We start from the raw sequence: 140,381 nt of genomic DNA, 5'->3' as shown, positions 1-140,381 counted from the left end.
GAAAGCCCACTGCATGGGAGAACATATTTGCAAATATTATCACTGATAAAGGTTTAATCTCCAACATCTACAGGGAACTTATACAACTTAATAAAAGGAAGATAAATAATTCAATTAAAAAAATGAGCAACGGACCTAAATAGAATATTTTCAAAAGAAGACAGAAGGAAGGCCAAGAGACATATGAAAACATGCTCAAAGTCACTAATTATCTGAGAGATGCAAATCGAAACTACAACGCGGTACCATCTCACACCTGTCAGAATGGCTATCATCAACAAATCAACAAACGACAATTGTTGGCGAGGATGCGGAGAAAAAGGAACCCTAGTTCACTGCTGGTGGGAATGCAGACTGGTGCAGCCACTGTGGAAAACAGCATGGAGTTTCCTCAAAAAACTAAAAATGGAATTCCCATTTGACCCAGTAATCCCACTCCTAGGAATATATCCCAAGAAACTAGAAACACCAATAAGAAAGGATATTTGCACCCCTATGTTCATAGCAGCACAATTCACCATAGCTAAGATCAGGAAACAGCCTAGGTGCCCATCAGCAGATGACTGGATCAGAAAACTATGGTACATCTACACAATGGAATACTACACTGCGGTAAAAAAGAAGGAATTCTTACCATTTGCAGCAGCATGGATGGACCTGGAGAGCATTATGTTAAGTGAAATAAGCCAGGCAATGAAAGAAAAATACCACATGATCTCACTCATTTATGGATAATAAAGAACATTATAACCTGATAAACAAAAAGATAAATACAGAGGCAGTAAAGCACCGAACAGACTGTCAAATTACAGTGGGAAAGCAGGGCAGTGTTGGGGAGGGAGGGAAAGAGATCAACCGAAGGACTTGTATGCATGCATATAAGCACAACCAATGGACACAAACACTGGGGGCGGGATGAGGGCATGTGACATGGGGTAGGGGAGGCTGGGGGAAGGTCAATGGGGGGAAAAAGGGAGATATATGTACTACTACATGTAATACTTTAAACAATAAAAAATATTTAAAAAATAAATAAAACAAAACATACAAAAACAAAAAAACAAGGCTGCCTGTGTCTGGACATGATGGCGAGTGGAGGAGGAGGACGGTCTGGCTGGCGGCCACTGGGGGGGGGGGGGCGGAGGGAGTGGCTGAGGGGGTGTGTCCATGAGAGGTCTGCAGGGCATGGAAAGGTGGGGTTCTCTGTGGGCCAGGAGGTCACAGAGCTTTGAAGAGGAGAGCAATGTGACCTACTTTACACCTGTGAGACCCTCTCTGGAGATTGAGGAGGATGTTAGACACACAACAAGGATGGAATTGTCAGCCAGGGTGCGGGGCATTCTACCGCACAACGACCTTGATGAAACTGGGGGTGCTGTTGACCCTAAAGAGCCTTAGCAGACATGAGCCAAGTGCAATGGACAGGCCTTGTCTGCACCCTGACTCGAGCAAACCAACTGTTGAAAGTTGTTTGTAAGCCAGCTGAGAAATTTGTTGCTGTTGTTAATCCTCACCCAAGGATATATTTTCCCATCAGTCTTTAAAGAAGAAGGAATGGAGGGGGCGAGGCAGAGAGAGAAACACTGATGTGAGAGAGAGTGGGCCAGGGACCAAGCCTGCAACTGAGGCATGTGACCTTGATCAGAATTGAGCTCAGGACCCTTCAGTCCATGGGTCGATGCTCTATCCACTGAGTCAAACTGGCTAGGGCATCACTGGGGACATTTGACCATAGACTGAGTATTAGAAAATGTTAATTTTGTGAGGTGTGGCACTCATATTGCAGTTAGGTTAGAGGAAAAGAAGTCCTTTGCTACTGGAGACACACATTAAGGTATGTGCAGTGAGTAAAACGATGCCTGATGTTTGCTTATAAATACTTTGGGTAAAGAAGTTGGCGCCAGGGAGAACCGGTGAACGAGATGAGCAAGACGCTCATACATTCTGAACTGAGTGGTGACAGGGGCTCCTCACAGCGGCTCCTGAGATGCCCCTTAGTGCACAGTTACATGCCGCACTTTAAACCCTGCTGTGCTGGAGGGCCTGCCTGGCCTCTCAGCCCCCTGGTGGCTGCAGGTGCCCCTGCTGTGCCGCGTCACCCACCTCCGCCTCTGTCTTCACGTCCTGTCTCTCAGTCCGGAATAGGAGTGAGCCAGGCTCCTCGTTTCGGACGGACGGGCAGACGGACGGATGGACAGACGGAGGGCTCAGAGCCAAGCGGGCCCCATCCCGTGGGGCTGTGGAACGTTAGGTGGGAGGAGGTCTGTTGTTCTGGGTTTTGGAGGCCAGGGGGCCGAGCACTCCTGGGGCCCACATGTACCCAGGAGGTGGCTGGAGGTGGACAGAGTGAGCTCAGGCCGAGCGGCCCACAGGGGTGCTGACCTAAGCACCCCTCTGAGGGGCTGTCCTTCCTGAGAGGGCTCCCCACAGGGCGGTGGCGTCGGCCGGGACTTTGGTCTGAGCTTTAGGGCAGCTCGGCTATACAGAATTTGTTCCTTGGGTCACAGGGCACGTTTTCCTCTCACAAGCGTGGCCCTGGGGGGCAGTCCCTGGCTGCAGGGAGACCTGGCATCAGCTGTTCACTAGCATCAGTCCTCCTGGGCATCCCAGGAGGCAGGAGGGGCAGCCTCCAGGTTTCCTTCGAGAGGCCGGGAAGGGTGCACATAGCCATCTACAGCACGCAGGGCCCAGCATCCCTCACTCACTCCCGTTGAAGCCGCGGGACCGTCCACATCATGACAGAACGAGCTTCCCATGCTTTTTATTCTATTTTACTAGGGGCCCAGTGCATGATTGAATCATGCACGTGTAGGGTCCCCTACACGCTTTCGCTTTCGATCGTGGGCGAGCTGGGTGCCTGTCTGCTGGTGCACCAGGCCTTTCGGAAGCCTCCGCAGGCCTGGTGCCGGAGCGGACAGGCACCCAGCTCCCACGCTTTCGCTTTCGATCGTGGGCGAGCTGGGTGCCTGTCTGCTGGTGCACCAGGCCTTTCAGCGTCCCGCTGGCCCAATCAGCTACCCCGGCCACCCAGAGTCCCGGCCCCTGCGCCTCCCGCTGGCCCAGTTGTGGGCATAGTGGAGTGATGGTAATTTACATATTATCTTTTTATTAGGTAGGATTGCTTTTGGAGAGGAAGGGAGAGGGAGAGACAAGCATCAATGCTGAGAGGGAATCATTCATGGCTGCCTCCTGCACGCCCCTCACTGGGGATTGAGCCTGCAACCCGGGCATGTGCCCTGACTGGAATCAAACCGGGACCCTTCAGTCCACAGGCGGATGCTCTATCCACTGAGCCACACCGGCCAGGGCTCCGTGCAGTATTAACCCTTTATCCATCGGTTCCCTACTGAACGGCACTGGACGTCCGGCCTTTGGTTTTGTAATTACAAACAATGCAATGAAAAGCCTGCCACAGCGGCTGCCTCGTGGGGAGGCGCATCCGCAGGATACGGTTCTGAAAGTTGAGCCTCGTTCACGGTGTGTGGACGCTGCACCTGGACACACAGCACCCCCATGGGGGCGGGTCAGGCCCCGCGACTGCATGCTGGCCCTGCCCGTTTGCCCACGTCCCCACCGCGTGGCGGGTGAGAAAGGGCACTCGGTGTGTGTAATTTAGATTTACAAATCTCCTATTCCGCGTAACTTAACGTGTCTTTAACGCCCACTTCTGTAAAGTGCTGTCCCTCTCCTCTGCGTGCTTTTGTATTGGACGGGGTCATTTTCTTGTTGCTTTTGGGTGCTTTTTATTTGTCAGAGGACTCGGCCCCTTGTCTGTAATGCGAGTGCCTGGAGCTCTGCAGGGGGCTGAGCCTGTCGGTCTGCAAGCTGCCCCTGGGCAGCAGCTCTTCTCCCCGAGGCGGGCGGTGTCCTGGGGCCTGCGGGTCAGAGCGGCGGGTAGCTGGGCCGGGTCACAGTGTGCGGGAGCTCACAGGTCACTTGGGGCTGAAGCCTGAGCCACCAGACCGCCTCCTTCCGGCGCCAGCAGCGCTGCCCTCGCTGGTCAGATGGAGGCGATTTCTGCTGCAAAGAACATCCTGCTGAGGCCCCAGCGAGCAGCTCTGTTTCCTGGCGTCTGGGTGTGTGAGGACGGTGTTTAAACCCCGTGACGTGTTGAAAGCCGTGATTTCTCTCTCCTGTCGAAAGGTGCCCAGGTGCCATTGCTCTGTGGCCGTCGCAGAGGCGTGGCTGCGGACACGCACAGCCAGGAGCTGTCCTCTCGGCGGAGGAGCGCTGGGCCTCTCCGGCTTCTGGTGGGCGGTGACTTACCCCTTCAGACGTGGCTTTCTAGACACCATTGTCCGCGATGCACGTTGCACTCCAGCCACCGACTGAGTGCCAGGAGGAAGCTGGGGCGGGGCGGGGGGGGGGGAAGAGCTGCACCCACTGCCCATCACTCTTCCGAGGACTGAGCTGGAACGCTCGTCCCCAAACGTCCGCCACGTCGTTGCCCAGGACACAGTCACAGGGCCATGATGTGACTCAAAGGGTTGGGAAGGGTTGTGTTTGACTAAGTCGGCCGGAGGGGCAGCCCAGGTGCTGGTGTGAGGGCGGGCGGGTGCCCACAGAGCTGTCTGACAGCCTCGGGGCTCAGGGGCAGGCCCTGCTTCTGAGAAGAGTTCTCGGGGGCGAGTCCCAACCAAAGGCACCGCGGCCATCACATGCCGCCCCGGCTCCTTTGCCGTCCCGGCCGTCTCCAGCTTCGGGACTTCCCCGCGGTGGCAGCACCTGTGGGGGAGGACTCGGTGAGGGAGCGGCACCTGTGGGAGGACTCGGTGAGGGAGCGGCACCTGTTGGAGGACTCGGTGAGGGAGCGGCACCTGTGGGAGGACTCGGTGAGGGAGCGGCACCTGTGGGAGGACTCCGTGAGGGAGCGGCACCTGTGGGAGGACTCCGTGAGGCTAGAGGCCGCAGGCGCTGGCCGCTGTGCTTCCCCTCGGAGCCCTGGTGCCTCTCTGTGACCTGGCGGCAGGAGGACTCCCCGGCTGCGATGACAGACTGAAGTCCCGCCGGGAAGGGTGTGGGGTGCAGCTGTAGGTCTTGGGACCGGAGGGAAGGCTGCCCCAGAGGCTGTGCTGCCAGTGCCCACGGGGCCGGGGTGGCGTGTGGTCCGAGAAGGGCCTGGAAGCAGGGGGGTGCCGCTCACCTGCTCCGCACGCCCCACGGCTTCTTCACCAGCTCCCCAAAGCGAAGCCACTCGCCCGACTTCAGCACCAGCCCCGCCCTGCCCATCGCTCACCAACCCTTCTCTTTCCCTCCCGCCCCTCCCCGCCCCCCTCCCCTCCCCGCCCTCGCTGACAGTGGCTCGGCACCTGTGTTCCTGGAGGGCCGGACTAGGCCTTGGTGACAGAAGAGCCTCAGGGTGGAGCCGGCCTCACTCAGGGCTCTCGGCTCTCCTGTGCCACACGCCGCGCTTCCTCTCCGCCAGGCAGGACGCTCCTCCCGCACAAGATTCCCACTCGCGAGCGGCTGGGGCGATGGCTGGCAGCTCCTAGCGATCGCTGTTCAGGGGGACACTGCACTGCTTGCTGCACATCGTGCCAACATCACCTTCAATGCCCCGGGAGCCACCATTCCTGTGCTGCCGCCGCGGAGACAGGTGCGTGATGGCGGGACTGGAACCTGCCCAGTCAGACAGGTGATGGCGGGACTGGAACCTGCTCAGTCAGACAGGTGATGGCGGGACTGGCACCTGCTCAGTCAGACAGGTGATGGCGGGACTGGCACCTGCCCAGTCAGACAGGTGATGGCGGGACTGGAACCTGCTCAGTCAGACAGGTGATGGCGGGACTGGCGCCTGCTCAGTCAGACAGGTGATGGCGGGACTGGAACCTGCCCAGTCAGACAGGTGATGGCGGGACTGGAACCTGCTCAGTCAGACAGGTGATGGCGGGACTGGAACCTGCCCAGTCAGACAGGTGATGGCGGGACTGGTACCTGCCCAGTCAGACAGGTGATGGCGGGACTGGAACCTGCCCAGTCAGACAGGTGATGGCGGGACTGGTACCTGCCCAGTCAGACAGGTGATGGCGGGACTGGAACCTGCTCAGTCAGACAGGTGATGGCGGGACTGGTACCTGCTCAGTCAGACAGGTGATGGCGGGACTGGAACCTGCCCAGTCAGACAGGTGATGGCGGGACTGGAACCTGCTCAGTCAGACAGGTGATGGCGGGACTGGAACCTGCTCAGTCAGACAGGTGATGGCGGGACTGGAACCTGCCCAGTCAGACAGGTGATGGCGGGACTGGCGCCTGCTCAGCGTGGCCGAGGCGTGCGGGCACGCAGGCGCGTCTTGCTCGCAGAGGTCTGGTGACTCCTCAGGACAGCTGCCCCCAAAGACGCAGGCGGAGATGGGCGAGGCAGCGCTTCGCACCCACTACACTTGCTGCAAAGAGTGGGGAGATGGGGTCCCCCTGCTCTCCTGGCCCCGAGAGGGCGGCCGTGCCTGCTGTGGCGGCAGGGAGGCGCTCCTGGCAGTGTCCGCCCCAGCAGCCGCACCTGTAGGCGCTGCCTCTGCCCTCCGTTCTGTCCGGCTCCTGCCCGGCCTGCAACAGCTCCTGTGATGGCCCTGGACACCCCCCCGCCGCCGCCATCACCGTCTCTCCCTGGGTGGACTCTGCTCCAGACGCATGGTGCAGGCGTGCTGTCTGTGTCTCCCACCACCGCTCCCCTAGGTTCTCCAGGGCCCAAACCAAGGTCAGTCTCTGCTGTGAAGCCTCCTTTTGGCTCAGCCCTTAGCGCTCGCCCTTCTCAGAGCTCCTGTGGGGCTTATGTGCAGGCTGGCACTCAGCCGTGGCGGCACGGGCTGTGCCCACCCCGCCTTCTCAGTGCCCTCGTCGGTAGGCTTCTCATGGCTTTAACGTGGGAGGGTTGGAACGCCCGTCCAGTGCCGGACTCCACACCAGGCCCAGCGGATGCAAAGACCAGTAACACATGATTCCAGAAGGAATCGACCCGGAGCCGCTCTGCGCCGCTGGTGGAGCCTCTCTGAGGAAGGGACAGCGCTGGCCTCTGCTTGGGCTGGACTCCGGCCGCTGGTTCGATGGGCTGCACGCCCTCAGGCAACGCCCGGCACCTCTTTCTCCGCCTTCCCTGCCCCAAGGTGCTTGGCCTGGGGGTTGGAGGGAGGGGGAGGAACTGCGCCAGAGGCACAGAAGGGCGATTAGAGGGACCCTTCTCTCTGCCCACCAACTGCACCCCTCTGTCCACAGATGGACCCCAGCAGGGGGATGTGCAGAGGCCTGAGTCCTTTCCACTCGGTGCTGTCACCTGACTTCATTTAGCCTCAGCTTTTCCGCCCGCCAAACAGGCAGGATGGCGAGGCCGCAGCGGGCTGGAGGCTCAGGGGGCCTCGGTGAGGAAGAGGATGGGTAGATGTGACTGCTCCTTCTTCTTCGCACTCCCGCGTAGCAGCGAGGGAGACCCCGGCCTCAGGCTGGTTCATCAAGCTATCACCCGCCCAGCAGGGGCCTGGTCCATGGGAAAGGGCAAAACAACAGCCGCCAACGACTGGGGTGCGACGCTTACCCACAGGGCTCCCCTCCACCGCAGACTCCGCCTTGGGAAGGAGCTCTAGGACCTGTGCCGGCGAGGACCCCTGAGCACCTTAGAGACATTTATAGGAGCTGCTGGAGCACAAGTCCTCCTCGAAGGGCAGTTAATACCAACCAGGCCAACCCCTGCAGCCAGCACTCAGCATCCCCGGGCGCCATCCTGAGCGGGCGCTGTGAGAAGACCCAGGACCCCGGAGGTTTCACAGTGCACCTGAGACAACAAGGTAACTCTTTCAACGGGGAAACGACAGGACCCACAGACAGCCACGCCACAAGTGCAGGGGAAGCAGCTGTGGGCCCCATGGCCTCCCGTCAGCCAGCCTCCACCAGCTGCGCAGGAGTGGGAGGCTGGGGAGGGACACGGGCACTGGGCTCACAATCGGTCTCCCAAGCAACTCCCCAGTCAGCACGGGTGACAAATCCACTCGCTTCAGAGGCCAGTGCAAGGCCCGGTGTCCCCAGGCCACCCACACTTCTTCCTGGCCAGCCACACACTCAGGAGTTCCTACGAGTGCCTCATCTTCAGGTTCAACCATTTTGCAGTGACTCACAAAGCTCACTGCAAGCTCCACTGGGGACTGTCGTTGTGTTATAAGGGGCACAAATGACAGCAAGATGGACGGGACCCAGGCCGAGTCTGGGAGGTGCAGAGCACAGCGACCTGTCCATGGAGTCAGGGTACCTCCTCCCGCCCAGCACCCAGGGCCTCTCGGAGCCCCACTGCTCAGTGTTCGATGGGGGGCCCAGCACCCAGGGCCTCTCGGAGCCTTGCTGCTCAGTGTTCGATGTGGTCTCAGCACTCAGGCCGATTAAATCACTGGCCACTGGATTGAGCTCAGCCTCCAGCCCCTCTCTTCCCTGGAAGTCCAGGGTGAAGGGCTGAAAAAGAGTTACTTTGCTTCCTGATGACCAGCCCTCAACCTGAGACCCTCTGGGGACCTTCCTTGAGTCACCTCATTAGCAGAAGCTCGGGTGTGGTTGAAAGAAGTTTGAAGAGAGCCCTAACCAGTGTGGCTCAGTGGATGGAGTGTTGGCCTGTGGACTGAAGGGTCCCGGGTTCGATTCCGGTCAAGGTCACATGCCCAGGTGGCTGGCTCAATCCCCAGGGGGGGGCGTGCAGGAGGCAGCCGATCAGTGATTCTCTCTCATCATTGATGTCTCTCTCTCTCCCTCTCCCTTCCTCTCTGAAATCAATGAAAACATATTTCTGAAAAAGAGCCTAGAAGAGGCCCTTATGAGGAACAAAACGTGCCCCCTCACTCAGACAGTCCCGGGGTTCGGAAGCTCCGCCGGGAGCCCACAGCCATTCGAAGGCACCTTTCTACTCACAGAGGTGCGGCCTGTGCGGACGGGAGCACCGCGCTGGTGCCACGCCGCGGGAAGAGCGGCTGGAGGAGTGAGGGGTGCCTGGGAAGGAGGTCTGAGGGGACAGGGTCCCAGGAAGCCTTAGGGAAGCGGAGGTCTGTCCCACAGAGCAGCGCTGTTCGGACTAATGGACAGTGCCCTTTGGACCAATCAAGCTTTGAGGATTTGGAGTTCTTATTTGCATGAGCACAGACCCACCAGGGTGCACACAAGCCAGCTCCCCGGCTCCGGGAAGCACTGTCCCGCCCAGGAGAGAGGGCTCTCCCTGGCTAACCTGAAACACGCACGGGAAATGGTGAGGATTGTCATCAAAACAAGGCAACCGAAACACTTCCTGAAGGACAATGGCCCGCCCCCCCCCCGCCCCCCAAGGAAGGCAGGAGCAGGGTTTCCCAGGACCCCGGTCGGGGCTTGCAATGGAGACTCTGGTGGGTTTCAGGAAAGATGAAAACCCTTGGACTGGGGTGCCTTTCTCTGTGGGTGTCAGCCACCCAGCCTGGGAGTCCTCAAAAGCTGAAAAGCTGCTGATGCGGTCTCATAGCCTGGACTGTTGCGGGGGAGGAGGGGCTGTGCCATGCAGTGAGAGGGCAGTGTGTGTGAGAGAACGTGTGTATCCATGTGTGCATGCATGCACACATGCATGTTGGTGAGTTGCATCGTGGGACTGGGTGTGTAGGCCTTATTTGTGATTATGAGTCACGTGTCCATGAGCAGATAGATAGTTGTGTGTGGGGGGCCTGTAAGTCAAGGTGTATGTGTGTGTGTGTACATGCATGTGAATTTGTATGTAGATGGAGGTTTGAGGATGTCTACGGTCACGAGTTGTGTGTCTAGGGGCAGGAATGTTGTGTGTGGCATGCCTGTGGATGTATGTGCATGGATGTGAATTTGTGGGGATGGAAGTGTTTTGCGATTGTGGATCACAGAACAGAACAGATTCATATAAACATGTGTGCCCATTATGTGGATTTGCCTGTGGAGGGGGGTGAGGGAGTGTTTGTGTGTGGCTATGGATCCTGTGTCTAGGGCAGGTGTGTGGGGTGCCCGGGTGTAAATGAGGGCACGAGGCAGGCCTGTACCCATCCATGCGCGTGCCCACGGTGCGCTGTGTGCTGGGAAGGAGGGACATCAGATGTCCTTGTCAGCTCCCACCCCAGACCCCAGGCCCTCCGGTCCTTCTGTCATTTGCATCTAGAACAGCAAGTTAGAGAGAGACCAATGCCCTTTCAGCCTCCTGTGACCTGTTGGGGGAGCAGTGACAAGAACATGTGCTGCTTATACCCAAATCCTGTCAGAACCATCCATTCCACGTGTCGCGGGAGGGGCAGGGGAAGGCGGCATCCGATGTGAAGGACGCACGGAGAGTGGACTCCGTGGGAGGATGAGCCTGTGGACTCAGTGAGCAGGCGCCAGGCCCGGAGATCGGGGCCCACTCCCTCCTGCACGCCTTCTGAACGCGTGCGTGCTGCAGTGACCTTTGTCAACGTAAAAACCATTCCAACCTGGGAAGGATTTTTGTGAGTTTATTTGAGCCAAACTGTCGACATATGCCGGGAAGCAGAACCTCAACGGATTGAGATAATGCTCCGGAGATTGGCGGGTTACATCTGTATTTATACATTGCAATCAAAGGAGGGACATAGGTGGGTACATGAGATCCATTGGTGATAGACTAGAGAGGCGGGAGAAAGCAAAGCGGGAAACCCCTGGGATTGGATAAAAAGTAAAATGATGGACACACACTTAGGTGGGTGCAGGGACAATTAACATGATAATGAAGGAATTTGTGGTCTCTGTCCTGGCACCCACCACATTTGGTTGTGCCCCAAGGGCTCCAGAAAAAGGGGAGTTACAAGCTACCAAGACATTTCAAGGGTGTGTTACCATAGATGCAAAAAGACAGGTGGGCTCAGTTCAGGTAAAGGTTCACCTTGTCAGTGCAGATACCGGCCTAGGAGGTGACTGCCCACCATCACTGCTTTAGTTAAAGTTCCATTTCAGACCATCCTTTGTGGTGACTTTAGGTCTCTGAGTCTGCTAGACCGCCATGCAGGCCTCCCCTGAGCTGTCAGGTCAGCACGTGGCCCCTGCCGTCCACACCTTCTTAATTATGATGAGCAAAATATTGCTTAAGACGGACGCCAGCTGCATGCATTTCTGTCGCTGTCCTAATTGCAGTTGTAAATTGGGGAGCAGCCCTGAGCTGGGAGCTTCCCTCCGGCGCGGTGAGAGGTGGATAAAAATACCCGGCGGATTGCCAGGCAAAAGGCAAAAACGCACCCGCCCCACGTGGGGACCATGAGCCCAGCCGGAAGGGAATCCCACACTCACCCGCTCGGAGCTGTGGAGCTGAGACTGGGCCTGGGGAGCGGTGGTGGCGGGTGGGACGCAGAGGAGGGGCGGGGGGCGGGGGGATAGGCCAGTGGGTCCCGTGGTGTGAAATGGAGACATAAAACACTCAGAATGGCTCAAAGCAGGGGCTGCATGTGGAGGTTCTCAGGAACCCACCAAGTCCTTGTTGAAGCGAAGGGGTCCTGGTTGATGGGGGAGGAGACTGGGGTTTGTTTTTTGAACCTTTCCAGGGAGGCGGCAGGTCTAGGACCAGAAGCTGCCTCAGAGCCTCATGGTTAGGAGCACGAGCTTGGAATTCGTTCGTTCGTTCATTCGTTCGTTCGTCTGTTTCCGAGTGGCGCCCCGGCCCTGCAGGGAGCGGGCAGCAGGCGCGGAGGAGAGGCTCCTGTCCTCGGGAAGCCGCCGCCCCTGGAGCCGACACGCAATGAAGGAAAGAAGGCCCGGAAGTGAACAGCCCAGCATTTCAGTGTATTTGCTGTTGATCCTAACCCGAGGATATTTCCCGTTGCTTTTTGGAGAGGGTGGGGCGAGGGGGAGACCGAGAGAGGGAAGCAGATGTGAGAAGCACACATCGATTGGTGGCCTCCTGCACGCTCCCCGACCAGGGCCAGGATGGAGCCGGCAACCAAGCTACCTGCCCTTGACCAGAATCGAACCCAGAACCCTTCAGTCTGCAGGCTGATGAGTAGTAGAAGTATTTTAGTTGTAAGACTCTGGGCAAGTTAGCCCAGTCCTGTCCCCGCTTCTGGGCAGGGTGGCAAGTGCCGTCACCCTCGTGGTGGTGGTGGTGGTGGTGGTAACAACAATGAGTCCTACCGGTGCCACAGTGCCAGATCCTGTTCCTACACTCGCCTGTCCATGGAGCGACCTAGTCCTCAGAGGGCAGCTGTGTGGCGGACACACGGGGTTCCCAGGCCTGCGGCGTGTGCACGAAGCGCCGTCCTGCGGCTGACGACGGCGGGTGTGTCCTCACGCCTGGACCCCGTCTGCTCCCCTGCTCTCAGGGCGTGAATTTCCATGTTGAGAAATGGGCAGAGTCAGGGTGCCCGGCCCAGAGGGCTGAGCAAGTGCCTGAGGAGCACTAAGCACAGAGCTGCCTGGAGTCACCCCCAGGGGGCGCTTGCTCCTGTGGCTACCCAGCAAGCCGTGGGCGGGCAGAGTGGGGATGACAGTGGGGAGCAGGGAGAGGGAGTGCCTGCCATTGCTGTTCACCAGGTCACCGCAGAGCTGCCAAGGCCCGGCGTCATGGGCACTGGGCACGTCTGTGGAAGGCCATTTCTGGGGAGGGGTCTTCGCTCCTGGTTGGTGTCAAATAAAGAGCAAAGCCCGGCCGGCCGGCGTGGCTCCGGAGCTGAGCATGGACCTAGGAACCAGGAGGTCACGGTTCGATTCCCGGTCAGGACACCAGCCTGGGTTGTGGGCGCCTCCCCAGTGTGGGGTGTGCAGGAGGCAGCCGATGCATGACTCTCTCTCATCACTGATGTTTCTCTCTCGCTCCCTCTCCCTTCCTCTCTGAAATCAATTAAAAAACCAAAGCCTCAGGTGAGGAGGGACTTTTGTAGAAAAGACAGTTGCAGTAGGAGGGAGGGCCCTGGCCACAGGAAGGAGGACTTCAGTGCTCCACGGTCCCCAGAAGGGACGTTTTAATAGAGAAGGTGGACCAGGCCGGGGAGAGCAAGTGAGGGGCGGGTGGAGCAGGTGGCCGGGAGGTCACAGGGTCCTGCGAAGGTCATTCACAAAGGGTTGTTCCCGAGCGTCCATGCTGGCACAGGCTGAAGGGGTCAGAGTTCAGGGGAGAGCAGCCTGGCCAACGCTTGGTCAGGTCAGGGGTGTGGGCACTGTGTCCAGGTTGGCCAGAGGGGACCCCTGGCCTGGCTCCTCCTTTGGGAGACGGAGAATGGGAATTTGCAGGGCCTGTGTCCGTGTCACAGGGAGACGAGGGCATGGTGACCATCTGGAGTCGGATCTAAGTCCCAGGGGGAGTGTGGTCTCTGCAGTGAGCTCCTCCCAGACATGGGAGGGGGGAGTCTGGCCTCTCACTCTTGGGAGCACAGGGCCAGGGCCAGTGTAAAGCTGTCCCTGGTTCCCGCAGGCTGCGGAGAGAGATGGGGAGCCGAGATTGGCTGGTTCCTGATTCCCTTGGCCTCCACCTTGGAAAGGCAGGGCTTGGCACCAGGGGGGTGCCCATGGGAGCCCTGGTCCTGCTCAGGGAGATGGAGGCTATGGTGCTGGATGGTTTACAGACCACAAGCCTCCACACCATGCCCACCTTTGGCTAGTGGGCCTGTGACCTTGGCCAGTGGGGCTGTGACCTTAAGGGTCTAGGCCACTCCGGCAGGGCAGAGATAGAATGTGGGGCCAGCTGTGACTGTGCGGAATGGGAGGCCTGCTCTGTGGCCGGATCGCTTTGTTCTGATCACAGAAGGCGCAGGCTAACCTGGCGGGAGCTGCAGTGGGACCTGGGAGCTCACCTGGAAATGCAGCCCATCCTCCCCATCTGGGAGCTCCTGTGATCATGGAGAGATTCGCAACCTCGCTGCAGAGCCCAGAGCCGCCAGCCCTTTGAAGGCCCCCAGCCTTTGCTTACCCACAGGCCTTTGCAAATCCAGCCCCCATTACCTGTGACCGGCCCATCTGGCACACCCTTTGCCTCCTTCCCCTGTAATCTTCGTCCTTCCACCCAACATAGCAGCGGCTTATGGGGGAGCAGAGTTCTGTGGGTGACCCGCTGCTCTCCACGCTGCGGCAGGATTGGAGTACAGGCTCATGATTCACCGTCTCTGCCGAATTGGCTCAGGTGGTGACAGGCGGCCCGGGCCCCTGGCGGTCCGGCTACACCCCCTGGACCACCTGTTGCCACATGGAGCTTCCCTGGATGCTCCCCCGCAGGAGGTGGAGCCCTGGCCCCGTGGGGAGATGGAAGTGGGAGCCCAGTTCCCACCAAGTGCAGTTTGCAGACCACACGTCTGGGGACACATTTCCTTTAGCTGCCCCCCCCCCCAGGCTCTGCCCCCCCGCCCCACCAGGGAGAGTGCCATGAGTGGGCCTGCTGCAGGCCTGGGTGCAGGGTACGGTGAAGCCCAGTCTGAAGGGCAAATTGAGGGACACCGGTGCCCTGGGCTTTCTGTGCCATGTGGCTGCTGTACCGATGAGCTGGATGCCTCCCTGAGGGAGGGCGAGGGGAACTGACCCCTCTTTCTCCAGCGTCTGCCACCCCTCCCTCCAACTGGTCTTCCTCACCCTGCAGCTGCCTCCTGCCTTCCAGGCTTCTAATGAACCATCTACTTGTCTTCCCGTCACTTAGGGTTGTAACCGGACAGCCAGGGGGTCCGGGCCGCCTGTCACTACCTCTGCAGTGACAACCTGCACCCCCAGTGCTGCCTGTCACCCTCCCCTTGATTAAAGCCACCAGGAAGGGTGAGGGTTAGGGACAGCTTTCTGTTTCCTTCTGGCGCCTCGCAAATAAAACTTCACTTTCTCCATCACACGCCTTGATACTCCGCGTTTGGCTTTGCTGATGTAGGCTGGGCAGACCCTCGTTAGGTTCCCCAACAAAACCTTTCTGTTTTTAAATTTATTTTTATTGATTTCAGAGAGGGAGAGGGAGAGAGAGATAGAAACATCGATGAGAGAGAATCACTGATCGGCTGTCTCCTGCAACATCCCCTACTGGGGATTGAGTCTACAACCCGGGCATGTGCTCTGACCGGAATCGAACCTGGGATCCTTCAGTCCACAGGCCCACTGAGCCATACCAGCCAGGGCCCCTAACAAAACCTTTCTATAAATCACACCTCTGGGGTCTAAGCCTCCCCTCATTCCCTTCTTCCCCACCCCCAGCCTCATTTCTAAATCCTGCTGGTTTCCTAAGAGGCCAAACAATGTCTTTGAAATACCAAACTAATGTGTTTTATGGCCGGTAGTCTGCACTCACTGAGTCTGACGTGGCTGCCTCGGGGAGGGCAGCTGGAACCTGAGCAGAGGCCAGCGGAGCTGCTGACCGGGTTTTCAGTTCTATGCAGACAAGTGCGTGGTGCATGAGCCGAGCACATTTGGCAAGATGCAGAATTTAGAGAGAAACTATTTAGCTCATCAACTGATGGCTCTTGGTGCCAATTCTGAGCCAACAGGAACCCCTGACTTGGGGTGCAGTGAAGAAGGAAACTATTCAGTGCGACACAGCACAGCTGTGACACAGCACAGGTGCCTCCATCAGAGCCGGGGAGGCCGCTTGCAGTTCAGCTCAGCCAGAGGCCCAGTCTTCAGTGAAAAGGGAATGGGCGCTCTCAGCCACAGGAGAGCTGGCTCATCTAATCTAATAATAGATCTAATCTAATAATAGACAAATATGCAAATTGACCGCACCTTTGCTACACCTAAGCCACGCCCACCAACCAATCAGGGCGAGTATGCAAATTACCCCAACAAAGATGGTGGCTAATTTGCATATCAAGACAGCGTCCAAAGAAGCCAAGAGCTGCAGAAGGGAGTAAAGCTTCGAAGAAGCAAGCAAGCCGGGGGGGGGGGGGAGGAGAAGGGCGGGGCGGAGGCGGGGCCGGGGGCGAAGGGAAACACGGGCGGGCTGGCCGAGAAGGCGGGGCGGGCGACAAGGGCGGGGCGGAGGCGGGGCCGGGGCCGAAGGGAAACACGGGCGGGCTGGCCGAGAAGGTGGGGCGGGCGACAAGGGCAGAGCGGAGGCGGGGCCAGGGCCGAAGGGAAACGCGGGCGGGCTGGAGAAGGTGAGGCGGGTGACAAGGGCGGGGCGGAGGCAGAGTGCAGCAGGAAATCCTATTGCAGGATTTTTCCTGCAACGGGAAAGCTAGTATGAACAGAAATCCCCACCCCTGGTCCCTGATTGGTCCATTCTCATGTAAATGAGGACTCTAAATCCTCACAGTTTGATTGGTCCAAAAGGCACTGTCCTGATTGGCCATAATAGATTGCTCTTATTGGCCAGAGCTGCCTCGCTGATTGGACGGGGACAGCCTCAGTTTTGCTGGTTGAAGTAGGGTTCCAGGGACCCTCTATAAGGGCCTGTCAGTAGGCACTTGAGCGCAGAGGCAGGCGCTCAGAGCAGGCTTCTCTGTGAAGTGCAGTTTGGGTTAGAGGCTGCCCCCTCCCCCCCAGGAATGTTTAAAATTTGAGTTCAATTAGCCACCAAGTGTCCTTGGTAGATGCCCTATCCCCCCACCTGCCAGGGTCCACAAGCTTTAAATTCCAAAAAGGCTTAAACATAGGACTAGTCATTGAATTTTAAAAGTATATATTTTTATTGATTTCAGAGAGGAAGGGAGAGGGAGAGAGAGAGAAGCATCAATGATGAGAATTACTGATCGGCTGCCTCCTGCACGCTCCACACTGGGGATGGAGCCTGCAACTCAGGCATGTGCCCTGACCCGGAATTGGACTGTGACCTCCTGGTTCATAGGTCAATGCTCAACCACTGAGCCACACTGGCCGGGCAAGTCATTGAATTTTTAAAAATTAATGGTAATAGACTTATCAGGGTGATCACTTCGTAAGGTATATAAATATCTAATTACTATGTTATACACCTAAAACTAATACAATATTATATGTTAACTATAATCTATACTAATAAAAGGGTAATATGCTGATTAGATCCCACGTCTTCTGGACATCCTTCCAGACAAAGCTGCAGCAGCAGCAACTGCTGCTGCGAGGGCCAGGCTGAGGCTCAAGCAGCAGCAGCGGCCGGCAGTGGCAGCAGCAGCGGCATGATAGGGGCGCCCCCTTCTCCTGATCTGCCCAGTCGCCTCCTGTAGAGGGAGGCAAGACTGCGGCTTAGGCCCACTCACTCCCTGTGGGCCTAAGCTGTCAATAGGACATCACCTGAGGGCTCCCGGACTGTGAGAGGGGGCAGGCCAGGCTGAGGGACCCCCCCCCTCTACCCAGTGCACAAATTTTCATGCACTGGGCCTCTAGTTTAAAAATAAAATTAAAAAAAAAAAAAAGAATCAGGCCCTAACCGGTTTGGCTCAGTAGATAGAGCGTCGGCCTTCGGACTGAAGGGTCCCAGGTTCGATTCCGGTCAAGGGCATGTACCTTGGTTGCGGACACATCCCCAGTAGGAGGTGTGCAGGAGGCAGCTGATCGAAGTTTCTCTCTCATTGATGTTTCTAACTCTCTCTCCCTTCCTCTCTGTAAAAAATCAATAAAATATATTTTTAAAAAATGAATCAGAGTGTTCAGGCATGTGGAGATGCTGACGTATTGATTGGGTTAACCGTTCCCCACATGAAAAATCTATGAGAGTAAACTTCTATTCTCATGCAATTCTTCTAATATTAGTTTGAAGATTTAATAAGTAATAGTAGTTAACATTGTGCTTACACAGTAGCTTGCTATGTTCAAGACACTGTTTGATATATCTCATTTAATACACTCCACACCCTTACAAAGGGTGTCCCAATTGCCCCAGGTCACAGAGGAATTCATGTAAATTGCCCAATAGTATGCCTCGTAACAAAGGCTCTCTTTTTACATAAATTCCGTTACTTCTATTTCCACTCCTGCCCCTCCAGTTCTGTGCGTTCTTCTCTTGGGGAGCATCTACTTCCAAATATGGTTCCATCCCCAGGTTCTGGGAAGGCATGGGTTTGGGGGGACACTATTCACCCCCATACAAGAAATAATCTCTGCTCTTAAGAAGCCTACGTCCTGTGGGAGGGGAGCAGACATACCAACAGGTGATGCAGTGGTGGAGCGAGGGCATGTGGAATGGGGTTACCCTCTGCCTCTTTCCACCATGTGAGGCTGCAGCAAGGAGTCTGCCATCTTGTTAACATAAAACCATTCAAACCTGTAAAGAATTTTTGTGAGTTTATTTGAGCCAAACTGTCGACATATGCCGGGAAGCAGAACCTCAACGGATTGAGATAATGCTCCGGAGATTGGCGGGTTACATCTGTATTTATACATTGCAATCATAGGAGGGACATAGGTGGGTACATGAGATCCATTGGTGATAGACTAGAGAGGCGGGAGAAAGCAAAGCGGGGAAACCCCTGGGATTGGAGAAAAAGTAAAATGATGGACACATACTTAGGTGGGTGCAGGGACAATTAACATAACAATGAAGGAATTTGTGGTCTCTGTCCTGGCGCCCACCACATTTGGTTGTGCCCCAAGGGGTCCAGAAAAAGGGAAGTTACAATCTACCCAGACATTTCAAGGGTGTGTTACCATAGATGCAAAAAGACAGGTGGGCTCAGTTCAGGTAAAGGTTGACCTTGTCAGTGCAGATACCGGCCTAGGAGGTGACTGCCCACCATCACTGCTTTAGTTAAAGCGTCATTTCAGACCATCCTTTGTGGTGACTTTAGGTCTCTGAGTCTGCAAGACCGCCATGCAGGCCTCCCCTGAGCTGTCAGGTCAGCACGTGGCCCCTTCCATCCAGTCTGGAAGAGGGTCTCAGCGGGATCTGGCTAGGATGGCGCTCTGACCTCAGCCGTCCAGCCTCCAGGACAGGAGGAATGCATTTCTGTTGCTTTGAGCCACCCCGTCTAGTACTGGGTTGCAGCAGCCCGCAGACTCAACCACTAGTCGGGTTGGAAATAGGGGCTGTGAGCCGCTGATGGGGGTCTTGGCTAGTCTGCACGGTCTGTCCTTCCGAGGTGAGCACCTGGGCCTGCACCACAAGCTCCATTTTGCAGGGAGAAGCTGACCTCCTAAAGGAAGGTAGAGAGAGCCATCGGAAATCGCCGGGGTGACCACTGCGCCCGAGTGTGTGGTTTGCTGGTGCCAGGGCTTCCGCTCAGAGGAGGCTTTTGAGAAGAATAACCCGTGCCGGTGAGTGCCTTTCACAGCGCCGGCCTCCTTTAACCCTCCCGGGGCCACAGAGGGGGCCCGGCTCCGAGGGGGAGCTCAGCACCAGCTCCAGGCTCTCCGGCCACGAGCAGGGATGGAAATTCCCAGACCAGCGCTGGGTCTGTGTCCCAGGATTACGACCTTCTCCGCACAAGGTTCTGGGTGTGGAGCATGCTCAGTTCCCGGCCTTCTCCACGCCCTCGACATGGGCTCACAGTTCCGGTTTGGGGACGAGGCCTGAGCTCTGTCGGCAGGGGCAGGCCTAAAGCTTGTCAAAGGCCAGACAAGTGATCACAGACCTCTGTCGGGGTCAGGCTCACTCTTATTGACCCCAAAATGGATCTTGAGGAGGCTTTTGAGAAGGGAAGTGTTGGCAGGAGAGAGGGAGTTTTAGATGAACCTGGGGGTGGGGAGAGAGGAGATTTATCCCCTTGGGGGACAGGGGCTTCCCTGAGCTCCCCTGGGTGGGCCTCTTCCCTCCCCGCCCATCATGCCCACCTGAGCCGGTCTGGTGCTCTCTGGATCCGTCGGCCCAGGAACCAGGGGAAGGCCCAGCTCACAGGGCAGGCTGCCTGCGGGCTGATGTCAGCAGCTTCCCAGGGCCCAGCCCAGATGTCCCCGGGCCTCCATCAAGGGCACAGGGGCGCCCTCTGGAGGCGCATTGTGCCGGCCTCAGGGTTTGGGGTTGCCAGGAGTGAGGGCCTCCCCGGGTCCCTGGGTTGGCTCCTTGTCTGCTGGCAGCTCCTATGAGAGAAGAAACTGTCTGTCTGGGGCCCACAGACCTGACCCTCTTGTCCTGGCGGGGGCGCTGGGCCTGGCCAGACAGAGGCGCAGGGCAGAGTGGCCGCAGAGTGGGGTTTCCTGGCTCTTTGCCTCCAACAACAATGCCTGAGGCAGTGGAGAGCGGGAAGGAGGGACTTGGTATCTGAGTTTAGAGGTGACTTGGGGGTGCTGGAAAGCAGGGGAGCCATCCCATGGGGTCAGCTCTACTGTCCTCTTCCTGTGACCCTAATGGTCAGTGCCCCACAGGAGGGGCAGGCCGCAGTCTCCGGCCTCAGTCTAGGGAGTGGAGGGTCAGGGTGCATCCGTCTGCAGGAATCTGCGAGAGGGTGGGGCGTGGGCCCCGCGGGAGTCATGCTCCCCGCTCCTCTGGCCAGGCCAGCCCGTCCCAATTGCGCGGAGCGGTGAGGACTCGGGGTCTGGGCCCGCGGGTCTGGTGAGGGCTGGGGCCCAGCGTGATGGCTGCTCTGGGCTGGCCGACAGCAGCAGCTGGGCTGGGGGAGGGCGTGAAGGGGGACGATGCCCCCGCAGGGTGCCCCTTAGAGTAAGGTGACCAGATTTTAACATTGGTAAAGCAGGACACCATTGACCGGGGGGAGGGGGGGTTCTTGATTAAAAATGTGGTCTATATGGAGCAACAAAAATTTTCATAGAACGCAAAAATAGTATTGTAGTATATATTTTTAAATTTCAATGTAAGTACAATTTACAAATATAATAAATAAAAAATTATGTATAGTATTATTTTATTCTTTGGCATATTTCTCATTTGAGTGAATTTTTTTTAGTAGATTGCTGTCGTTGTTTAAAAGGTCATGAATTTGCCGTAACGTAAGTCATAAGTGTCACTTTCAAGGCCGGCGCTAGACTTTTTGCCGCCACTGTAAAATATAAATAATACGAGTACTGTCTGCTAAATTCAAGAAAATTTATGTATTTATGAACTAAATAAATAAATTACTTACCTAAATTATCTGAATAGCTGATTTGTAATGACATCACTTGTTTAACTAGCTTACTAGCACGCAGTACGATGTGTATCGTCTGAGAGACAGTTACAAATGTTTTCGTCGTTGCCAATCCCCAAAAATGCCATTGTTCATTAAGTCCAAACAATGGTGGTCGAATTCTAACAACTGATCAACAATGTGAACTTTGATAAGCAGTTCTCGATAATCAGTTCTCAACAATTATTTGTTATTATTAAAGTTTAACATTATAAAATTAACAAAAATAATATAAAACTCATATCCTGGCTAAATAGCCACATGGCCCCCGAAAACCATATATTTCCTTCCCGTTCTCCCGCCGTTCCTAGCTTGTCGTGCATTCTTTCCAAAAATCGGGACTTTTTTATAACGCCGCGGGACGCGGGACAAATTGTTAAAAATCGGGACTGTCCCGCCAAAAGTGGGACGTCTGGTCACCTTACCTTAGAGGCAGGCGTGGCCCAAAGGCCATGCAGAGCAGCCGCAGGCAGGGTCCCGGGGCAGGCGGGCACCAGCTCCGGGCAGTGGTGCACCGGGTGGAAGGCTGGTTCTGGAGAACCGGCCCAGGAGGGCTCATCCTGGGGTGTGAGGGAGAGAGAGGAGGGAGGGCGGAGGAGGAGACCCACAGTCCGACCCCTCCCACCCACTCTCCTGTCTCCCCACCCCCCAGCGGGCTCAGGGAGGCTGGCCGCCCACCAGGCCACACCGTCCGTGTGGGCTCCCGATGCAGGCTGTCCATGCTCACCTGTCCAGCAGCAGAGGCGGGGGGCGGGGGGGTGGGAGGCAGGGATAGGGTTAGGGTTAGAGTTAGGGCCTGGGGCGGATTAGGGTTAGGGATAGGGATAGGGTTAGGGTTAGGGCCTGGGGCGGGTGTGCGTGGCCATAGATGGAGAGTTCACTCCTGGGACCCTGCATGGACCTTCACTCACCCCCACAACCCTGAGCCCAGGTTGGGGTGCCTCAGGGCCCCTCACTTCATTCTGGTTCCCACCCCCACCCGAGGTACCACAACCCTGGGGCTTCCCTGGGAGCTCACTTTAGGGGCAGCTGGAGCGCCTTTCTAGGGCTGCCCAGCAGGGGGAGCCCCCACCAGCCACTTCCCGCCCCCTCCTACCCACAAGGGTCTGCGACTCCAGGGCTGGACAGTGGCGGCCACTCTGCCATCTGAGGACAGCGGAGCCACAGCGCCCCCGACGAGGAGACAGGGTCTCTGCCCTCTGTCCGGGCCCCTCTCTGTCCCGGCCTGTGAGACATTGGGCATGAGACTCGGCCACTGGGCTCCACGCGGCTCCCGGAGTGAGCCTGAGCCTCACCTCCTCCAGGTTTAGAGAGAACATGGAACCGGAAACCAGAGGTCACCACCTGAGCCAATTCGGCAGAGACGGTGAATCACATGAGCGTGTGTTCCAATCCTGCCGCAGCGTGGAGAGCAGCGGGTCACCCACAGAACTCTGCTCCCCCCCCCACCATAAGCCGCTGCTATGTTGGGTAGAAGGACGGAGATTACAGGGGAAGGAGGTAAAAAGGTGTGTCAAACGGGCAGTTCACAGGATGGAGATTTGCAAAGGCCTGTGGGTAAGCAAAGGCTGGGGGCCTTCAAAGGGCTGGCGGCTCTGGGCTCTGCAGCGAGGTTGCGAATCTCTCCATGATCACAGGAGCTCCCAGATGGGGAGGATGGGCTGCATTTCCAGGTGAGCTCCCAGGTCCCACTGCAGCTCCCGCCAGGTTAGCCTGCGCCTTCTGTGATCAGAACAAAGCGATCCGGCCACAGAGCAGGCCTCCCATTCCGCACAGTCACAGCTGGTCCCACATTCTATCTCTGCCCCTGTCAAAGGCTCAGCTGAGAGGTGGGGGTCCCAGGAGGAAAGTCTGTTCCCGAGAGGGAAGGGCAGACCCATCAGGGGCCTTGGAGGGGAGTTTGGGCTGACACCCCAGCTCTCAGGGCAGCTGGCACTCCCCCTGGCCCACCCTGCCCTGGGCAACATCTGGGCAGTGGCCACTTGGATTCAACCCTTGGGGGGCTTACGGGGCAGGCCCCTGTCTTGCCCACCTCCCCACAGGGAGGATGGGGAAAGTGCCCCCGTTGGGCTGGGTGTGCCACTGAGGCGAGGGGTTCAGGAAAGGCGTCTCGGTGGTGCCTCTTTCAGCCCCAGCCCTGCGTCTGTTTAAATTAAAATGGCCCGGCCGACCTGGCTCAGGGGCTGAGCTTCGACCTGTGAGCCAGGAGGTTACGGTTCAATTCCCAGTCAAGGGCACAGGCCCGGGTTGTGGGCTCGATCCCCAGTGGGGGGCGTGCAGGAGGCAGCCGATCCATGGTTCTCTCTCATCATTGATGTTTCTTTCTCTCCATCCCTCTCCCTTCCTCTCTGAAATCAATAAAAATATTTTTTAAAAAATTAATATGAAAATTAAACAGTGTGACATTGACACACCAGTATGTGGCTGGTGCTGTGCCCTGGAGAGGCCGAGGTGACTGCTCAGCCGCTGCACTGCTGGGGGCCTGGCATTGGGGACCTCGCTGAGCCAGGAGCTGGGTGCAGGGGGTGCTCTGCTCACCGTGTGGGGGTCTGCAGGGGGTGCAGGCTGGCCGCACCGAGCTGACTGGCGCTGTGGCTCTGAGCTCCCCTGTCCATTTACACCTGAGGAGACGGACCCACCGGTGGGTGGGGAAGAGGCCTGCAGGGCCCGGGCTCTGCCAGTCCCGCTGTGACCGGCCTCACCTCCCGGAGCCCCGCCACCTCCTGGGACCACAGGCCCAGGACGGCCTGCAGGGCCGGGGCGGGCGTCCCCGCTGCTCTCTGGGGGCTTCTGAGGCTGGGCCTGCGGCCCCAGAGGGCCTGGCCTCCCCTCCCCGGGTCTTTTTTATATATGTACACATTGTTATTGATGTCCGAGAGGAAGGGAGAGGGAGAGAGATGGAAGCATCAGTGATGAGAGAGAATCATGGATCGGCTGCCTCCTGCACGCCCCCCACTGGGGATCGAGCCCACAGCCCGGGCCTGTGCCCTGACCAGGGAATTGAACCGTGACCTCCTGGCTCATAGGTCGATGCTCAACCCCTGAGCCACGCCGGCCGGGCCTCCTGGTTCTCTGAAATGATAGTGTGCGCAGAGGCGGCTGCCGGGCGAGGCCTGAACATTCTTCAATGAGAAAGCTGGGGGGGGGGGGGGGGGGCTGCTCAGGTTACCTTGTCCCCAGAGCTCCCTGCTGCTCGCAGCCAAGAAATGGGTCAGAGTGCAGCTGTGGCTCCCCCCCCCCCCCCTCCCCCCCCCCCCCCCCCCCCCCCCCCCCCCGCCCGACGCCACAGGTGCGGGCCGGGCCAAGGCTCAGAGAGGCTGCCTGGGCAGGAGAGCCGGCCTGGGGCCCAGGAGGGTCTGGGCGGAGCGGGTGCTGGGGTGGCCACTACCTCCTGGCAAGGCCGAGGCCCGGAGAGTGGGTTCAGGTGGAGCCTCTGTGCAGAGCGGCCTCTCTGGGTCAGAACGGGACGTTAGGCTCCTGCCCTTTGGGGAGCAGCCCCGCCTTCCCGGACACCCTGCTGCCCTGCACCTGGGCGGGAGGGCCAGCGCCCTGAGCACCTGCCGTGGGCAGACAGCGCTGGGCCTTTCACGTGTCCCTCCTTGCAGCCCTCAGCACCCCGCGGCCGGCCGCAGGCCCATCTCAAGAGCGTGCAGCCCGGCGGCGGCGCAGGGGCCGAGCGTGGGCCTAGGAACCAGGTCACGGCTCGATCCCCGTCAGGGCACCTGCCCGGGTTGTGGGCTCGGTCCCCAGTGGGGGGCGTGCAGGAGGCAGCCGACCCACGATCCTCTCTCGTCACGGCTGTTCCTCCCTCCCTCTCTGACATCAGTAAAATCTGTTTAAATAAATGACCCACAATGCCGCTGTGGGCCAGAGGGCTGGTGATGTGCCCGGTGCCACGAGCGCAGGGAGCTGCTGGGCCAGGGTTCCCGCCAGGTCTTCCCACCAAGTGCTTGGAGCTTCCCACCCGCCAGCGGCCTTTCCAGCCGGGACTCCGACCGACTGTGCTTCCTGGGGGTTTGAATGGGGTGCTGGGGTGGGGCGTTGGGGTGGGGTGCGGTGCTGGGGTGGAGTGGGAGTGCTGGGGCGGGGTGCTGGGATGGGGTGCTGGGGTGGGGTGCTGGGGTGGGGATGGGGTGCTGGGGTGGGGTGCTGGGGTGGGGTGCTGGGGTGGGGATGGGGTGCTGGGGTGGGGTGCTGGGGTGGGGTGGGGTGCTGGGATGGGGTGCTGGGGTGGGGTGCTGGGGTGGGGTGCTGGGGTGGGGCTGGGGGGGGTGCTGGGGTGGGGTGGGGTGTTGGGGTGGGGTGTTGGGGTGGAGTGCTGGGATGGGGTGGGGTTGCTGGGGTGGGGTGGGGTGCTGGGGTGGGGGGGGGTGCTGGGATGGGATGGGGTGCTGGGATGGGGTGCTGGGGTGGGGTGCTGGGGTGGGGTGTTGGGGTGGGGTGTTGGGGTGGGGTGGTGGGGTGGGGTGCTGGGGTGGGGTGGGGTGCTGGGATGGGGTGCTGGGATGGGGTGGGGGTGCTGGGGTGGGGTGCTGGGATGGGGTGCTGGGATGGGGTGCTGGGGTGGGGTGGGGGTGCTGGGGTGGGGTGGGGTGCTGGGGTGGGGTGCTGGGATGGGGTGCTGGGGTGGGGTGCTGGGATGGGGTGCTGGGGTGGGGTGCTGGGGTGGGGTGGGGTGCTGGGGTGGGGTGGGGTGCTGGGGTGGGGTGCTGGGGTGGGGTGCTGGGATGGGGTGCTGGGGTGGGGTGCTGGGGTGGGGTGGGGTGCTGGGGTGGGGTGGGGTGCTGGGGTGGGGTGCTGGGGTGGGGTGTTGGGGTGGGGTGCTGGGATGGGGTGGGGTGCTGGGATGGGGTGGGGTTGCTGGGGTGGGGTGGGGTGTTGGGGTGAAGTGCTGGGGTGGGGTGGGCGTGGGGAGAGCCCTTGGAGAGCTACTGTATAAGGGAGAGCCTGGCCTTTGATGGGGGCCCAGCTTTGATCCCCTTTGAAGTCCTGGCCTCTGGAACCAGGCCCTCCTGTGGGAGAGAAGGGAGGGGGATGAAAGGGCGGCGGAGCACAAAGGGAGGGAGTAGAAAGGGGGGAGACAGGCGAGAAACAGATGTGTGACCAGGTAGCCAGTGAGAGGGGAGTGGAGGCTGGTGAGGGAGCGGGAGTGTGAGGGAGGGAACCCCGTGGGGTGGGGGCGGGGACGGGTCTTGGGGCCCAGCTTTCAGCCTCTTGTGCCCAGGAATCAGAGCTGTGGGCAGAGCCGACCTGGCCCTCACCTGCCTTGGCCCTCTGCCCCGGTGGCACCTCCCTCAGGCTGCTCCTGCATGGCTGCCGGGGAGGTCGAATGGCCCAGGCCTCACTGAAGGCAGCATACCGGTTACTAATGCGGAGTGACCAGTTACCGGTTACTAATGGGATTGACCAGTTACCGGTTACTAATGCGGAGTGACCAGTTACCGGTTACTAATGCGGAGTGACCAGTTACCGGTTACTAATGGGATTGACCAGTTACCGGTTACTAATGCGGAGTGACCAGTTACCGGTTACTAATGGGATTGACCAGTTACCGGTTACTAATGCGGAGTGACCAGTTACCGGTTACTAATACAGATTTTGTAATCAAAGAAAACACGATAATTTCAAGAGAAACATCGAAAGTGCTTTATTCGCTAGCTACACATTTCCCCCATCTTTCAGGTAATTTGTGGATACCGTCCCAACAGAACTTTTCTTGTTTTGAGGCAAACCATTCAGAGACCCAATTTTCCACTTCTTCGTACGTTTTGAAGTGCTGCTCAGAAAGTGCGTGTGCCATCGATCAGAACAAGTGGTAATCTGAAGGGGCAAGGTCTGGTGAATACGGCCGGTGGGTTAATACTTCCCAGGCAAGATCTTTTAACGTGTCTTTAACTGGTTTTGAAGTGTGTGATGGTGCGTCATCATGAAGCAAAATTACTTTGCCGTGTCTTCTGGCACATTCTAGTCGTTTCACAATCAAAGCGTGGTTCAAATTGATTATTTGTTGTTGGTAGCGATCAGTGTTAATGGTTTCACCTGGTTTTAGAAGCTCATAACACACCACACCTTCCTGATCCCACCAAACGCAGAGCATTGTCTTCTTTCCGAAGCGATTTGGCCTTGCAGTTGATGATGGTTGACCTGGATCAACCCATGATTTTGTGCGTTTGGGATTCTCAAAATAAATCCACTTTTCATCGCCAGTCACAATGCGATGCAAAAAAGACTTTCATGTTATTGAAGCAACATTTTACTGATGACTTTTCGGTTTTCCATTTGTCTTTCATTCAGTTGATGTGGCCCCCATTTTCCTTCCTTTAAAATCTTTCCCGTTGCTTGTAAATGATCGGAAATTGTTTGCTGAGCAACGTTTAATCTTTCTGCAAGTTGTTTTGAGTTTGACACGCATCTTCATCCAATAATGCTTGTAATTGTTGGTCTTCAAACTTTTTTGGTTGACCTGGACGTGCTTTGTCTTTCACATTGAAATCATCACTTTTAAAGCGTTTAAACCAGCGTTCACAAGTATCTTTTTTTTTTTTTTTTTAATGAATCTTTATTGTTCAGATTACAATTGTTTCTCCTTTTTCCCCACATATCTCCCCACCACCCAGTTCCCACCCCCCTCTGCCCTTATCTCCCCCCCTCCCCCCCACTGTCCTTATCCATAGGTGTATGATTTTTGTCCAGTCTCTTCCCATACTCCCCACACAGACACCCCTTTCCCCCTGAGAATTATTAATCCACTCCCATTCTAGGCCTCTGATTCTATTAAGTTCACCAGTTTATTCTGTTCCTCAGATTTTTAATTCACTTGACTTTTAGATTCACTTGTTGATAGATATGTATTTGTTGTTCATAATTTTTATCTTTCTTCTTCTTTTTCCTCTTTTTAAAGAATACCTTTCAGCATTTCATATAATGCTGGTTTGGTGGTGATGAACTCCTTTAGCTTTTTCTTATCTGTGAAGCTCTTTATCTGCCCTTCAATTCTGAATGATAACTTTGCTGGGTAGAGTAGTCTTGGTTGTAGGTTCCTGCTATTCATCACTTTGAATATTTCTTGCCACTCCCGTCTGGCCTGCATGGTTTCTGTTGAGAAATTAGCTGATAATCGTATGGGAGCTCCCTTGTAGGTAACGAACTGTTTTTCTCTTGCTGCTTGTAAGATTCTCTCTTTGTCTTTTGCTCTTGGCATTTTAATTATGATGTGTCTTGGTGTGGTCCTCTTTGGATTCCTTTTGTTTGGGGTTCTGTGCGCTTCCTGGACTTGTAAGTCTATTTCTTTCATCAGGTGGGGGAAGTTTTCGTTCATTATTTCTTCAAATAGGTTTTCAGCATCTTGCTCTCTCTCTTCTTCTGGTACCCCCATAATTCTGATGTTGGTTCGCTTGAAGTTGTCCCAGAGGCTTCTTACACTATCTTCAACTTTCTGAATTCTCTTCTCTTCATGCTTCTCTGGAGGAGTGTCCTTGGCCTCTTTGTATTCCAAATCTTTGAGTTGATTCTTGCAATCCTCTAGTCTGCTTTTGGGTCTCTGTATAATATTTTTTATCTCAGTCAGTGTATGTTTAATTGCTAGTTGGTCCTCATGGAATTTATCGGCCTTTTCCATGAAATTCTTGAAAAACCTTATAACCGTGGTTTTGAACTCTATGTCCAGTCGCTTGTTCTCCTCCATTTCTTTGGTTTGGGATCTGTTTCCTTGCCTTCTCATTTTCGCTGCTTCCCTGAGTTGGTAGGGTAGCTTTGTGTACTAGGTGTCCTATTGGTTCAACGGGTCAGCCTCCCAGTTACTTGAGGTGGACACTCTTGGTGTACCCTTGTGTACTGTGTGTCCCCCAGCAGGAGCTACAGCAAGGGCTAGTTTTCTCCTCCTTTGCTTGGGCGGATTTGGAGCAGTCTGACTAGAGCTACAGTTAATTTGGTTGAGCTGTCACAGAACAGGCCATTTATATGCAAAAGCCGCTGTGTGGAGCCTGGGCGGGTTTGTAGAATGTGCGGGGCGGGGCCTCAGGGCTGGGCGGGGTCTCAGGGCGTCACTAGGCTGGGGCGTGGCCAACGGCGATGGCTGCCGTCAGCCCTCTCTGCCTTTCCACGTTTCCAAGTCCCTGCGCCCCGTGTTCCAGCACAGTAAAACAATGATTGCTGGGCGCACCACCGCAAAAAAGTCACTCTCACTTTCCGACCCGATGGCCGAGAGTCCAGCTTCTCCCCGTAGGTGTCTGGGTCCCCCGAGTGTCCCCAGAAACTGGATTTCAGAGTGATCGGGAGCTTGTCTCCCTGCGGGTTGAAGAAAAGCCGCGCACCCAACCGCCCGCCGCCGGCCCGATTCGCGTGCCTCCGTACCTCAGCTTTTCAGCGTTTGTGCTCCTTTCTCTTCTTAGCTGTATATCTTCCACTCAGCCAGCTTTCCCGTGGTTCTGGATGGTAGATGTTTTGTCTTTTAGTTGTATTTTTGAAATTGTTGTGTGAGGCAGCAGATTAGTTGTTTAACTATGCCGCCATCTTGGTTCCTCCTCCTCACACATATCTTGAGATGGAGCATGTTCACCATAAGCTTCCCGAAGTATTCAGCAGCACTTTTCTTCAAAATAAAGTAATGAATTAAAACTCCCTGCAAATGCTCTTTTTTTGGCACGAAATTCGACATTTTTAAGTGTAAAAATATCTATGATGTTAACACCTTCAGCAAATTTGACATAGGAAGTTTTGAAGCTTGCTGTCAATACAACAAAATAGCATACATACCAAATCACATATATATCAACATATGGGTAGCTCCATCTATTGAAAAAATTCGCATTATTAGCCAGTACATCTGGTACATAGATATTTTATTGATTTCAGAGAGGAAGGGAGAGGGAGAGAGAGAGAAACATCTATGATGAGAGAGAATCACTGACCCGTGGCCTCCTGCACGCTCCCCACTGGGGATCAAGCCCGCAACCCGGGCACGTGCCCTGACTGGGAATCGAACCCTGACCTGGTTCCTAGTTGATGTTGAACCATTGAGCCACGCCGGCCGGGCGAGCACTCTCTCTTTGGAGCAACCTGGGTTCTGAGATTGGGGTGGGGTGGCCAGAGGCGGTGCGGGACCATCTCCAGCTCACCCTGCAGGTCCCCAGGGTGCAGTGCTGCCCAGGACCGCCGTAGGATCCATCTCAGAGCTGGAGAGAGCAGGACCAGGGCCTCCTGCTGGGCGAGGGGCAGCCTTGGGCCGGCCAGGAGCCGGCACCTCACAGGCCAGCTCTGCTCCAGCCTGTCTCACCGGGAAGGAAGGCGCACACCTCCCGGCAGAGTTCAGGGAGCCAGTGGAAGCCCGGCCCGAGTTGGCCCCTGAGCAAATTCACCCTCAATCGCATTCCCACAGTGGGGCAGGGAGGGGAGGGGGAGCGGGCGGGCGGGGGGTATGCCGGCCCCACACCCCTGTTTTGTCTGTAGCTCTGCAGCCACGCAGGGGCCCCACTGACTGACAGCCCAGCTGCCGGGCTGGATCACCGTGACATCTGCAGAGGCCACATTCCCCGCGGCCCCCTGAGCGCAGCTGGGGCCGCCAGGCAGCCCCGGTCCTGTGGGCGGGACCCAGCGTGAGGCTCCCTGCTGGCCCCCCCAGAGCCTTTTCAGAGCTGCCCTGCTGTCTGAGGTCCCCACGTGCTCCCCCTTCGGCCCCTCCACCCTCAGGGCCGGATCTGCCCCCCTGTCCTGGCCTCTCCTTCAGTGTGCCTCCCAGGGAGGCTCTTGTCCAATCTCATCTCGGGGCCTCAAGGCCGCGGCCGGAGCGACCCGGCAGCAGGGACCGGCCTGGGCGGGAAGCAGGGCGTGGAGCGCTGCACGAGGCAGCAGCCCACTGGGGACGTGTCCACGGTGCTGGCCGGGAGCGCAGACAATGCGGGCAGCAGAGCGGTGGGTTATTGTTTAGTTTGTTAGCAGGTGGAGAGACCTGAGAAACCAGGGCCTCAGCAGCTATGGCTCCCTGGAGAGCCAGGCCCCTCCCAGGAAGCTTGCGGAGGCCCCCCTCCTGCGCAGGGGCGAGGGCGGTGGGGGTGGGGGGGCGTGGACACAGGAGCTGCCCCACCTGGGTTCCTGGCTGCAGGCTGAGAGCGGAGGAGAGAGCCCAGCGCTGCCGGCTGTGGGGCAGCTGCGCCTCCCGAGGAGGAGGGAGGAGGCCCGGGCGGAAGGAGGGGCGGGAGTTGTCTGGTGCATCGTCCTGTCCCGGGAGGAGCCCAGCTGGATTCTGCGGGCTCCTGGCCGGGCCGGAAGGAAGACTGGTGGAGTCAGGAGCCCTGATGTGGAGCGCTTTCCCGGGACCTGGCTCCCAGGCCCCAGACCACAGAGCACTTTTGCTTCTAAGGCACCGGCGTGTCCCAGGCGCAGGCGCAGAGCTGGGGCTGACGCACCAACACCACGTGGGGCCCTTTTCTGGGACAAGAGCCAGCAGAAGCCTCCACGGGTGCCCAGGAGCCAAGGAGCCAATCAAAGGTGACATCGTGCTTGCCCTAGCCAGTATGCTCAGTCGGCTTGTGCACTGAAGGGTCCCGGGTTCGATTCCAGTCAAGGGCATATGCCCAGGTTGTGGACTTCATCCCCAGTGTGGGGTGGGCAGGAGGCAGCTGATCAATTATTCTCTCTCATCATTGATGTTTCTATCTCTCCCTTCCTCTCTGAAATCAATGAAAACCCTGTATAATAAAAGCCTAATATGCAAATTGTTCCCTCGGGTGGTCATTCGACCTGGAGACCGGGAGTTCAATCACTCGCTATGACATGCGCTGACCACCAGAGGGCAGCGCGGAACACAGCAGGAGGGCGTTGGCACCAGGGCACTGGCAGTGAAGGTGCTTCGGCCCTGATGGGCCCCAACAGAGCGGGACCACGGCGGGAGGGTGGAGCAGGTGAGCGGGCTGTGCCAGGCCAAAGTGGGTGCGAGCGGGGTCCCGAACACCCCGCTGATTGCCCCACAGAAGGCAACCAGTGGCCCGCAGGCCCTGATCACCCGGTTGGGGCCAGGCCTCGGGCTGGGACAGGGAACTGGGGGTGGGTGGCAGCGACCCACCTCCCTCATGGCGCCGGGCTGGGGGCTGCGACCTCTCCAGGGTGATGGGTGTGGTGAGAAGGCGGGTGTCGGAAGAGCTCGCTCTCACTCCCCCTGCTACCCCCCCAGGACGCCAGGGCTTGCGTGCTAGGAAAGCCCCCTGCGCTCAGGTGCCGCCAGGAGCCGCCCGCACCCCCGTGGTCTCTTCCGGGTGAGCCGGGCCGCAGCCGCTGGGACCGCAGGGGCTGGTCTGCAAGGCCAGCTGGGGGAGAGCGTGCTGCCTGCCCAGCTTCCGTGCGGCGGAAGGGGGAAGGGAGGATCTATCATTCCAGGCTTTTGCTAATATTAAAAAAATTGAGAGTCCAGGCAGGGTCAGGGGATGAAGGTCCGTCTTCCATAGCTACTTCCTGCTGAGAGGGGGCGTCGTTAGGGGCGTCTACCCGGGGTCTCAAGGATTCTGGTGTTAGGTTCTGAATTCAGTGCCAGATAGATCTCTCCCACCTTCTGGTTGGCAAATGCCTGCATTCTGTTCTGCAAAAGACTAGAAAACAGCGCATGAGGAAGGGGGCTAAAGAGCAAAATTAAAGGAATAGACACCAGTTGGCCTAATGATCGGTGGCTGGACGAGGAGTGCAGCAGCATGATTTCCCCAAGGGACTGGTTGGTGAAGTCTTGAGAGCGATCCTGTTGAGTCACTTGGGAGGTAAAAGCTGGTCCTGAGGCTGCCCCACGTCACTTGTCTGGTTTTGCTGCTTTTCTGGGCCTGGAGCTGAAAGACAACTGAGACCTAGATGTTATTTTTAGGGGGAAAAGAGTAGGTTATCCTGGGGGTGAGGTTCTTGTTTTCCCAGTTTTTCCCCTTGCTGGGCATCCACATGTTTCTTGTAGGTCCTGAGACAGGGTTTCAAAGTATGGGTAGAGCAGTGGTTAAGCTCCCTGTGGCAGTTCCAACTCCTGCTGTGATGCTGAGGGTTAGGAGGAGAGGGATGATCTGGACTCCTCTTTTGTGTCAGATATGATGGGTTACGGGACAGGTAAAGACTGATTATTGGGGCTGCATCTACATTGGGTGAGAGATAGATGAGAGTACAGGCTCCTGTCCAGCTGATGGGGAGACAGATGTATGTGTTTTCCCCACAGAGGAAGAAAAATCCCTGATCATGGAGACAAGCTGAAAGGTGTAGGGAGAAGAGGTGGGCTAAAGGGATGAGATTCCTTTTCCCAGTTCTGCACTCCAAGCTAAGAGGGTAGTCGCCATGGCACTACCAATGAGGGGTGACAGATGAGTGGTTGAGATTGTACTGCAGTGAAAGTGGGAGGGAAAGAGAAGGAAAGGAGTAGTGGAAGCCAGGGACCTGGATGGTTGGATAAGAGGTTAGACACTGATCCAGCAACTTTTCACTTTCTTGCTCAGAGTAAAATGGCCCTTGTACAATTCTTGTAAATAGTTAACTTTAGAACTTCTTTCTTTCTTTCAACATTTCTCTTTTCCTTCTCATCACATTCACAAACTTCACAAATTTCACACTTTCAAATTAGTCTTCAAACCTTCTTTCTATGTCCTTAAAAAATGCATAACCATGCCACAGACCTTCTATTAAGTATTTCTAAACATGTCTAGCAATCAATGTTTCAGTATTGTATGCTATTTTAAAATATTTAGAAAAGGCAGGGGGAGGAGGGAGCAGGCCCCACAGCCTGTTCCCAGGCCTCTAGCCACTTGAATTTTAAACTGCCGCATTTTCCCTAGAGATAAAGATCTCAGTTTCTGATAATAGCCGAACTGTTAATTAAGCCTGTGCAGTCAAGAAAGTTGTTCTTTGGGAAGGTTGGAGGGGGAAAGCGGGGTGAGAAGGCGCTGAGGTCAGAGCAGTTGTCAGAGCATTAAAGGGGTGAGAATGCTGGCCTTGGGATCTAAAGGCTCAGTGAGGGGTCCCTTTGCCATGTCATGTCATAGAGGAGCTTTGCAAGAAGACTAAAGTTGTGAACCTGGAGGCGAGAGCACCCAGTGATCCTGAGAAAGGAGAAAATTTCTTGTTCAGAGGAGGGGACAGTCATGGAGGAGATAAGGAGATAAGGCGTTTACAGTCCAAGGAATGGCTCAGCCTTGTGGGTTGAGAGAGTGAAACTGAGGTAGGTGACTGTGGTTTGGGACAACTGGGTTTTAAGAGGGGATGCATGGTAGCCCTGGCTGGGCACCAAGGTAGAATGAGAAAAGAGTGAATGGGGGAATTTAGTAAAATGTAGTGTAGACGTGAGGTGGTTAATGGCTGTGAGACTAATCTGTCAACCCCCATAATAGAGACTGAGGAGGGGACAAGGGTCTCAGTGAATTCTGGGAGGGCAGAATAAGTGGCCCCAGTGTCGATTAAAAGGAGATCGGCTTACCTGCCTCCACAGTCGTTCCCCGAGGCTCTGTCCTGGTGATGTAAGTCTGTGGGGCCCTGTCAGGGCCTGGGCAGCTTCTTCGGTGGCCAGTCCCAGAAGGTCTGGGAGCTCCAAACCGGATCCAGAGGGCGGCCTTGCTGGACTGGCTGAGGTCTGACCCAGAGGGGCCAGACTACAGTCTGATTTCCAGTGGTCTTCCCTTCTGCACCTTGGGCAGGGCCCAGGGGCGGGGGTCTCGGGTTTGAGTAGGACTTGGCTCAGTGTCCTTCCTTGCTGCATTTGAAGCATGGGCCCGGAGGAGGCTTAGCCCCTGACTTACCTGCACTTGGAGGACCGGCACTCCGTTTGGGGTTCGTGAGAGTGGTGGCTAGGAGCTGGAAGGCCTCCTTCTGGGCCTCAATCTTGGCCTGGTCTCACCTTTGTTTTTGGATTTGGGTCTCCTTGTCTCTATTATTAAAGACCTTAAAGGTAGGTTAACGAGGTCTTTTTGAGGGGTTTGTGGACCTGCAGTTGCGGCATATGTCGGGGAGTAAAGGTGGTCAGGTCAGTGGAAAAAGAAACCTGAGATGCCTCTCAATCTGTGAGGATGGACATAGAGAATGGGACATGGACTCAGACTATGCCCTCAGTTCCTGCTGCCTCCCTCAGGGGTAGAATGGACGCGGGAATAGAAGGGGCTGTTGAGGAAGGAAGTCTTTGGGCCTGAGAATGAGTGTTAGATGGAAAGGCTGTTTTGGAGCTCAGGTTCTCAGGATTTGGGCTCAGGGACTGGGGAGAAGGCGGCTGCTGGTTAAGAGGGTCTGAAGAGAAAGAGCCGAGGCGGTTTTCAATTTGAGAAAGATCAGAGAGTGAGAAGGGAATGGCTAGCCACCTGTGAATTCGGTTGCTGGCAGTCACAGGGGCAGAGATTCAGCGGAGAGCGCACAGGGGAAGGTGGGCGGTTAGAGTTCTCAGAGGTAGAGTGTGGGGTGCAGATTCTGTGGCAGGGTTGTAAGGGGGGCGGCGAGAGCAGGAGAGGTGGAGATGAATGATCTGCTGGGTCGAAAGAGTCAGAAGACAGAGAAAGGGGCTGAGGACCGGTTTGAGAGGGTGAAGAGGACTTTGGGAGGAGGATCTGATGGGTGGACCATGAGGAGCAAAGCGAGGGGCGAGAGCGTGTGTGTGTGTGTGCGTGTGTGTGTGTGTGTGTGTGTGTGTGTGTGTGGAGCCTGTTCGTAGAGATCTCTGAGGCCTCCCTGTCCAGTGGCAAAATTATCTAGGTCTCGGAGGATATTGGAATCAAAAGTGCGGTTTTCGGGCCACAGAGAGCCATTGTCGAGTTTATATTGTGGCCAGGTAGAGCTCCTTTGGTTTGATGTGGCCAGAAAGACCAAGGGTCGAGAGATTGGCGAGGATACACCCTAAGGGTGTGTTTCGAGGGGGTTTGGACTGAGAGGTCCCCATGACCGGAGGGAAGGGCCACGGGGAAGTTGGGAAGGGAACAAGAAGCGTCCTCCTTTTCCCTCAGCCAACCTGTAGAGAGAGGAGAAAAGGTTCCGAGGTCGTGACCCCGAGACCTTTCCCGTGGAGTAGAGCAGAGTTTCCCGTCCAGGCACCTGGGCTTTCGTAGAACGTAGGACGTGTAGCAGAGTAGACGGGAAACTCTGAGGCCCTTCCAGGTCAAGGGAATGATGGGGGGTGGGGGGAAGTTGGGAAAGTCCCTGAAGCCTACCGGTGAGAAGGAAGCGAAGAGATCCCCACGTGTCCTGGTACGGCAGGGTTCGAGAGGTGTCCGGATCAGGCCAATCAACTCAGAACCATGTCACCGAGCAGAGCCAGAGCAGGAGTCAGAAGCTCGGGGCTAGGTTTGAGCATCGTCCATATCGAGCACCTCTCCCAGGTTCGGCACCAAATGAAAGATGAGACAGAGGCCGAAAACCAGGACTACAGGCTTTATTAGAGAAGGACCTGCCGGGCTGTCTCACAAGGGGAGAACAGCAACACGTGCAGAGGTGAACATGCCTTTGAGGGGAGGAATGGGAAGGGATGGGGCTTAGGGTACTCAGCACGCGCTGATTGGTGGCTTCATATAAGGCACATGATTAGGCACTTAGGTACTTAGGAATCCAGGGCTTAGGGTATTTGGCAGGTGCTGATTGGTGGTGGTTCAATGTATAGTCCATATAAGGTGCCTGGTTAGGTGCTCAGGAATGTCCAGGCCGCAGGTGCAGGTTATGTCATACTCCACCCACCAGTTGGGGGAAGGGAGGATCTATCACAAACAAGTCCCTATTTTGTGAGTCATGATCTAAGAGAAGTCTGTGAAGGCCCCGCATGGGTGCCGAGAAGAGAGTGAGTGATCGGCTTCACAGAGGAGGGGCCTTCTGAGCAGGGTTTTGAAAGCATGATAGGAGTTCACCAGGAGAATAAAGGGAGAAGAGCATTGTAGGTAGAGTGAAGGGTGCTGCAGGGATGTGTGTGAAATGTGGGGCACATGAGGGAAGTGACACTTATTAGATGTGGCTGGAGGTGGGTGCAGAGGGGGATAGACAGCAGGAGTCAGGGAGGGATAACTAGAGGCAGGCCCGGCTCAGGGGTGTCGATGCTCCAGCCCAGGTGGGAAGGGGTGGCTCCATCACTGGCCAGAGGCAGGCAGCCAGGGCTTGCATCAGTATGCTCTGGGCCAGCTCTCCTCTCTCCACAGCCTCCCTGCACCTGCATCTCCAGGTGCTAGATGGAGGCGGAGCTCCCCAGCCCGTTCTAGTCTTGTTGCTCCATCCGTCTCCGCCAGCTCTGAGAACCAGGACCTGATCCACAAGGGATGGGGGTTGAGCGAGGACATAAAGGGCAGCAGGGCCTCTACAGAACTGTGGCCGCAACATCAAGACTAAGCTCCCTGCACGCCCCTCCCCCCAAGGCCCTGCCTGTGCTCCCAGCCCCGCCCACACCCTTCCTGGAAGTGTCTGTCTGATTGTGTGTTCCGGCTCACTCCGCTCCCTATCATCTGTCTCTCTAGTGCAATGCTTTCTTTCCAGGACCCCAGAGGGGTGGCTGCGGCACCATCACACTTGGGAGTGGCAATCACTTGTCCCCCAGCCTAGGCATGGACACGACCCTCTCCTCCTTGGCTCAGCCCATACAGGAGGGACTCTTTCAGGCACTTTCCTCTGACCCAGGCTGGGGAGGGACCCCGAGTCTGGAGCTGGGGAGCCGCAGCCAGGAGTACCTGGCCACATGGCTCAGGCGGGGCCATGCCACTGCCTCTCTCTCCCTGGGATGCTGGGCTAGGAGGCCTGGCCCCGGGGCTAAGGCTGCTGGGAACCCCAGCCTGCCTGCTCCCTGGGAAGGCTCCTGGCCAGCTCCTGGGCCGGGCTGCACTCCCGCCTGTGCCAGGCTGCCTTTTCTCTCTGGCTACAGAGTTCGCTGTGGTTCTGAACTTGGGCGGAGGTCCCCTTGCAGTCAAGGCCTCCGACCTCCTAGATGGAGGCTGCAGCCCTGGCTCTGCCCTGCCCTCTTTCTACCCCGACCCAACTCCCACTCCATGTGTCTGGAGCAGATGTACATTATGCAAAGTGCTTAGCACAGTGCCCGGAATGTTCTCAGTTTGCAATACATGGTGCTGTTTCTGTTATTAGTTACTAAATAGATGCATGTCAGTGGTGGTGATGATGGTGGTAATGATGGTAATGATGATGATGGTTAATGATGATGGTGGTGATGATGATGATGGTGGTGGTGTTTATGGTGGTGATGATGGTGATGGTGGTGGTGATGATATTGATGATGGTGGTGACAATGGTGGTTATGATGACGATGGTGGTGATGATGTTGATGATGGAGGTGATGATGGTGATGATGATGATGATGGTAGATGGTGGTGATGATGATGATGATGATGGTAGATGGTGGTGATGATGGTGATGATGGTGATGATGGTGGTAATGATGGTGATGATGGTGGTGATGATGATGATGGTGGTGGTGTTTATGATGGTGATGATGGTGGTGATGACGATGGTGGCGGCGGTGATGATGGTGATGGTGGTGGCTTCTCCCCTCCCTGGAAGCGTGGCTTCTCAGCCAAAACTCGGGCTGAATGACACCTATGGCCACATTCATCTGATATCATTATATCCTGCATGTGCCTTTACTTAAATTGCCTCATTTGATGTTTCCACCTTTTGCTCTGATCACAGCTGGGTAACTGGAGGCTCAGAGAAGTTTAGTAAAATGCTCAAGGTCACACAGCCACTGATGATGGAATGAGGTAGGAACCAGACACTGAGGTCCTCAGTGCAGATTCCGGCGGCCTTGGCGAGGAGCCCACCTGGTCCATTTTCATGCTCCCGCTGCCTCCCTCTCCCAGGTCATCTTCCGAGGAAGACACGCCCGCTCACTCTTGAATTCACCACTTACTTAGCTGTATAACCTTGCAAAGTCTCTCCAACCCTCTTGGCCTCGGTGTCCTCATCTGTACAATGGGAATAACCACCAGGCTGTTGCTGGGCGTAGATGAGGTCATGTGTGTTAGAGCCGAGCACAGTGCCTGTTCCTAGTCCGCACCCAGTGAGCACTGGTGCTGGTGGGGCAGGGGCAGGTCTGCTGCTTGGGCACATCCTGGGCAGCGGCCGAGGGGCTGGGAGCTCTGCTCGTCCCCGCCTGGTTGCTGGACGCATGCCTGCCCTCAGCTTTCCCCAGACCCTTGCTGGGCGTGACCCTGTCTGCACACAGTGGCCCACCCATCCCAATGCTCTCCCAGTGTCCCTTGCTTCCCAGCCCACCCCTGGCCCTGCACCCCCTGAGCTGTCATTAGGAAAAATGAACGTGATGGGCCTGACTTTCCCAGAGGCCCACTCTTCCCCACCCCGCTCTGGTCAGGCCCAGTTTGAGGGAGTTAGGGAGTTACTGGGATTTCATGCACATTTCTGAGGGGAGAGGGACTGTCTCCTTGTTGGGGATCCTGCTGGATAGGGACCTGACCCCCGCTGTGGGCTGGGCACTCCCCCTCTCCACCCCCCCCCCCACTCCTAGCTCTTCCCCTGCCTCTCCTTCTCACAGAGTGCTGCTTGAAGGGGAAGGAAGGACAGGTCTGAGCCGATGCACACAGTGGCCCGGCTCTCCACTTCCTAGCAGGGTGGCCCTAACTGTTCTGAGCCTCAGTTTCCCTCTGTAACTTGGGGATGTGGAGGAAATAAGTGTGATGCGTGTGGAGTGCCTGGCACAGAGCGGCAGGGGAGCACTGGAACATCAGGACTTGTCCTGGTATCACTGTGTTCTGACATTCAAGCAGGGGCTGGTAGGGGAGGGGAGGATGGTGGTGGAGGTGGGGAGGGTGGTGGTGGGTAATGCCCGCGGCCTGTGCATAGCTCCAGATTCTCTAGCTCAGAAGATCCTCCTTCACCCCCTGCCCCCCTCCTCCCACTGCTGTCCCGGAGCCACTGTCCAGCGCCCAACAGGAGAGCCGGGTAGAGCAAAGGTCCCAGCTCTGTCCTTGCAGAAACCAAACCTCGAGGTCAGTGTGGCTGAGGTCTCAGCCACACGCCCCCAGAGCCGGCCCCAGTCCCCAGCAGGAGCGGCCCCAGGCAGGGATCCCCACCAGCCCATGACCTTGAGGGACACATCCCAGCTCCTTGGTCGTGGGGGGTGAAGCAGAAACCACCATTGAGGCAGAAACTAAGGGGACGCGGTCACCACGAAGCAGAAGGCAGGTGTCCGACTCAATACCACGGCCATTGCAGGCCGGTGGCTGCTGCGCACCCCCTCAGGTCCAGGCACTGCGCTCAGCACTCTGCAGGCGGAAGGTCCCCTGTTGCTCCTGCTTCAGCAGGAACCTTCTAGCACAGCGACCGGGCCACCCCAGCAGGCTAGCGTGAGGATACAGCTCAGGGAGGTGAGCAACCTGCCTGAGGCCCACACAGCTTATAGGGTGCGCCCACTCAACCTCAGGGGACCCTAAAACCTCGCCTCTGTCCTTTCACCAGGTTCCTGTGAACTAAACAAATAGAACAGCATCTGAAAGGGCCACACGACTCAGTGCCACCTGCGAGCGTTACGATGAGACAGGAGAGATCCTGGCCACGTCGTCACGTTAGGGAGAAGCGGCCCCCACAGGGTGAGAGGACTGCTCAGAGGTCACACATGCACAGAAGACTCATCCATCCATTCACCCCCCCCCCCCCAGAACCGCCACCAGCCGCTGTGGTCCCCATCACTGCCAGGCGGGCAGCTGGGCTGGCGGTGCCCAGTGTCAGAGGAAGCTGGCCAGGCTCAGGGGGACAACAGATAACACCCCCACCCCGTCCTGCTGGAACAGTCTTTCATCTCTGGCCCTCAGAAGGAGAGGGGACTAGCAATGTGTTGGTGGTTCTGTGTGTGTGTGTGTGTGTGTGTGTGTGTGTGTGTGTGTGTTTCAGAACAGCTGGAGTAACTGGGATTTTTTTAAAGTGCGCACACACACACACACACACACACACACACACACACTAGAGGCCCGGTGCATGAAATTTGTGCACGGGGGGTGGGGGTGTCCCTCAGCCCAGCCTGCACCCTCTTCAATATGGGACCCCTTGAGGGATGTCCGACTGCCCGTTTAGCGGGCAGTTGGACATCCCTCTCACAATCCAGGACTGCAGGCTCCCAACTGCTTGCCTGCCTGACTTCCTGATTGCCCCTAACTGCCCTCCCCTGCAGGCCTGGGTCCCCCCCAACTGCCCTTCCCTGCAGGCCTGGTCACCCCCAACTTCCCTCCCTTGCAGGCCTGGTCCCTCCCAACTGCCCTCCTCTGCTGGCCTGATCACCCACAACTGCCCTCCCTTGCAGGCCTGGTTCCTCCCAACTGCCCTCCCCTGCTGGCCATCTTGTGGTGGACATCTTGTGTCCACATGGGGGCAGGATCTTTGAGCACATGGGGGCAGCCATCTTGTGTGTTGGAGTGATGGTCAATCTGCATATTACTCTTTTATTAGATAGGATAGAGGTCTGGTGCATGGGTGGGGGCCAGCTGGTTTGCCCTGAAGGGTGTCCCAGATCAGGGTGAGGGTTCCCTTGGGGCATGGGGCAGCCTGGGCGAGGGGCCTGTGGTGGTTTGCAGGCCAGCCATGCCCCCTGGTGACCCAAGCAGAGGCCCTGGTATCTGGGGTTTATTTATCTTCTACAATTGAAACTTTGTAGCCTGGAGCGGAGCCAAGCCTTCTGCTTGCTCAGTGGCCACAGCCATTTCTGTTGGGACTTATTTATCTTCTATAATTGAAACTTTGTAGCCTTAAGTGGAGGCCTGGGCTGGCCAGGGCAGGCGGAAAGCTTGGCTTCCTCCATCGCCGGGGAAACCCAAGCCTCCCTCCTGCTCTCAGTGGCCTCAGCCATCTTGGTTGGGTTTATTTGCATATTCACTCCTGATTGGCTGGTGGGCGTGGCTTGAGGGTGTAGCGGAGGTACGGTCCATTTGCATATTACTGGTTTATTAGATAGGATATATCTTTTTGTTGTTTTTTTGTTAATCCTCATCTGAGGCTATTTTTTCCATTGATTTTTAGAGAGAGTGGAAGGGTGGGGAAGAGGGAGAGAGAGAAACTTGGATGTGAGAGAGGCACATCGACTGGTTGCCTCCTGCACGCACCCCTACCAGGGCCGGGGATCAAGCCTGCCTGAAACTGAGGTACATGCCCTTGACTAGAATCAAACCCAGGGCCCTTCAGTCTGCAGCTTATGTTCTATCCACTGAGCCACACCAGCCAGGGCCATGTGTACACGTCTCTGATCCATGACCTGTATTGCATGGTGTGCTCATCACCCACAGTCAGATCATCTCTCACCAAATACAGGCGCCCCCAAAGCATGCTAGCTCAACCGACACTCCTTTCTTTTCAGCCAGACTAAGCTTTGAACAAAGGAAATTCATCCTAAAATGCTACAGAAGTTTGAAGATGCAGTTAAGTACAAACACTGCCTCTATAATTATTCAAAGTGTGTATATATATTTTTGGGGGACACCCTGATAACTCACTTCTTACTCTTTTCAAGTGTAACTGATTTGAAATAATAGGTGAAGCCAGACTGAGCTTTGAACAAAGAACATTTGCCCACTAGGCTTCGGTGGGTTACCGAAGATAAAGCTGACAGCACCAAGCTGGCAGCAGGTGGCGCACTGAGGCCCATAAGTACCGAACAAAACGATTCTTTTTTTTTTTTTAAAAAATATATCTTATTGATTTTTTACAGAGAGGAAGAGAGAGGGATAGAGAGTTAGAAACATCGATCAGCTGCCTCTTGCACACCCCCTACTGGGCATGTGCCCGCAACCAAGGTACATGCCCTTGACCGGAATTGAACCTGAGACCCTTGAGTCCGCAGGCCGACGCTCTATCCACTGAGCCAAACAGGTTTCAGTCAAAACGATTCTTGATGTTTGCGATTCCATCGCTTCACGCATCAGCAGTGCCTGGACCAGAACAGTCATCAGTTTGAAAACTCATTGACAAAAAATTATTCATTTCTGTACATTCTTTCAACTTTTGAAAATGAACTGTATGTTAATAAACACTGACTTTATAATCACTTAAGTGTGTGTACATTGTTGGGGATACCCTCTATTTGGCCCCCTCAAATGATCTCTTTTACAACGAATATAAGATGCTAAATTCTCATTTGGCCTAGAATCCTCTTAACACACCTCTGGTCTGAAGAACTCCTATACATCCTTCAAGGCCCAGGGGAAATGTCACCTCAGCCATTAAAGCTCTCAGACCTTCCCAGACAGACGTAGCCGACAGCGCTTCGCACACAGCCCTGCTTCCCCAAGGCCCTGCTGCTTTGGAATGTGAGGTCCTGGAGGATCTGAATTCTTGAACCAGCGCCTGCCCAGGGGACCGCATGGATGAATGAGGGCGTGAGTGCCTGCATAAGTGACTAACTGGACCCCTGCATTCAAGCTCATTCCCTCAACCACCTGCAACCAGAGGCCACGGGGAGGACCGGAGAGGAGCCCTGTGGTCTCCAGGGAGAAGCTGTGACCACAGCTCTCAGTCCCGGGCCCCCAGCCCAGATGGAGTGCAGGTGGGCACACCCAGGGGTCCTGCCTCCAGGCCACACAGCGTTTGGCCCTCTGCTCTGTTGAGGGTCGGGTAGGGGGCTGGAGACAAGGGCTGCGACTTGGGGAAGGAGCCTCAGTGCAGAACGTGGCTTAGCCAGCGGCTCTTATGCTGGGGTCCTGGGGAGGGGCCGGGCCTGGCCCTCCAGCCCAGAGGCTGTGCCCGGACTGATTGGTCTGCCCTCCTTCCGCCACCGGAGAAAGTCTAAATCTGCTGGAACGCTCTAGTTAAACAGCAGTCAGGACGCCTGTCCACTGCTCTCTTCCAATCTATTAATCACGCCAGCAGCACTTGCTCCTGTGCAAGTTAAACATGCACTTAAACGACGGCCTGGCGGATGGAGGAGCGGCACCTCCTCTCGGTGTCTACACAGTCCGGTGTCTACACAGTCCGGTGTCTGCACAGTCCGGATGGGCCTCCGCGAGGGCCGCCAGCTGCCCGCTCACCGCCACGGTCTCCGCGCCGGTGCCCCGCCACTTGTGTCCCGTCCGTCCAGGCCCGTGCAGAGCAGTGCCTTGCCGACGGGAGGGCTCCCCCCCCCCCCCCGCCCCCTTGCTCAGAGGTGTGCATTTCAGGGAGCGGAAGTGCTGGGGGGTTGGGAGGGGAGCCGCCAGAGCCCCCGCGCTCCCACGCCGCCCGATTGGTCCTGCATTCCAGCCCGAGAGATGGGAAGCAGATGGCGCAGGAGCGAGGAGGGGGCCGTCCCTGCAGCGGCCCTCCGAGGGCTGGGGCTGGGTGTCCAGAGCTGGCGGCACGGGGCCTGGCAGCGCCCTGATAAAGGAGGAAGCTCCCGCCCCGTACCGGTCCGGAGGGAGCTGACGCAGGTGTGCCGCTCCTCCCACAGCCAGGGGCGGCCGCAGGGGGCAGGCAGCGGGCGGGGCTCGCGGAGCTCCCAGCTCTGGGGCCGGGCCTGGGGCTCCGGCCCTCACGGCCCCCTCCGGACCCGCACCCCTAAGGCTCCGGCCGGGTGCGGCCGCCGTCTTCTCGTGTGGCAGATGGCACTGGCAGCGGGAGCTGCAGGTGGACTTGAGCTGGACCCTCACGTCCTCCCTTCGGGGTCTTTTAAAAATATATATGTATTTTTATTGATCTCAGAGAGGGAGAGAGAGAGACATCAATGGCGAGAGAGAATCACTGACCGGCTGCCTTCTGCACGCCCCACACTGGCGATGGAGCCCACAACCCGGGCCTGTGCCCTGACCGGAATCAAACCGTGCCCTCCTGCTCAACCACTGAGCCACACTGGCCGGGCTCCCTTGGGGCTGCTGCCTGATGGCAGGTTGGGGTTCCCTCGGCCTGGGCATGGGGGCCCCTGCCAGGAAGGATGGGCACCACCACCCCAGGGGGCGGGGAGGGACACGAGCCAGCCAGCATTGTTTTAAACACTTTATTATAAAAAGTACATTTTCAACCCATGAGTTTTTTTTTAATACAAGTAAAAGGGGGCGAGGCCAACACCCCCAGGTGGGAACCAGGAGGCTGTGGGGCGCCCCGGGACTGAAGATGAAACCGGCGATGAGAAGCCGAGGCAAAGCTTGTGCATCGCGCCCAGGGAGGGGCCGCTCCTCGGGCCTGTTCTCCTTCTCACAGAACAGAACAGCCTGGGGCCAGGAGCCGTCCCTGCAGCAGGAGGGCAGGCTCCTCGCTGTGCACCAGGCGGAGGCCGCCAGGCCCCAGGCGCCCTCACCGCTGCTCACGAGGAGGGGCCGTGGGGCCCCCAGAACCCCCCCTACCCAACACCATCCCTGCTTCCTGCGCTTGGCGGGTGGCCGGAGGAAGATGGCACCAGCGACCTGGGCACAGGGAGGGGCTGGCAGAGGGCACATGCCCAGGGCCGGTGCTCCTGGGAGCCTCTGCCCATTCCCCTGCGCTCGCTCTTCACATCCTTCTCCTAAGAGCCTCGTGGCTCTGTCCCACGTTATAACAATATCAAAATCGTAAGAAAACAGGGTACAGGGAGGCCGGGCTGGGCCAGGACAGGAGGGCACCCAGAGGCAGGATGACAGCGGGAGGTCTTGGCCCCCCGAATTCCAAGTTCATCTCATCTCCAGCCAGGAAGGGCTGGGGCTCAGCGGTGCTGGTGTCACAGGGAAGCAATGCCCGCCCCCCGGCTGGGCCACAGCTCCCTGCAGACTCGGCACAGAAAACCCCATCTCCCCAGGCCCCGGTGCGGACGCTGCGGGGCAGCTCTCCCGTGGGGAAGGTTGCAGCGGGCTCCCGGCCAGGAAGGGGGTCCCTTGTGGCCCATGCACGCGGCACAGGAACCATGATTTGTGCTTTGCTTGGAGGGGGGCCTGGAGGTGTCCTGGGGGGACTCAGTGCTTTGGCTGGGCTCAGGGGCCTCCAAAGTCCATCATCAAGTGAGAAATAGGGGTGGCAGTGGTAGCATCGACAGAGGAGGAATCCTTTCAGTCTTATGGTTTCAAGGGGACAGAGAATGCCTCCACCAGGCAGGCCCCCGAGATTTCTCTGTGCCTGGGGTGAGGGAACTGGGTGGAGGAGTCCCTGCCCATGGGATGGACAGTGATGTCACATGGAGAAGGCCCCTCCCCTGGGGGCTAATCCTGCTGGGAGAAGCAGCCCATCCCTCCCTCCTCCCCTCCCTCTTCTCTGGCTGGAAAGACCCCAGAATTTTCTCTCCGACTGCATTCCATCCAGCACCCTGAACGCCGAGGGGAGGGTGGCCCCAGGGCTGCCATGGCTTCAGGTCTCTGCTACGTGGCTACTGGGTGGCTGGTGGGATGTGGGGGCCAGGTGAGGGTGGCCCAACTGTGGGGCCCAAGGTTGCCAGGAGCTGGCCAGGGGTCCCATAGCAGCACCAGAGAGGGGAGAAACAGGGTGGGGGGCTCGCTCGGGAAGCCTAGGGGCAAGTGGTGCCTGGGGGCACAGCCATCGGCCCTCCTCCCACACTTGCCATCCCATAGGGCTCACACCTGGGCCAAGTTCACCAGAATCCAGCGGGCAGGTGTGACCCCGCCTCCCCACCCAGGGTCTCCCCACCTAGAGCCAGGGGCAGGGGCGGGCAGAGGGAGGACCTGAGGCACTTTGAGGAGGGGACCAAGGGGCGGGGCGGGCCTTGCTCCTCTGTGGAGACCGGAGTGGGTGACTGACAGGAGCTCAGGCCTATGCACGCCGAACCTACAGCTCAAAGGGGGGGCTCTCCCAGACGCCCAGGGGCAGCTGAGCAGGAAGGAGCGTGGGGAGCAGGGGCTTCGGATCAGTATCCCCGGCTCCCCCTCCCCTTGCACTTTCTGGCCTCAGTGGGCGAGGCGCTACCCACACCCTTCAGAGTCTGAGCTCCTCCCGCATGGCTCCCTCCCCCCATGCCGTGCCCCTCCACATCGGGACCCCAACCCTGACCCCAAGAGAATCCGTTGCTAGAACTTGCTAGGTGAGAAAGAGACGGGGGCTTCGTGCTGTACGGAGCGGTTTAGGGCCAGCCGAGATCCTGGGGGGGAGCATGGGGGCCTCGTGCCAGCTGCCCCGCTGTGGGTGGGAAGGGGAGGAAGTGGGGGGCAGCCGTGGACCGTGTCCCACCCGGGGAAGGCGTGTGACCCCGGGGTGTGCGGAAGCAGACACGGGTGGCGTGTGCATGGGTCCGCGTCTGTGTCGGCAGAGGTGTGGGGTGTGGGCCCCTGTGGGGACAGACTGGGGTGGCAAGGAGGGTCGTGTGGGACGAGGAAAATGCACCACCAAAGGCACCCACGGCCCGGGGCCTCGGGCTATTCGACAGACTCACAGCACCGGCCCCGCCTCTCGGGTCGGACCGGGGCCAACCCCGGCCGCGTCCACTCGCACGGGGCGGGGCGCCCTCTTCGTGGGAACGGGGAGCAGCACCGGGGGAGGCTTTTCCTCGGGGAGGCCCTTCGGCCCCTCCCAGTGGAGAGCAGAGGCGTTCCAGTGTTGGGGTGGGGAGGGGCTCCCCGGGCCTGGAGGGCTGGGTGCCCAGGTGCACGAGACGAGACCAGGCCCGGCTGCACACAGCGCAGAGGGCACCGCCAGGGAGAGGGGGCGCAGCAACATCAAAGCCACAGAGGACACGCGGGGAGGGCGGGCCGAGGGGCCGGAACCAGGGCTCTGCCCACGGGCGGCAGCGTGAGTCCCCGGGGGTCCTGGAGGGTCGTGGGGGAGGGGTGGGGCGTGCGGGCGGAGGAGGGCGCAGCAGGCTCTGCGGGGACTACACGTACCACTCCTTCTTGGAAATGAAAGACCCATCGTTCTGAGAAACCATGTTCTCGGCCAAGTCCAGCTGCTCGGGGTCGTACTGGTAGCCCAGGGTCCGGTCCCCGTAGCCGTCCTGACAGGCCTGGGCCTCGTCCACCGTGAAGTAGGGCCGCTTGGCGTCCTCGTCGTATTTGGGGTGCGTGCCCCCCACCTTGCACTCGCGCCCCCCGCCGCCCTCCTCCTCCTCCTCCTCTTCGTAGCTGCTGCCCCCCAGCGGGCCGGCCTTCTTCTCGTCGTCCGAGTCGTCGGGGTACTGCAGGCTCTGGCCCAGCGGCGGGTGGTGCTGGGGGACGCCCGCCTTGCTGTAGCCGTTGCCGTACACGTGCTTCTTGGTGCTGTAGTCGCCCTTGAAGGTGTGGCGGCGCCGGCGCAGGGCCAGCACGGTGCCCCCGACAACCAGGAGCACCAGCAGCACGCTCCCCGCCACGCCCCCGATGATGGCCGTGGGCACCGGCCCGGCCCGCCGCCCGTGCTCCGGAGGAGACGGGGTGTAGGGGAATTCTGGGGGAGGAAGAGAGACGGGGACGGTCAGTGTCCGCTCGGTGGCAGGGGGTGGGGTGGGGGGGACCGGCCAGGGAGTGGGCCCGAGGCCCAGGGACAGACGGCTCCAGCCCAGCCGCCGGGCTGCAGTGGGCCGCGAGGCAGAGGCAGCTGCGCGGCCCCAGGGCCTCTGTGCCCTCCTCCTTGGCTGTGGCGCCGGCCCACCCTGACCCGTGCCCACCGCTGTGTGACGGCCACGGCACCCGTGCAGCAGGCTGCTGGCACTGCCCAGGACACCGGCCTGCCCGCAGCCACTGGCCGTGACGCAGCGTGGGCTCCCGCGTGTCCAGTCCATGCCAATGTCCCCACTGCCTCTGCCCACACCTGTGGTCCCGGGGCCCCGGACTTCACCCGCTCCCAGAGCACAGGGAGCCGGCTGGCTCCCGGGGGCTGGCCCACAGATGCCCAGCAAGTGCCAGGAACCGGGGCGGTGGCTCTGGGCTGTGGTCTGGCCTTGCAGGGCACGGTGGGGGAGGGTGGGTTAGAGGTGCTGCCAGCCTGGGCCCTGAGCATCGACGCTCAGCCAGGATGTGTAGGAACGGGCGTGCGAGCACGGGACTTGGTACTAAAGGTGGCGCGGAGACAGAGGTCACCTGGCACACGCCCCTGTGCCATGGCGAGCCGTGTGCGGTGCTAATGTGGTGAGTGTGTGTAAGACACGGTCACACTGAGGACAGAGTGGAGACGAGAGGCAGGAAAGGTAGAAAGAGGAGCAAAGAAGAGAGGCTGGGCGGGTGACTTTCTGGGCCAGTGGGGCCAGGCCAGAGGCCGGAGGGGCAGTTCCCAGCACCGCCACAGGGTGGCACCGGAGCCCAGCCCGGGTCAGGAGGAGCCGCGGGCAGGTCAGGGCACACCTGGAGGCTGGGGCCTTGGAGCATCCCTCCTTTCTGCAGGTGGAGGGTGAGTTTGCGCCTATGTCCTGGCCTTCGCGGGGGGGCGGGGGGTGTCTCTGCCAGCTCACTGCCGTGACCCTGCCCCTCCTCCCAGGTGGGCAGCCCCTGTGCGGTGTGGCCGTGGTCGGCGGCAGGGGGACCAGGGCAGATTCCAGGGTGGAAAGTCCTTCCCAGGGCTCAGGCTGGAAGGGCCGCCCCCCGGGAAGGGGGTGAGGGTCGTGCCCAGGCGCAGACGGAGGTGGGGCCACCCATGCCCTCCAGTGGAGTCGGCAGAGCTCCCATCCCCACCGTGTCCTCCGTGCAGGTGCCCACAGGCTGCCCAGTGACTTTCCCTTTTAAACCTAGCTGTGTTTTCTGGAAAATTGACGTCAGAGAGGAAGGGAGAGGGAGAGAAACATCAACGATGAGAGGGAATCATGGATCGGCTGCCTCCTGCACGCCCCAACCTGGGGATCAAGCCTGCAACCCAGGCATGTGCCCTGACCAGGAGTCGAACCCTGACCTCTTGGTTCAGAGGTCGATGTTCAACCCCTGAGCCAGGCCGGCCGGGCTGCCCAATGATCCTTCACTGAATATTTGTCCTCACCGCCCACGTCCAGAGCAGCACCTCTGGAGCGAAGGTTCTTCTGGTCTCACACCTGCTCCCCACGAGGGCACCGAGACAGCGGCCTCTTCCGGAACTTGCACCTGCCCGTGGCCTTCCCCTGCCCGTGGCCTTCCCCTGCCCGTGGCCCTCCCCTGCCCGTGGCCCTCCCCTGCCCGTGGCCCTCCCCTGCCCGTGGCCCTCCCCTGCCCGTGGCCTTCCCCTGCCCGTGGCCCTCCCCTGCCCGTGGCCTTCCCCTGCCCGTGGCCCTCCCCTGCCCGTGGCCCTCCCCTGCCCGTGGCCCTCCCCTGCCCGTGGCCCTCCCCTGCCCGTGACCTTCCCCTGCCTGTGACCCCTCCAGTTCCCACCCAGGCTGGATGCTCTTCTCTCTTCACCTGCTCCCCCGTCACCCATCCACTCATCCTCCCGTCTATCCGTCCGCCCAGCCACCTGGTCAGCAAGCGTGTGCCAAGCACCTACTTTGCTAGTGGTCACGGGATAGGACTCACAGATTCCCCAACTCGGCACTCTTGGAGACGATTTTTAGAGAGTGGGAGAAAGGGAGAGAAACATCGATGTGAGAGAGACATCGACTGGTTGCCTCCCACAGGCACCCTGACCTGGGGCTGGGAGGAGCCTGCAACCAAGGTACATGCCCTTGACTGGAATCAAACCAGGGACCCTTAGGTCTGAAGGCAGATGCTCTATCCACTGAGCCAAACTGGCCAGGGCCCCAGGAGCTTTCTGGACCAGGGGAACCCTGGTTGTGTTGGCTGTGTTAGGCCCAGGCCTGTGCAGAGGAAGAATGGCTAAGATGACTCTAGCCCAGCGATGGGCAACCTTTTGAGCTTGGTGTGTCAAACTTCGCCAAAAAACTGAGCATAACTCGGGTAGTGTGTCACTTTGAGGAAAAGACATTATTTCGCAAATGTTTCATCCTCAGGAGCAGCAAATGTTTCATCCTCGGCATGTGGCCGCCTCAGCAGCCGCGTGTCATCAGAAATGGCTACGCGTGTCAGTGCTGACACGCGTGTCATAGGTTCGCCATCACTGCTCTAGCCCCACAGACTTGGGGGGGAAATGCTACATGGGGAGCCAGAGAGCAGTCGCTACAGGGCCTGATGCAGCCTGCGCGGGCTGCCTGCTGGGAGAACCCGCCCGCCCGCTCTGTCCCGCAGGCCGTCTGTGTGCCAGCAGCACACACAGCCTCCATCGCTGCAGGGGGAGGGGAGAGGAGGGAGGGCTGAGCAGGGAGGGGAGGGAGGGCTCGCGGGTCGCTGTGCTTGCTGGCGGGGGTGGGGGGTCCAGCAGCCCTCACATCCTCCTACAAAGGGGCAGCGTGGCCCCGACTCCTGACTGGCTGCAGCTTCCCCTCTGGCGGAGGGGACTCTGCATCCCTTCGGGCCTGGCTCCCTGGTGGAGCTGGTGGACTGCTGTGGGGCTTTGGATGGGTCTGAGTAGAGGGAAGGGTTGGGGTTTGCAGTCTGAATCTAGGATCTGGAGGAGGCTTGTGGTCAACAAGAATGTTTGGACTTGCTTCCCAAACCAACACAGACAGGAAGGAAGTGCTTGGGCACCAGATTAGGGTAGGACGCTGTGAGAACTACACCTCCCAGCATACAGTGCGGTGGGCCAGGGACAGTGGGAAGGCCAGGGGTCAGACTCTGGGGAGCTCTTCCCTCCTCTGCAACTGCAGCAGCTGAGCATCTGTCAGACCGCAAACGGGCCTCATCGAGTCCAAGGGGCACCGGGTCCTCCGAGGTGCAGGCACAGCTGCCTTCCCAGACACCGGGCACGGCCACCCGCCTGAGAAGGACACCTGCCCCAGCCCAGCCGGCCCGTTTACACACTCGGCACGCAGCTGCTCACCTGCTGCTGGCACATCTCCTTGCCCAGGGGCGCCCCCACTCAGGACCAGCCCCCACACCCCCACTCAGGACCCCGGGGCACCCCTACTCAGGACCAGCCCCCACACCCCTACTCAGGACCAGCCCCCACACCCCCACTCAGGACCCCGGGGCACCCCCACTCAGGACCAGCCCCCACACCCCCACTCAGGACCAGCCCCCACACCCCCACTCAGGACCCCGGGGCACCCCTACTCAGGACCAGCCCCCACACCCCTACTCAGGACCAGCCCCCACACCCCCACTCAGGACCAGCCCCCACACCCCCACTCAGGACCCCGGGGCACCCCCACTCAGGACCCCGGGGCACCCCCACTCAGGACTGCGGCAGCAGCCTGGGTCTGAAGAGCACCTTGCCCATGGGGCACACCCTGTCACCTTCATGGGAAGTGGGTCGACCCCCTGCACCCCGGGGCCTCCCTGCCCTGCTCTGGAAGTGGCCTGAACCCCCAGCCCAGGGGCCTAATTTGGCCTCTTTAGTTTGATCAGGGACATCCCTGAGCACCCCTCCCACCCCGGCATCACCCCACGGGGAGAAGGGAGGGGAGCTCACCGGTGTGTTTGTGACCTGCCCTCAGCAGGGCTCAGGCCCCGCCTCGTGGGGACCCCGAGGAGGTTATCTCCTCTGCTCTCTCACCCCACGGCCCCAGTGCAGAAAGACCTCACGCCGCCCTCACTGCTCCCCGCGCATCCACAGCGCCTCCCAAATGCTCGGTCGGAACCAGCCCTGCCACTGCCTCTCAGGGAACCCACAGGCTCCCCTCGGCCAGAGAGAGAACACCTCCTTCTGTTTCCTCCCACACTCCCCCCGGGTACCCCCCACCTCCGCCCACTCACTCATCCTTGTAGGAACAACACAAATACCACCTCTTCCGGGACCCGGGACCCAGAGAATCCTGTGCCAAAGAGTGTGTGTGGTGGTGCAGTGGCCAGGGACACGCGTGCCCTGCACACACGTGTTGTGCACACGCCCTGCGGCCCACCTTCTGTCCATCCTGGCCCCACTGCTCTCCATCCCTCTACACAGGCACCAGGCTCCGCTGCTCCCCGAGCAGCCGGGAGAACGAAATGTGAGCTCCCACCTCTCCATCTCCTCACACGTTTCCTCCAGGCCAGCCAGGCTTAGGCCAGGCCAGGGCTGGGCCTCAGTGGCCCTGGGGAGTGTGACAGGCACCAGCTGGTACAGGTGAAGATTGGGGGGCTGCTGCTTAGAGATTGCCTTGAGCCCGGCCGGCGTGGCTCAGTGGTTGAATGTTGACCTATGAACCAGGAGGTCATGGTTCGATTCCCGGTCAGGGCACATGCCCGGGTTGTGGGCTCCATCCCCAGTAGGAGGCGTGCAAGAGGCAGCTGATCATGATTCTCTCTCATCATGGTGTTTCTATCTCTCTCTCTCCCTGCCTCTCTGAAATCAATAAAAATACTAAAAGAAAAAAAAGAGATTGCCGTGAGCACAAGCACACTCAGCCGGGCAAAGGCGTGGTGCCAGCTGAGACCGCCTCTCAGGATAGCAGCTCGCGGCCCTGGGCCCTCGCTGGTTCAGGGAGTGTCGGCTCCGGGCTCCGGCCTGACCAGCTGCAGAACAGGGTCCCTCTGCCAGCTGCTCACCACCCGGTGTCTCAGTTACCACCCTGGCCCCCCTCGATCTCCAGGGCACAGCCCGCCCACCTGGCCTAGAGGCTGACCCAGGAGACGGCCGCCTCCACAGCTGCCTCCCTCCTTCCTTCCCTCTGCTCTGTCCCCAGGGCCTCCCACCTCCCATCGAGCTCCCCGATCTGGTGTGGCTTCCTGATGAGCAGCGAGCGCTCATGGGCGCTGGGCATCCTCTGGGGCGCTGGGCAAAGGGCGGCCTGAGTCCCCCCACCCCGTCTCTGGGCTGAGCAGCACCACGAACCCGGCAGCTCGGCGGGGCCTCGGGCTGGTCCGTGCGGCTGGGGCCCAGGGCCGCCGGGAGGAAGCTGCTGGGCTTCGCGGCCTCCTCCCAGGTCTTGTAACCCGTGGTTTCCCTGGAGCCCGGAGGGAGGGGCGCAGCACTGTGGGGGGCACCTGGGGAAGGTACACCGGGCGGAGCACCGCCCGTGCCAGGCAGGCTGGCGTGACCATCGGAAGCCCGAGGTCTCCATATAAAGCCAAGGCAGCTGAGGCTCAGAGGCGAAGGACGAGGTCAAGGCCACAGCCGAAGGGCCCGCATGTGAACACCCTCGGCCCAGTCTGCGCCCCCATACGGCCGCCTCTCGCTGGGGCGGTCAGGCTCCCTCATGACGACCCCTCACCCTTGCTGCCCCCAGCGCCCAGGCCAGCGCCCAGCGCCCGTGAGGCCTCGCCCAGCTCTGCTCACTCGCTCCAGGGAGGGGTGCAGGACCGGCCTCCCTTTGCCAGCCTTTGGGAGCCCTGAACCCTGGCCTGGAGGGGTGTGCCCTCCCAAAGCAGCCTGGAGGCCAATGGCAGGGAATGGAGAAAAGAGCAAGTGGCTCCCCTGCACCCCGAGAGGTGAGACAGCCCGGCCCCAGGTCGAGGTGGGCTCAGTGCAGCCACAGCCGCTCTTCCTGCAGCCGGGCCCCAGTACCCCACGGCCGCCCCCTCACCGGCTCCAGCGCACGGTCCTCGGGTGGGCCCCGCCCCGCCGCCCACGCACTCGCCCCTGAGACACACCGCGAAGCCACACCGGCCGAGGCACAAGCTGAAGACACGTCCTGCTCCTCCGGCTGACGGTGCTCTCCCCGCTGCTGCCCTTTCCGTCGTTCCCGTGACAACGAGGACGGGTCGAGATGACCGCGGAGGGCGGCGGCTTACAGGCAGGTAGGTCTGTGCTGTCCTCAGCCTGCCTTTGGTGTAATTCTGGCTCTTCACGGCACCTCGTCTTTTCCCCATTTTACAGATCCCGCCCCCCTGACATGGAAGCCTTGCTCCTTCGCATCCCTGTGAGGTCGCCGAGCCTCCCAGCCCACGTCCTCCCTGTGCCCCGAAAGGTCTGGAGGCCGACCCCGCCCACCTGCATTGACAGAGAGAGAAATGCAGGGAGAACATCAGTTCAGTGGCCGGGCCCACACCACCCTGCCTCTGGGCGACCTCCTTGCTCTCCCCGCAGAGGTCGGCCTCCTCCTCCAGCACTTGGGAGCTCCCGGAACCCCGGAGGCAGAGCTTGGAGATTAGCTCCATCACAAGCCCCTCCCCCAAGCTGGCCTCCCACGGGGCTGCTGCTGGCAGACCCCCGGTGGACGCTCACACCCCGCCACAAGCTGCTCTGCTGTGAGCAGCACTTCCTTCTCCCCGCCCGTCTCTCTCACAGCCATCGACGGAGGAAAGAGAAAGGCCAGGGTCCCGGAGAACGGGAGATGCAGGCAAAGGAGGCACAAGCTTCCCCTGACAAAGCAACCGGAAGGCGGGCGGCAGGGAGGAGCGGTGGGGGTGAGGTGGGGGCAGGGAGGGTGCAGCTTCCCACCTGTGATGTTGACCTCCACCTGGCCTGAGCGGGTGCCGATGGGGTTGGTGGCCTCGCAGACGTAGGTCCCCGTCAGGCTGTAGTCGATAGGTCCCCTGAAGAAGAGGGTTCTGTTCTGGGCCTCCACGCCCCTGGGCAGAGAGCCGTTGAGCCTGCGGGTGGAGACGCGGCTGGGTCAGCACCCTCGGCCACACCTGGCGCCAGCCCAGCCCAGCCCCGCCCTCTCCGCAGCCAGCTGGGAGGGTCTGGCTTGGAAGGAGTCGGAGGAGAACCCCCATCGCTTGCATCGGCAGCTCTCCGTGACCCAGCCTCGCACCCTGACTGTCACTGCCCCGGACTGCGGACGCCACAGGCGGGTGTGAGTCCCACTGGACAGGTGAGGGCCCTGAGGGTCAAGGCCAAGGAACCCGCTCTAAGCGGCAGGACTGGAGCCTGAGCCAGCTCTCTGGGCGCCTGCCCGGCGCTCTTTCTAATACTCGTGGTTCCTGGTTGTTGACCTGGTTTCCTGTGTAGCTGGTTAACCACACACGTCTGGGCTCTCACCCCAGCTCCACTGAAGCTGGACCACTGGGGCCATGGCCTGGGGATCTGTATTTTTAAAAAAATATATATTTTTATTGATTTCAGAGAAGAAGGGAGAGGGAGAGAGATAGAAACATCAATGATGAGAATCATGGACCGGCTGCCTCCTGCACGCCCCACACTGGGATGGAGCCTGCAACCTGGGCATATGCCCTGACCAGGAATCGAACCCTGACCTCCTGGTTCCTAGGTTGATGCTCAACCCCTGAGCCACGCTGGGGGGCTGGCCATCTGCATTTTAACAAGCTACTTGGGTAAGGAGACGTGACTCAGGCTTAGGAGTTGTTCCATTCCCCTCTCTTGTGTTCTTGCTGGGCATGTCACAGGCCTGGACGTTTCCGGAACATAGGGACCTTCCTTCCTCTCGCTCCCCAAGGCCACAGAGCAATTACCCTGTGGGATTCCACAGCTGCTTGGCCCACGGACATGGAACTGGCGAGCAGGCCCCACTCACTCACACCTTCGGAAGCACTTCTGGTTTCAGGAGGTGGAGGGTGACGGCAGGGGCCCAGTGCCCGCTCCCTCCTGGAAGAGAATGTGGAGCCCTGGCTGGTGTGGCTCAGTGGATAGAACGTCGGCCTGAGGACTGAAGGGTCCCGGTTCGATTCCCGGTCAGAGCACATGCTCGGGTCGTGGGCTTGATCCCCAGTTGGGGGCCTGCAGGAGGCAGCCGATCCATGATTCCTTCTCATCACTGATGCTTCTCTCTCTCCCTCTCCCTTCCTCTTTGACATAAACAAAAATATATTTAAAAAAATAGTAAATGTGTTTAAAAAAAGAAGTAGTTGTAGATGTAATCTAGACAGCCGTCTGCCCACCGTGCCCGGCTCCTCCTCGACCTCCCTACCCCATCTCTCTGTGCCCCCAGCCCTTCTCCAGGAGAGCTGGCTGCGGTACTGGGGCCACTGGAGGGGACAGAGCCTCTGAGGGCCCGGCCTGAGGCCCGCGGAGCCAGGAGAGGGACAACGGGACGTGGAATGAGCCCTCTGAACACAGGAGCTCTGGGCTGACTGTGGCCTCCCTGAGAACTGGGGGTGCTGGAGAAGGAACAGGAGTAGAGAAAGGTCTGGAAGGCTTCAGAAAGCCAGCTTTCCTGGGGACACTGGACAGAAATAAACGCAGGGGCTGGGGTGGCAGCGACCAGACTCAGTCACCGCAGAAAAGGGCAGCATCATTAGCAGCAGGGGGGCAGGTCACAGGTGAGCCCCTCTGGCCGACCGGTCTGTCCCGCTGACCGCGCTGTGGACGGTACTGGCTGCCATGGGGCATACTGACACACAGCACCAGCGGAGGCAGCACAGAGCAACATGCCACTCGGCCTCTCGCAGCCCACGCCCCTTCTCACCGAGAAACCGAGCCTAGACCTGAATTTCCTCCCGGCCTCAAGGTCCTGAGGTTGGGTGGGGCCCCTCTGTGACCACCCAGGCAGCCCAAGGTGACGGGCTGGCCCCGCGCACTCACGTGGTCCAGCGGTACTCGGTGGCCGGGGGGTTAGCGTCGGCTTTGCAGGTGAGCTTCACATCCATCCGCTGCAGGTGCCAATTCCCATCAAACCCTTCGATGGTCACCTCAGGCTCATCTGTGGCCAAAAGAACGAGGTCAGAGGAGCAGGACGTGAGGCCAGGGGCCCCAGACGGTGAAGGGGTGGCATCGACAATGACACAGAACCAGCCAGAGAGGGAAGCGTGAGGGGTGGTAAGCTCACAGAGCAACAAGGGGAATAAGGAGAGGAAGGGTGAGCAAAGGGAGGCGATGCGGAAGAGCGGAGGGGGGACAAATCACCCCCAGAAAGAGAAAAGGAGGAGGAAGAGGGAGAGGGGAGAGGGGAGAGGGAAGGGTAGAGGCGGGGAGGGGAGGAAGGGAGGCCTGGGGAGAGCGGGGCGGGAGGGGACGCGCCCTCCAGGAGGCCCGCCCGCCCCACCGCCCCCGCTCACACTGCACGCGGACGGTGATGCTCTCCCGGAAGCGGTCCAGGTGGTAGTTGACGACGCAGGCCAGGGGCTGCAGGTGGGCCTCCCGGCCGGGCACCAGGCGGTAGCGGCTGACAACGGTCACCGTGCCGTTGGGGTTCCGGACCTCCTGGTACTCGGCCTCCCCCTTCAGCCGCGTCTCCCAGGACAGCACGCCGGGCGGCTTCCCGTTGGCCGAGGTGCAGGTGGCCACCAGGACTTTCTCATCCCGCCCCTTCTCGGCACGAAGCGCGGCCTGGCTGCTCTCGATCCAGTTGGTGGGTTTGGCTGCGGGAAGTGGAGGGAGCCATGGGCCTGGCTCTCCTGCCCGGTCAGAGGGGCCCGGGCGGGATGCCCTGCCTGGCCTCGCTCAGGTCTCCGTGGCTGTCCCATCGCCATGCCCCCGGCACCCCTCCCGGGACTCTGCATGGCCGACCTCATTCCACCATCTGCACTGCCTCGGGCAGGCCCAGGCCTTCTGGGAGGCGTGCCGGGATCCAGGCCATGGCTCCAGCAGCCCTCTCTTTCCTGGGGCTTCTGAGGCTCTGCACACCTCCAGCCACCCACCAGGGGCCCCACAGAGGGGCTGCAGTCTGAACACTGACCCTCAGCTCTGTCCAGAGCCGAGGCCCTGCCCCAACCCCTAGGAACTGTGGGCAGCCAGGCCAGAGGGACTGGAGGTGCCAGGCCTGGAGCCCCGGAAACACGCGGAGGCCACACCCAGCCCAGGCCCTGCGCACGCGGGCGGGAGGTGGCACTCACCCATCACGGTCAGGTTGAGCTGGCTCTCTCGGTTGCCCGCAGGGAAGGTGGCGAACTCGCAGATGTAGACGCCCTCGTCGTCCAGCTCGAGGCGGGAGAGGCGGATGGTGCCGTCGGTGAAGGAGGGCCGCAGGAACTGCACGCGCTCGCGGTAGGGGGCCAGCACCGAGACGCCCATGGCCGGGTTGAAGATGGCCACGTTCTGCTTGGAGCCGTTGGTCGCCTTCTGCCAGGTGACCTGGGTGATCTTCACGCCGGGCAGCGGGTTGGCGAAGCTGCAGTGCAGCACCACGTCGGTGCCGATGAACCCGGACATGGAGTCGTTCACCTGCACCATCTGGGCGTGGGCACCTGGGCGGGGAGGGGGCGGTGGGGGGTCAGCGCCAGGCACACCCTCCACCAGCTCCCACGACTGTCTCCTTTCCCGGCAGCCACACTCCCCTTACTCTGTTCTTAAAATACATTTGTGCTGGTTTCAGGGAGGAAGGGACACAGAGAAACATCAATGATGAGAGAATCATGGATCGGCTGCCTCCTGCACGCCCCACACTGGGGATCGAGCCCCCAACCTGGACATGTGCCCTGGCTGGGAATCACATCATGACCTCCTGGTTCATAGGTTGACACTCAACCACTGAGCCACGCCGGCCGGGCATATTCTCCTTATTCTGATTACACACAGAATACGTGCTTGTTATAAGAACACTGGGTGACACAGAAATACTGAGACGAGCCCTGGCTGGTGTGGCTCAGTGGATAGAGCATTGGCCTGCAGACTGAAGGGTCCCAGGTTCAATCCTCCCAGTGTAGGGCGTGCAGGAGGCAGCTGATCCATGATTCTCTCTGGACATGGATGTTTCTATCTCTCTCTCCTTCTCCCTTCCTCTCTGAAATCAATAAAAATATAGAAAGAAAAAAAAGAAAGAAAAATACTGAGAAAAAAGTGAGACCCCATGGCCCCGCCACTCAGAAACGCCACTGGCCATCTCGTGGGCACGCCTTTCACGTTCTTCTCTGGAGCTGCCCAGCCATCTATTACTTTCCCCACAGAACCAAGGCCACGCTTCGCGTGTGGCTCTGTGCTGCCTCTCGCCGGTGCGACGCCGTCAGTATTGCTCCACGGCAGCAAGCACCTGTCCACACCCTCACTTTTAATTCTGTTGTTACTCCTCACCCGAGGACACTCTCCATTGATTTTTAGAGAGAGTAGAAGGGAGAGGGAGAGAGAAACATCGATGTAGAGATACATTGATTGGTTGTTTTCCACAAACCCCGACCACGGCCAGGGAGGAGCCTGCAACCAACATACATGCCCTTGACTGGAATCGAACCCAGGACCCTTCAGCCCGTAGGCCAATGCTCTATGCACTGAGCCACACCAGCCAGAGCTCATTTTCCATTTCCAATGAGGGTTGAATACACTGCTCTCAAGCCCAGCCCAGCTGAGTGCCACCGGCCGCTTCGCTTTGCCGGGCCTGGCTTCCCTCCTCTGGCCGACGGGGCGGGGAATCCATGGCCTCCGCCTCACAGAGCTGCGAGAAGCAAACGGTGTGATGGGTGAGGAACTGAGGAGGCAGGAAGCGCTGGGGACATAGGACCCCGGTGGCCCCTGCTCTCTCCTCCGCAGAGTCCCATCCTGTGTCCGGGTGCACTGGCTCGCCGCCCCCTCCCCTCTGACCCAGGGGCAGGCAGAAGCAGGTGCGGCCTTCCGAACCTGCCTGGTTTCTGAGCTTCTCCCGCTCCTCCTGTTTATTCTACCACTAGGTGCTGAGTCCACGTATCAGCACTTGAATCATATGAGCAATTCAGTCCCAGCCCCAAGGAGCAGATGCAGCACTTCCTGCCTCCTACTCATGCAGTTCCCGAGAAGGCCCGCCCCCCCGCCCCCCCCCCATAACCCACTCAGCCACCTCCTCTGGAAAGCCCCGATCCTCCAGCTTGAACCCACCACATCCACAACAGCTCCTTTCCACCTCGTGATGCGGCTGCGCACACCCCTGACACAGTGGGTGCTTGGTAAATACTTGTTCTACAGAAGATTTACAGTCAGCCCGGCCGGGGAGCGCCAGTGGCTGGAGCGTCGCCCCGACCCGCTGGGATGGCACGTGGCATCCCTGGGCAGGGCGCATACAGAATCAACCAACGAACGCTCAGTAAGTGGGACAACAGATCTCTCTCTCCCTCTTCCTGTCTCTGAGACCAATCAATAAAAAAATTACTTACAAGTCACCATGGAGGCAGTGAGAGTGGTGATTCGCAGGAAGGAGGGAGCGATCAGTGGGACCCAATAAATACCCCCATGGCCCCCCCATGGCCTCCCCCAGTTGCTCTGTCCCATCGAGAATGGCTTCTGCTTGCGCTTCCTCAGCCCCCTCACTCGGCCAGCTTGCTGAGCCCCAGCAGCTAGAGCGGTGCCGGGCCCTGCGCAGACCCAGAGGCAGCACGGCCTGGAGGCTCCCAGAGGGTCTGGGCTGCCTCTGCCCGTGGGCGCAGGGAGCAGGGCACAGTCCTCTGAAGGCCCCAACGCCATGGTCAGGGGAGCGGGCTGCCCCCTCCTCCCCTTACGAGGGTGCAGGCCAGCTCCCTCTAGGCACACAGGGACTCAGGGAATGCTTGCGACTAAAGGTCGCTGGTCCCTCCACACCAGGCCCGGCCACTCTCTGAAACTCCCGAGGCCCCCCTTCTCCCCCGCCCGCACGCCCACAGGCCCACCTGGGTTATCCTTAGCCCACCCCCCGCTGTCCCCCAGTCGGTCTGTGGGTTCCAACATGTCCCTGCAGATGCCCTGCAGGCTGGTGGGCATCTGACAGAGCACCCACAGGAGGTGAGGAGGCCTGGGTCCTATCGGCTCCATCTTGAGCTGCCTGAGACCTGACCAGGAACCCCCTCTGAGCCCCACTTTCTTCTCCGAGTGGCCCTAACTGTCTGAGTCCTTGATCTGTAGCCCAGCCCAGCGTGGTCAGTGGGCCGGACAGCCCAAGACCCCAGGTGACGGGCGAGGTGGCCAGCAGGGGAGTCCTGGGCCCTCCCAGGAGCACAGGGGTAGGTGCTCCCTGCCCGTCCCCAGCCTCCACTTGCCAGGCCGGCCCAGCAGCTGAGATACTGTGGGTACAGTTGGAGAACTTTCACCAACAAAGCAGGAACAGGAAAAGCCGGTTGGGAGCGCTTGGGCTGGGTGCAGGCAGGGTGGAGAGAGGGGTGCCCCAGCAGCCGTCTCGGGGTTGGCATCGGGCACGGGCACGGTGGGGCCTGCAGCAGAACAAGGCCACCCCGGAGGCTGCGACCTCCTCTCCCCACATGTCCCCGCAGGTGTGGGGGCAGCAGGGCCAGTGCCTGGCCACCAGGCTGACACTCACCATGGCCTCTTCAGCGGTGACCTGAGCCTGTGGAGCTGAGTGCAAGGGGAGGGCTGGCAGCGCCTGGCGTGGGCGGGAGGGCGCGGCAGGGGCTCGGGCACCCGAGACCCTTCCCACCAGCCGTGCCTCCAGGGCAGGTGTGGCCTCCCCACCCATTCCTACGCTAGGGGAGGCCGCGCTCCCAGAAGCCGCCGTGGTGGGCAGTGAGGAAGGCGCCGGTGCCTGTTCACTGGGCACAAAGTGGGCTCTCCTGGCCCGTGTTCCTTTGCCCCGGGGAGGGCGGGCCGGGCACAGTGGGTGGGAGGACCTCCAGGGAGCAGGCGACTCATTCTGATGTGGATCTCTGTGCCCACAGCACTGCTGGCAGGGCCAAGGGGGTGGCCCGGGATGGGCAGGAGGGAGCTCGTGGACATGGGCATGGGGTCACTAGGGGGGCTCAGTAGTGGAACTGGGAGAGGCTGGGAAGACTGGGAAGGTCTGAAGACCCCCCTGCACCCCTCCCCCACCTGCCATGCTTAGGAGCCTGAACCCAAGCGTCTGGCCTGGGCTGCCTGTCCTGGTCAGACCGGGGACCAGGGAGAACGCCCCGCTGTTCACACTGGGAAGACGGGGGCCTTTCTGAGGGGGCAGACTCCTGGTGTTGCTGACAGGCAGGGCCGGAATGCCAGTCACTGAGGGAACAGGGCTCACCACTGAAGGGAAAGGGCTGATGGGAAAGGGCAGAAAGCCCCCCTGGCAGCCAGGAGAGTGGCGGGATGGAGGGAGGCCCCTCGGACACTGACGGGGATCGTCACCCCCACCCCAGCCCTCTCCATGGTGTCCAGGCCTCGCCACCAGCCCCCCCCTCTAACAACCCGGAAACGGACGCTCTGTCTCATCTGCACTGCCCACCCGCTGCCTCCCGAAGGGCTGTCCAGCCCCCTTCCCGGCAGCGAGTCGGTGGGGCTGCGGAGCGTTCTCATTCTCCCCTGCCACCAGCGAGCTGTGGAACCTTGGACGAATGACTTCACCTCTTTGTGCCTCAATTTGCACTGAGGTTGCACATCTGTAAAATGGGGATCATAATAGCACATACCCCACAAAATCGTAAGGATTAAATGAGTGGGCACATGTGAAACTTAGAGAAGCAGCCCGAAGCACAAATTAAATGCTCAGTAAATGTTAGTTGCTGTCATCGTCACCATCACCACCATCATTGTCACCATCCTCATCATCCTCATCATCATCACCATCATTGTCATCATCGTCACCACCATCATCACCATCATCATCACCATCATCACCATCATCATCACCATCATCACCATCACCACTATCACTGTCATCGTCACCATCATCACCATCACTGTCACCATCCTCCTCCTCATCATCACCATCATCATTGTCACCATCATTGTCATCGTCGTCATCACCATCATCACCATCATTGTCACCATCCTCCTCCACCTCCTCCTCATCACCATCATTGTCATCATCGTCATCACCATCATCACCATCATTGTCACCATCCTCCTCCTCCTCCTCATCACCATCATTGTCACCATCCTCCTCCTCATCATCACCATCATTGTCACCATCCTCCTCCTCCTCATCACCATCATTGTCATCATCGTCATCACTATCACTGTCACCATCCTCCTCCTCATCGTCATCACCATCATTGTCACCATTCTCCTCCTCCTCCTCATCATCACCATCATTGTCACCATTCTCCTCCTCCTCCTCATCATCACCATCATTGTCACCATTCTCCTCCTCATCATCATCACCATCATTGTCACCATTCTCCTCCTCATCATCACCATCATTGTCACCATTCTCCTCCTCCTCATCGTCATCACCATCATTGTCACCATTCTCCTCCTCCTCATCATCACCATCTTTGTCACCATCCTCCTCCTCCTCATCACCATCATTGTCATCATCGTCATCACTATCACTGTCACCATCCTCCTCCTCATCGTCATCACCATCATTGTCATCATCGTCACCATCCTCCTCCTCCTCATCATCACCATCCTCCTCCTCATTATCACCATCATCGTCACCGTCACCATCGTCATCACCATCATCACCATCATTGTCACCATCCTCCTCCTCATTATCACCATCATCGTCACCGTCACCATCGTCATCACCATCACTGTCACCATCCTCAGTCACCACCATCATCACTGTCGCCACCAGCACCATCACATCCTCTCTCTTCTACGAAGCAGTAGGCTTCCCTTCCTGGACCCTCACTCAGCAGATACCGACTGAGCACCTACCCAGTACGAACCTTGTACTGGGTGCTCCTAGGCCCCCTCTTCCAGGAAGCCCTTCCTACTTAGCTGACATGTATACGTACGCACACCCTGTTGTTGTGTTTCCTGCTGTGTCACCCCGTCTCCCACAGGCTGCAAGCTCCTGCGGGGAGGAAGCAGCAGGCCTGGCCTTGGGTTGAGTTGGTCACGTCACAGCAGACCCTGGCAGGGTCCAGAGTGTGGAGAGGACCCCCCTGCCTCTTCCTGGTTCCCAGCAGCCAGGCCGGTCCACAGCAGGGACCATGTCTCCCGCCTAAAGGCTCCCCTTGCCTGGGAAGCAGAGGCTGTCCCAGGTGTGAGAATGGGACGACTACAATGGCAGCATGTAGCTCACTGGAACATGCAACCCGTTGTTTTATGGAGAACAGGGTCCAGAGGGGTTGGGTCACTTGCTCAGGGACACAGAGCAGCAGCACCCAGCCGTGTTCTTTCCACCGGCCCTAAACCCATCACTGTCCTCACCGTCACCATCACCACCACCATCATCAGCGTCACTGCCATCATCACCATGACCTCTCTCCTCTATGAAGCAGTGAGCTCTCTTCCTGCCATAAAACAGACCCCGCTTCTCAGTCTAACACCCCAGGCCCCCCCCCCCCGCCCGAATGTAACCTCAGTATCCTCCTCACTTCTTCAGAGAAACGGCTGCAGCCTCGGGGCCTGGGGGCCAGGAGCCTGGTGAGTGGGGGTCAGGCGGGGGTCAGAAGCAGGGACTTTGAGCCCAGGAGGGGATCCCTGCAAGAGGCTGCGATGTTCAGAGCAAAAAGGAGCTGGAGAGGTGGGGAGTGGAGGGTGGAGAGGCCCACGGGAGCCTGCGCCCGGCGGAGGGGTTCCTGCACCCTGGGGACATGCAAGAACGAGCGTTTCCTGACCTAAAGCTCCGGCATCCTTCTTCCCGACCGCCCTGCGCTCCCGGGTCTGGGGCCCAGGCTGGCCTGTGCAGTGCTCAGTGTCCCCGGAGCTCAGGCAGGGCTGCTGCATGGCTTCTCGGAAGTGCTGAGCCAGCGGCGGGCGCTGGGCGGGCCTGAGACTCACGGGCCGCAAAAGCCCGCGCTCAGCAGCACAGCACAAAGGCTCCTCAGTGTGGCAGGCAACCTGCTCCCGGGCCCTGCCCAGGCCCTGCCGCCGGGGCGCTAGTCCCAGGCCGGGGCGGGTGCCCACACAGCGGGTGCAGCCCAGTGTGCGGAGCGGCTCTGCTTCCCACCCGCGGCGAGCAGCGTCCCCTCCTGCCCCACGCAACCCAGACCCCTCGTCCGGCCAAGCAGGCGGGCCTGGGCCTGCGTGGTGGGAGGGAGAGGGCCCAGGGGAGGGACCCGGGGATTCCTGGCATGGACCCCTCCCTTCTGTTCCTCACTCCTTTCCCGAGACTCTGCCCGGGAGCCCGCACTGGGTGGGCAGGAGTGGTGGCCTGGCCCGGGGAAAAGTAGGGGTGCCTGGGGGGGCACTGGGCTCCTCAACAGGGGCCCCTCCAAAACCAAACCCTGTGGCCTGGCAGCCCCTCCAGGGCTTTCCAAGGATCTACCTGCCGCCCTCCCCCCTCACCACCACTGGCAGAGACGAAAAGGGTGGGAGTGTGAGAAACCCGCTGCGGGCACGGCGGGCAGGGAGGCCAGGGCGGGCAGGGAGGCCAGGGCGGGCAGGGAGGTCAGGGCGGGCACGGCAGGCAGGGAGGCCAGGGCGGGCAGGGAGGCCAGGGCGGGCAGGGAGGTCAGGGCGGGCAGGGAGGCCAGGGCGGGCAGGGAGGCCAGGGCGGGCAGGGCGGGCAGGGAGGCCAGGGCGGGCAGGGAGGCCAGGGCGGGCACGGCGGGCAGGGAGGCCAGGGCGGGCACGGCGGGCAGGGCGGGCAGGGAGGCCAGGGCGGGCAGGGAGGCCAGGGCGGGCAGGGAGGCCAGGGAGGCCAGGGCGGGCAGGGAGGCCAGGGAGGCCAGGGCGGGCAGGGAGGCCAGGGTGGGCACGGCGGGCAGGGAGGCCAGGGCGGGCAGGGAGGCCAGGGAGGCCAGGGCGGGCAGGGAGGCCAGGGCGGGCAGGGAGGCCAGGGCGGGCAGGGCGGGCAGGGAGGCCAGGGCGGGCAGGGAGGCCAGGGCGGGCAGGGAGGCCAGGGCGGGCAGGGCGGGCAGGGAGGCCAGGGCGGGCAGGGAGGTCAGGGCGGGCACGGCGGGCAGGGAGGCCAGGGCGGGCAGGGAGGTCAGGTTGGGCAGGGAGGCCAGGGCGGGCAGGGAGGTCAGGGCGGGCAGGGAGGCCAGGGCGGGCAGGGAGGCCAGGGCGGGCAGGGAGGCCAGGGCGGGCAGGGAGGCCAGGGCGGGCAGGGAGGCCAGGGCGGGCAGGGCGCCTCCGGGAGGTTTTGCAGTCAGTGTCGCTGGGACCCACTGTGCAGCCAGCAAGAACCTGGCAGGCTCTCACCAAGGTCCTTCCTACTGCCTGTCTCATCCCCACACCCCACATGTCTCCCCACTATTGGGGGGCTCCCACGTGACCAGGCTGCATCCCCAGGTTCCCGTTGGCACCCAGGGTGGTGTCCAAGGTGATCCAGGTCAGAGTGACGAAGCAGCTGCACCCCCACGCCCCTCCCTGGGCTGGGCATGACGAGCGGGCGTGAGCGCTGTGGGCCGGTGTCTGCTGGTGCCCCGTGCGCCCAGCCATCCTGCTCCCCTCGGCCCTGCAGGGCACGGGCGGCCCTGGGGTCTGGGGTGGGGGGTGCCAGCGGCGCCAGGTGTCCTGGGCCTGAATCCCTTCCACACCCACCTCGCCGCAGGGCTACCTCCCAGGAACCGCAGCCAGGGGCTAATTGCTACTGTCAGAGCCGGGCTCCTCTGGGTTTGGGGTCACAGAAACTGCGGCTGCTTTCCCCTTGGCTGACACCCCACCCCCAGGCCCCTCACGGAGCTGGTTAATGACGGGCTGTGGGGCTGGCGCCGGCGCCTTAGGCGGGTGAGCTCCCTGCGTGGGATAGGAAGGGGCGCGGCGCCTGGGAAAAGCCCGAGGGAGCGGGAGTGGGAGCCCAGCATCTCCCAGACAGGCCGGGCCAGCCTGCTCCCCGCAGCGCGGAAGCCTGGGGGGGGGGGTCCCTGGGAGTGGCAGGGGGCTGCTCTGGCGAGTCCCGTCTCTCCCCGAAACCTGGTAGGACAGGTTGGGGACAGGGATGAATCAGGGGGCTGGGTTTTGCAGAGGAGCCGACTGCTCGTCTACAGCCTGTCTCATGCTGGTGCCCCATCCCCAAGGCCAGGGCCGGGCTGGTCCTGAGCAGTCCAACTAGACCTCGCCCTCAGAACCGGGAGCCACTTGGCTCTGCCGCTCCCCCCACCACCTTTAGGCCCGCCCCCGCCCCGCACCTGCCCGTCCTCAGGCCAGGCCTGGCGGGAGGAGAAGGGCACCCACTGAGCATGGAGAGGCAAGCTCTAGCCTCTGCTGCTTGGTCGCTCCCTCCTCTTGGGCCTGAGGCGAGGTGATCTCCCCTCTTTGGCCTCCGTTTCCTTGACGATAGAGGGAAATTGGACCCCATGACCCTGGAGGACGAGGCTTTGGATGTCAAATGTCCAGCTCTGTCTGGGCCCCAGCACCGCACCTTCCCTCCTTCCTTGGACCAGCCTCGGGGACCTCTCCACCTCTGTGTGCTGCCCAGACCTCTGTGCACTGCCCACCAACTCCAGGCAGACCTCCTGGATTACATGGAGCGCCAGGGAGGTCCAGGCTGCACAGCGGCAGAGCTGGTCGCCACAGCCATGCAGTCACCAAGGGCAGCGGTTGCCAGCCCCCCGCCCCCAAAGTACCCCCCAAGCAGAGTCTCACTTCCTTAGGTTTCAACCCTCCTGGGCTGAACTCTACCTCGGTGACGTGTCAATTCCTTTCCTCTGAACCTTAGGGACCCCCTTCTCATCCCTCCCACCCCATCTTCTCCCCAGAGCCTGCCCCTGGCGCGAGCCACAGCCGTCTCTCACCCGGCCTCCTAGAGTAGAACGCCAGGTGTACATCCCTGCGTCCAGCTCCCTGCTCCGACCCACCCTCCGCTCTCTAAAACAGAAAGCATTCTCTGCAAAATTCTTCCCTGGCTCCCTGCAGCCTCGGGATCAGTTCAAATCCTTCCGGCTCCAGACCTCATCTGGGGGATCCAGTCTCCAGCCACCTCCTCCCCTGCTCTCTCCTGCCACACGGAACAGGCCATCAATTCCGTTAAAAACACCCCGCCCGTTACCAGCCCCGTGCTCTTCCTGTCTTGAATGACCTTAGCTTTGACTTCCAACCTCCCTGGAGCCTCTCCTCCAGCACGAGTCAGGGGTTCCTGCATCCCGCGGGCACCATCCATCCGCCTTAGCACCTCCCTCAGCCCAGGGCCTGGCGTGGAGTAAGCATCAGAGCTCCCAAGTGGTTGGTGGAGAAGACGGAGCCCACTGGGTCCCGGGCCAGGGCCAGCCACTTCTCAGGTCTGACTACTTCCTGGAGTGCTGTCCGCGGGAGGCATGGCCGGCCGTACAGGAGGGCACCGCACAGCGGCAGGGGGGTGGGAGGACAGAGAGGCGAGGCTCATACCTGCATGGGAGGGGAGCGGGCCAGCACCCGAGTATTCCACTTCTTGACTGAAACCAGGAAGCTACACCCCAAAAGGGTGTAGGTCTGCCTGACCTCTTGCCTGCCCCCCCATTCGTGACCTCTGCTGGCGCCCACTTGCCACTCCTGGATTCCTTTCCTCTCCTCTGTCCCAGTTCCCCCTCCTCCTCCGCTCCAGGCCATAAGGTGAAACATTCTCCCCCAGTGCGGGCAGCCCCGAGCCCCGCTCCCCGGGTCCAAGGCCTGCAAAGCCTGCGGCTCCCCACTCCACACCCTCCTGGCCTGGTCATTCGAGGCCTCGAAGCCCTGAACAGCCCAGCTCTAAGGCCAGGGGCCAGGGTTCAGGGTTCAGGGTTCAGGGGCCTGCCTGTAGCTGATGCCCACCCTCTCCACGCTGACAGCACCGCCTCACAGGACCCACACGGAAGCCTGGATTCCCCACTGCGGGGAGGGTGTGTGTGTGTGTGTGTGGGTGTTTCTTTGTTTGGTGTGTGTGTGTGTGTGTGTGTGTGTGTGTGTGTGTGTATGTGTGTGTGTGTGTGTGTTTACTGATTTCAGAGAGGAAGGGAGAGGGATAGAAACATCAATGATGGAACAGACTGTCCAACCTCAGAGGGAAGGCGGGGGTGAGGGGGTAAGAGATCAACCGAGGGACTCGTATGCATGCATATGAGCATACCCAATGGACACAGATAGTAGGGGGGTGAGGGCATGTGCTGGGGGCCGGAGGCGGCCGGGGAGAGGTCAATGGGGGAAAAAGGAGACATGTAATACTTTAAACAATAAAGAATTTAAAAAATTGAAAAAGAAAAAAGAAACATCAATTATGAGAATCATTGATTGGCTGCCTCTTGCACGCCCCTCACTGAGGATCGAGCCTACAACCCGGACATGTGCCCTGACCAGGAACTGAACCGTGACCTCCTGGGTCATAGGTCGATGCTCAACCCCTGAGCCAGGCCGGCCGGCCGGATGGGAAGAAGGTTTAGAGAGGGGTTCGGGCAGAGGTGCGGCTCCCTGAGTGCCTGCTCTGGGCGCTGTAGGAGGGCGGTGAGGTGTGCGTGGGGAAGGCGGGGGAGGGGACGGGCCCGCTGCTGTTGGCGTGGGGTATGCGTGGCACGCCTGTGCCCTCAGAGGGCAGAGCACGGGGAGGGAGGGGGGCGGGGCGGACAGGGAGGCAGGGCGTGCTCGTGGCTGGCACCCTCGCACGGGGCAGGAGGCTGCGGAGACGAGGACGAAGATGAAGGGGGAAGTTGGCACCTTCTCGCGGGGAACGGCGACCCCTTCGGAAGGATGTCCCCCTCGCCTGGCCCTGCGTGAGGGAGGGCGCCTGCCTCTCGCATCAGTGGCATGCCTGTGCTTAGCTCGTGGCAGGTCTTTCGTATGAAAGGCATTCAGTCTTGCGTTTGCGAGTCTCACCCACCTGCTCTCCTCGGTCCTTCCTGTGACAGGACGGCGGGTGGCAGCCTCACACACACCAGCCCTCCCTGTGGCACTGAGCCCACAGGCCAGCCTGCGCCCGCCCACCCCGCGCCCCCAGCACCTCTGTCCCCGCCCGGCCTCAGCCTCTGCCACCTGGGCTGGCAGCTGTGCCTCAGGCCCCACCACCTCCCCCTCAGGGGCTGCTCCTAGGCCAGGCTTGCAGGCCAGAACTCTGGCAGGACCTGGCTGGAGCGGGCGGTGGAGCGGGCGGGGCCCTGCAGGTCTCAGGTGCGGGGGGGGGGGGGGGGGGGGAGGGCGTGCTGCTGGGACCGGGCAGAAGGCGCTGCGTGCACAGCGTCCACCAGCAGAGGATGTGCTCAGGGCACTGCTGGGGGTGCGGAGGCCTGGAGGGGGGCTGGGCCGGCCGAGATGGCCTCTGGACCCCACCCTCTAGGACGGCCTTGGTCTCATGGGCCCCAAGTGCTGAAGGCGTGGCCTCATGCCCACAGCAGTGAGACCCTGGGCCCTGGACAGGAAGAGGGGTCAGCAATCAGGGCCTGTGTGCGGGGAGGTCCCCAGAGGGAGGAGGGTAGTGCACGGGCCTCCTCTGCCTGGACCCGGGAGGGCTGGAGGGAGCCTGCTCAGATTCCCCGGGGAGCCCCTCCCACAACCTGGCCCAGACCCAGTGGCTCAGTCTCCCTTCACACTCCGCCCAGGGCCCCTTCACACTCCCCCCCAGGGCCCCTTCACACTCCCCCCCAGGGCCCCTTCACACTCCCCCCCAGGGCCCCGTCACACTCCCCCCCAGGGCCCCGTCACACTCCCCCCCAGGACCGTGTCACACTCCCCCCCAGGGCCCCGTCACACTCCCGTCCAGGGCCCTGACACACTCCCCCCCAGGGCCCCGTCACACTCCCACCCAGGGCCGTGACACACTCCCCCCCAGGGCCCAGTCACATTCCCCCCCAAAGCCCTGTCACACTCCCCCCCAGGGCCCCAACACACTCCCCCCCAGGGCCCAGTCACACTCCCCCCGCAGGGCCCTGTCACACTCCCCCCCAGGGCCCCGACACACTCCCCCCCAGGGCCCCGTCACACTCCCCCCCAGGGCCCCGTCACACTCCCCCCGCAGGGCCCCGTCACACTCCCCCCCAGGGCCCCGTCACACTCCCCCCCAGGGCCCCGTCACACTCCCCCCCCAGGGCCCCGACACACTCCCCCCCCAGGGCCCCGTCACACTCCCCCCCAGGGCCCCGTCACACTCCCACCCAGGACCGTGTCACACTCCCCCCCAGGGCCCCGTCACACTCCCCCCCAGGGCCCTGTCACACTCCCCCCCAGGGCCCCGTCACACTCCCCCCCAGGGCCCCGTCACACTCCCCCCCAGGGCCCCGACACACTCCCCCCCCAGGGCCCCGACACACTCCCCCCCAGGGCCCCGTCACACTCCCGCCCAGGGCCCCGTCACACTCCCCCCCAGGGCCCCGTCACACTCCCCCCGCAGGGCCCTGTCACACTCCCCCCCAGGGCCCCGACACACTCCCGCCCAGGACCGTGTCACACTCCCCCCCAGGGCCCCGACACACTCCCCCCCAGGGCCCCGACACACTCCCCCCCAGGGCCCCGACACACTCCCGCCCAGGACCGTGTCACACTCCCCCCCAGGGCCCCGACACACTCCCCCCCAGGGCCCCGTCATACTCCCCCCCCAGGGCCCAGTCACATTCCCCCCCAAAGCCCTGTCACACTCCCGCCCAGGGCCATTACACACTCCCGCCCAGGGCCTGTCACACTCCCGCCCAGGGCCCCGTCACACTCCCCCCCAGGGCCCCGTCACACTCCCCCCCAGGGCCCTGTCACACTCCCCCCCAGGGCCCAGTCACATTCCCCCCCCAAAGCCCTGTCACACTCCCGCCCAGGGCCATTACACACTCCCGCCCAGGGCCTGTCACACTCCCCCCCAGGGCCCTGTCACACTCCCCCCCAGGGCCCCGTCACACTCCCCCCCAGGGCCCCGTCACACTCCCCCCCAGGGCCCCTTCACACTCCCCCCCAGGGCCCTGTCACACTCCCCCCCAGGGCCTGTCACACTCCCCCCCAGGGCCTGTCACACTCCCCCCCAGGGCCCCGTCACACTCCCCCCCAGGGCCTGTCACACTCCCCCCCAGGGCCCCGTCACACTCCCCCCCAGGGCCCTGTCACACTCCCCCCCAGGGCCCCGTCACACTCCCCCCCAGGACCCTGTCACACTCCCCCCCAGGGCCTGTCACACTCCCGCCCAGGGCCTGTCACACTCCACCCAGGGCCTGTCACACTCCGCCCCAGGGCCTGTCACACTCCACCCAGGGCCCTGTCACACTCCCCCCCAGGGCCGTGTCACACTCCCCCCCAGGGCCCTGTCACACTCCCCCCCAGGGCCTGTCACACTCCCCCCCAGGGCCATTCCACACTCCCCCCCAGGGCCCTGTCACACTCCCCCCCAGGGCCCCGTCACACTCCGCCCAGGGCCCCGTCACACTCCCACCCAGGACCGTGTCACACTCCCGCCCAGGGCCCTTACACACTCCGCCCAGGGCCCTGTCACACTCCCACCCAGGCCCTGTCACACTCCGCCCAGGGCCCTGTCACACTCCCGCCCAGGGCCCTGTCACACTCCCGCCCAGGGCCATTCCACACTCCCGCCCAGGGCCCTGTCACACTCCCGCCCAGGCCCTGTCACACTCCGCCCAGGGCCTGTCACACTCCGTCCAGGGCCCTGTCACACTCCCGCCCAGGGCCATTACACACTCCCCCCCAGGGCCCTGTCACACTCCCACCCAGGCCCTGTCACACTCCGCCCAGGGCCCTGTCACACTCCGTCCAGGGCCCTGTCACACTCCCACCCAGGGCCATTACACACTCCCGCCCAGGGCCCTGTCACACTCCCACCCAGGCCCTGTCACACTCCGCCCAGGGCCCTGTCACACTCCGCCCAGGGCCCTGTCACACTCCCCCCCAGGGCCCTGTCACACTCCCCCCCAGGACCTGTCACACTCCCCCCCAGGGCCTGTCACACTCCGTCCAGGGCCCTGTCACACTCCAGCCCAGGGCCTGTCACACTCCCGCCCAGGGCCCTGTCACACTCCCGCCCAGGGCCTGTCACACTCCCGCCCAGGGCCCTGTCACACTCCGCCCAGGGCCTGTCACACTCCCGCCCAGGGCCCTGTCACACTCCAGCCCAGGGCCTGTCACACTCCCGCCCAGGGCCGTGTCACACTCCCGCCCAGGGCCCTGTCACACTCCGCCCAGGGCCCTGTCACACTCCAGCCCAGGGCCTGTCACACTCCCGCCCAGGGCCGTGTCACACTCCCGCCCAGGGCCCTGTCACACTCCGCCCAGGGCCCTGTCACACTCCCCCCCCAGGGCCTGTCACACTCCCGCCCAGGGCCCTGTCACACTCCGCCCAGGGCCCTGTCACACTCCCCCCCAGGGCCCCGTCACACTCCGCCCAGGCCCTGTCACACTCCCACCCAGGACCGTGTCACACTCCCGCCCAGGGCCATTCCACACTCCCGCCCAGGGCCATTCCACACTCCCGCCCAGGGCCCTGTCACACTCCCGCCCAGGGCCCTGTCACACTCCCGCCCAGGGACCTGTCACACTCCCGCCCAGGGCCCCGTCACACTCCGCCCAGGGCCCCGTCACACTCCCGCCCAGGGCCCTGTCACACTCCCGCCCAGGGCCCTGTCACACTACCCCCCAGGGCCCTGTCACACTCCCGCCCAGGGCCATTCCACACTCCCGCCCAGGGCCATTCCACACTCCCGCCCAGGGCCCTGTCACACTCCGCCCAGGGCCCTGTCACACTCCCGCCCAGGGCCGTGTCACACTCCCGCCCAGGGCCATTCCACACTCCCGCCCAGGACCCTGTCACACTCCCGCCCAGGGCCATTCCACACTCCCGCCCAGGGCCATTCCACACTCCCGCCCAGGGCCTTGTCACACTCCCGCCCAGGGCCATTCCACACTCCCGCCCAGGGCCCTGTCACATCCGCCCAGGGCCATTACACACTCCCGTCCAGGGCCGTGTCACACTCCCGTTGGTTTCCATCTCCAAAAGCCTACCTTGCAAGCCTAGGAGCTCGCCCCTGGCCTCAGTGGAGGCAGCATCTTACCCAGTCCCACGCTCATTCACCCTCTTCATGGGCTGGCAGAGCAGGCGGACAAGAGGAGGCAGCAGGGAGCAGGGGACTGGCCAAGGTTCTGGGTCACATTTGTTTTTTGATTAGCTTTCCTTAGCTGGTGTGGCCCCAAGAGCCCCTACAGGGTCTCCCCCAGGAGGGCTGTGGGGAGGGCAGGACAGCGGGCCCCCAGGTCAGTCAGAGCCTCAGGCCTGCTGAGTGGAGAGGAGGAGGCAAACCCTTAGTTCTCACTGGCCCTTGGCTGATGGGAGAACACGAACCCCACAGAGGAGAGGCCTCCTGAGGACTGACATTCAGGCTGACGTCCAGGGAGCATCTGACAGGTGGACACAGGGGCCCGGGGCGGGGTGGACACAGGGGCCCGGGGCGGGGTGGACACAGGGGCCCGGGAGGGGTGGACACAGGGGCCCGGGGCGGGGTGGACACAGGGGCCCGGGGCGGGGTGGACACAGGGGCCCGGGGCGGGGTGGACACAGGGGCCCGGGGCGGGGTGGACACAGGGGCCTGGGAGGGGTGGACACAGGGGCCCGGGGCGGGGTGGACACAGGGGCCCGGGGCGGGGTGGACACAGGGGCCCGGGGCGGGGTGGACACAGGGGCCCAGGGCGGGGTGGACACTGGGGCCCTGGACACAGGATGAGAGAGGTGAGCGAACTGGGGAAAGGGAGGGAGAAGTCTTCCCATAGCCCCTCCGTCACCGTGAGAACCCACCTCTTACCCACACCCCCTGCTGTCCCCACGAGAAACAGACTTCTCACTCCAAATACAAGCAACAGGTGCTGGATCCCCACGTCCCACCTTCCTGGACACGTCCCAGTGTGAACCCCAAGAAGCACCCCCCGACCCCTCACGTGAACCCCCACACCAGCCCAGCCCAGTCCCCACCTCAGTGCCAATCTGGACCCGAGACCTGGGTGGTGACCCCCCTCCGGGTGGCGGCCGGTCCCGGGTTCTAACCACTCATGCAGAGCCCACATGTGGCGATCTCAGCCCGGATCTCCCCTCGCTCCGGGGGTGGGGGGGGGCGGAGGGGGGCTCAGCTGGTGGCAGTCAAGCTCCCAGCGGCCTTCCCACCTGACACTTCTCCCCTCGGTTGGTCCGAGAAGGCGGGTCTGCACAGGGTCCTGACCTCGTGGGGCTGGGCCTGGAGGCCACCCCTGTGGTGGCGTCTGATCTCCATCGCCTGACCGGGGCCCTCGGCTTCCCCACCCTGCTCCCCCGCCCCCCGGCGGAGCCTCAGGAACAAGCCCAGGCCTGGGAAGCCCTCCTGGCCTGGGCCCTGCCGCCCGCAGGAGGCTGGGAAGGGCAGTGCGGGCCCGTGCTTTGCCGTTGGTCCTGCTGCTAATTTCAGTGTGGGAACCACACACAAGTCCACACACAACCTTCCTTGAACCCCAGCCTTCTCACCTGCCAGCTGGGCTGAGATCGGCCGCTCAGGCGCTGGGGTGAGGAAGGGGAGGGGCCCTGCGGAGAGACCCCCAGCTGTGGGGTCCCCGGGGGCCTCTCCCGCCTGGCTCACTGCGCCCCCGCACGCTGCCCTGCCCCTCCCCACGCCTCTCCTCCGCTCCCTTCTCAGCAGCACTGAGGTCATCACCTTCTTGGCAAAATGCTGAGGGAGCAGCCCTGCCCGTCCCAGCCTGCCCGCGCCTCCCGGCAGGGGCCTGTGGGTTGCTGGGACCCGAGAGGTGGGAGGGGAAACCCTGAGCGGCTCACTCCCCAGCCGCCCCCTCTCCAGTCCAGTCGCGGGCAGCTCATGGCCGCCAGTGCAGGGGTCTCTCCCCGCCTCCCACCTCCCCGCCTCCCTTCTGCCCACCGGCAGTCTCTCAGGAGCCTCGCCCAGCCGGCCTCCCGCTCGGGCTTGCCAGGGTTTCAGGAGTCGCCGGGTAGGGCCGGCGTGCCAGGGCCTGCTCCCGGGCTGCCTCAGGAGCAGCAGGCACGGAGGCACAGGGCAGCAGCCCCGCCCGGGCACAGGGGCACTTGCTTCCTCCTTCCCAGCTCGTCACTCGGCCCATTCCCGTGCCCTCCGGCCCTGCCCTCACGCTGCCCAGAAGGGCCGTGGCCGAGATGTGTGTGTGTGTGTGGGGGGGGGGGGCGGGGGGGCAGGGAGTAGACCCCGTGCTCTTCCATTCAGGGAAGGGTGCTGCCTGCTTCCCTGGAGCCCCCAGGCCTGGGCCCTCTCCTTGGTGGTAGAATCAGGCGCCTCCCAGGCTCCCCGTCCCTGGAGAGGGAGGAGGCATGGTGTTCCCGCTGCCCGCACTGCCCGATGGCACGCACGCACGGTGACCACCTGTGACCGCTGACCTGTGCCGCCCAGGTGATGTCTGCGTGTATCGGCTCGGTCGGCCCCACCCCTCCGGGAGCGCCTGTCCCATTCCGGTCTCATCTGGGAGAGGAGGAAACGGGGGGGGGGGGGGGGGGGGGAGTGACCTGCCTGCAGCACAGCCCACGGTGCTGCTGCCACGGCAGCCGGCCCCTCTCCTTCCGGCCGACGCAGGCTGGCACACGGCCAGGCCCCACACCGTGGGACACGCCACACGTGGACGCCTGTCTGTCGGCAGCCACAGTGATGGGCCACCGCCACCCCCCACCTCTGACCCGTGCACGAGGCTGAGAACCCCATTCTATGGGGCAGCCGGGCCCGGGGGCACGCCAAACCCAGAAACCATTTCCCCGCGCCCTCTCCGCCTGGTCCCGGAGCTAAGAACCGGGGTTCCAGTCCAGGCCTGCCTCCCTGGCTGTGGGTCCCCCCTGCCCTGGCTCCCCGCCTGGGCCAGGCCACCCTTCCCGGCCTCTGGGCTGTGGGGCTGGAAGGACCAGGTGTGCCCAGGCGAAGGGCCCGGAAGGCTGACAAAGCGCCCGTGGCGTGCCAGCCGCTTCCCCGTCTCAGTCTCCACACGCATCCCAGGAGGGTCCCTCAGCGTCCGGCCCAGAGGGGCAGACGGCCACCCCACTCTGTCCTTCCCCAGGCCCCAGAAATGTGGTTTGTTATTCCTTTCCTTCTCGTTTTCCTCCTGCTCCCCCGCCTGGTAGGCACTGCCCACCCAGCCCCGCGTGCCCTCGCCACTCCGGGGGCCTGGCTGCCCTGAAGCCCAGACCAGGCAACGGGGCTGATGGACACTCTGCAGGGCGTCCCCCGCCCCCGGAGAGGGCCTGGAGGGCGCTGTGGGCGGGCCCCCCTCAGAGCTCCAGGCGAGCAGGGAGCTCGGACACACCTCCCAGCCGTGCCACCAGCAGGCTCCGCCCGGCTGCCGGGGACGGCAGCTCCAAGGAGCGTCGGTAGCAGCGTCGGTAGCAGCGGGGCCCCGGGCTCACAGTGCTGCCTCCGCCGGGAATGCTGGGAACGGGGTGGGGGTGGTCCCTTTCTGGGGCGCCTGCACATGTCACCCTGGCTAATGGCTCCTGGCTCCCAAAGGCCCCCACAAATACTAACTGGGTTTATGATGGGGTAATTCACGATTCTGTTGGAACACTGACGTCCTGTGAGTGAACTTTATAAACTAGAGGCCTGGTGCACGAATTCGTGCACGGATGGGTCAGGCTGGCCGGGGGTAGGGGCCACAGGTGGTTGGCAGGCCAGGAACGCCCCCCCCCCCCCCGGTCAAACTCCCGGTTGAAGGGGCAATTTGCATATTAGCCTTTTACTAGGTAGGATAGATAGGACAGTCAAAGGCACAGAGAACTCACAGTGAGACCCAGGACGAGCTTGGGGTGGAGGGAGGACAGGCTCGCCCCCGTCAGCCGTCCTGCGTGCGGGAGGAGAGGCGGTGCCAGGAAAAGCACCCCGTCCGAGGCTGCCATGATGTTGGTGGGGGTGGAGCTGGGCCCTGCTCCTAACTCGTGGCCACGAGCGCCTCAGGGCGGAGGGGAGACCCCTCTGTGTGGGCCTCTGTGTGGGCCTCTGTGGCTGCAGAGGCCCAGCCTCTGGGTCAGTGGGTACCCAACAGCTCATCAGCCCATCAGGCCGAGCAACAGGGGGCGGGAGTGGAGGGTCACCCCTCCGCCCCCTCCAGGGGGAGCTCTCCCCCGCGGTCCACACGGAAAGGGCTGGTGAGGCATGTTTCCTGCGTGGCTCACCCCAGCCTCCCATGAAATGCTGGGAGGACGGGGAAAGGGCAGACAGCTGCCCCGGGAACTTCATGGGGACCTAGAGGTTGGTACTCTTTGGGGAGGAAGGAGATTGGGGGAAATATGAGATAAGAAGGGCAGAGAGAGGACTGCTTGCCTGGGGGAATATCTGGTCCACGTTCCCCCACGGCCTCGATAATGCCTCCACGCTGGGGCCACCTCCTGTGCTCAGCTGCCCACAGACCCCTTCTCCTCCCAGCGGCTCCTCCCTCACCCCCTCCCCTCCACTCTCACCTCCTCCCTCACCTCCCAGCGTCTCCTCCCTCACCCCCTCCCCTCCACTCTCCCCTCCTCCCTCACCTCCCAGCGGCTCCTCCCCTCCAACCTCCCCTCCACTCTCACCTCCTCCCTCACCTCCCAGCGGCTCCTCCCCTCCAACCTCCCCTCCAACCTCCCCTCCACTCTCCCCTCCTCCCTCACCTCCTCTCAGGGCCCAGCCACGCCAGCCCCCTCATGGACGCATTGGACTTGACTTCCTCTGAATTTCTGGAACACAGCTCCCTTATCACCTGATCCTCATGCAGATCAACCAGGTCCCCACTTATCTGGAACCCTGGCCCCGAGAACACCAGATGGGGCCTGGGCTGAGCACTCACTACCTGAGAGGGACAGTTAGGCACCGACGCTCATCCTTCTCACAGAGCCCCCGCGGCGCTGCAGCTGCTGGGAAACGGAGGCTCAGGCAGGCAAGGTGGTCCATCCGCTCTCCACGGCCTTGGAGCGAGGCCCAGCTCCCCGTCAGCCCACAGCCCGGCCCTGACAGATGCCCAGGTCTCAGGCCCAGCTCCCCGTCAGCCCACAGCCCGTCCCTGACGTATGCCCAGGTCTCAGGCCCCCGTCCCCACGTCCACAGCAGCCGTGGGCACTCCCACCACATTCACATGCAGGTCCTACTGCCACCGAGACAAGTGATTGCTGATGTCCCTGCACACGGCACACGCACACGCACACGGCACACGCACACGGCACACGGCAGGACGGGAGGACCGTGATTCGTGTTTGCTCACTGACCCCAGAGCCGGGCTAGACAGTCAAAGCTCCGAGAAGGGACTCAGGGACACGGGCCCTGTTGGCTTTAACCACGACTTCCCAGGAAGCCAGGGCCACAGGCGAGCAGGCCCTGGAGGCGGCCGGGGCTGTCTGCCAAAGGGAGGGTCCCTCGGAGAGGACGGCTGAGCCCCGCGTGTGGGCCCGGCGTCCGACTCCAGCCCATGGAGGTGGGAGACCCTCCCTTTGCCGGCCCAGCCCGCCCACCTGGTGCCTCGCTTCCCTACAGGAAGGTGCTGCCGCCCATTCTGCAGATGTTGGCATCGAGGCCCAGAAGGGGCGGGGCCTCCTGAGGGTACACCCGACATGAACAAAAAGCCACGGCGAGGGCTGCAGTCTCCAGCCCTTCACCTTTCTGGTCCCGCAGGGACAGGGGAGAGGGTGGGCAGAGGCAGGCCCTGTGCGGGGAGCCCGTGGGCGGGATCTTTGGAAGGTAGGCGGCGGTCCCATGCCCACTCGGAGGCTCAGAATGGCCCGGGTCAGGGGACACGGCAGCACCCCTCCGCCCACGGCCCCCCACTCGGCCTCAGCAGCCCCAGGCTGGGCTCCTTGCGATACATCATAATCGGACGATGCGGGGTGGGGGGGAGGCGTGCTCTGGGGTTCACCACACCGGCCTGGGGGTGGAGGCGGGTGAGGGAGGGAAGCCTAGAGAAGCAGGTCAGAGCAAATCCTCCCACGGGCCCCACCCCACCCCACCCCACCCCACCCCCACTGAGCGGCAGGCAGCCTGGAGCCGGCAGGACCAGAACCCGGCACCCTGTCCTGACACGTCCCAGAGTGGGAGGTGAGGGATGAGTCAGGGCTGGGGGTGGGGAGTGGGGGGACAGAGAGGCCGGTGGGGGCTGGGAGATCTGTCTGCCTCAGAGGACATGGGGCCCGGCTGGAGGAACCCGGAAGGAGGAGGGTTCCCGGGACCGGGATGAAGCAGAGCTGGCTCTGGGAGTCTGCCCACAGCCCGCCTCCCGGGCTCCCTGAAAGGGGGCGGGGTGCTGCTGGCCGCAGACAGAAGCGAGGGGAGCGGCCTCAGCTTCCACTGTCTGGGCACAGCCTCCCCAAGGCCTGATGGTGTGAGAGAGCAGCGCCCTTCACCCCAACAATGAGCTACAATCAGCAGGAGGCCTGGCGGCTGGGGTTGGGGTGGCTATTTTTATATCCCATTTCCCACCCCCTCCTTGCCTCCCGTCAGGCCTGGCAACTCTGGGTCCTGCCCACCTGGTCAAAGACTGGCCTGGGGAGGGGCAGGGCCCATGCCCTCTCAGTGGGGCGTGGGCGTGGGGGGTGGGAGGTCAGGGAGACGATGAGGCTGGGAGATGCTTTGAACCCAAGAAAGAAGGTGGGAACTGGTTCCTGACTCATGGTAGAAAGGGGGGGCAGGGCTTGTGCCGTATTATTTTGTCTTTTATGACTTGTGAACTCAAGCAATTAAAATATGCACCTTATTTTACACAGCCTGTCCCTTCATCTTGCTCCAGCCCTGGCCCACCATGAGGGTGGGCATTTCACAGCAACTTTTTATCTTCCAAGTGATTGGAGAGATTGGGTCCCTAAATTCTTACAAGGCTCAGAGCCCTCAACCCCCTGATGGCTCCCCCATCCCGACCAATAGATCCCGGAGGGCAGCATCGGTCCCCGGTTCCTGCCTCCCCGAAGCGAGCTCCTTTATCCCCCCAATACTGACAAGCAGCTCCTCTGCAGCAGGCCCTGGGGTGCATCTCCCGTTCAGGGTCGATCACACTTCTACTCCCATTCTTCCGTTTTGTTTTGTTTTGTTTTGAAATACATATTGATTGATTTCAGAGAGGAAGGGAGAGGGAGAGAGAAACATCAATGATGAGAGAGAATCATTGATCGGCTGCCTCCTGCACGCCCCCCACTGAGGATCGAGCCCACACCAGGAATCCAACCGTGACCTCCTGGTTCATAGGTCGACGCTCAACCACCAAGCCACGCCGGCCGGCTACTCCCATCCTCTGGAGCAAGGACTGCTGTCCCGTCTTGGAGAGGAGGAGACGGAGGCTCGGGGCTGAGAAGCCGTCCAGCTGCCCGTGCACAGCGAACAGCACCGTGCCGGCTCTCGGACGAGCCCACGCTGCCTTGCGGCTGCGGTTAGAGCCTCTCCTGCCCACATGTGCCGGCCTCGGAGGACATGGGGACGTGGCTCCCGGCTGACAGGCAGGTGGGACAGACATGCTGACGTGAGCAGGACGGGTGTCCCCAGAGGACAGGGCGAGCGTTAGAAGCCGAAGCCGGTGGTGACCTACCCGGCCAGGTCTCCACGCAGCCCTGTCCTGAATGCGGGAAAGGAAACGGGGCGAGGACTGGGGTTCTGGAGCGGCTGAGCTCTCGCCACGAGCCAGCTGGTGCCGGAGCAGATAGCTGGGCCCGCACCTGCCCAGGCCCTGCCCGGCTGGCGCACGGACCCGGGCAGCAGCTGGCGAGGCATCCCGAGTGGACCCAGACCAGGCAGGGTCCTCGGGGAGGCGGCATCCGTGCTGCGCTCTGGGCCCGTGCAGCGTGGAGGGCAGGCGTGCCCAGAGGCCGCGGAGAGGCAGTGCCACCCACCACCCTCCGCCTCCGCCGGGTCCCCCTGAGCCTGTGCCCTGGCTCCCAAGGTCTCCGGAGCCGGAGGCGCCACCATTTCACCCACGAAGCCCTTCGCCAGCCGCCCTCCACGCTTCCTGCTGCAACGGAGGCGCGCTGCCGCGGCGTGCTCGGGCTTTGGGTCAGGTGCCGGAGCCGGAGGCGGCACAGCCCCCCGACAGCGCCCAGGGGGCCGGGAGGCAGGCAGACCTGCGTGGGCACTCCCCTCCCCGGCAGTAAGCCCCGGAGCCTCGGTCTCCCCACCTGTGAAGTGGACTCAGTGTGTCATCATCGACGGCTAAGGATGCGACAGCACCGAGCGCTCCCGGGGCGTGTGGGTCACTGCGCAGGAGCGCAGCTGGCAGGCAGGCGCTCGGAGGCAAGGACAGAGCCACCAAGCCGAGACCACCCCAAGGCTGAAGCCGCCTTCCCTGTCCGACGTGGCTCCGGGCTCTCCCCAAGGCCAAGGCTACGTTTGTCTGGATGCTGGCAGCTGCCCTGTGCCCTCCTGCTGAGGATGGGCAGCCTCAGGGCCCCACGGTGTGTGCCCGGGAGCTGGGCTGCCGCCCACATCAGCACCCTCCTGGCCTGGCGGGGCCTGGGGTCCTCTGGCAAGTGGCCTGGGCACCCAGCAGAGCTCCCTGCGGAGGGCGAAGGGAAGCGCCCTGCGCCTGCCTGCCCACCTCCTGGTGGTGCCAGCACAGACCTGCACGCACGCCGTGGGCCTGGGCTGCAGGCAAACGAAGGGCCAGCGCTGCCCAGGTGGGACCGGCCGAGGGACTTCCCCGCCGCCCTCCCCGGCCTGGGAGACTCAGAGAGCTCTGTGTCCTCACAGGAACTCAGGACTCATCCCCCCCCCGCCCCCCGCAGCAGATACCAACTACGCCAGCTCCTCCCTCTCCTGCATCCTTCTCCCTACCCCCAGGCTGGCCGCACCCCGCTGTCGGTGCCCAGCCCGAGTCCTAAGCAGCAGAGGCCCCGTCCAGCCGCCCGCCATGCTCCTGCACCCTGGCCCCTCAGGCAGGCAGGCCTGGATGGGAGGGACCTATGCCAGCATCTCCCCTCCTCCCTCATCGGGTGCAGGAGCACCCGCCTGGCTCCTCCGCCCTCAGCATGACCGTCTGGGGCAGGCATGGGGGGAGGGGGCTGAGGGAACAGGCTCGGAGCCCCCAAGTCCGTTAGTGGTGGAGCCCAGACCAGACCCAGGCTGCCCACCGGCTCAGCCCGCTCCAAGGCTCCGGGAATGAGGACGGCTCTCAGGCCTGTCTGGACGTGGGAGTTACAGCCACCGCCACCCGGGCCCGCAGGCAGTGGGCATGAAAAGGATGGGCTGGAGAAGGTGCCGGCTGCCACCTGAATGCGGGGAGCAGGGCTGCGTGCCCCATGGGGGAGGCTCTCCTCACAGCTTGGCCTGGAGGCTGGAGGGGTGGGGGTGGCGATCTTGCCCCCGCGCCCCCCACCGCCGGCAACAGGTCCCCCTCCCAGGGTGTTGCACTCCTGGCTGCCACCGACTCCTCAGCCTGTCCTTGACTCCGAGAGCCCCTGATGGGACAAGGTCACTGCCTCACGATGAGTTCACCAGCACCAACACCCACTCCCCGGCAGGCGCCTGGTTCTAATCCTGGTGCCTCCAGGAGTCAGTGACGCCAGCCTGCGACTCTCTTTTCTGGGCCTGTTTCCTCCTTGGAAACCCTGGAGTGTCCCCTCGGGCTGCCCCCAGCGTGGCCAGTCGGGGAGTCGCTGCCGGTGCAGGACGCAGGCGCGGGCGCAGGCGCGGGCTCTGGGCGTCCAGGAGATGCTGCCGCGTGGGGAGGGCTCGCTCCCACGTGCTCCCAAGGGCCTGGGAGCTGCGGTGGCAGAAATGGACTCGGAGGGCCCGGCCAGTGTGGCTCAGTGGTTGAGCGTCGACCTATGAACCAAGAGGTCACAGTTCGATTCCCGGTCAGGGCATGTGCCCGGGCTGTGGGCTCGATCCCCAGCGAGGGGCGTGCAGGAGGCGGCCCATCCGTGATTCTCTCTCACCATTGATGTTTCTCTCTCTCTCCCTTCCTCTCAATAAAATGTATTAAAAAAGAGAAATGGGCTCTGAGATGCTATGGCTCACGGTGGATAGAGAACTCGCCAGATTGTGCAACCGCTGACTTCCAGATCAGGCGTGGCCCGTTCTCCGGCTTCTCCCGGCTGGTGGGAAGGCGGTTGTCAGCGGGTGGTTCTCTGAGATGGCACGGCTGTGCCCTGTTCTGGGGCGGGGTGCGGCAGGGAGGGGTGGGGGTGCAGAGGGAAGGTGCCAACTCTCCCAGAGGAACGCTGGCTCTTGCCTACGTCGGGGGGCGGGGAGGGGCAGTGTGAGACGCACCGGGCGCTGGGAGCTGGGAGAGGCTCCTGGGCTGGAGACCTTGAACTCACACCCAGGAAGTGAGGTGTCTGTGAGGAAGCGAGACTTGGGGTGTGCAGGGCTGCGGGCCCGGGGCCGAGGGGGGAGGGCCAGGCCCGTCTGGCCCTGCCGCTCCGCGAGTGTCGGGTCTCAGCAGCGCCCTCCTCACCGGTGCCTCCTTTTGGGCACCTGTGCGTGGAAGCCCGCCAGCTCGCGGGCGCCCGAGCTTCCTGTGCGGGTCCAAGCGACGCGCCGTGCGCACCAGCGAGGCTGCGGCCCGCGTCAGGGCCGTGCCCGGGGGCTGCCTCACGCCCGGCGGGCAACGTGGGCTCTCGCTCTCCCGCCGGGGCTCGCTGGGGGGCGCAGAGACGTGAGGTGTTAGTGTTGGTCAATTCGCTGAACGAAATGAATTGTCACATCAGGGACTTTCAGAGTCAAGAACAGGGGCTGGAGGTTTTCGGGGGCCCCACCCTAACGTGTGTCGCCCAGGATGGGACGGGCACCTCGGTAAGTGAACATGACGATTTTGTGGGTCCCTCCCAGCTTGCGGTTCCTAGAATGGGACCCCGAAGCCTGAAGTCTGGCTTCTCCCAGACCCTCCCTCCTGCTCGGGGGTCTGAAGAGGCGAAGCATCGGAGGAGATACTGCTGGGCTCTGACAAATTCACAGAGAATTTGCGGGTTTACTCTCTGCGTCTCATTTCCTGCCCTGCGCTCGGCTCCTGCGGACCAGCTGCTGCTGGGAGGGTGGGAGGGTCCCTCAGAAGACAGGGTCAGCCCCCATCCACGCGCCTCCGCCTGGCGGCTGCCGGTGCCCACTGCCTGCCACTGCCAGGAGCCACCCAGACATGAAGCTGTCAAACCACAAGCCCCTGTTTCTCGGGGCGCCTACCGGCTCAGGGGTTGACTGTCGACCACTAGGAGGTCACGGTTTGATTCCTGGTCGGGGCACCTGCCCGGGTTGTGGGCTCCATCCCCAGTGTGGGCTGCGCAGGAGGCAGCCGATCAATGATTCTCTCTCATCATGGATGTTTCTCTCTCCCTCCCTCTCCCTTCCTCTCTGACATCAATAAAAATATATTTTAAAAAATGACGTTTGAAGTCAGGGCTGGAGCAGACAGGGTCCCCGCGGGGCGGCTGCCAGTCCCCTCTGTCTGTGGCACGGTGCCTCCCACTGACTGACACCATCTCCGCTCAGCGCCCAGCTGGGACCTGGCAGGAGGGACCACCCTTCACTTCCGGCCCCACCCCCTCTCCTGGGCAGCAGCCACACCTCGGCCTGCCCGAGGGCCTCCGCTTCCTGCAGCCGTTTGTTTGTCTGTTTGTTTTGCTGTTGTTACTCCTCACCCGAGGATATTTTTCCACTGATTTTAGAGAGAGGGGAAGAGAGAGGGAAAGACAGAGAGAAACATCGAGGTGAGAGAGACACATCGATTGATTGCCTCCTGCATGTGCCCCGACCAAGGCCTGGGCCGGGGAGGAGCCTGCAACCGAGGTTTGTGCCCTTGACTGGAATCGAACCTGGGACCCTTCGGTCCACAGGCCGATGCTCTATCCACTGAGCCACACCGGCCAGGGCTCCTGTGCCTGGGTCCCCCGAGCGTCTGAGACTTGCCCGAGTGTGGGCAGTCATGACCCGTGCACATCACTGGCACCGAGGGAGGCACAGAAGGGACACAGCAGAACAGGCCCAGCCCTCTTCCCAAACAGACGGGACCCTCGCCCGCGGCTGATGCTCTCCCAGAGCCCGCGTGGCCCAGGTAGCAAGCCTGCCCCCTGTCTGACCCCAGGTCCGACCCGTCACCCTGCATGGCTGTGGAAGTAGCTCCTCTTCAAAGCTGAAAGGGAGGCTCAGAAGGACCCTGTGAGCGAGGGAGCTCATGCCAGGTTCCCTCCGGGTGTGCTCACCGCGCCCACCCCTGCTCCCAGGCCAGCCTGCTCCTCCGGGAGCCCCCCGCCCCCCTGCCCCCATGGGCCCGGCTCCCAGCGCGGGAGACACAGAGGCTTGTCAAGGCCTCGTGGCTGTTCCCTGGGAGCCACCGCGTGCCGGCACGTGCACCGAGGCAGGGCTGTCTCCCTCCCCCTCAGATCTTTCCCAGACGACCCCAGGTTTCTCCAGGTGCAGAGCCCCCGCCGGCCTCCCCACGTTCACCTCTCCACTCGTAAGGACGCTGACGCGTGGTGAGGGCTCAGGGCTGGTCTGATTCTCCCCCGTGGGTGCGAGCAGGCCGGGCCCTGCACACGGCTGGCATTCCCAGGAGGCTCTCCAGGTAGGCGGGCAGCTGCAGAGCTTCCCCATCAGCCGTGCCCGTGCCCGTATCAAGGAGGAAGGGAGGGCGTGGGAGGGGAGCCAGAGGAGCAGGGCATGGGAAGAGGCAGACTGCCCTGAGCTGTGGGTGTGAGGAGCTCGGGATGAGGCAGCATGCACCCTGGACCGGGGATGGAAGCTGAGGCTGGGGAAGGCTTGGCCGTTCTGGCACTCACAGCCCGGGGGCATCTGTGGAAAACGGGGCAGCTCTGGCTACAAGCCTGCCATCCGGAGCACGATTCTCCCGCAGGCCCCCGCCTGTCGGAACGTGGCTCAGATGTAAAGCAGGGCGCGCACTTGGCCTGGGACGCTGCGGGGACAGCTGAGAGCCATAGGGGCTGCAGGCCTGTGGGAGGGGCCCCGCCGGGCAGAGCAGGCTGCCCAGCAGCAGCAAGGGGGCTGTGTGCGCGTGCACATGTGTGTGTGCGCGCGTGTGTGTGTGTGTGTGTGCGTGTGTGTGTGCATTCACGGGCTAAGGACTGAGTTTAGATGGAGGGTGGCAGGACGGCCACACACAGAGAGATCGTGTGAGCCCAGACCCCACAGCACCCGTGCTACTGGGAGAACATTCCCCGCAGAGGGAGGGAAGGTGCCAGCCCTAAGGTGGGGGCGGGCGCCTGGTCAGTGTGGCAGGTGTGGCTGGAGGAAGGGAGGCAGGGGCAGGTGGGGAGGCCCGGCTCCTCCAAGTGAGAGGGGCCTGGAGGGTGAGAGAGGGCCTGGAGGGTGTGAGGCCTGGAGGGAGTGAGCGGGCCTGGAGGGTGAGAGGGCTGGAGGGTGAGAGGGCTGGAGGGTGTGAGGCCTGGAGGGTGTGAGTGCTGGAGGGTGTGAGGGTGGGAGGGTATGAGGCCTGGAGAGTGTGAACGGGCCTGGAGGGTGTGAGCGGGCCTGGAGGGTGAGAGGGCTGGAGGGTGTGAGGGCTGGAGGGTGTGAGCGGGCCTGGAGAGTGTGAGCGGGCCTGGAGGGTGTGAGTGCTGGAGGGTGTGAGTGCTGGAGGGTGTGAGTGCTGGAGGGTGTGAGTGCTGGAGGGTGTGAGCGGGCCTGGAGAGTGTGAGCGGGCCTGGAGGGTGTGAGCGGGCCTGGAGGGTGTGAGCGGGCCTGGAGGGTGTGAGGGCTACACTGCAGCGAGGGCCAGGATGGGGGGGGGGCATGTGCGGAGCGAGCCGGAGGGGTTGGGCATCCAGGTCTGGGGGCCTCGCTCTCCCTCCCCGCCTCTCAGGTGGGACAGCTGGCAGCCTGCACCCTCTCCAGCCACAAGCTGCCTCCCCAGCCTGGGCCTGAAAGGGCCGCTGGGAGGGGGCGGGGGAGCCCTGCGGAGACCATGGCCTTGTGCCAAGATGAGAGGCTGGTTCCCTTCATTGGGACCGTCCAGGTGAGACAGCTCTTGCTCTCGGCAGCCTCGCAGCTGGGAGCCAGGTCGGCGCTCCCCTCCCCGCGCATCCCACCGCCTCCCGGCACAGGTTCCCTCGGACAGAGATCCAGTAACTTCCCTCAGAGAAGATCGTATCTGCCCTTACAACTCAGCGCTGACATCCCCATGAAGAAGCAATCAGACGCCTGTTTGCTGGCAGGAGGCCCTCTCGGCACCCTCCTGGGGAACTGGAGCCCGAGGGGGGAGGCCCTGGCCCTGGTGTCTCCCGTGGGGAAGGCGGACCCTCCCAGCATCCTCCCAGCCCCTCACCCGCCAGAAGCAGGGAGGCAGACCCCCTCCGCTGCCCACCAAGGCGCCCGGCCAGGCACCCCTGCACATGGCACCCTGGGAGTGGGAGCGGAGCTACATTTGTCCCCTGCCCCCTAAAATCAGTACCGATTGCTTTCAAGCTTATTTCAAATAAACAGCATGGAACGGCCCCAGCAGGGAGTCTAATCTCTTGGAAATGAGAAAAAAACAGGAAGAGGGGGGCCGTGGGGATCCCTCACACCGGAGGCCCAGCCTGGGCTTCCGCACGCAGGCACGGCCACGGCCCTGGGGACAATGCCCGCGCCCCTCTCACTCAATCCTCACAGCCCCGAGGGCAGGTGTCACCCGAGCTTACACTCAGCCCCACACGTGTGCGAGGGGACCCTGGGGTACGAGGGGGAGCCACGAAGCCAGTGTGTGGCTGGGCCCTGCTTTCTCCCCGGGCTGTGCGGGAGGAGGGCCGTAGGAGCCATCATTCGCCTTCTAGTCGTTTCCACCTGCAAGGACAGCAGGGCCCTGACGTGTGGGCTGGTGGTCAGGGACGTCGCCCCCCTCTGGAAAGCGGGAGGTTTCATCAGATGCAGGAAAAGGCCGCCCCCTTTCGGCGCCTGAAGCCCCCTGGGCCTGGGGCCTGCACCCCGCCTGCTCCTCTGTCCTCCCCTCTCCCAGGCCGGCCCTCGCCGGCTCTGGGCCGTGCCGTCTTCTTCTGTGCCCGCGACGCCCCCTTTCTGGCTGAGGGTCACCCCTTTCTCTCTCCTGCTGTGCTTTCCCTGCTCTGCTCCCACCCCTGCTGCTCCCTTCCAAACCTCCCACCCCCCTCAGCCGGCGACCTCCGGGCACTGGGCACGGCTGGGCGAGGGAGCCACCCTCCCAACGTTTCTCAGCTCTGCGCGCGGGCAGCTCCCAGACCAGCCGCCCCCCCCCCCCCGCCGTGCCAGGCTGCCCACCTCCCGCCCAGGCCTCTCCAGGTTGCATCGCCCGGGTGGCACCCACTGGCTGGGCTCACCGATCGCTGGCTGAGCGCACGCCACGTGCCCATCGCTGCTCGCTGCATCTGGGGAGGTGACGAGGGGGCAGGAAGCAGGAGGCAGAGGAGCGAGAAAACGTACGGATTTCCTTTTTCTCTACAAACCCGGCCTAGCAGGGCCCAGATGTGAAAACGGGTCACCACTGAGTGGTAAGTGCCGTGTTTGGTTGTTTCTTAAAGTCTAAACCCAAAGCGACGGGAGTTCTGGAGGAGGGGCCCGGGCAACGGGAGAAGTGGAGAGAGGGTGAGCTGGGCCTCAGAGCGAGGGCGTCCCTGAGGGAGAAGAGGGAGGAGGGAGAAGAAAGAGCATTTTCATTTTCACTTTTTAAATAAAATTCTGTATACTAGTTTTTTTAATTGGTTTCAGAGAGGAGGGGAGAGGGAGAGAGAGATAGAAACATCAGTGATGAGAGAGAATCATGGATGGGCTGTCGCCTGCACGCCCCACACTGGGGATCGAGCCCGCAACTCGGGCCTGTGCCCTTGACCGGAATCGAACCGTGACCTCCTGGTTCATAGGTCACCACTCAGCTGCTGAGCCGGGCGGCCAGGCAGAAAGGCCGTGTTTAAAAAGCACGCGTGGGGCTGAGCCTTAGCTCTCCGGTGCGAGGAGGGCCTGGAGGCGGGCACAGCCCTCTCGCCGCGGGGCAGGCAGGAGCATGCGTGCACCGATGTGCAACGCCTGACCGCACAGACGGAGCAGATGCCTGGCCACGGGCGCTGGGGGAGGAGGACATGGGGAGTGACTGCAAACGGCACCGGCCTCCTCGGGGCGGGGTGTCCGCGCGGGAGTGGAGTGGCTGCAGGGCCTGTGAACACACCGCAGGGCTCACTGCACCTTATGGCTTATTTTCATTGGTTGTTACTCCTCACCCGAGGGCATTTTTCCATTGGTTTTTAGAGGGAGTGGAAGGGAGGGGGGAGGGGGAGAGTGGGAGAGAGAAACATCAATTGGTTGCCTTCTGCTGGGGATCGAGCCTGCCACCGAGGTATGTGCCCTTGACCAGAATAGAACCCGGGACCCGTCAGTCGTGGGCCGATGCTCTATCCACCGAGCCACCAGCCAGGGCTGACCATACACTTTAGAGGGTGAATGTGATGGCAGTGAATTGTGTCAATAGAGAAAAAAGAGGCACGTGAAGTAGCCTGACGTGGGGGAGCTGACCCCCCAATGGAAGCAAGCACTCCCCAAACATGGGGTCCCCTGTTCAGCAGGGCTGCTCTGAGCAATGACCACTGACGTCCGAGGCTGCCCCGCCCGGGATGGACGTGGCTGGGGTGGGGGCCCTGGCAGGCCTGAGCCCCCGTGGGTAAGGGGTGTGGTGCACACGTGCCCGAGAGAGTGAGACCCCGGGCGAGCTGCGTGCACCTGGGTTTGAAGACGTGCAGCAGCCACAGAAGAGGCCTTGCCATGGACGGGAAATGAGGGCAGAACCGCTCCCTGGGGAGGGGACTGCCTGGGAGCGGGAGAACAGCCCTCTCACACCGTGTCCGGGCCTTTCCGAGGGAGCCTGCCGAAGTGGGGGCCCGGGATCACCCCATCTCTCGTGCCAGTGACCACCGAGGTTCTCCCCAAGTCCCTCGTGTGGGGCTGTGAGGGAGCACTCAGGCCCAGGGGAGGAACAGAGGACCCCACACTCCAGGCCTGTCACCGGCACGGCTGTGGGGACAGGTCCCTGGGCACAGGCTGGGGAGGGGCAATACATCGGCCATCACAGTGGGCTGAAATTTCTGACATCTGTAACGTGGTGTGAGCGACAGAGAGATCCCTGCGAAGGAGGTTCTGAGCTGCGGGACGCGGTGAGGAAGTGGTTGGGAGGCAGGGTGGCTGAGCTCAAAAGTCTAGGCACAGCCTTAGCCGGTGTGGTTCACTGGATAGAGCGTGGGCCTGCGGACTGAAGGGTCCCGGGTTTGATTCCGATCAAGGGCACATGCCCGGGTTGCAGGCTCTATCCTTAGTGTAGGGCGTGCAGGAGGCAGCTGATCAATGATTCTCCCTCATCATTGATGTTTGTCTCTCTCTTCCTCTCCCTTCCTCTCTGAAATCAATAAAAAAAATTTTTTTTAAAAAAGTCTAGGCACAAACCACAGGCTTGCATGTCCCCGGGTTCCCTCCGGCTGTGGGTGCGGGCAGAAGGGCAGGGCTCGCTCCCGGTCTGCGAGGGGTAAGAGCTTATGAATGGGGGCGGCGGGAACCGTGTGGGAAGCCGGAGGAGCCGGGAGAGAGCAGGGCTGGGTGGGGTGGGCGAGGGATGCGGAGGGACCCCAGACTCCCTGGCTTAGCAGGAAGGGCAGGGCAGAGAGGCAGACAGAGCAGTGTGAGGGAAGGACTTGGCTGATTTTTCCCAGCATCCCCCAGGCCACTTTGCTCACCACAAACCTCAGTCTCAAGCCACTTGGTTGTCATGGAAACAGGCTGGAAGAGAACAGATGGTCTCCACTAGCCAAATTCCAATTAATCAGGGCAGAGATGGATCGGAAAGGGGTGTGAGGTGGCCAGGCCACAGAGAACTGCCCACCAGCACCCCCGCCCACCCAGCCCACCGAGGGCGCAGTGGACAGGAGGCCTCGGTCACCCCCGCGGAGCAGGGCTGGGCCAGAGGAGATCCTGGAGGGGCAGGCGTCTCAGGTGGGTGGACAAAGCCAAGCTTGTGTGTGGGGGGTTAGTTACCACCAGTCACCCTGACCTCCACCTCTTCAGTTCTCACCGGTGCAGGCGCGGGGCTGGAGGTTGGGGCCACCTAGAAAGGGCAGCAGTGGGGGGCACACGGAAAGATCTGCAGGAACATGGGAACAGACACCTGCATGGGTGTGTGTACATCCATGCACACGTGGGCACACAGCGCTGTATGTAGAAGTATGTGCATGTTTACATGCACAGAAACGCATGGGAGCCTGTGCAGAGGGTTAGCTGAAGTTGTTCATCAGAGACACTCAGAACAGCACAAAGGAAACGCTTTGGGAAACAAAGCCATTTAGTTCCATTCACTTAATAATTATGAATCCGTCCAGTGCCTGAAAGGAGCGATTATAAACAAATAGGCGCGCACACACGCACACACGCACGTGGGACATGTCACAGCTCAAGGACACAGGATAGGTTAGCTAATATCACAGCTCAAGGACACAGGGCAAGTTAAATAATAACACAGCAGTACTGGAGGAAATGATGCATTTGGGGGGCAGATGAGAGAAGGAAGGGCCTTGAAGGCCGAGTGGACGTTTGCCGGGTAGCGAAGCCGGCCCGCCAAGCACAGGGACAACGAGCGGGCCCGGCAGGACGGAAGGTGGAGCCGGCGTGGAGGAGGGACCAGCCTGGTCTCAGCCGGGGGCCTGGGTGCAGAGCAGCTGGTGGAAGGGAGACCCAGAACACACCCTGGTGGGAAGGAACAGCGTCCTCCTGACCCAGCACAGACACCCACAAACAGGAATGTCACCGAACACCCTGCCTGCCAAGCCACACATCCGCCCGGCCCGCACGGCTCAGGGTTGAGCGTCGACCTATGAACCAGGAGGTCAGGGTTCGATTCCTGGTCAGGCCGCCTGCCCGGGTTGTGGGCTCGTTCCCCAGTGTGGGGCGTGCAGGAGGCAGCTGATCCATGATTCTCATCATTGGTGTTTCTAACGCTCTCTCCCTCTCCCTTCCGCTCTGAGATCAATAAAAATAGATTAAAAACAAAAAGCCACACACCATGCCCAGCACCTCACACAGGAGGTACGCGGTAAATGCCAACTCGCTGGGAAAAGAGGCTTCTGTTTGCTGCAGACAACACTGGGCGGTGTCAGGAGGGAGGTGTCAGCAGATGCTTTCCCATCTTGGCTCCAGGGGTTAAACAAAGTGCCAGGAACACAGGTGTGCAAAGAGGGGAACCTCAGAACTTACAGGGGCCGAGGAGGGAGAGCCGGCCAGCTCCCACCCGTCTACTGTGCGTTTATGGAGCACCTACTGTGTACAGCGCACCGAGCGAGAGCCTGCAGACATTTTAAGGTTGAGTCCCCTCTTTCAAAGGGTGAAGGGAGGGGAGAAAGTACCAGACATCATAGTCCCAGGAGACAGCGGGGCGTTGGGGGAGGGAGCTACGTAGGAACTAGGTATTCATAGGCGGATGTGCTGGGGTCTGGCTCAGCCGGCAGGAGCCAAGCCCAGGGCCGGCGGGGAGGAGCTGGGAACAGCTAACTCTGGCTGGAACCTAACGTGCCCAAGTCAAGTGCGGGCGGTACTTTTGGAAAAGTAGGGTCTGGGCACAATGACAGCATAGGGTCTAGTGGTTCCCAACACTTATTGTTACTCCTCACCGAGGACATTTCCCATGGATTTGAGAGAGAGCGGAAGGGAGAGGGAGAGACAGAGAAATATCGATGTGAGAGAGACACATTGAATGGCTGCCTCCTGCATGAGCCCTGACCAGGGCCCAGGCCTGGGAGGAGCCTGTAACCGAGGAGCCTGCCCTTGACTGGAATCGAACCTGGGACCCTTCGGTCCACAGGCCGGCGCTCATCAAGACGATTTTCAGTGGCGCACAGTCGGGGAGGGGAAACGTCCTCCAATGCGCAGGTCAGCCCCGCCCGGCAGGGAAGGACCTGGCCCAGGTGGCCCCGAGCTGGCCGGTGGGGAGAAACCTGCCCTTCTCAGCCCCTGAGCCATGCCGGCGGCTCCAATTCTGCTTTGGTGCAAGGAGTCAACTGGTCCTCAGGTGACCCCTCCCCTCCCACCAGCTCAAACGTCACCTGTGGGCTGCCTGACCTCAGCTGAAGGGCTAGGAGGGGATTACCCACAGGGTAGCCCAGGGCCCGCCCGGCCAGGCAGTGAGGTAACGGGCCGGCTGGCACTGCCAAGGAGAGGAACCAGAGGCTCCTGGGTGGGCCTGGGCTTGCCTCCCAGCAGGAAACATCGAGGGCACCGGTGGGGGCAGTGAGAGCAGGTCTCTACTCTGAGGTAAAAGCCAGGCTGGCTCTGGAGGCCAGAAACCCGATGGGAGAGGGGGCCCAGGGCAGGGGGGGCCTCCTGTCAGAGGCTGGGGAAGAGCCTAGAAGTAGCTCCAGGGTGGGAGAGAGAACACTGAGGGGAAACACCAATGACTGATGAGCCAGGTGCTAATTATTAACCAGCTGGACCCTTGAACTTGAGGGCCTAATTCCTGGCTTCATCTTTCATCACGGGAATCCAAGCACCTCTGGACCCCTCACCCCGACTCCCAGGCCGGCCGCCTCCTGCAGACTGTCCCTCCCCGCCTCCTGCAGACTGTCCCCCTCCCTGGCTCCTGCAGACTGTCCCTCCTGGCCTTGCTCTTCATCTCCAGTGCCATCCCCTCCCTCTACCCTCCCCTCTTTCCCCCACCTACCCTCTCCCCTCCCCCCTCCCCCATCCCTCCTGTTTTCTGAAATATCAACCTCTACTCCCAGCCTTGTCAGGAGACTGGGGTGACAGTGACTGTTGGGTCTGAGGGGCCTGGAGGCAATCCTAGGGACCTCCCCAGCTCCCATCTCACCCTGCTCAGCCTCAGGGTTTGGCAAGCGGAGGTGGGGGTACCAGGAGGAAGCATGGAAGTATGCCACCCTGCTGGGCCCCTCGTGCCTGCCAAGGAAGGGGGTAAAGAGCAAGTAGCCTGGGGGACGTAGGAGAAGGGGCTCCAAGCTACGCCTCCTGGGCTTGGGGGCCGGAGCTGAGTAGGTGAGGGCACATGGGGGGCAGATCCTGAGGAATCCCCTTTGGGGTTCAGGAAGGAGGCATCTGGGTTACTTTTAGGATCAAAGAAGTCCAGCCTCTCCCAGAGCGAGCGGCTCCTTTAACCCCGCGGCTTAGCACAGCTCAGAGAGAGGCAGGCCGCCGCGGGGTCTGCAGGGAGGGAGTGGCCAGTGCCGGGTCCGATGCGGGCCGCGGGGCAGGCTCTGCCCTGCCAGCATCCGACAGGGCGCCTCGCTCCGTGCCACGTGCCTGGGCTCCCCTGCCCGCGCTGGGACACGCCACCGCCTGCATTGTGTCCCGAAGCACCGGGGGGCGACGGGAGGCTGCCCGGTCACCCACACAGGACCTCCCACCAGGGGACCACACCACCCGGCTGGCCCCCCGTCCTCGCGGGGGTCTCGGGGCTGCCCAGGGCTTCCAGGGCGGAGTGATGCAGGAATCCCGCTCTCGGCCCCACACCACTGCCCCCGAGCCCACTGTCCCCGCTGTCTGCCCTGGGCCCTGAGTCTCTCTCTCTCTAAATATTTTTATTGATCTCAGAGAGGAAGGGAGAGGGAGAGAGAGAGAAACATCAATGAGGAGAGAGAATCATTCATTAGCTGCCTCCTGCACGCCCCACACTGGGGATGGAGCCCACAACCCGGACCTGTGTCCTGACTGGGAATGGAACCATGACCTCCTGGTTCATAGGTCGACGCTCAACCACTGGGCCACTCGGCCAGGCCTGAATCTTTTCAATAAGCTCCGTCCCGCAGGCCCCTCCTCCCCCACACCACCCTAGGCCCACTCCCGCTGGAGGTAAGTGGGTCTTTCACTGCAATTTGCTGTTAATCCGAAGCACAGCAGGGCTGGGAGGGGAAGATGGAGGGGGGACGTGGGCGGCAGCTGCCCGCTCTGCTCCTGGACCCTGGGCGCTGCTGGGGTGGGGAGCCCTGGGCGGCCCAGGCTGCAGCAGCCCCGCCGAGACGGGACTGGACAATCTGCTTCTGCAGAGAGCCCCCGAGAGGGGCCAGCGTCAGACGTGGTTGAAGGAGCGAACGGGAGGGAGCCCCTGGGAGCCAGGGCCGCCCCTGAGTGAGCGAAGGGCGTCCTGTGTGAACCCACTGTGCTCACACGAGTCCAAGGGCGTGGACAGGGCGATGGCTGCAGCTTCCGGGTGCAGACTTCGGCTCCGGGCCAGGAAATCGGGGCAGTCAGAACTGTACGGCTCCCGTGTGGGTGTGAGTCCTCCGTCACGGGAGGGGGGGGAGGGAATCAAGCAGAGGCTGGATGATCAGCAACCAGGTGGGTTTTAAGAAGTGAGTGGGGCCCTAGCCGATCTGGCTCAGTGATAGAGCGTCGGCCTACGGACCCAAGAGTCCCGGGTTCCATTCTGGTCAAGGGCACGTGCCTTGGTTGCAGGCTTGATCCCCAGCCCTGGTTGGGTGCTTGTGGGAGGCAACCAATTGATAGATCTCTCTCACATCAATGTTTCTTTCTCTCCCCCTCTCTCCCATTCTGTAAAAAAAACCCACCAGAAACAACGGAAAAATATCCTTGGGAGAATTAAGAAAAAAAAGAAGTGAGTGGGTGTTACATGATTTGACTCCCTGCCGATTCTGAGACACTGGGATTCTGACTTACCGTCCCCTCTAGGCAGGCAGGCACTCTCTGCGGCCCTCCCCCGCCCCCGGGGACGGAGTGGGTGTGGCCGTCTAGCCCTTGGGGAGGGGAAGGAGAGGTGGCCCTGCCTAGGCCCGGCACTAAGTGTGGACACACGGAGGCTGGGGAGCATCACCCACAGGCCCAGCTCCTCCTCTCCACCTCCCAGCCAGGCCTCTGTCCTCCGGGCATCCAGAGGTGGCACCCTCAGGGGTAGCCTGTGGGTGAGGCCAGAGGGCTGTGCCGCCCCTCAGCGCCAGGACCAGGAGGGGAACTGCTCCTCCCACGCCAGGGGCTTCCCACGGGCAGGCCAGGCCCTTAGGGCGGCCGCCCCCCTGAGCCTGGGCCTCCTTTTGCTGCCAACTACCTTTTACGAGGGGGCCCAGGAGGCTCCAGGGCCACCAGGCACTTCCCAGGTGACCCTCTGGGCATTGGGGTGTTCTCTGTGGGCTGAGCCCCGATGGCCCTTCCTGAGCTGACCCCCCGGAGACGTCCCAGGAGCCCGGCCCAGGGAGCCGACTCCTCTCCAGTGCCGGGCCCCGGGCACAGGCCTGGCGGGGCCAGGGGTGCAGACTGGCTCAGGCCCGGGCCCGGCAGCGCCTCTTTTCCTCTCGGAGCCTCCAGGGCGGCACCCCGTTCACAGTGGCGGGAATCCGCCTTTGGGAGAGAGAGGCACGGACACACACAGGCACGTGTCAGTAACAGAAGGCGGAGACCGTGGCCTCCAACAGGCCCGGCCCGCAGTCCATTTTCTGGGGGGAAAAGAGTCAAACCAGTTGTCTGTGACCTTATAGACAGACGATTACCCGAGACCGACCCCGTGCCGTCCTCTCACTGCTGCCTCGCCCGACTCCACAGCTGGGGGCCCTCGCCTCCGCGGGGAGAGGATGCGACCAGACAATCAGGAGCAGGCGTCCCCCACAGGCCCGTGGCCCCGTGCACACACAGCACAGCCCTCACGCGCACACACATAAACCATAAACCTCTCTCACACAAAGCACATACAAGCACGGTAAGGAAACACACCAATGACCCTGACCGCACATGCTGCACACCGGATGAGAAGTGAAGTGATGAGGGGAGAGGGGAGCGGGGGCTGGCCTCTGGGAACGCTGCCCCCCCAGCACTGTCTGCCCTGCCCCAGCTCCCTGGTGGGAAGGGGGCACAGACCTCCCAGCCTCCCCAAAACATCACTGAGAGGCGGGTGCCTGCCCTACTCCATTACCACCCCCTTCAGCACTGACACCCCGCCCCCCACACACAGGCCATTATCTGAGTCTCGGGAGGTGACTAGGGTGGGAGGGGCGGGGCCTGGCAGGGGCGGGGAGGGGGGGGAGAGCAGGGGCCCATCCATCCATGTGGGGCTAATCAGGGTGCTCGCAGGCCCAGGATACTGTCTCTCTGGGTGTCATAAACACAGCACCGTCTGGGAAGGGCCGAGGAGGAGGTGGCTCGGGAGCAGGCTGGGAGCAGGCCGGCGGGGGAGGGGCGGGGGCCATCCATCATTCTGAGAGATGCAGGATGCAGGCCAAAGAGATCGGCACAGTGGGGGGTGGGGGGTGGGCAACCACGACCCAGCCGCCTGGGGCAAGGCTCCGGTTTTCTTCCGCTCCCGGAGCAGCCTGTCCCGGCCTCCGCCCAATTTTTAACCAGAAATTCGGCAGAAGCCTCTGCCGTGGACTCGAACCCTCAGAGGAGGCCTGGCCGGAGGCAGAGCGAGGGGGTGAGAGTGACCCCATCCAGTGCCCCCACCCCCACCCCCACCCCGGGCAGGAAGCTCTGGGCAGAGCGGGCCTCTGTGAACGAAGGCAGTCCTTGGGGTTAGGTGGGTTCGGGTGGGCCGAGCGCCCTCCCCCCACGCAGGGCCTGGGCGGGCCACTCCAGGCCCCGGAACCCCGCAGCGCTGCCGTCCAGGCCGGGCTGCACGGAGATCCCAGCTAATGGCGCGTGGATAATCCAGAGCAGCAGCGGGTCCGGAGGAACGCCTCTCCGGCTTCCAAACAGATCAGATGACTGTGCAGCGAGCTGCCCTCCTAACGAAGCTGGAGTCTGTGAGGCCTGAGCCCCGGGGGACCCGCAGGGCCCTCCGAGTCCCCGCTCGTGCTCGGCGTGACACTGGGCGCGGCTCTGATTGCTCTGCTCCTGGGACAGGCCCTGGGCCCAGCTGTGCCCGTGCGGCCCGGGCCCGGTCCTTTCCTTCTGAGACCAAAGCAGCGCACAGGCGAACGCCGAGGCCTGTCCCTGCCCCGTCCCCAGCGAGGAACCCCCCCTTGCCGCCGTTTGGGATTCGGGGTGAGGACAGGAGAGACGAAACCCTCCAAGCTTAGGACAGGCCCGGCACAGTGCACCTGGCTGACCATGGGCCCCTCTGGGGTCTGGGCAGCCGGGAACGCCTGCTGGGCAGCTCCGGGCAGACTCTCCCAGAAAGGCCATCTGCAGGGCCCGGCTCCCCGTGCCGCGGTGGGAGGACCCCAAATGGCACCGTGATGCCGAAGGCTCGGGGGATGAAAGTGACCGTCTGAGGACACTTCCTCCAGCAGCCCCAGCACTGCTCCAGGCACAGGGCACTGGAAGGCGAACCAGGGCTCCCGGACGCTCTCGGTGCTCGGGAGGCATCCGCAGGCACAGGGACGACGCTGACTGCCGAGCAGGCTGTCTGCAGCGCCAGGGGAGCAGGCGGGTCAGAGATAAGGAGCCACGGGGCGACACAGGGCGACACAGGGCGGCCGCCCCTGGAGGCAAGGCCTGCTGTGGCTCAGGCTCAGGGGCTGTCCGCCCACCGCCCACCCACGCGTGGCCAGGGTCTGAGCGTGGACAGGGAGCCTGGCTTTCCAGACGGAATCCTGACTCTGCACTGACCCAGGCGTTAGCCTACCCCCTGAGGGAGAGAGCTGGGTTCCCTGGCTTTTCCACTGCAAGAAGGGGAAGCACAGGGGTCCTTCCCAGGGAAACGGTTAGGGAAGTGAAAAGAGCTGTTGTATGTGTCTGAGTGACCAAGAACTCCGGGTAAAGGTTTTCTGTTCTTTAAAAAAAATGTATTTTTTTAATTGATTTCAGAGAGGAAGGGAGAGGGAGAGAGAAACATCGATGATGAGAGAGAATCATGGATGGGCTGCCTCCTGCACGCCCCCACTGGGGATCGAGCCTGCAACCCGGGCCTGTGCCCTGACCGGGAATTGAACCTCGACCTCCTGGTCCATAGGTCGACGCTCAGCCCTGAGCCATGCCGGTAAGTTTGTTCTTCTTATAATCACCAACCGTCCAATAAGCAAGCGCGTAGCCTCCTAGCATGCACTCCCGGCCCAGGGAGGCCGCCGCGCCGGCCTGCGGACCGAGCCCTGTCCGCGCGGCCCTGTGGGAGCTGCCGCCCGGAGAAGTCCGTCCCAGGCCCAGCGAGCTCCACAGCCAGACGCAGAACTGCTGGCGCCCGGTGCTGCGGCTCTGAGAGGAGAGGTCGCCCAGCCGGGCTCACAGGCTTCAGGCCAGCAGCGGCTTTGACCTCGGTACCTGGATGTGAGAGCTGAGGGGAGGGTGCTGCGGGGAGGCGTGGGAACGGGCACTGAGGCGGGAAGCAGGGGCGCAGAGGGGTGGCCCGTGGGCCTGGCCGTGTGGCGAGGGCAGTGGAGGTGAGCCAGGGAGGGCAGCGACACTCCTGAGGCTGAGTGTGTCGCAGGTGAGCGCGCCCAAGCAGCAAGGTGGGCAGAGCGGGCTGAGAGCCAGGGGCCGGCGCAGTGAGGCCAGGCCGCTGCCGCCAGCCCGCCCGCCCCCCCCCCCCCCCCCGCAGCGGGAGCCTCAAGGGGCAGCCAGGCTTGATTCGGAGGTGCCTTCTCGACCTCCTTTGCCCTGGCAGCTCACAGCTGCTGTGAGTGAGGGAGGGGTGCCTGGGGTGCTGGCCAGGGACCAGAGAATGGGGTTCCGGGAGGCAGCCTCGCCAGCCCACATGGGGCTCCACTCCAGACCAGGCCTCGCGGGGGCCAGTACAGGTCTCCGGCCCCTCTCTCCCGGGCAGGGCCAGCCTCAGGGCTGCAGATGGGCGCTCCCGTCTCTGCTGACTCACTTGGTGCCAAGCTGGGGGCTGGGCTGTGTGGCCCTCAGGGTCAGACCAAGTCCCCCATGTGCGCCACGAGCCCGTTACTCCAGACGGGCACTACGCTTCCTGAGACGAGGCTCCCAGAAGGGCGAGCTTTGCTATGCTCTCGCCTCACTTTTTCTCTGGTTATTCCTCACCCGAGGATATTTTTCTATTGGTTTTTAGGGAGAGCAGCAGGAAGGGAGGCACACAGAGAGAAACATTGATGTGAGAGGCACATCGATTGGTTGGCTCCCGCACGCATCCTGGCCTGGGCCGGGGAGGAGCCTGCAACCGAGGTACATGCCCTTGGCCAGAATCGAACCTGGGACCCTTCGGTCCACGGGCCGACGCTCTAACCACCGAGCCAAACCGGCCAGGGCTCTTGCCTCATTTTCTCATGGCGACACCCGTGAGCCGGGTGCAGGCATGTGGGATCGCAGGGGAAGACAGACAAACGGGGCGGGGAGGACGCAGCGGAGAGGAGGTTAAGACCCGCTGAGAAGGAGGAACCGAGCTGGAACCCGAGGCTCCGTCAGTGCTGCGGGCGTCCCTGCACCTCCGGGACGGCGAGCTCCAGGAAGCTCAGCCAAGGCTCCCAGCTGGTGAGACCGCGTCTACCGGGGAGGGAAGATGCCCCCCAGGAGGTCCAGGCCCCACCCCTTCTGAACATAAAGACGCCCACGATGGAGGCCACGGGGAGGCTGGCAGGCTCCCCCTCCGGCTAGGGCAGGCCCCGGGCCTGAGGCCCTCAGGCAGGGGCGGGCGTGCTGGCTCCCAGGCCCGGACTCTCCTCCAAGGAATGGGACCTGCCGAGCTTCTGGGCGGGCTCCTTCCAGAGAAGGCACACTCCCAGGCCCTGGCCCGCGGAGCGCCGTGTCCTGGTCGCCTCAGGCAGGAGCAGAGCTCGGGCTCTGAGTGGACAGAGGAGTCCGGGCTTCTAGGTCTGGAAGCTCCAATTCCGGGAGCGAGGAGGGCGCGGGACTCCATGTAAGTCCATGGTCACACTCTCTACGGGGCCCTCGTGCCCGCGGCCCTGGCCTGCCCTGCCGCCGGGCCGTGCCCGCAGCTGCGTCCCAGTGGAGCCGCCAGCCACCAGCCGCGGAACCGACGTCCTCTAATGAGAGCCGGGCCAGGGGCAGGGCAGCCTTTATTGTCTGTGGCTTGGTAACGAGACTCCTCAAACCGGGAATAAAACTGGGGTCTGCACAGAACAGAGCGGGTGGGGGTGGCCCAGGAGAGGGGGCTGACTCCACCTGCCACATCTTTCTCCTCTCCCCTCTCTCCACTCCCCCCGCCCCCCTCCGCGTCCGTGCTTCTGGGCACTGTTCTACTGGTCTCTGCCCAGCGCCAGGCTCACACCCCGCCTGGGCCTGCCATGCCTGGACTCTGCGCCCACACTTCAGGGGCCCTGTCTCTGTCTCAGCCGATCCCAGGGGACACCCTCCTCTTGGCCCCTCTGTTGTTGGGCGGCTTGTATTCTGTGAGCCTGGGATGTGGGCCCCACAGTCAGCTCTGGCTGGGTCCCCCTCCAACCATGTCCTCAATTGACCCCCTTTTCTCCCAGGAGCTGCCATGCTCCGGCTTGTGTGTGTGTGTGTGCGCGGGGGGTGGGCCGGGGGGGGGGTCTGGCGGAGCAAGAGGCACGTCACTGGGCAGGCTGGCTGAACCCGGCCGGCCCGCCTCCTCAGAGGTGTCTGTCCCCCGCCCCTCCTCCTCGGCTTCGAGGTCTGGAGCAGGAAGGCCGCACCACATGTGGCCGCTCGGGTGAGACCGTCAGCTGTGGCCTCACCGTCCTCCTCTGTGAAATGGGAGGACGAACCCTCTCTCCCAGGGCCACCCAGAGGCTCGGCTGAAACGGGAGGTAAACGCTCGAGATGTCTGTTCTTGGCGGAAGCGCCATCTGATGGGGCTGCACCTGCCCACTGCATGGCCGGTACCAGGCATGCTGGAGAGGGCTCTGTGGCCCACCCTCCCCAAAATGGGGATGTTGGAGGGGAGGCAGGGGCTGGTCCCAGGCCCCCTGCCAGTCCAGGCTCCTGCCACGGCGAGCACTCCAGATGGTCAGCGGTGCCCAGCAGGCCGCAGCCCGGGAGAGGTGGGTGCTGGGGAGAGCCCCTGGGGGTGCAGAACAAAGGCTGCACAGCACCCGATGCCCATGCAATACCAGCCACCTGGCTGCAGCCTCCACCATAACTCCCGGGGCGGGGGGGGGGGGGCAGGGGGGGGGCGGGCAGGGGCGGGCTCCCTGCTCAAAGCAGCTCCTGGCTAGAGAGGGGAGGGAGGGGCCGTGGGCAGGCAGCGGAGTTGCTCTTTCTCCGGGTCGTGCAGAGTTGGCACTGCCCCACTGCCTGATGCAGCGGGGGCAGGACACGCGGGGGACAGGCCTGGGAACAGGGGCAGCCGCCACTCACACTCACATTCATCACATGCCTGGTTCTGTGCTAGCACGTTTCATACATTACTGTTATCTAGTCTTCACAAACCTCTTTTGAAATCGACATTAATGGAAACCCATTTTACAGATGGGAATACTGAGGTCTACAAAGTGACTTAACCAAGTCCACTCAGCTAGCAATTGGCAGAGCTGGAATTCAAATCCAGTGCACCAGGCCCCACCTGGCTGTCTCACTGTGCCAGGCAGCCACATGGGGGAATCTCCAGGTCGCAGGGAGGGGAACAGAGCTACCTGCTGCTCCCTTTGGACGAGGGCCTCGGGCCACTGCTGCTCTGCCCTGGATGGCTATGGAAGGCACAGACGCCAGAAGCCCCTGAGAATACATACCCTTGGCTCCCTCCCCTGCTGCAGGATAAACTGTGGGATCACCCGTTCCCTGGAGAGCCTCCTGCCTGCTGTGCTGTCGGGAAGTCTCTTGGGTCTCCCTGCCCCTGAGCTCCTGCTTCCTTGTGGAACGGCTCCGGGGTGATGTTGGGTAAGACATGCTTTCTCCCATTTTCCCCCTTTTGCATCTCCCAACTCCAAACAGCACAACAGCACCCGAGCTTAAAGAGTTACTGGGCCAGGGGTGCTCTCTCCAGCGCAGGGCGCTTCCTTTGCAAGATGATCCCTGCTCAGATCTCACGTTACCTCCTGCCCCAGCCAGCACATCTGCTGCCGCCCTGCAGCCTGGTCTCTGGAGAGGGGTGGGCACCATGGCGGGAAACAGTTGCAGCTGAACTTCAGACAGGGTGCTGGACTCCAGGACAGCCCTCCTCCCCACTCCTCGTCCCTCATTCCCTCTTCCCTTTCCTACAAGGGGGCGCCACTGTCTGCTGCATGGACTGGGGAGGCCTCAGGCACATGCTGGACACAGACGGTTCTGCAGGGCTGGTCAGGGGGGACCAAAGCCTAATGCACCCCCCTTCTCAGACGCCCAGAGTGCACCACCTTCCCCCTCTGAGGGTGCCTCTCTCCAAGTATCCGTGCAGGAAGCAAAGGTGCTAAGTTAGTAGCTGAAAACCTGTCTCTGAGGTCCCTCCCCAGCACGCAGGATCCCGAGAGCCGGGCGAGCCCGCGGAGGCTGAGAAGAGAAGTCCGTCTCCAGGGAAGCACCTTCCACGAGGACACACGCAGCCCGCCCGCCCCTCCCGTCTACAGCCAAAGGCACAGCGCAAGGAGGAAGCCGCACCCAGGCCTGCTGCCCCTCCAGGACCTGGCAGCCCGTGCGGTGGGGGGGGGGGAACAGGGGTGCGGGGGAGCTGCCTCGGGCACATCCCTGTCTCCTCCCAGGGTCACCCTTGCTGAGCCGACATGAACACAGACATCGCCATGAGGCTGTCGCTCACTGACCGCGCTGGGAGGACGGGCGATCTGTTCTATGAGGGTGTATACTTGCCTGTGACCCTGTCCCATGGGGACCCGCAGACAGCAGTGCAGACAGCCCTGTCCCAGGCCCCAGGGCCACACGCAGGGAATGTGGAGAGCCGCACAAGTGTGCAAAGCCCGCACTCTGCACTCTGCACTGTGGTGACGGTGTGGTGACATCACAACTACACCCACAGCCGGCTGCCGTGCGTCCTGGCCGGCACACTAACGTCCGAGTTAAAAGAGTCAGAACAGGTGAACCTGCACATGCCCTCTCCCAGGTGGGAGCCGTTCCACGTACCAGATGAACCAGGAAAGACACACTCAGGAACAACCGAAGGGACACGGACACCTCCCTTGGGTGTTCTCGTCTGTGATGAACAATGAACACTCGTCAGCTGCTGAACAACGGCAGGATCAGGCGCCGCAGCTGGGCTCACCCTCGGCCCCGCCGGCCCCGGACTTGGCCATCACCCCGGGCTCTGGCACACACCTGGGTCAGACAGTGGCCGCGGGCAGCACTGAGAAATGGGGCGAGGAAAGGGAGCCGACACCCCGACACCCCGCATTTCAAAGGAGCCCCAGGACAGCGAGCTCTGCCCGGCTGCGGAGAAGGGGCGGCTGTGGCCAGAAGGCCTTCCGAGGGTATGCATGACCCTGGGCAGTGTTTCCTTCCAGACAGAAGGTTTGGGAGCCAATCAGGGCGGGCGCGGCACAGGTGGGTCACCAACGCTGCACCTGCTCCCGAGGCGGGCGCTCTGCCTCCTCCGGCTCCCGGCTCCCTCTTTGGGTGGAGCCGCATGCTCCACCGGCTCTCCTGTGGGGAGACTGCCCTCAGTCGGTGGACTGCACCCCCCCCACCCCCCCCCCCCCCCCGCCGCCCCCGCCTGGCAAAGTCTGGCCCGTTGCAAATGTACTTTGGTGTTGACACTCCAGTGGCCAGATTGGGGATGTTTTGAAGTCAGGGACCAACCCTCCACCAGCGGCTCCCTGAGCCCCTCCCCCTCTCCTCACTCCTCCAGGTTCAGGAGACCCCAGGAAAGACCGACCGGGGCTGCTGAGTCCCCTGAGAGAAGCAGCAGCAGGCAGTCAGGAGGGCTGGGTGTGATGGAGGGGGGCGGAGGGGCCACGTCTGGACTGGCCAGCCGCAGTCCAAGTGTCAGGCTGGCCCTGCACATCCACACCCCCCGCCCCGGGGCCAGGGCCCAGGCCCTGCAGGTCCACACCGCCTGCCCCGGGGCCAGGGCCCAGGCCCTGCACGTCCACACCGCCTGCCCCGGGGCCAGGGCCCAGGCACGGGTGCAGGAGCGGTTGAGTCCAGGCACTTCGCAGCCGTAACAATGACAACCAAGCCCGGAGCCCACAAGCTCGATAAGCACTTTTCTGGCCCCGGTCCTTCTCTGCGTCCCACCCTCCATCTGGATGTTTGGTGTGTGTGGGGGAGTGTCCTTGCTCAAACCTGTGACACTGTCCCCTCTCTGCTCCTCCTTCCTGAGTTGGGTGGATCAGGGCAGGCCTCCAAGCCCCCAAAGCAGGAATTACCCACTAGGCACCCCAAGTCTGGGGGAAGAAATAACCAAAGGAGGGGAGCATGGGGGTGAATTGCTCCCCTCCCCTTACGGGACCCAAGGTTAGGGTAGCCCCTAGTGTGCCAGACCCACTGGAGCCCCGGGTCTGCCTGTGGCTCTCCTGGGGCGGGACTCCAGGTGGGCGATATGGGTGAAGGGTGTCCAGAAGCCCACACCCCAGGGTCAGAATTTCCTGGCTGCGCCCAAGGAGGCTCAGTGTGAGAAAAGACCCCTCACTCCCTCCAAAGCGGGGGGTGGGGGGGAGGGTGATGGGGGCTTCATCAAGCCCCTGAATGGGCAGACACCTCTATGTCCAGGGATCTCCCCTCCCCCCACCTAGCAGGGAGCACCACAGGCCCAGGAGTGGGGGCACCCGCCTCCACAAGTGCCTTAGGTACCACTGGCCACTCCCGGAGATGTGTGAGGCTCGGGCAGGGAGCTGGCGGCGGTGAGGCACAGACAGGAATGGCTGCGGGTTCCTGCCTTCCCGGGGGGCACCCCAGCCCCGAAGTCGGCGGCCAGGCTGGGCCCTGGAAACCAACTGCCCGGCGAGTCCTCTGCCCTCGGGAATCGCGCCTCGGTGGCGGTCAGCGGCGCCCGCGATCTCAACGCTGGCCCCCGGGAGCTGATCTCTACTCCGACCGTCCTTCTGCCACCCTCAGGCCACGGCCACGTGCTCCAGCCCAACCTGCCCCCGCCCCCGGCCCCCTGCAGCCACAGCGGGGGGGTCAGGTTTCCTCCTGGGGAACCCCACCACCAGCGCTGGAGTCCCAGCCGCCGGGGGAGGCGCGCAGCTTCCCCAGGGACGCGAAGGGTTAAGTCCAGGCGCGGGGACTCGGTGGGATTAGCCTCCTAAACGCATTTTCCAGTCCATTCCCGGCACTGAGCGCCCCGGCGGTCCCGGCCTCCGCCCCCGGCCTCCCCGGCCTCCGCGTCCTCCCCGTTGGCGGGGCGCCGCAGGCCACCCCGGGGCGAGCTTCCGGTGAACTCCTCGGCCGCCCGCCCGCCGGCAATTCGAGGAAGGGCACCCCGGGGAAAGTGGGTCACGCGGCCACCTGGCCGGCACGAAGCCGAGGCGGCCCCCTCGGGGGAGAGCCCCCCAAACTGGGAGCGGAGCCCCGAGGGGAAGCGCAGCCCCGCCGTGGCCGGGAGAGGGGCCGCAGGTGGGGGCCTGTGTCGGTGCCGCAGTCCCGGCTCCACGCGCCCGCCGTGGCGCGACGCGGTGCGGGAGGCGCCGGAGCGCCCGCACAGCCAGGCAAAGGGGCTCGACAAAGCGAGCAGCCCCCTGCCGCCTCCCCGCCTGCAGCCCACCAGCTTGGGGACAGACGGGCGGACGCCTCGTCCGCGGGGCTGGGTCTCCGTCCGGAGAGGCGGTCACGGCGGCTATTTTGCATTTATGTAACGAGCAGTGTTTCAAACCGCCTCCCCGCTGAGGGCTGGGTATTAATAAATAGGACGCGGTTACATCTTATTTCCGTGGACACTGGGCGGACTGAGCGCTCTCTTGCTGCACAGACATTGCATCCCACCAGCCCCCTTCCGGTCCGGCTGCCGGGTCTCCCCGTCCACCCCCGCCGCGCCCCCTCTGCCCTCCCCGTCCCTAAACCCTGACCCAACTTTCCTGGTTCCTTTCACTCCCTACAACCCAGACGCGCCCGCCATCCAGCTCCCAGCGCTGGGAGGCATTGAATGGGGAAAATTAATAATAAGAAGGCAGAGCTCACCTGGGAGGAAGAAGGCGGCCAAGCCGAGAGCGAGTCCCCACCAGTGTCCAGCCTCGTCCGCAAGCCCCCGCGGAGCCATCGGGGCCCGGAGGTCCGGCGAGGAGTGCGCTCCTCGCCCCAGAAACCGGCCGAAAGACGAAGGCGATCAGGGCCAGCCGGCGCGCTCCGAGGATCCAGGTCCGCCGCGGAGGTGGCCGGGGGCGGGCGCGCGGGGTGCGCTCGGCGCGGCGCAATCCAGGCCTCAGCCGCCGGCAGCTCAGAGGCTCGGCAGATGCCCGCCGCCAGTTGCACGAGTCATGCCCCTCTCCTCGCTCTCCGCCCCGCGCCGGTCCCGCCCTCTCCTTCCACGCAGAGCTCAGGAGAAGGGACCCACCCCCGGCTCGGCGCGGCGGCCCTGCTGCTCCGCTGCGCGGGTTCCGGGCCCGGCGCGCTCACGCCCTCCCGCTCGGCGCCAGCTTGCAGGCGTCCAGGGCCGGCGTCCTCCGGGGCCCTGTGGTGGTGGGGCGTGGGCCCAGGCGGCGGGTGGGCGTGCGGGGGCTCAGGCCCAGGCGGTGGGCGCGCGGCGCGGCGGCCGGTAGCCCGGGTGGCTCGGGGGAGCGGGGGGGGGGCGATCTGCGCGCCGACAGCCAGCCAGGTGCGCGCTCCGCCGGCCGCGATCCGCACAATGTGGAGCTGCCCGGGCGCCGAGGGAGCCGCGCGCCTCCTCTCGCTCTTTCTTTCCTCGCCAGCGCCGGCCTCTCCCCGCTCGGCCGTGATGTCAGGGGGAGGGGTTAGCGTTAACCCTCCCGGCGCCGCGCCGGCCTCCGCGCGGCTGCTCCCACCTTCCGGCTGCGGGCAGAGGCGGATCCCAGGGGGGGCCGGGGTCCCGCTCGGGCCCACTGGCTCCGGAGATGCCCCCGCCGCCGCCTGCAGCCCGGGAGAGGGCGGGGGACCCGCTCAGCCGCGGGAAAGGCGGGCAGTGACCCCTGGCGGCCGGCGTCGGGGAAGCGCTGTGCCGCGGGGTGGAGTTAGCCGGGGCCGGGTGCGGGGTGGCAGCCTCGGAAAACTGGGTCTATTCGTGTCCCCGCGGAACGGGCTCCCCCAGGTCCTCCGCTCCAGTCCTGGCCCCATTTTACAGCTGGGGAAACAAAGGCCCCGAAGGGTAAGACGACTTGCCCAGGGCACAGGGCACAGCGTGGCGGATCTCTGGGACTGGAACCCAGGGCCAGAGCCCCTGCACCGCCCGGACGCCCGATGGAGAGGCCGCCTGGCAGGACCCGCTGGGAGCTGTGGGGAAGTGTGTGTGTGTGTGGGGGGGCGGGGGGGGGGGGGGCGCGGTAGATGGTGAGATGGGGCCACGGAGGTTTCTGGTCTTTTCCAATCCCCGCTCCCTTCAGGGGTTCCTTTTCTATAAACTGCGCCCGCGCCTCCCCAGATAGAGCGTTGCGTGGGGGTTCCCTCTGCGGGCACCGTCGTTGTGCTTCGCGGGGACCCATCCCGCCGGTGTCTGGGCAGGCGCTCCTGCCTCGCTCACCACATCCGGGTGGGGTGGGCTTCCTGCCAAGGTGGCCAGCCCTCCGGGTCCTTGGCAGCCCCAAGCCTACCCTCCTTCTCGCTGGACCTCCCATTCTCTCTCCCAGCAGGAGACAGACAGACAGACAGACAGACAGGGCTTCCCAGGAAGAGGAACCTGGTTTTCCCCGGACGCTGGGCCAGAGGATGCCTCCTGTGTCCATTGCTGCCCTCTGCCCTCTGCCCTGGCTGTGCTTCCTAAATGGAAACTCTCATTTCCCCGAGGAGACAGAGCAGGGGGTGGGCAGGAGGGCGCCGCTGTCTCCACCCTCCCCCCCTCTCAGACCTGGCCCTGGAGTGTCTGGGGTTCCGTCTGAAACCATTTAAATATATTTTTATTGATGTCAGAGAGGAAGGGAGAGGGAGAGAGAGAAACATCAATGATGAGAGAGAATCATTGATGGGCTGCCTCCTGCACGCCTCACACTAGGGATCCAGCCCATAACCCGGGCCTGTGCCCTGACTGGGAATCGAACTGTGACCTCCTGGCTCACAGGTCCACACTCAGCCCCTGAGCCACGCCGGCTGGGCTGGCCGAAGCCGTTTAGTTTGGCACTTGAGCACCTGCATCACCTTGACCCAATGTGACCCACATTCTTGTTAGCAAGCACTGCGCAGGCTTGCAGATGCAAGGCATGCCATTGTCCTAAAGGCACCCAGGCCCCTGGGGGCGTGGGAAGACAGACACAGTGGTGTGTGTGCTCACAGATGGCACAGGATTTGCTGGGTCTCAGGAAGTGCCCAGCTCCGCAGGGAGGTGGGGGCCTCCACAGGGCTGAGTCCGTCACCATCAGACGGCGTGGCCCGCAGGGAGGCACTGAGGCGGGACCTAAGGCAGCTGGGTCAGCACGCAGAGGTGCAGAGGCCAGCAAATGGTGGAGGCCTGAGCGAGGCCCACGTGGTTGGCTGCAGCCTGGCCTGCCTTGGGCATGCAGAGCCATGAGTACCAGGGTTACCCTGGGAGGGTTACCCTGGGCAATGCCTAGTCAGGATCTGTGCCCCGCCTGGCAGCTGGCACCTCCCCATGGCTCTCCATGGACTCCACGGGCCAGGCTGCATTGTGTCCGTGCTGTGGTCTCGGACTTGCCTGGCGTGTTGTGGAGTGAATAGAGGGGCTGGAGGGGCGCTTCCAGATGCGCCCATGTCTGTTCACTTCCTGCTCGTGTTCTCACCTCTCTACCTGTCGGTGAGGCTTCTGTGACCTTCTGCTCTTACATGGGTGTCCAGAGAGGGCGTGTGGGCATTGGCATGACTGCCTGGGGGTGGGGTGGGTACCTGAGCTAGCATGGTCACCCACGCGTCATCTTTAAAAACAAGCCCCTAAAACATGCAAAGCACCAGCGTGGGGGCCAGTGGTGTGTGTGTGTGTGTGTGTGTGTGTGTGTGTGTGTGTGGGTTTACTCGGAGAGTAAGTAGAGCTCTTTGGGTACCTACTGGCGAGGTGCTGAGGGTACAAGAGTGAGCTACAGCTAAGAGCCCACTCAAATAACTAGGTTATTACAGGATGGAAGGTCACTGCCAAAGAGAGCCACAGCCGGCCGGCCTCCGAGGAGAGTGAGCGCCTCACATGGAGAGCAGGGAAGGCTTGTGGACGAGGTGACATTTGAGGGAGCCCTGAAGGGTGGGTCAGCTTGGAACCGAGGGAGATGGAGAGCATTTTGGCTAGGGGACCGCACTTACTGGGAGCAGTTGGGCTGCGCTTTCGGACGAACCTGCAGTGAGGAGCGGACGGCAGGTGAGGACTGGCGGGAGGAGGAGGAGAGATGCCCTGCAAGTCCGAGAGGAGGAACTGAACGGAGGAGGAAGCTGCCCCAGGGTCTGACGCTGTAGGAAGCGGGTGGGGGTCGGTGGACTTTGGAACCAGTGACAGGAACACTTGTGACCTTGGAGAGAGCGGTGCTGGGGGCGGAGCAGGGGCAGACCCCAGACCAAAGTGCCAGGAGCGAGTGGGATGTGGGAGCAGAGGCAGCAGGCGCCCGCACTACTTCTGAGGCGCCTGGTGGCGGGCCGATGAGCAAAGTGGAACAGAAGCTGGGACGCGTTAGCATGACACATACCAAGGGGCTTGTTCTCTCCTTTTGCTGGAAATCAAAAGCCACGGAGCCTCTGGTCAGCAGAGGGGAGGGGAGTGGACAGCGGACTGGAGAGACGGGTAAGAACTGAAAGCGTGCGCTGCAGGTCAGCCCCGAGGAGGCGTGGGTGGGGAACCTGGGAGGACGGGTCAGCCTTGGAAGGTAGAGGACTCACCCTTCCCTGAGCCTGGAGGGAAGACGGGAAGTGCGGTGAAGATGGAGGTTTGGGGTAGAAGGCAGGGAAGGTTATAGTAAGGCCGCTGCAGGGCAGTAGGAGGAGCTGCCTGCAGAGAGGCGCCTGGGGTCTCAGACAGGGAAAGCTGCGGCCGCGGAGGGAGGCGGCTTAGCCCTCTCCAGACCCGGAGGGAGAAGGAGCGGTGTGTCTGAGTGCTCCCCAGAGAGGAACCAGGATTCGTGGGCACATGGGATGGGGAAGTCGATTTTAACTTATTCCAGGGATGAGTATTCGGGGAGCACTCCCTGTCCCTTGTCAGACGGAGGCCCAGGCCCATTTACCAGGGATGCCGTCGGTGGGATTCTTGTCGGGGCAGGAGGGCCGGCCAGGTGAACGCCACGTTCCCTGGCTCTGAGACCAGGTGACTGCAGAGAGGACACCATTCACAGGACAGGCACGTGGCCCATCAGGAGACGAGTGGGTAAAAAGCTGTGGGACATTCACACCATGGAATACGATGCAGCAGTAAAAAGAAGGATCTCTTACCCTTTGGGACAGCATGGAGGGGCCTGGAGAGTCTCATGCTAAGTGAAGTCAGTCAGTCAGAGAAAGACACGTATCACGTGATCTCACTCATATGAGGAATGCACGTAACAAAATAAACTGATGAACGGAGTGGACCCAGAGCCATGGAAGCATGGAGCAGAGTGCGGAGTCTTGGAGAGGAGATGGGGGAGGGTGAGTGGGTGGGAGGTGATCAACCAAAGACCCCGTATGCATCTATGCATAACCCATGGACAGACAGTGGGGGGTGAGGGCCTGGGGGGGAGGGGATCAATGGATCAATGGGGAAAGGGGGACACATGTAATACTCTCAGCAGTAGAGATTTTAAAATAAACAAACAAAGGGCCGGCGCTTGGACTGTGTCTCCTCTCCTACCCGTGGCGGGGCAGTGGCCAGCCAGGCTCCGCCCCGAGGAAGGTGCCGCCGGGAACTGCCCCCGAGCCCCTCAGTGCCCGCGGGCTCTGCCAGGGAGGGGCAGCGGGCCGGGAAGGCCCACAGTCCATACAGCGACGACTTCCCCTGGCCATGCCTCGGCCCCCGTGTCACTGGGTCCCCGTGTCACTCGGCCCCCGTGTCACTCGGCCCCCGTGTCACTGGGCCCCCGTGTCACTGGGCCCCCGTGTCACTCGGCCCCCGTGTCACTGGGCCCCCGTGTCACTCGGCCCCCGTGTCACTCGGCCCCCGTGTCACTCTGCCCCCGTGTCACTGGGCCCCCGTGTCACTCTGCCCCCGTGTCACTGGGCCCCCGTGTCACTGGGCCCCCGTGTCACTCTGCCCCCGTGTCACTGGGCCCCCGTGTCACTCTGCCCCCGTGTCACTCGGCCCCCGTGTCACTCGGCCCCCGTGTCACTCGTCACTGGCTGGTGAAGCTCACTGATGTGAGGGGAACCCTATGAAGAAGCCCCCGAGGTGCCCCAAACCCCCGAAATCTCTTGCTAGAAGATAAACTTGAACATGACGCATGGGGCCCCCCACTTCGGGTCCCATCTGGGGTCAGTTGAGGCTGAGGGAGGAGGGAGGAGGGAGGAGTTCATGGGGGAAGGAGGGCCAGAGCCCTAGCCGCCCCGAGAGGACCCCTGGCGCGGGCGCCCCCCGCCCCCCGCCCCGCAGTACTCCTGGGCAGCCAGGCGCCCCGCACCTATGACTGCCTGCGCACCCGAGGCCGTGGTGATGGTGCGTCTGCCCTGTGCCCACAGCGCTCAGCGACAGCTAATTGTTATTCTTACCGAGGTCGCGGCAGCGTCTGCCGATCACCATGGCTGCCACTGCTCAGGGGGGTGCAGCTGCCCCCAGGCCCGGTGATCCCCACCTCAGCGTGGACCAGGATGGCTGATGGCCGCCCGTCCCGCCCCATGGCCGAGCCGCCCCAGGCTCTCCGGGACTCTGGGAGCTGGAGCTCTGAGCAGGGATAGAGGCCCCATTCGCCCCAGCCAGTTTGGCTCAGTGGACAGAGCGCCGGCCTGCAGACCATATCCCGGGTTTGGTTCCGGTCAAGGGCATGGACCTCGGTTGCAGGCTCCTCCCCGGCCAGGGCCCTTGTTAGGGCACGTGCAGGAGGCAACCAATCGATGTGTCTCTCTCACATCGACGTTTCTCTCTGCCTTTCCCTCTCTCTTCCGCTCTCCCTAAAATCCGTGGGAACACATCCGCGGGCGAGGAGTAACTAGAAAGAGGCCCCTGTTCCACCTTGAACCCCCCAATTCCCAGGACGAGGGACCTGGAAGGTCAAGTCCTGCCTCCAGCTGGAAGCCCTCCGCACCGTCCTGTGAGTCACCGCCCGCATCCTAAGGAGCCTGGACGGGGCTGGCCTCAGAGGTGGCCCAGGAGCGGCGGCAGGGAAGACACGCCACGTCCCCCGATTGCTCCCCCCGGTGGGCCCCTGGACCCGGAGGCGGGAGGTCAGAGTAAGACCAGGATGGACTACCTGTCCAGAACCGGGCTCGCTGTGAGCCTCAGGGAAGCTGCGAGAGGGGATTCGTGTGGGCGCAGAGTCCCGGGCCAGGCAGCCCCGGGAGCAGCCTGTCTCGGGCTGCGGGTCCTCACCCACGTCTCTGGGCGCAGGCCCGCGGGGTGGGAGGGAAGCTGTCCCTCTGCCCTGCCAGCCCCCAGCGCACAGGCCAGGGCGCGAGGTGGCCGCGGAGCCCAGGGGGCCTGGGTCGGGGTCCGCTGAGGAGGGCGCCCGGGGAGGGCAGGCTGGAACGAACCAGGGCGCAGGCTGCGGGAGAGGCTGCAGGGAGGAGTGGGTGGGTGCCCCGGGGCACAGGCTGCAGGGAGGAGTGGGTGGGTGCCCGGGGCACAGGCTGCAGGGAGGGTGGGTGGGTGCCCCGGGGCACAGGCTGCAGGGAGGAGTGGGTGGGTGCCCCGGGGCACAGGCTGCAGGGAGGAGTGGGTGGGTGCCCGGGGCACAGGCTGCAGGGAGGGTGGGTGGGTGCCCGGGACACAGGCTGCAGGGAGGAGTGGGTGGGTGCCCGGGGCACAGGCTGCAGGGAGGGTGGGTGGGTGCCCGGGGCACAGGCTGCAGGGAGGGTGGGTGGGTGCCCGGGACACAGGCTGCAGGGAGGGTGGGTGGGTGCCCCGGGCACAGGCTGCGGGAGAGGCTGGGGGGGGGGGAGCAGGTGCCTGGAGGCATGTCCACCGGGAGGCAGTGACCAGGAGGCCACTGGGTTTGAGGAACCTCAGGAGCAAGTGGAGCAGAAGGCGTGTGTCCTGGATCTGCCATGACTACGTGTGGGCAAGAAGGTGGCAACGCCCCGGTCTGCCTGGGACCAAGGGGCTTCCCAGGACCCGGGACGCAGTGCTGAGACGGAAAGTTCCGGGCAAGCCAGACGAGCTGGTCCCACTGTTAGCGGGCGCGTTAGCCCCTCTGCGCCTCCCTTTCCACGGTAACATGGTGTTGTGACTCCCGGGGCCTTTGCAAAAGTGCTTTCAAACTCTGCCATCTTCCCCGTGTTGGGATGATGAGTGTGATGGTGGGGGGACAGAGGAGAGGCAGCATGGGGAGGGTGGCTGTCCCAGCCTGGAGGCCTGAGAGGCCACGGGCCTGGCCCCCGGCACGCGTGGCTCATATAGGGAGAGCCGCACCACTCTTCACCCGGGCTTCCCGCAGGAAGTCGGTCAGCAGGCATTGGCCAGCTACCTCGCCAGGCGCTGGAATCAAGCCGTGGACGACTGAGACACGCCCCCTCCTTCCTGGGGCTAGAGTCCAACAGCAAAGGACGGGTCTGTCGGGAAGTGGGGTGATAGGGAAATCTGGGTGCCATGGGAACTTCCTGTGGGGGGCCTTTCTAATCCAGGAGGTCAGGAAGGGTCAGAGTGAGCTGAGTGGCTGGTCAGGGACGGCGTGTGGAGAGACCAGGCAGAGGGAAAGCAGTGAGTCGGGACAGGGGCTGGAGTATCAAAAACTAAGAGTAGTTCAGCCCGGCCGGCGTGGCTCAGGGGTTGAGCATCGACCTATGAACCAGGAGGTCACGGTTCGATTCCCGGTCAGGGCACATGCCCGGGGTTGTGGGCTCCATCCCCAGTGAGGGGCGTGCAGGAGGCAGCTGATCGATGATTCTCTCTCACCATTGATGTTTCTCTCTCTCTCCCTCTCCCTTCCTCTGAAACCAGTAAAAATAGATTAAAAAGAAAACGACTACTCTGGCTGGCGGGCACAAGGTGCGGGGGAGGTGTGTGCGGCTGTGGACTTCATCGGGAGGGTGGCAAGGAGCCGGGTGTCTGCACCCAACCCCACTCGCTCCGACGGTGTGCCTGGGCCAGGCCTCTGCACCTACAGGTGCCAGCTCTGTCTGTCCTGCTCCCGGCCCTGAGTCTGGCCCATCAGCTGGCACTCCTGTGGCTCCAAGCCTGGTGGACCTTGCCCTGGCAGGGCCCTGCCGCCTGGCACAGAGTGGCACGCCCCCAAGCCTGCCGCTGTCACCCCGTGTGTGGGTTGATGGCTGTCTGGCCGTGAACGCAGGCCGTCCAGGCAGCTGATAAACAATGAACAGTGACACCCATCGGCTCAGGTGCAGGGAGGAAGGGTGCATCTATCCGCACACGCGTGCACACAGACTCACTGACATGTATGTCCACACTGTCACTGAAACTCAGGCGAGCACAGGAGTTCCCTGCTGCCAGCCGGGAACTTTCAAACTCTGCCATCTTCCCCCCTGTTGGGATGATGAGTGTGATGGTGGGGGGACCCCCACACTGGCCCACACCCCTGTATTAAGTGTTTATTTTTTAAATATATTTTTAACTAGAAGCCCGGTGCACGAAAGGGGGGTTGTCCCTCAGCCCAGCCTGTACCCTCTCCAATCTGGGACATCCCTCTCACAATCCAGGACTGCTGGCTCCCAACTGCTCACCTGCCTGCCTTCCTGATTGCCCCTAACCGCTTCTGCCTGCCAGCCTGATCATCCCCTAACCACTCTGCTGCCAGCCTGGTTGATGCTTAACTGCTGCCCTGCCAGCCTGTTTGCCCCCAACTTCCCTCCTCTGCCGGCCTGGTCACCCCTAACTGCCCTCTCCTGCAGGGTTGATCGCCTCCAACTGCTCTCCCTTGCAGGCCTGGTCCTTCTCAACTGCCCTCCCTTGCAGGCCGGGTGCCTCCCAACTGCCCTCTCCTGCTGGCCATCTTGTGGTGGCCATCTTGTGCCCACATGGGGGCAGGATCTTTGACCACATGGGGGCAGACATATTGTGTGTTGGAGTGATGGTCAATCTGCATATTACTCTTTTATTAGATAGGATTGTTGATAGTATTACAGATATCTCCCACTTTCTCTCCCTTCTCTTCCAGCCTCTGCCGCCCAGGTCCTCACCACCCTATTGCCCGTGTCCATGGGCTGGGCATGTAACTGTGTAATTTCTTTGGTTTATCTCTTCTGGCCCCCCACCCCCACATCGAGGTGTGTCAGTCTGTTCCATGCCTCCCTGCTTCAGGTCTGATTTTGTTGGTTAATTCATTTTGTTCTTTAGGTTCCACAAATAAGTGAGATCACATGATACTTGTCTTTTGCTGACTGACTTATTTCTCTTAGCACGATATGCTCCAGGTCCCTCCATGCTGTCTCAAAGGGTAAGAGATCCTTCATTTTTACAGCCACGTAGTTTTCCATGGTATAAAGGTACCACATCTTTTTTAAAAAATAGTTCTATTTTCTTTTTTTTTCTTTTCTTTTCTTTTCTTTCTTTCTTTCTTTCTTTTTTTTTTTTTTTTTTTGATGGGGCAACCACAGTATTGCCTAACCTACTGTGATTTTTTAAAATAAATCTTTATTGTTCAGATTATTACAGTTGTTTCTCTTTTTTCCCCCCGTAGCTCCCCTCCACCTGGTTCCCACCCCACACTCTGCCCTTACCACCCCCCCCACTGTCCTCATCCATAGGTGTACGATTTTTGTCCAGTCTCTTCCCGTACCCCCCACACTCCTTTCCCCCCGCCAAGAATTGTCAGTCCACTCCCTTTCTATGCCCCTGATTCTATTATATTCACCAGTTTATTCTGTTCATCAGATTTTTTAATCACTTGATTTTTAGATTCACTTGTTGATAGATATTTATTTGTTGTTCATAATTTTTATCTTTACCTTTTTCTTTTTCTTCCTCTTCTTAAAGAATACCTTTCAGCATTTCATATAATACTGGCTTGGCAGTGATGAACTCCTTTAGCTTTTTCTTATCTGTGAAGCTCTTTATTTGACAATCAATTCTGAATGATAGCTTTGCTGGGTAGAGTAATCTTGGTTGTAGGTTCTTGCTATTCATCACTTTGAATATTTCTTGCCACTCCTGTCTGGCCTGCATAGTTTCTCTTGAGAAATCAGTTGACAATCGTATGGGTACTCCCTTGTAGGTAACTGTTTTTCTCTTGCTGCTTTTAATATTCTCTGTCTTTTGCCCTTGGCATTTTAATTATGATGTGTCTTGGTGTGGTCCTCTTTGGATTTCTTTTGTTTGGGGTTCTGTGTGCTTCCTGGACTTGTAAGTCTATTTCTTTCACCAGGTAGGGGGAGTTTTCAGTCATTATTTCTTCAAATAGGTTTTCAATATCTTGCTCTCTCTCTTCTTCTGACACCCCCATAATTCGGATGTTGGTATGCTTGAAGTTGTCCCAGAGGCTCCTTATACTATCTACATATTTTTGAATTCTTTTTTCTTTTTGCTTTTCCGGTTGGGTGTTTTTTGCTTCTTTGTATTTCAAATTTTTGACTTGATTCTTGCAATCCTCTAGTCTGCTGTTGGATCTCTGTATATTATTTTTAATTTCAGTCAGTGTATGCTTAATTTCTAGTTGGTCCTTTTTCATATCCTCAAGGGTCTCACTAAATTTATCGGCCTTTTCTAGAAAATTCTTGAAAAACTTTATAACCATGGTTTTGAACTCTATATCCAGTAGTTTGCTTTCCTCCATTTCTTTCATTTGTGACCTGTTTCTTTGTCTCCACATTTTGGCTGCTTCCCTGAGTTGATAGAGTGGCTTTGTGTGCTAGGTGTCCTATAGGGCCCAGTGGCTCAGCCTCCCCAGTTACCTGAGGTGGACACTCTTGGTGCACCCCTTTGTGGACTGTGTGCACAGTCTTGTTGTAGTTAAGTCTTGATTGTTGTTGGTATCACTGGGAGGAATTGACCTCCAGGCCAATTGACTGTGCGGATCAGTTGTGTCTATGATGGGAGAACTTCTGTGCTGGAGACACGCTTATGGGGCAGGACTTGTTCCAGTGGGGCTTTGGTGCTCACTGAGTCTACCCCCTGAGTGTGTCCCTTATGGATCTGAGGAGTTGTAATCTGGATGGTCCTACTCTGACCCCTGGGTACACTGGCTCTTGGATCTTCAAGGAGGTGCTAATTTAGCCTCTGCCTGAGGCCACCCAGCAGGAGCTACAGAGAGATCTGCAGATTCCTCTTCTTTGTTTGGGGTTTGGAGGTGCCCAGATGAGGCCCAGCTGTGAAGCAATGCAAGCTGCTGTGGGGCCTTGGGCCTTCTTTTGGATGTTCTGAGTCTCTCTGACTCAGCTGCAGTTTGTTAGGTAAGTTTAGATTTCAAAGGACCAGGCCATTCATATGCAAAAGCCTCTGAGCACAGCTTGGAGGGGGTGGAGTCTCAGGGCAGAGCAGACAGCAATGGCTTCCTGTCAGCCCTGCTCTAAGAGGCCCCTGGGTCTCAGTGTCCTTAGGTAATCGCTGCAAGCACCTCTGAGAGAAAGCTGCCCTGGAGTTCTGCCCGCTGCCAGACAGTCCAGTTTCTCCCCCTGAGTCTGGGTCCCCAGAGTCTCAACCGGAACTGGAGTTCAGAGCAGTCGGGAGCTTGTGTCTCCCTCTAGATTGAAAAAGCCAGCCGCGTCCTCAGTTGCCAGCCCTCTCCGTGTGCGCGCCTCCGTACCTCTGCCTTCCGCAGCTCCTCTGAGTCTCAGTGTGCTTTTCTCTTTCCTTCTAGTTGTAGAATTTCCACTCCGCCAGCCTTCCTGTGCTTCTGGATGATGTCCGTTTTGTCTTTTAGTTGTAGTTTTGAAGTGGTTGTGCGAGGCAGCAAGTTCAGGTGTTTACCTATGCCGCCATCTTGGTTTCTCCTCACCTCTCTATTTTCTTTTTTAAAAAAATATTTTTATTGATTTCAGAGGAAGGGAGAGGGAGAGAGAGACAGAAACATCAATGATGAGAGAATCATTGACTGGCTGCCTCCTGCATGCCCCACACTGGGGATTGAGCACACAACCCGGGCATGTGCCCTTGATTGGAATCGAACCCGGGACCTTTCAGTCTGCAGGCTGACGCTCTAGCAACTGAGCCAAACCATCCAGGGCTACCACAGCTTTTTTATTCACTCGTCTGCTGATGGGCACTTGGGCTGCTTCCAGATCTTAGCTATTGTCAGTTGTGCTGCTATGAACATAGGGGTGCTTATATTCTTTCTGATTGGTGTTTTAGAATAGATCAAGTGTTTAACAAAATGCCTGGCCTGTAAATCTGTTACATTATTATGTTTTAATCTGGTGCTTTATTAAAGTGCTCATGTGTGTGCCCCTGTACCCACCCACACACCTGCCCCACACACTCCTTTGAGCCAGCGCGAACGCAAGCCCGCCATCCTGTGAACGTGGCGCATGCTGCAGGTACCCAGCCCGCTGCCCACAGACGTGCGGGTGCCACAGGGCACCACATCCCACCCCCGCAGGAGTAATAACGGCACCAGGCCCCGCTGAGCGATGGCTTCACTTTGTTCAAAGGGCTTTCAGGCCTAAAGCGGACGTGACCCTCAGAGCGTCCCAGGAAGGCGGGCGAGTGGGGCAGGGACGTGGAAGAAGCAGAATCCAGGGTTAGCCATGCCGTCGGGAGGCGGCCTGGGACCCAGGCCCAACTGTCGCGTGAATGACCCCACCGCCTCGAGGCCCCTGCCTGTGAGCCCTCCAGCCCTCATGACGGGAGCAGAACCGGGACGGGAGCGGGACCGGACGGGCTGCTCCTGGATCCCACACGCCTGGTCGAAACATTTCCCAGAGTCCACCTGCGCTGAGAAGCGGGAACTGGAGGCTGGCAGAGGGAAGCTGCCGCCATCAGAAACCCCGTGGTCTCATTCGCAGCTCCATCAGACGAAGGGAGCCGGACTGCGACTGCGTTGGAGGGACACGCCAACCTGGTTTCCTTTAGGGTTAGGGCCCACAGCTGATCCTGGAGGGCCTGGAGGGCCTGGGGTGGGGTCCTGCTCCATCTGGATCTCCCCACTCGATGCACGTCACGCTCTCCCTCTGTCTGACTGGCCCTGAGGTCAGTGGTAAGAGAAGGGGAGAAGGGACAAGGGAAGCGCCTCCCGCTCCCCCAGTGAACCCCCTCCTTTCTCAGTGCTGAGCCTGCCGGGCCCGTCAGCACCCTGTCCCTGACCTGGCGGGGCGGGAATGGGGGACAGGCTGCCGGCCCCACACCTGGCCCGCCCCGCCCACAGCCCACGGAGGCCAGGCCCTCTGCTGGGCCCTCTGCTGGGCCCTCTGCCCAGCTGCTGGGCGGGCCTCCCCTGCCCGGTGGCGGGGGCGGGGCAGGAGGGTGGTGTGCTGCCCTGGCCGCAGGGGGAGGGAGGAGACGTCTGTCTGACACTTGGTCTGTCAGCATCCGTCACCTGGTGTGTATTCCCCGGCTGGTCCCATTAGGCGTGTGTTGATAAACATTGGTACATTGGTAGCTGAGCCCAGTGGCAACTGCTAAGTTCGGTGCTCGGGCGGGAGCTGCTGAGACGGGGCTGGCGGTACGGGAGGGGGTGCTGCCGAGAGCCCCGTGCCCGCCGTTAGCCTGCCGACCCGTCGTTCTCTCTGCCCTTCTCTTCCCCAGAGGCCCCTGCTCTGGCCCCAGCAGGACATGAGGACATGGCCCCAGTTCGTTCCAGCAGAAGAGACGTGGAGTGTGGACTCAGGCAGGGTTGGCACCTGTCCCTTCACCTCCCTGAGCCTCAGTCTCCTCTTCTGTAAAGTGGGCTGAACAGCTTTCGCCTGGAGGCAGAGCCATCCTGCCTCGGTTGTGCTTCGGGTCGAGCAGCAGTTTCTTAGGTTGACTTGGGGCCAACAGGGCGTGGGCCGACTCGTGTTCTTCGTGTGGAAACAGCCCGTTTCCCACGCTGGCTGGGCCTGGGCAGGTGAGCGAGAGCGCACGCCTCCCCCTGGGTCGATCTGTGTGGTCACCGCCTCGTCCTCCTCCCAGCAGGGCTGAACCGTGAAGGCGCCGCCCAGGGCCGGTGCGGGAGGAAGGATGACTCTCCCAGTTGGATTGGTCCCGAGCAGGAGGTCGAGGCAGGCCCGCTCTGAGTCTGCGGTGTCCTGGTCGCGCTGTTCCCCACTCAGAGCCCGCTCCCCGCCCCCTGGCCTTCGCATGGGTCGCCTGGACGAACGCTTCCCCCCAGCGGCTCTCGTCTCCAAGTGGGGCTTCTCGGGGTCAGGAGGGCAGTTAGACCTTCCGGAGAGCGAAGGACATGCAGCTGAGTGCTGCGGCCTGGGAGATTTAACGGGGGACGGACAGACCGACAGACGTGAATACATGAAGGAGGGGTGCTGCTCCCAGCTCCTCCCCGGCCCACTCCAGGGGCCTCAGGGGACTCCATGCTGCTCAGCCCCACCTAGCGGGCGGGGAGGGTGGGGCCAGGCCCCTGCCCCCCACTAAGCCGCCTCACTTCACTAAGTGGGGAAGGCTCCAGCCACCGCCTGTCGGCCAGGCCTCTAGGTCTAGAGTGTGGAGACCCCCCAGCCCCCCGCCACCGTGCCAGGCCCTCACTCCTGCTCCAGGCAGCTCATCCAGCCCTGGGTTCTGGGGAGCTCTGGGCCCAAGGGCGACAGGTTCCCACAAGGGGGCCTCCCTCCTCCCCCCACATTTGCCGCATCCCCCTCCCTCCTCAGCGGCAGAGCCATGGATTTGGAAGAGCAGCAGGTTGTGGTGGGACAGGGAGAGGGACATGTGGACACACACACACCCTACCTGCTACACCACCCAGCACGGGGGGACACAGGAGGGGGAACGGATCAGGCCGCAGGGTAGGAGGTGCTGGTCCCAGGAGAGCTCTGCCCCTGGGAGCCCCGTCAGATGGCGCACCCTGGGCTGCCCGCCTCCCCCCGCCCCTGCCTCCTGGTGCGCGGTCTCCTCTCGCAGCAAAGATGTTGGTGGCATGTGGGGGCCCTTTAAAAAAGTGTTTGTTTCTTGATTTCAGAGAGGACCATCAGTGATGAGAGAATCATTGATCGCTGCCTCCTGCATGCCCCACACTGGGGACCAAGCCCACAACCTGGGCCTGTGCCCTGACCTGAAATTGAACCATGACCTACTGGTTCATAGGTCGATGCTTGACTGAGCCACACAGGCCGGCAAGGGGCCCTTTGAACCCCAGGGGAAGCCCAGGGTGTCAGGAAGGAGGCTTGGGGGGGGAGGGGGCGGCGGGTTGGACCGGCTCTGGCTCAGCGCCAGGTCCTCGCGTAGGAGGGCGAACCCAGGGGGCTGTGTGTGTGTGGGGGGGCGTGTGGGGAGGCGGGGGCCAGGAGCAGGAGTTTGGGCAGCGGGCCTTCCTGGATCCCTATCCCACCCTGAGGGGTGGGGCTGGTGTGACCTTGACCGTTGGCTGGAGCTGGTGCTTCTGAGCCTCCTGCAGAGTCCTGCCTCGTCAAGTCTGATAGGGGGTCCTTGCCTCACAGCACCCACCTTCTGAGCACCAACCCTTACAGGCCAGCTGCCCGGCTGCCCGGCTGCCTATCAGTCCACCTGCAGCCGAGGTAGAACCAACACGACCCCGCCCAGTCCCGCCCCGCCTGAGCGTCTCAGGGTTGGGGTGCAGTAAAGGTGGGGCTGGCAGTTGGTGCTCACGAGAGACAGCTGGGAGTGGGAGGGACAAGTGACTTGGAATCCCGCCTGGCGCCTGCCACCTGGACGCCCTGTGGACACAGGATCGGCCGGTGCTGGGAGCGGCTGAGTGGGGCTGCTGGCTCACCTGGTTTCCAACACGGACCCCCAAGGCCAGTGCTGAGGGTGTGCCCTTCCTTGTGTTTACCTCCATTGGTGGGCAAAGCCACGCCTGCGTGGGTGCCGGGAGATGGGGTTCATCCACGTATCCACAGTCTCTCGGGCGGGAGGGACTTTGGAAGAGATCCCAGCCCCCACTTGGGCCCCATTCATGCTGAATGCTACCCCGAATGCTGCTCGCTCCCTCCTGGTGCCGGAGCTCACTCCGCTCCAGCAGCTCATCTCGGCTCTGACCTGGGAGAGAGCTGAACTCCGTGCGGGCAGCCTAGGGCAGGCGTGTCAGACTCAGAGGCCGACACGGGCCCAGGAAACAAGGTGTGAGTGGATGTGGCCGCAAACAAACAAAAGCTTCCATTTCCATAGAAACGTAGGTTTATTTCGATAGAGACATTCTGACTACAAAGGGCTGAGATAAATGAGTCATCATTAACATAAAATAATAGAACATTTTAATAAACATTAATACTTTTCCTTGAACATTAACTTACCAGACACTGAATAACTGCACAAATTAATAAGCGTAACACAAATAAACCTATTTTTCTTGTTCTCCGAAAGCGAAATATTTCCTGTTGCGCACATCAAACAAGTCAGTCCAAGACTAATGACATGGCAATCGGCTGCTAAAATATTCGCTGCTGGTGTTAGTGGAGAGAAATGGTGCGCCTGTGCGTAAGGCACGTAAGGGAAATGAATGCAACCCGATTGTAGTCATCAGTCATTAGCGAACGTATAACAAGATATTGTAAAAATTAAGTTGTGAAATTTTTATTAAAACGTTTCTTACATACCGTTATGTTGGCTGGGCCGGAAAAGCATTCACTGTGGGCCACATGAGGCCTGCAGGCCGCGAGTTGGACACGCTTGGCCTACTCGGTGCCCCCCACTCCTGCAGGAAGACAGGCAGGACAAGGTGTCAGGAAACAGCGCCCCGAAATCGTTGTAGCCAATGTTTACTGAGTGCCTGCTACGTTCACTCCCAGGATCTTCATACAACTGCATGAAGTCATGTTTGCTGTACCGAGACTGAAGGAAGTTGAGGAACTTCCCTGAAACTTCACAGCCCAGAGTGGCAAAGCCCAGATTTGAAACCAGGCCTCAGACTCCCCTCATTGTATCCCAGACACCACCCCAAGAGTGAGTGTGCATGTATGTGCGTGTGCGTGTGCATGTGCGTGTGTGTGTTCACCACTCTGGGAAGCAGGTCTCAGCTGTGTGATAGGCAACTGGGAACCTTGGACAGAAAACGAGGAGACCAGGAATTGCCCTCTGCTCTCTCTTCCCTGCCCCTCACCCCTCCTGCTCCATCACCACGGCCTCGCCTTTGTCTGAGTTAAAAGTCATCTTCTGAGGACATGTGTGTTCAGGGGTCTGAAGCAAGGAGCCCTGGGAGTGTCCGGGCCCAGCCAGGTGTGTGACTGTGCTGAGGGGGCAGGTGGGGAATAAACGGATCCGTCTTTCTGCTCCATGACAGCCAGGAGGTCACGGCACAGCTTCAGAATTTCATTTTCTACTAGAGGCCGGGTGCACGGATTCGTGCACTGGTGGGGATCCCTCGGCCTGGCCTGCGGGGATTGGGCTGAAACCGGCTCTCCGACATCCCCTGAGCGGTCCTGGATTGCAAGAGGGTGGTTTTCGGGTGATGCACACCGAAATTGGGCTCCCTCCTCTCTGGTTCCAGGTGCGTCACCCGAGAGCCACAGCTGCCAACTCACCGCAGCTTGGCAGCTCCTGTGTTGAGGGTCTGCCTCCTGGTGGTCAGTGCACATCATAGCTGCCAGTCACACGGTCCAACGGTTGGCCCGTCGCTTAGGCTTTTATATAGAGAGATTAAAGAAAAAATCTGTGAGAGTATCACACAGGTCCTCCTTCCCCCCACTTCCCATTAGCCTCTTCCAGCCACTCCCATCCCCCCCCCCCAGCCCTCCCAACCCCATTGTCTGTGTCCACGGGCGATGCGTCTCTGCACACAGGTTCATTGGTTGATCTCTTCCCACCCGCCCACCTTCCCCTGCCTTCCCTCTGAGGTCCCACAGTCTGTTCATGCGTCTGTGTCTCTGGGTCTATTCTTGGTCATCAGTTTATGTTGATCATTATATCCCACATGTGAGTGAGATCATGTGGTACTTGTCTTTCTCCGACTGGCTTGTTTCGCTCAGTGTAATGCTCTCCAGGTCCCTCCATGCTGTTGCAAATGGTAAGCGTCCTGTCTTTTTTATTGCCACGTAGTATTCCATCGTGTAGATGTACCACAGCTTTTTAATCCGCTCATCTGCTCATGGGCACTTGGGCTGTTTCCCGTTTCAGAGTTTTATGTTCAATTTTATGTCTGCACAGAGTTGGGGCTGTCGGAGACCTGACAAGGCTCAGTCCCCTACCCACACAGAATGTTCCCTGACTTGTTATGATCTGACTTGTTTTGATGGCACTTGCCTATTCTCAGCAGAATGAGAATAGGAGAGACCTTTCATAGTTTATCAGAAGTCTGTAAATATTTACTGAGAATTTGGCTTCTTGCTTTATCTTAGTGATTAAGAGGAACAGAGAGTACATTCCTCTTGACAGACCTCCTATTCAAGTGTTTGTGTATAAAAGGCATTGCATAGTCAATAAAAGTTGCCGCAGTCTCTCGAAGACTCGCTGCCCTCCCGATCCCGCTGTCCTGTCTTTCTTTCTTTCTTTTCTCAATCCCACCTCCCTACCTCAGCCCGGTTCAACCATCAGGCTGGCTCTGACAATTGGCACCTGGACCCAGGGACCTGAGGACTTGGGAAGCAGGTGGTGAGGAACTCCTCAAGGTAAAGAGTGCACTCGATAAGAAGTGAGGAGAAATGTTTTGATAGTCAGGAGTAAAGCATGGGACAAGTAGAGTTTAGAGAAAATGCCCTTTAGAGGCAAATGTTGAAGTCTATGTGATCACAAAATAATGTTGTTTCTTGTTAAAATTAGAATCTTAGTGTGTGTATGGAATTTAAAATCTGTAATAAGTGGAACTCCACTGCTAAAACTGACTCTGGTACGAAGAAATTCAAAGGTGGCAGGAGAGGGCAAGGCTATCTGCTCTCCTGCAATGAGATTACTTAAGGTTACATTTAAAAATTATAAGAGAACTCAGAGGGAAATGCTAATCTTGGCCAAATTGGGTGTGAGTTATTACTTCAGAAAGCGAAAAAGAAAGAAAAAATTTGAGATCTATCTTTTAAGCATGAAAAGAAATTCAGCCAAATCTGAAGTAAGCAGGATGTGGGGGAAGGGAGAGACACATGGAGATACAATATAGAAGCCCACTCTCCCAGTATGCTAAGGAATGTGATAATTTACATTCAAACAAACCAAACCTAGTTTTCCAGAGCCACTAGCAAATAAAAGGTAAAGTTTAAATTTGCCTCATAAAAAACCTAGAGGACAGAATTGAAGCTATTAATTGATTATGTCTTATAAAGTATAAGAACTTATTTTTGAGAAAATAAAATAATGTGTTTTATATCTTAAGATAATTATAAAAGGTATTATAATCTTTAAATCATATATAGATATCCTACCTAATAATAGACAAATATGCAAATTGACCGTACCTTCGCTATGCCCACGATTGGCCAAGAGGCGTGGGGGGGGCGGGACTTGGGGTGGCTGGGGTGGCCGATTGGGCCAGCGGGACGCTGAGCTCGCGTCGCCAGTGGCGGCTCGAGCTCAGCGTCTGCGCCATGGCTGTGCTGCGGCACAGAAGGGGCCTCTGGGGCAGCGAGCTCACGTCCCACCAGGGACCATCAAAAGCTGGGGAGTTGGGTGCCTGTCCGCTCAGGCACCAGGCCTTTCAGAAGCCTTCGCCGCGCGGGAGGCTTCTAAAAGGCCTGGTGCACCAGCGGACAGGCACCCAGCTCACCCGTGATCGAAAGCGAAAGCGTGTAGGGGACCCTACACGTGCATGATTCAATCATGCACTGGGTCTCTAGTATATTATATTTGATGTTTTTTTTTCCCATGTTAAAATGTCAAGGTCTTAACAGAGATGATTCTTGGAAAGCTCCAAGGGCCCAGAGTAATACAAGAAATTTATTCTCTCTTCTTAAAGAAAATCTTTTAAAACAGATCTAATATACTTGGGGTTACATGGAAAGCCTTATCAAATAGAAATTAATAAATATTTTGTAAATATTATAAAGGTTTTGACCTCTTAAGAAGGGCAAAGCGAAGTAACTAAATATTTCTTCCAGTTTGAAATTGAATTGCCATGGCCTAGAGCAAAGAATATCTTTACATGATATTATTCTACAATGTCATTATAATTTTTGATATTTTATAACAGCATAATATACAATTATCCCAAACAAACTTACAAACTAATTCTTTGAATATTTGGCAGCAATTTTAAAAAGGACATGAAAGGAATTGAGGCACTAGGAAGGCACTTGAGCATTCTATATTGGCCTCTCTTGCTCTTTTTGCCAAGAGGAATCCTCCCACAGCTGTTGCATGAGCTTTCTGTTCATGCTGAGGTTGAAGCCTCGTGGTGGCTGGTACCATGGATCTGTCTCTTGCCCAATGGCATGAGCTGGGCCCTCCCTGGAGAAGAAACCTGGGTTCCCCAAGATATATGATCAGTGCCGGGGTCCCGCCAGCAGGCAAAGGGATCCCAAGGCAGGTGCTGGGTGTGGAGGCCACGGGGGCATAGGCTACCAAGGAGACAGAACTGAACCTCACATCACCCTGCTTGGCCCCGGAGGATGGCTGGTTAGTCAAAGACGGGTAAGATTCCTCAGGGAAGGAACAACCTAAGACAGGCACAGTTGCAGAGGGGCCATCAGGAGAGAACTTGGGGGTCAACAGAGGTGGGGCACAGATCCTCACCCCCCCAACCTTACAGGGGCCTGAACTCTAGCCCCTTCTGAGGGAGGTCTCCTGCCCCATGGCTGCTTCGCGCTTCCCACGCCCAGCTCAGATCGGGACCCAGGTAACAGACAGAGACTTGGCCCAGCTCAGATCGGGACCCAGACAGCGGAGACAGACTTGGCTGGCAACAGCTGCCCTATATCTAAATCCAGCTTAACACCAGGAATGCTTAGAGCCTTCTCAAAGATACAAAATAATCCTTTCCATTAATATTTACAGTATAAACTAAGATTGTTGTTAGAGATTAAATTTTCAGATTAATTTAAATTGGCTAATTGAAATAAGTGAATAGTTCATCTCATGGTAATATTGCTTAACATGCAATGAACCTAAAGCAGTCATATTTTTGTGCAGAATATTAAAATTTAAAGTTATCAAGACTACATTAAAAATTTTCCAAAAGCCTCCTAATAATTAAATAAAAAAAGGGGGGGGGGATAGTGGAAGAATATTATGTAATGAAAAAATCCTAAAAGTGAATTACATCTAGAAAAATTTTTACTTTAAAAATTAATTTTCATTTGTAATGCTAATAGCAAGACACCCATAAAATCTTATAGTGTCAAGATAAGCCAAAGGAAAATCATTTAGACAAAAATCAAAAGGATCCCAAGTCTAATTTATAGAAAATATTTCTTTATTAACCTTTAGTCGAGAATATGTTTGTATATTTCCAGAAAAGCCCATGTAGATTCCTGCAACAACAGATCCCAGAGAGGACCTAATAGAACTGTTCCAGCCACAGAATAGGCAGCGGCCCACAAGAACAGAGGAGAAATAGTCCAGAAATAAAAATAGTGATGACGCCTTGCCATGCTAGCAACAGCAGCTGTACATTGCTGCAGGTTGCCCAGGACCAAGGGCAAGGAAGGTCAGTGTACGTACTTCCAGATCATGTGTGCACACCCTTCTGCATAGAAGTCAAAATATTTAATGTTTTGTATACTACCGGGACCCCTGGCTTAGGGGCTTATTTTATTTCTAACACAGGGAATAGTATTAACTGCCACATTAAAAGAAATGCCATACCTCAGGCATTAACCATTTTTACAGATAGATCCAGTTCTAGAAAGACTAGATCTACTACAGCAGGGGAGCAAAGGTCATTCAAATCCCTTATATTTCAGTAGAAATACAAGCTTTTATTTATGCCTTAACAGATTTTACTATGGAGCCCATTAACCTATAGTAATAGTACTTATATAGTAAGTATGGCAAAAATTATTAAAACAGCTACTATAAGGCACACTAGTTCAGAAGAACTTTTCATTTAATTTTCAGTCTTTAAAATATTATTTGAGAACGACAATTTCCATGTTTTATTAGAAGCAATGTCCTCAGTGTGTTATCCACCTTCCTGTACCAACTTTAGGGGTAAATCCCTGAGGACTTAAACTTAATAGAATCTGGCAAAATAAATGTCACTCAATTGTAGAAAGAGCCAATCGTACTCTTAAAATCATTTACTAAAACAAAAAGGGGGAGACAGTTGTTACCAACTTTAGGGGTAAATCCCCGAGGACTTAAACTTAATTGAATCTGGCAAAATAAATGTCACTCAATTGTAGAAAGAGCCAATCATACTCTTAAAATCATTTACTAAAACAAAAAGGGGGAGACAGTTGTTATGTGTCACCTCAAGAGAAGCTCAGTCATGCTTTTTATACTTAAAATTTTTTTGAATTGTGATGCAGAGGATCGTACAGCAGGTGAAAGGCATCAGGCCTCCTGTACAATAGCCTCCACCAAGTCAGCTAGGTGGAAGGAATCATAAACCAGAAAAGAGTTTTATCAGATTTAGTAATAATGTGAAGAAGAGGTTGTATTTTATATCTTTCCAGAAGGAGCAATACAGCCAATTCGGGTGCCAGAGTGTTACATGTGTCACCACAATGGACTCAGACAAACTCCTGTGTCCCTTCACTCAAAAGGACTAAGTACTGCCCTAATAACAGCAAAGCGGAGGAATAAGAAAACTGAAAGCTACTTCTTCAACCATATTCCTACTCATGCTAGCATCTGTTAGCTGCCAGTGTTCTGCAAAGTCTTGCGCGGCTAAGTCCAAGGACTCTGAATAAATATACACCTGCAGCACAAAAGACTTTCTTTCATTTAGTAGCTAAAAATGTTAACATGTCCATAGTTTTGATTTCTCTTATTGTTTTGTTATTATTTAGTAGCCAGAGTTTTGCTCTTAACATTCAAGTTTTGAAAATGATAAAATGTATGTAATTTGGTTTTTCATTGGCATTATTTACAATTGTTTTAATATTAGACCTTTATTATTAATGTTTAAATTTTACTTTTATTATTAGTAGCTTAAAATTAAATAAAGAAGGGGGATCTGTTAGAGACCTGACAAGGCTCAGTCCCCTACCCACACAGAATGTTCCCTAACTTGTTATGATCTGACTTGTTTTGATGGCACTTTCCTATTGTCAGCAGAATGAGAATAGGAGAGACCTTTCATAGTTTATCAGAAGTCTGTAAATATTTACCGAGAATTTGGCTTCCTGCTTTATCTTAGTGATTAAGAGGAACAGAGAGTACATTCCTCTTGACAGACCTCCTATTCAAGTGTTTGTGTATAAAAGGCATTACACAGTCAATAAAGCTGCTGTAGTCGGTCGATGACCTACCTGCCGTCCTCCCGATCCTGCTGTCCTGTCTTTCTTTCTTTTCTTAATTCCCACCTCCCTACCTCAGCCTGGTTCAACCTGTCAGGCTGGTCCCTGACATGGGGCGAAGCTGTGCACAGGGCTCCCCAGGGCGCTGCTCTCAGGAGCCCTCTTTCTGCCCTGCCTTTGCCATGTGCTCTCGAGAATGAGGCTTGGGCAGAGCAGGCAGGGAGTGAGCACTGGCTGGGAGTCAGGGACTGGGCATGGGTCTGCCACCAGCATGGTGAGTGACTGTGGATGGGTGACCCCACCCTTTCGGGTCTTTGCTTCCCCACTTGTAAGATGAAAGGCAAGGCTTGCTGGTCTGTCGGCCCTTCTGGGGGTATCCTCCCTGGAGTCTGCCAAGTGGGCTGCTCGGGCAGGTGGGCAGACTGTGCCCCGTGCGAGGACATGCGGCCCAGAGTGGGTGGCGCTAAAACCAGCCCCTGCTCTTCCCACAGGCACCTGGAGGGGCTACTTCTCCCAGAGCAAGAGCCTGCTTTTCTATAAAATATGTTTATTGATTTCAGAGAGGAAGGGAGAAGGAGAGATAGAAACATCAATGATGAGAGAGAATCGTGGATCGGCTGCCTCCTACACGCCCCCCACTGGGGATCGAGCCCACAACCTGGGCATGTGCTCTTGACCGGGAATCGAACCCCGACCTCCTGGTTCATAGGTTGACACTCAACCACTGAGCTGAGCCGGCCGGAGGCGCCTGGTGGATCAGCATGCACCTGCGAGGCCCCATGCCTCCGTGCAGGGTATTCGGGGCGTTTCTTTATCAGCATGCCTACACACAGCGAGCACCTCCTGCTCCTTTGGATCCTCCTGGAGAACGGGTTCTCTGGTGCCTGTGCTCTCAAGAAAGTGCCCCTCTGTGAGGGCTCCAGGGCCCTCATCTATGCAGAACAGCCCTCCGGGTGATGGGGGGTCCGACCAGCACAGCCCAGCTGGCACCGAGGTCTCTGCAGTGACAGCCCCGGGCAGCTCTGCAGGGGCCAGGCAGGTGCCCTCTCCCCACATGGCCCCCCCACTCCTGTTCTGGGGAAGGAAGGGGGTGCGGGAGGTTACCCCGGCCGCCTCTCACTCACAGGGGCCTGTGCCAGGGGACATTGTTTTGAGGATGTTGTCTACCCCTCCCCTGCTGGCTGCTTTGCACGCAGACTCCCAGACCAGGGAGGAGCAGTGGCGTGTCGGGTCCTCTATCTTGTGTTGTCACAAGGGTCATGACGGCGGTGATGACATTGATATTAAAGAGCCAACACTGACTGGCCAGGGTGCTCAGGGGTTGAGCGTCGACCTATGAACCAGGAGGTCACCGTTTGATTCTCGGTCAAGGGCAGATGCCCGGGTTGTGGGTTCAATCCCCAGTGTGAGGCGTGCAGGAGGCAGTCGATCAATGATTCTCTCTCATCATTGATGTTTCTCTCTTTCTCTCCCTCTCCCTTCCTCTCTGAAATTAAAAAAAAAGATGGAGGCTGCGTTCTTCTGGTGATGCCAGGATGGTCCTGTGTCCTGACCTTTCACAGCTGCCGGAGGCCCCTTCTCCCAGCTTCTCAGCCGGCAACACTGCACCTCGGGAGGCCTTCCATGCTCAGTCTGAGGCCCGGCCAGGGAGGGTCTCTGCTTTAAGGACCACGTGGTTGGGGCCACCCGGACAGTCCGGTAGAGGCTCCATGTCAGGTCGCACCGCGCCATCGCAGAGGCCTGTGTGAGGGCGTGCTCTCCGGTCCCAGGGATTCAGGCAGGGACCTTGGTAGGGTCCATTATTCTGCTACCACAACATATTTGAACTTTTAAAAAACTTGGTGATATTTAATGCAAGCAATAAATTTCCATTTTTGTACATATAAAATTGGATGTACATATATATTTTTCCAAGGTTTTAATTTAATTTAATTTTTCTTTAGAAAAAAATTTTTTTCAGTCTTCACTGAAGGATATTTTTCTACTGGTTTTTAGAGAGAGTAGAAGGGAAAGACAGAGAGAAACATCGATGTGAGAGAGACACATTGATTTGTTGCCTCCTGCAGGGCCTGGGCTGGGGAGGAGCCTGCAAGTGAGGTACGTGCCCTTGGACAGAATTGAACCTGGAACCTTTGGTCCCCAGCCTGACGCCCTATCCACTGAGCCAAACCATCTAGGGCTAGAAATCTTTTTTATTTTTCAGTCACAGTTGAAGTTCAATATTACATTAGCTTCTAGTGTACACCATAGTGCTTATCCTATCTAATAATAGACAAATATGCAAATTGACCATACCTCCGACACACTCACAAGCCACGGCCACAAGCCATGCCCACCATCCAATCAGAGCGAGTATGCAAATTAACCCAAACCAAGATGGCTACAGCCACAGAGAGCAAGGTTTCCTAGGTAACAGAGGAAGCCAAGCTTTCCGCCTGCCCTGGCCAGGCCTAAGCCTCCACTCAAGCTACAAAGTTTCAATTATAGAAGGTAAACAAATTCAAACAAATGGCGGCAGAATGGAGCTTGAGAGAGCAGGCCAGGGTTGCGGCTGGCAACAGGGGAAGCAAAGCTTTCCACACACCCTGGCCGGGCCCACCCGCTTAAGGCAACAAAGTTTCAATTATAACCCCAACACAAATGCCTGCGGGCCTCGGAGGGAGCCCCAGGCTTGGCTCCACTCCAAGCTACAAAGTTTCAATTGTAGAAGGAAAATAAATTCCAGATACCAGGGCCTCCACTTGGGTTGCCAGGGGGTGTGGCTGGCCTGCAAACCACCATAGGCCCCTCGCTCAGGCCGCCCCACACCCCAAGGGAACCCCCACCTGATCCGGGACGCCCTTCAGGGCAAACCAGCTGGCCCCCACCCCTGTACCAGGCCTCTATCCTATCTAATAAAAGAGTACTATGCAGATTGATCATCACTGCAACACACAATATAGCTGCCCCCATGTGGTCAAAGATCCTGCCCCCATGTGGACACAAGATGGCCACCATAAGATGGCCAGCAGGAGAGGGCAGTTGGGAGGCACCCGGCCTGCAAGGGAGGGCAGTTGAGAGGGACCAGGCCTGCAAGGGAGGGCAGTTGAGAAGGACCAGGCCTGCAAGGGAGGGCAGTTGGAGGTGATCAACCCTGCAGGAGAGGGCAGTTAGGGGTGACCAGGCTAGCAGAGGAGGGAAGTTGGGGGCAAACAGGCTGGTAGCAGAGTGGTTAGGGGGTGATAGGCTGGCAGGCAGAAGCGGTTAGGGGCAATCAGGAAGGCAGGTAGGCAAGCAGTTGGGAGCCGGCAGTCCTGGATTGTGAGAGGGCTGTCCGACTGCCCGTTTAGGCCCGATCCCACCGGGCAGTTGGACATCCTTCAAGGGGTCCCATATTGGAGAGGGTACAGGCTGGGCTGAGGGACAACCCCCCTCCGTGCACGAATTTCGTGCACCGGGCCTCTAGTATGTCTATGTAACTTATGAAGTGTTCCCCTCAATAAGGGTATGACCCCTCTGACACCATACACAGTTATTACAATATTACAGACTGTACTAGAGGCCCGGTGCACGAATTCATGCACCAGTGGGGTCCCTTGGCCTGGCCTGTGGGATCGGGCCAAAACCAGCTCTCTGACATCCCCTGAGGGGTCCTGGATTGTGGGAGGGTGCAGGCCAGGCTGAGGGACCCCACTGGTACATGATTGGGGACACAGAGAGACCTGGGAGGTTGGCCAGCCAGGGAGGGATCGCGGGAGAGCTCCAGGGCATGTCTGGCCCGTCTCAGTCCTGATCGGCGTACCCCAGTAGCAAGCTAACCTACCAGTTGGAGCATCTGCCCCCTGGTGGTCAGTGCACATCATAGCAAGTGGTTGAGCAACCTTAGCATATCATTAACATATTACATTTTGATTGGTTGAGTGGCCGACTGGTCAACCGGACACTTAGCATATTAGGCTTTTGTTATATACTGGTGGCCCTGCGCATGAATCCACTCAGCTGCCAGGGTTGGAGTAGCTTGCTGCCGCTTGCCTCAGCTGGCCGTCCCACCCACTGCCGCTCCTAGCTCTCCGCCGCACACAGCTCGCTGCCCCACCCTCCTGTAGCTCTCTGCCGCTTATAACTTGCTGCCCTGCCCTCCTGCTAATTGGTTGTTATGTGATGGCGTCCTGACCAATTTGCATATTACCCTACTATAAGTATAGACTAGAGGCCTGGTGCATGAAAATTCGTGCACTGTGGGTGGGGGGTTCCTCAGACTGGCCTGCCCCACTCACAGTCCGGGAGCCCTCAGGGGATGTCCTACTGATGGCTTAGGCCCGCTCCCCATGGAGAGTGGGCCTAAGCCACAGTCTGGCCTCCCGCTGTGAGAGACAACTGGATTGATCAGGGGAAGGTGCCACCCCATCACCCCATTGCTGCTGCTACTGCCTGAGCCCCTGGCTGCCTGAGTCCCAGGCCTCACAGCCGCCAGGGCTCACGAGTGCCTGAGCTCTGAGCCTCGCAGCTGCCTGGGTTCAAGGCTGCCTGAGCCCAGAGCTGCCTGAGCCCCGGGCCTCGCAGCCACTGTGGCTTTGTCTGGATGGACGTCCAGAAAACGTCCTCCCTAATCGGCATATTACCCTTTTATTAGTATAGACTAGAGGCCCAGTGCATGAAAATTCGTGCACTCGGGGGGGGGGTGTGGTCCCTCAGCCCGGCCTCCACCCTCTTACAGTTCAGGAGCCCTCAGGGGATGTCCTACTGATGGCTTAGGCCCCATCACCCTGCCACTGCTGCTGCTGCAGGCCTTCCTCTGTGGGAGGCAACCGGGCACCTGATCAGGGGATGACGGCGCCAGCCGGTATGGCCTCGCCCCTCCCCCTATCGCCCCTCTACCAACCCTGGTTGTTGATGCCTCCCTCCCCCATCACTGTCCCCTCCCTCTGCCTGCTGGCATGCACCTTGTCTGGCCTGCCACCACCTGCCCGCAGGCCCCGCTCCCCACCGACTGGTCGATTTGTATATTACACTTTTGTTATGTAGGAGGATTCCCTATGCGGTACCTTACATCCCCATGCCTGTTTTTACAACTGCCAATTTGTACTTCTCAATACCTTCACCCTTTTCACCCATTCCCCCCACCCTCCTCCCACCTGGCAACCACCAATTTGTCCTCTGCATCTATGAGTTTGTTCTGTTTTGTTTGGTCATTTGTTTCTTAGGTTCTACTTGTAAGTGAAATCACATGGTATTTGTCGTTCTCTGTCTGACTTATTTCACTCAGCATAATGCCCTCTAGGTCCATCCATATTGTTGCAAGTAGCAAGATTTCATTATTTTTTTTAAATATTTTTTTAAATCTTCACCTGAGGATATGTTTATTGATTTTAGAGAGAGGGGGAGAGAGAGGCAGAGAGAGAGAACATCAATGTGAGAGCGAAACATTGATCAGTTGCCTCCCATACTCACCCCGACTGGGGATCAAACCTGCAACGTAGGTATGTACCCTGACCGGGAATTGAATCCATCAACTGTCAGTGTATGGGATAACGCTCCAACCCACTGAGCACACCAGCCAGGGCAAGATTTCATTCTTTTTTATGGCTGAGTAATATTCCATTATATATATATATACAGTCCCCAAAAATGTATACACACTTTGAGTAATTATTAATTCCAATGTTTTTTTTTCTTTTCACGTTTAACCTATTGGAATTAATAATTATTCAAAGTGTGTATACATTTTTTTCTAAAATTTTTTTAAATTGATTTCAGAGAGGAAGAGAGAAACATCAATGATGACAGAGAATTGGCTGCCTCCTGTACGCCCCCTGCTGGGGATCAAGCCCAAAACCAGGGCATGTGCCCTGATTGGGAATCGAACCATGACCTCCTGGTTCTTGGGTCAACGCTCAACCACTGAGAAACACCGGCTGAGCTGTGATAATTTTTGGGAACACCCTGTATAGACAGCGGTGGGAAAAAGTACCCCGTAGGTTAATAATAATAAGTAATACAATGATAAATAAATAAATAAATAAATAATAATACAAGAAAAAGTCTGTTTCACATACTCACAACTGTAAATCTACTTTCGCCCACCCCTGTGTGTGTATCACATCTTTTTTTAAAACTTTATTGTTCTTGTTGACACATCATAGATGTCTGCACTTCCCCCTTCACCACCTCCACCAGCCCAGCCCTCCCCTCTGGCCGTCAGCACTGCTGCCTGTGTCTGTCATGTGTTGTGACCTCTGGCAACCCCTTCACTCAATCACCTCCTGATGGGCACTTAGAACGCTTCAGTGAGCATGGGGTGCATTCATCTTCTCAAACTGCTATTTTGGATTTCCTCAGAGAAATACCTGGAGGTGGAAATCTGGTCATGGAGTAGGTCTGCTTTTAATTCTTTGAGGAATCTCCACACTGCTTGCCACAGTGCCTGCACCAATTTATAATCCACCAACAGGGTCTTTTCTCTGAATCCTCACCGCACTTATTGTTGTTGGGTTTATTGATGAGAGCGTTCTGACAGGTGTGAGGTGATAGCTCACTGTAGCTTTAATCTCATCTCTCTGATGATCAGTAATCCTGACCTCTTTGGAGAAGTGTCTATTCAGGGCCTCCAACTGTTTTTTAGTCGGATTGTTTGGTCTTGGGTGTTGAGCTTTATGGGTTATTATATATTTTGGATATTACCTCTTGTTGAATATGTCATTTGCAAATATCTTCTCCTATGCAGTAGGTTGCTTTTTTGTTTTGATTTCACTATACTTTACTTTGAGGTGCAGAAGCTTTTCAGTTTGATGTGTTCCCATTGGTTTATTTTTGCCTTTGTTGTCTTTGCCCGAGAAGACACATCCACAGAGCCATGTCAGAGAGTGTACTGCTGTCAACGTAAAAAGCATTCAGACCTGTGAAGAATTTTTGTGAGTTTATTTGAGCCAAACTGTCGACATGTGCTGGGAAGCAGAACCTCAGTGAATTGAGGTAATGCTCTGGAGGTTTCGGGTTACATCTGTATTTATACATTGCAATCAAAGGAAGGGACGTAGGTGGGTTACATGAAACCCATTGGTGATAGACTAGAAAGGCGGGAGAAAGCAAAGCGGGAAACCTCTGGGATTGGATAAAAAGTGAAATTATGGACATGTGCTTCTTTTACAGAGATGGATACAGGATACTTTAACATAATTAACAGCTGACAATTAACTTGATAACAATAACAATGAGGGAATGTCCCGGTGCCATTTGTTGTGCCCTAAGGGGTCCAGGGTAAAAAGGAAGTTACAAGTTACCCAGACATCTCACAGATATGTTATCTTAGAGGCAAAAAGGCAAATGAGCTCAGTAAAGATCTAAGTTAATCTTTGTCAGGGAAAATACCAGCCTAGGACATGAATACCCACCATAACCTGTTTGTAGTTAAATATTTAATTTCAGACCATCCATTGTGGTGACGTTAGGTCTCTGAGATTGCAAGACTTCCATGCAGGCCTCCCCTGAGCTTGTCAGGTCAGCATGTGACCCCTTTCATCTACACATCCCCCTTTTGGTCATAAATCAATCCAAAGGATGCATTGATGACCAACCTTTTGGTTGGATAATGGAGTCCCACGGTGCTAGGAAGGCTCATTCCTAGAGTGTCTCAGTGTCAGCAGGTGGACCACTGGGGATGGGGCAAGACCATAACCTTAGATGGCATTTAAGGTCAAATTATTATTATTCAAAAAAGGCAGGTAAGTGGGAGGCAGTCAGATGTCCTTGTTAAAAAGTATTCAGATCATTTCTAATTTTTGAGCCACCATGATCCGAGTCTTTTTGCTGTTTGTCAAGTTTTATTTTTCTGCATCTAGTATAACATTTACGTATCAGGAATAAAAGTAACAATACTAAACCAATAACATTGATTAGGAACAGAAAATGTCTAATACTAGACGAGGAAAAGTCTGAGGGGAACAAGCATCCTAGCCTGTTACATGTATTATAATTTTTTATTAAGCTAATTATATGTTTTCCTTCTTCATCCACTGTCAGTTGTACCTTATGATATGTTTGGCCAGATGAATTAAGACTCTACTATTTCATTATCTAGAAGCTCTAATTTTCTTCTGGCCAGTTAGTTTCTATAGAAATGACTTCATGGGAGGAGTCCAATTTCCCAATACATTGGTTTTTCAGAATCAATATTATCACAGATTTTATGAACATCAGGCAAAGTCATTCTGCCTATAATTTCAGTGCTGCACCATGTTCTAGTATTATTTAATGTAAACTTGGTGATATTACAGTAAAAATTGCTTGGTATAACAGAAGAGTCTTTTAACCCTTCCTAGCAAAAACGCCCCTTTCCCATATATCATATATTGTTATTTGTTGGGGTAGGTACAATATGCCAGGACTGGGTGAATTCAGTATTCCAATGGATTGGGGGCATAACCATTCACCTTTCCGACTTTCACAATCAGACAGTGAGATGGGTTCCCATTGTTTATTATTTTTAAATATGGCCCATCTACTTCCCATTGGAAGTATTCTAGTATTATTGAGGATGGTCCTTACGCCAGCCAGTTGAACTACTGGGAATTTAAGCTTAGGATTTAACCGAGGCACCTGGGCTTTTAAAACACAACGTCATAGATTGCATTTCCCATCCAAAATTTTCCAAATTCCTGGGGAACCATAGGAGTCTCAAAGTGTCTGGCCTGGGCTCCTGCAGCCATTATAGTTGGCCATTGTTGCATAGCCACTTCAGATTCCTTGCATTAGCATAGACAACAGGCCCAGTTGAGTTAGGGCACAGGCACGTTCCCATTGTTGGGTTTGTGCATGAGTTTTTATAGTCTATCGAGCCTGTTCTATGCATTAAACTAAGGCTTTATTGTCTTTCCATGCTGCTTCCCACCCTTTTTCCTTCTTCCTGAAACAGCATTCTCTCTATGTGACCTATTTGAGATAAAAATCTTTTTCTAATGAATGACATTCTTCATTAGCTGCAAGTTCAGCTTGTCCCAGGATACCAAGGCGAGCCCCTACTCCTCCAAGTATTCCCCTTTTGCTTCTTTTAGGGGGCCAATGTTATTGAATCTGCCAGGAATGTTGTTGCCATTGGGTAGCTATGGCTTGGGAGCAGTTAGGGTAGACTAAGTAGACCCAAAAATGTTGAGTTTCCCATGCCATAGTTAAATGGGTGAAGATGACCCTCAAATGAGCTAGAGTTTGAGTATTCCATAGGGCTTCCCACAAGCGTCCAGGAAGCAAGGACGGTGGGGTAGTTATAGACATCTCTACCCACCAAGTGATCCCAATAATTTCTGAAATGGGATCCATTGATTTATTTCTTGTTTCACAGACATCCAGCCATAGAGCATGGC

At 59.8% G+C, this 140,381-nt stretch overlaps 1 protein-coding gene across 1 annotated transcript; it reads right to left on the bottom strand.

Moving 5' to 3' along the window:
- Positions 1-44,754: 44,754 nt before the first annotated feature.
- NECTIN1 (nectin cell adhesion molecule 1) lies at positions 44,755-108,396 on the bottom strand. The gene is made up of 6 exons (XM_008150070.3): positions 107,698-108,396; positions 58,258-58,608; positions 57,481-57,783; positions 57,008-57,125; positions 54,965-55,116; positions 44,755-48,100 (listed from the first exon to the last, which is right to left on the bottom strand). The coding sequence occupies exons 1-6, from the start codon at positions 107,774-107,776 to the stop codon at positions 47,553-47,555; spliced, it is 1,551 nt and encodes a 516-aa protein (XP_008148292.1). The 5' UTR covers positions 107,777-108,396; the 3' UTR covers positions 44,755-47,552.
- Positions 108,397-140,381: the final 31,985 nt, after the last annotated feature.

Source organism: Eptesicus fuscus, chromosome 13, assembly GCF_027574615.1.
Source record: "Eptesicus fuscus isolate TK198812 chromosome 13, DD_ASM_mEF_20220401, whole genome shotgun sequence".
Classification (NCBI taxonomy): Eukaryota; Metazoa; Chordata; class Mammalia; order Chiroptera; family Vespertilionidae; genus Eptesicus; species Eptesicus fuscus.
Note: the sequence above shows the minus strand (reverse complement) of the source record. Positions and strands in the feature narration are given on the sequence as shown.

Excerpts from the sequence above, each read along its gene's own strand:
- NECTIN1 (XM_008150070.3), bottom strand. The coding sequence starts at position 107,776 with ATGGCTCCGCGGGGGCTTGCGGACGAGGCTGGACACTGGTGGGGACTC. Across the intron at positions 58,609-107,697 it reads GGCCGCCTTCTTCCTCCCAG|GTGCCCACGCCCAGATGGTG; the intron begins GTGAGCTCTGCC and ends CTCCCCGCCCAG. Across the intron at positions 57,126-57,480 it reads CATCACCGTCCGCGTGCAGT|ATGAGCCTGAGGTGACCATC; the intron begins GTGAGCGGGGGC and ends TTTTGGCCACAG.